General features: G+C 38.0%; 4 protein-coding genes across 8 annotated transcripts; 1 reads left to right on the top strand and 3 right to left on the bottom strand.

Annotated features, from left to right (window-relative positions):
• The first annotated feature begins 45707 nt into the window (after positions 1-45707).
• On the top strand, positions 45708-48365 carry tac1 (tachykinin precursor 1). Of its 4 annotated transcripts, none has more exons than XM_067411751.1 (5): positions 45708-46042; positions 47037-47139; positions 47299-47322; positions 47726-47782; positions 47879-48365. In XM_067411751.1, the coding sequence occupies exons 1-5, from the start codon at positions 45929-45931 to the stop codon at positions 47923-47925; spliced, it is 345 nt and encodes a 114-aa protein (XP_067267852.1). In that variant the 5' UTR covers positions 45708-45928; the 3' UTR covers positions 47926-48365. The 4 variants fall into 4 exon arrangements, with proteins under 4 accessions (XP_067267852.1, XP_067267850.1, XP_067267851.1 ...); XM_067411749.1 differs by having other exon boundaries at positions 47862-48365; XM_067411750.1 differs by having other exon boundaries at positions 47034-47139.
• Positions 48366-49562: 1197 nt separating this feature from the next.
• On the bottom strand, positions 49563-64965 carry asns (asparagine synthetase). The gene is made up of 12 exons (XM_067411746.1): positions 64848-64965; positions 62107-62362; positions 60491-60728; positions 60197-60382; positions 57222-57323; positions 56960-57087; positions 55927-56053; positions 55042-55148; positions 52824-52924; positions 52645-52726; positions 50469-50624; positions 49563-50382 (listed from the first exon to the last, which is right to left on the bottom strand). The coding sequence occupies exons 2-12, from the start codon at positions 62353-62355 to the stop codon at positions 50173-50175; spliced, it is 1686 nt and encodes a 561-aa protein (XP_067267847.1). The 5' UTR covers positions 62356-62362; positions 64848-64965; the 3' UTR covers positions 49563-50172.
• Positions 64966-65945: 980 nt separating this feature from the next.
• bloc1s4 (biogenesis of lysosomal organelles complex-1, subunit 4, cappuccino) lies at positions 65946-72175 on the bottom strand. Of its 2 annotated transcripts, XM_067411744.1 has the most exons (5): positions 71816-72175; positions 68178-68249; positions 67402-67503; positions 67184-67318; positions 65946-67080 (listed from the first exon to the last, which is right to left on the bottom strand). In XM_067411744.1, exons 1-5 carry the CDS (start codon positions 72119-72121, stop codon positions 66985-66987), a joined length of 711 nt encoding a protein of 236 aa, XP_067267845.1. In that variant the 5' UTR covers positions 72122-72175; the 3' UTR covers positions 65946-66984. The 2 variants fall into 2 exon arrangements, with proteins under 2 accessions (XP_067267845.1, XP_067267846.1); XM_067411745.1 differs by lacking the exon at positions 67402-67503.
• A 396-nt stretch (positions 72176-72571) lies between these two features.
• On the bottom strand, positions 72572-123845 carry pard6gb (par-6 family cell polarity regulator gamma b). The gene is made up of 3 exons (XM_067411575.1): positions 123578-123845; positions 115624-115846; positions 72572-75344 (listed from the first exon to the last, which is right to left on the bottom strand). Exons 1-3 carry the CDS (start codon positions 123650-123652, stop codon positions 74335-74337), a joined length of 1308 nt encoding a protein of 435 aa, XP_067267676.1. The 5' UTR covers positions 123653-123845; the 3' UTR covers positions 72572-74334.
• Between the last annotated feature and the right edge of the window lie 20334 nt (positions 123846-144179).

Here is a 144179-nt window from a genome sequence, read left to right as displayed (position 1 = left end):
TTCAAAATTTAAAACAAGGGAACAGAAATAATGTAAAATGCAGCTCAAGCAACACAGGAAGCAAAAGAATTAGGGGAAAACTAATCTTAGAAATCTTCTAGAAAGAGTGTTATTGGCCAAACGTTCCTATTATCACAGCTGCAGAAATAGCAGCAACAGACAGGGACACATCATTCTCAGAGAGGAGCAGCCCATTTCACATTGAATCTTAAAGACATATTCATTCCATCCCACTAATTCTCTTGTATTTTGTCTCAGTACTTCAGGAGTTGACAGTGAGCTGAGTCAAATGGGAGAATGAGAATGTCTGTTCAATTGCGTGAGTAATCTGTGTAATAGCGTGTATGTGTTTGCTCACAGGGAAACCTACTCATTATTGCTCTGAAAATGCCCTGCTGGATTTAACAGCTCAGACGGAGAACTAGAAGGGGGTAAATTAAAATCCTCATTCTAAAAAAGGCAGCCACTGCAATTTTCCAGTCAAGTATCCAGCTGGTTGTCACGGGACCAACATGTGACGTTACAAAGAGGTGACTGTGGAATGTGTCAGATACTGTAAGAGGTCACTGTACAATATAAAGGAAATATCAACCACATAGGGATTAATAAAAATCTCATCATTAAAAAGCTCAAAATTAGTACCTTTACATAAAATTCGCTACAGTTGAAATGAACACTAGTGGCAGTAAAACACCAACAACTTCTGTTCCTTTTCACACAAATTATGATTACAGGGACAGATTATCTATTAATAAAGAATTCATTGTAGAATACTATGCTAAGACCTTTTAAGAACACTTTTACCATAGTGCATGATTTTCCTGCCGGTGTTGAGAATCAAACCCGCAACCTTCGGGTTACCAGTCTGACTCTCTAACCAGGCTGATATATAATTCTGTATCGGACCTACGCCGGAGCCTCTGCGACATAGGCTATGCGTCTTTTTTCATTTATACTTCTGCGTCGTTGTCTGTGTTGATGTGCATGCAGACCACTAGAAGGCACTATGCCATAGCTACAACGTACACTCGATGCAGAAGTACACAGTAAAATCCCCAGAGTTAAATCAACTCTGCTCAGAGTACATATGGTCCCTCTCTAAATAGTGTTAAAGTAACACTGAAGCAGAGTTAAAGTTAATGAGATAATTAAGCAATTAATAAGGCTGTGACTGAAGTCAGTGGTAGTTATTGTGTTTCTCTTTTCTTCAGTGATTCTGCTTGTTAACAGCAGGTGTTCATCACTAATGCACAATCATCACTTAATTAAATGCTTAATTATCTCATTAACTTTAACTCCGCTTTCACGAGTTTGTTTCCTCATAAAATCTTTAAGCTAATAAGGTTAAGCGTATTTGGCTTGCTGTCCGCTGTGGAGGGGATCGAGGAAGCAGCTTCAACTCGAGCTTGGATATTCCCCCCAGGGACTACTTGTGCATGGAAGAGGAGTATGATAGATGAGATGCTTAATTTATGTGGTGGAGTTGGGGAGGTGGAGGGATATCGAAACAACTGATGCCAGAGCAGGGTGAGTAGCTGCTTATATGCTCTGGATGTAATTGAAAGATTAGGGTTCCCTCCTCTTGAGATTATGTTTGAGTTTCACTAATTGAAAGATTAGATGGGTTCACTCCTCCCGAAATTACGTTGTGAACTTCACTTAGTGTTATTTTAACACTATTTAGAGAGGGACCATATGTACTCTGAGCAGAGTTGATTTAACTCTGGAGATTTTGCTGTGTATAAATCAGCCTTTAGGCCAGACTTATGATTTTTATTTGGCGGACTATAAAACGTTACATGGACTCAACCTGAAGGACTTGGACCATAGTTATATCTAGAGACCAGAATATCATGGCGAAAGGTCCACTTTTGATTGAAACCTTCAGCTAGCAACAACCCAAACACTATAGCAACCCCATAGCAACATGCTAACAATCATTTGGAATCAAATAGCAACACCCTGGTAATCAGGCTAGCGGTCCTATTGTTGGTGATCCACAAGCAAGAACCACTCGCTTTTTCTGGTAAAAATCTAGTTTACAAAAATGCACTCTCTGTGAAGCATAATTCTCTGTTGCATTTGCTCACCATACTGTTGCTATTTTTTTTTTTATTATTTTTAAATTTAGCAATAACAGAAAGACAAACAGTAAAAACATGACAGATTGTAGTTTCAGATATTAGTAATGTATCTCTGCAAGAGTAAGTAAAAGCGAAATGGCCTTTTTTCCCATGTGTTTTTGCAGGTAACTGTGCTCCTGTAGTCAAAGGGACAGCAGGGTCGGGAACACATTGGTTTTACTGCAGTACATGGGTTGAATAGAAAAAAGCTCTTAGAGGAGTTTTTCCTCAACAGGAAGTCTGGCACTGTGTGATAATGCTTTGATGGTAAGAAACAATTAGTAGATCATTTGTTTTGTTTTGGGTTTTTTTCTTCAGTTTTTTGATCATCAGTTGTATGATGGCTTATCAATCTCATTTAATTCGCTTTATGAGTCTTTTAAATTACAATTCAAATCTTGAAACAGGATTTGAAATGGAATCGAAATTAAATCATATAGCGGAAAGAAAACCATATAACTGCTTTAGGTGGAGTTTTATCATGTCATTTTCCAGTATAAATTAACAATAAGTGATCATAAACAAATATGGGGGATTTTGAGAAACATTAACTGATATTAAAAAGCAATGTTTGAAATGTTATCTGTATTCCATATCATCATTGACAGCACTGTGGCAACACTGGAATAATTCAGGCTCCTGGGCACCGCCATCTCTCAGGACCTGAAGTGGGAGTTCCACATAGACTCCATTGGAAAAAAGCCCAACATACTTTACTTCCTTCACCTAGCTGAAGTTCAGTTTAGCTCAGGTTCAGTTTAGCTATTAAAGGGTTAGTTCACCCAAAAATGAAAATTATGTCATTAATGACTCACCCTCATGTCGTTCCAAACCCGTGAGACCTCCGTTCATCTTCAGAACACAGTTTAAGATATTTTAGATTTAGTCAGAGAGCTTTCTGTCCCTCCATTGAAAGTGTAGGTATGGTGCACTGTCCATGTCCAGAAAGGTAATAAAAACATCATCAAAGTAGTCCATGTGACATCAGTGGGTTAGTTAGAAGTTTTTGAAGCATCTAAAATACATTTTGGTCCAAAAATAACAAAAAATACGACTTTATTCAGCATTGTCCTCTCTTCCGGGTCTGTGTATATCCACAGTGACGTCTTACAGGTTTGGAACGACATGAGGGTGAGTCATTAATGACATAATTTTCATTTTTGGGTGAACTAACCCTTTAAATCAGAATCTAGAAGACTAACAGCAGACTGCTGGGAGAATCATCGACACACCCCTCCCCACTCTCCAAGAACTGTACTCATCTAGAGTTAGTAAAAGAGCTGGCAAAATCATTCTGGACCCCTCATACCCATTCCACTTCCTCTTTGAAGTGTTGCCGTCTGGTCGGCGCTACAGAGCACTGAACACCAGAAAGGCCAGTTTCTACCCTCAGTCAATCCATCTCATGAACAGTTAATACCCCCAACTTGACAAAAACATGTGTAATACACAACACTTTTTATACATTTATTTATTTATTTATTTATTTAACACACCATTCTTATTTACATTTCTTTGTATTTGTACATACTATACCTGTACATACATTCATACATTCAGTCTATTTTTGTGTATTTATTTTATTTATTAGGGCCTGAGCACCGATGGTGTGAGGACCCTATTGTAATTACTCAGCCAATTCTTCTTCTTCTCCGAAATGAATCACATTTTTGAGGGCCTAAACATGCTCGAAAACTCATGAAACTTTGCACACGAGTCAGAAGTAGTGAAAGTTTACATCTGATAGGCGTGGCAAAATGGCTTGATAGCGCCACCTACAAAATTTCAATTAAGCACCTTTCGTTGCAATATTCAGTTACAGACAAAGCGCCACCTGTTGGCAGCAGGAAGTGTGGCAATTTGAAATGACTTGGCCATAATTCTCCTGTATTCACATGCATGTTGCCCACTGTTCACTGTTTTCCTAGGGCCAACGGGTAGCGGTGAGCCTGGGTGCAAGGGCCCTTTCATCGCTGCTTGCAGCTTTAGTTTATTTTTTTATGTCTTGTCACTGTCATTCTGTCTGTGCAGTGGAAGCTTCTGTCACCAAAAAAAATCTTCATTATGTGCAAACATACCTGGCGATAAAGCTCTTTTTGATTATGATTCTCATTGTATTATATTTAAAATGAACTTTTACTTTATGGACCAATGTAGCAGAACTGTACATTCACTATTGCATGCCAGTAATCATTATAGATTCATCCTTTTTTTTGTGCAATACATATCTGAATACACTAAATACAATATCTAAAATTACATAAGCATCTTTTTTATTTATTTTTGAATTTTTTAAAGGTGCCCTAGAACTTTTTTTTTAAAAGATGTAATATAAGTGTAAGGTGTCCCCTGAATGTGTCTGTGAAGTTTCAGCTCAAAATACCCCATAGAATTTTTTGAATTCATTTTTTTAACTGCCTATTTTGGGGCATAATTAGAAATGAGCCAATTCAGGGTGTGTGGCCCTTTAAATCTGGTGCTCCACGCCCCAAGAGCTCGTGCTTGCCTTAAACAACATAAAAAACAGTTCAAACAGCTAATATAACCCTCAAAATGGATTTTTAAAAAGTGTTCGTCATGCAGCAAGTCTAATCACGTAAGTACAGTGTTTATTTTGATGTTTACATTTGATTCTGAATGAGTTTGATAGTGCTCCGTGGCTAACGGCTAATGCTACACTGTTGGAGAGATTTATAAAGAATGAAGTTTTGTTTATGCATTATACAGGCTGCAAGTGTTTAAAAATTAAAATAGCGATGACTCTTGTCTCCGTGAATACAGTAAGAAACGGTGGTAACTTTAACGACATTTAACAGTTCATTTGCAACATGCAAAAGAAACATTTAGAAAGACAATTTACAAATATCACTAAAAATATCATGTTATCATGGATCATGTCAGTTATTATTGCTCCATCTGCCATTTTTTGCTATTGTCCTTGCTTGCTTACCTAGTCTATTGATTCAGCTCTGCACAAATCCAGACGTTAATACTGGCTGCCCTTGTCTAATGCCTTTCATAATGTAGGGAACATGGGCTGGCATATGCAAATATTGGGGGCGTAAACCCCGATTGTAACAGTCGCCTCTTCTTCTGAGGTCTTTTAAACAAATGAGATTTATATAAGGAGGAAACAATGGAGTTTCAGACTCACTGTATGTCATTTACATGTACTGAACTCTTGTTATTTAACTATGCCAAGGTAAATTCAATTTTTGAATCTAGGGCACCTTTAAAATATAGGTTTAGGGGTTTGAAGAAAGCATATGCAATACATGGACAGATATTGCAAAACCCATACAAGTTGATTTATGTAACACATTACATCCACAAAGCTGCTTTATAAGCATAACAATTAGAAGAAGATTAGAAGAAATAAGGGAAAACAAAGTAAAATTGAAATTACTTGAAATTATACATAATTTATAATATATTTAATATATTATATTAAATATATATTAATAACCTTCTATGACTATATATATATATATAATGCAGTACAGTGCTTAGTCAGAGAATATAATTTGAGATGGCATGTCAGAGCCATAACTCTCATCTCTGACAGTGCATTAAATGTTCGTATGACTCATTTCTTAGTAGGGAAGCAAGAATAAACCACTTAATCGCACAGGAAGCATTTCACATTTTGTCATTTTAGGCTATGTGTGCGCATCTATCTGCTGAACAGAATATGGAAATCTCATGATCTGCTTCCACACTGAGTAACTCTGTGAGTTTTTTTTTTTTTTTTGGCCCATATATTGTCTCTAAATGAAGCAAAACCTGCTATTCTGATGGAGTGGTGAGTGTTTTGGGATATAACTGCCATAGCTGAGTAGTCTTCAGCATTATTGTTGATCAACAACAACTGACCTATCATGTGTGCTTGCAAAAAGACTATTCTTTCATTCTAGCGTGAAAGGTGTTCGGTGGCAACCTTGAGGTGAGGCAAGGTCATGGTTATACTAGCCATGAAAGACAAGATATCCAGATGAATCTGTGAGACAGTTCCAGGATCAAAGTAACATCAGTGATCACATAATAAATAAAGCAATATTACATACTGTAAATGCATCCATAATTCAATCCTTATGTCCTTCCAGAATAGACACAGGAGTAGTGGACATTTTTGACAAACCTTATAATGATTTTATATATTTATAATATTCCTTATTAAGAAGTATAGGCCTACAACATATGGTCAGGGTCCTGTCACTAAGTTTGATCTTGTTCTTAATTTAGTGACAGGATCCTGACACTCATGTGTCTTGTCCTTGAGGTTTGTGCACACTTACTCCTGTTTCACATTGGATGCGTATACATACAGAGAGGAAGCAGCACGTGTCCATTGTGCTTTCACACTGGCAGAATTTGTCACACGGAACTGAACCACGGCTTGTGTACTGCAAATACATCCCCAACAATAGCTGAAGTAACTGCCTCTAATGCCTTTTTATTTGCTTGCAGGTCTGTGTACAATAAACCATGTGGATCATAAAGAACAGGCTTTTAAGGTTTGGGCGCAAAAATAATGTGGGGGTTTTTCAGGGATTTTACTGATTATTTTAAAGTGCTAAAAGTCATGGTGACAATGTAAAACACAGACACCTCACTTATATGATTTTATGGTGGAATATGTTATTTTTCATGTTAACTCGGGTGTATTTTGACCAAGAACAATGCACTGTGGCTTTAATTCAGCATGAGCAGCGCAGAAAAAATCATCTCGGCACCGAAACAATAGTGACTCTGCTGCTTCTGCTCCTGATATGCACTGCCACGCCGCCTTTGACCAATGTTTTCCTCTTGTGATGTCATTTCTAGCAAGAAATTTGGCGCTTTTTCACTGCATGGTACGGCTCGGTACAGCTCACTTAAATAGTACCAAGCGTGTGTATATATATATATATATATATATATATATATATATATATATATATATATATAATGCTATATGTGTGTTTGTGTATTTCTCTGTTCTCGACTTGCCATCTCATCTTTGGACACTGCAAGAAATTTCTTACTTATGAAACTTATTTAAACATAACATGACAAAAATGTGTGAAATGTATCACAAAGAACAAACAAACAAACAAACAAAAAAACTTGAATTGCTCTGTTTGCAAGTTAACTCGTTAACTCTCCCGCCATCTAGCTTTAAAATGAATCACAAGTATTCGCTGGGTCACATGACCATAAATGATAAAATTACTTCCTTGAAGTGACCATCGTATGTACCATTCACTAACGGCCTTGTAGAAGGGCCCTTCGTGCAGGGATTCAGTTGTTCATTTTCGTTTGGAAAACTTCTCAAAGTGCCCTTCAAGGGCGCAAAAACAAGACAAGACAACACGGCGAATACATGTCCGGCTTACATTCATACTTTACACACTCGTACTATATAGAATGTACAATTTTAGCAGTCGCAAAGTACTTTCCCAAATACCTACTCAAGAGAGTATGTGATTTCTGACAGTCTTACTCTTCTGTCAGTCTCACGTCTTGGCCCCGCCCCCTTCTTATTAGTTAATTTGCTCCGCCTGCTTTTCCTCATTACCCTCCTCATTTCCTTCCCTATTTATTCTCCCTGTGTGCTCTGTCTTGTGCTGGATCATTGTGATTTGTTAACCCTGTTGGGTGGTCTGTCTGTCTGTCTGTCCTGTCCTGTTCGGCTAGTCCTGTTCCATGTTCGTCTCCTTGGACTGTTTTTCCCCCTGCAGGGCTAAGCATTTCCTGAATACATTAACAAAAACCAAACAGTGTTGTAATTATCCCTGCCCTGCTAATTTAAAACCCAATTTCAGTTTAACAAAAATCCTGAATCCTAAATTATTTTGGTTGCTAAATGATTTCAAGCTACAGTAATTGATAAGTCAATATAATTACCACAATGCATATATAGTATAATATTTTAAAAAATATGGTCCTATTAGAGTTTTTTTCTCTTTCTGATGCATTCCTTCATGAATAACTATGATGACCACTTAAAGAAAGACTTCTCTAGTCTCCCTCTTGTTGCTCTTTTAGCAATTACTGATTTTAAACATGGAAATTCCAGGAAAATAGGGGCTTTAACCTGAAAGTTGAGTTCTGAGAATTCTAAAGAGGAACTATTATAGTTCACTGAGTTCAGTAATGGATCTGGCCTGCTGCATCAGTCTGTTTTGGAAATTTCTGAGCTGGTGTTGCTCCCCCAGCAAAGTAGCGTACAACATGGTGCCAGAGCATTTAGTGTGGAATCAGACTCAGGAGGAGGTTTTTTTCCACCATCCAGGCCTGGACTGGTAATCTGGCATACCGGGCAAATGCCCGGTGGGCCGACACACTTGAGGGCGGGGCCGTTATATGATATGATTTTTTTTCAATAAACATAAAATTGGCCAACGACCGGCCCATAAAGCAGGGACAGCGGTCCATTGGTTCATTTTCCATACTGACACTGGGCTGGCCCAATTACATCTCTTAACAGATTCCACCCCTTCCCCTCTGTTTCGCCAGAACATCTGTGGATTAGGAGGATGGAGAAACAAAAGCGCAAGTGCAAGGGGGGTGCGGAGAAGTTGCGGGCAAAAAAATTAAAAAATTTAGAGGTTGATGCCCAGGGGCGTAGTTTGTGGGGGGGATGGGGGGGGAGGTAACCCCCCCAATATTCAAATGCTTCAGTTACAACCCCCCCAATATTTCAACATAAAAATCACAGTAGATCAAATGAAAAATATGTAGAATTAATTTATTATGAAGCAATAATTTAGTTTCTATTCAAATAAGAGTTTGTCATAATAAATTAGAGAAAAAAATACTCCCCCTCCATTGAACCGATTGGTAACGTCCAACCAATGCGCGTCACACTTTCACCAAAACAACGCGAGTGGCGCTCTACTGTTTGAATGAGAGAGTAGCTCAAAAAATGAAGAGAACCGCTGCCCAGCCGACTATATTAAACTGCTGGTCAAAGAGAGACGTTAAAAAGAATAAAGCATGTACTGAGAAGGAGGTATGAGAATGTTGTAATAGCTAAGTACACTCCACATATATTTTAGCTAGCTAATCCATTGCAATTCAGCCATAACTAACAGTGTAACTGCAACCGGTTACCAAAACAGCCGTCTGTTTTGTTAGTTCATGTTTTAATAGTGTCTGTATTTATCAACGACAAAAGTATTCATATCGGTGTTTGTTTTCTTCCTGAATTAATCTGACTTTTGAACGAATTGGCTAAATGAACGATTTAAGTGACTGACTCAATAAAAAAAGCGAATCGCTGCCGCCTACTGGCGGTTTCAATATTTAACATCATTTCTTTCTTTTTAGAATCACTCAGTTATGTTAGAATTTGATGAATGATTATACATACATTTCATAAAGTTATTATAGATAGATACATGGATAGATAGATACATAGATAAGAAATAAATTATCCAATAAACATTACACACAAAACAGGTTATTTTTATTATTATTATTATCTTTAATTAAAAAAAAAAAAAACAGACAGCATACCAACGTTCAACCCCCCCAATGTTGAAACCAAATCTACGCCCTTGTTGATGCCTCAACGTGCAAAAATTACTGGCATGTTTAGTGCGGTTACTGTAGCTTCAGTTTCCAAACCTACAGTAACTGACGTGCAAAAACAGGTGAACATATAGAAGAACATGGAGGAGACCTGTAAGGCAGAAGAGCAGTGAAGCCAATGAGGGACAGAGTAAGCAGGAGAGTATAATAGAAGCGGTAAGCAGGGTAGTTACATGATTAACAGGGAGGGACTCATGATGCGACGACGACGATGATGCTTAAATGAATTAATATTATAAGACAACATTATCGTCGTCGTTATTATAAAGCCAGACTGTCACCTACTGCACTGGTCACTCAGTCAGCTAAAGTCAAATAGCACAGCAAAAGTTATTTTGCACTGTTTTTTTGTAGTTAGCAGTGCCCTTGTAGCTATCAGAGTTCACTGCAGTAACGGCCATTCTCATAGAAAAACCTGAAATGATGCAATTTGATTTTTCAAAAAAAAAAAAAAAAAACAGGTTATGGTGTAATATTAATATCAATAATGGTGTAATATTACTGATGATGTGTTTATTTCACAACGAGACAATAGGTGTCTATTTATAGCTGTTAGTCGTGATGATGGTCTACTAGATCTCACTTTTCAGCTAAAAAGTTAGCTATGTTTTGTAGCTCTTGTACCCTATTACTCTGGTATGAACAATTGGTTGATTATGCAAGTGAATAACATGAATATCATTTTATAAGGACGTTTTTTGTGAGTAATTTGGTAGTATAGTTTTCTTTTTCATTGTTTTTAAAGGGGAGTATCTAAACAATGAGAGGTAAATGTTTGACACTTAAACAGGGGTTTGTGCTCTTTAGAACAAAGTATATTTGTAATTGTAAATTATAGTTTTTCTGCTGTCTGTTTCATTGAAAAAAAAATTCTTTATAAAATTATCAGTATTTTACATCCACGTTCTAAGGGTTAGCTAGCTTTTATATCATGGAACACATTGACCATCTAGAAATCCTACTCTTACTTAGTGTACTTTTAATAACTCTACCAATTAATTGTAATACTCTGGTGGGTGGTGTCCGACCGATTGATCGTTCTGAGCAAAAATGCCAGGGCCATTTTTTTGTCCCAGTCCAGCCCTGCCACCATCCCTATCCCAACAAGTTTGTTGGATGTTCTTCAAATAAACAATTATACAAAATAATGTATCAGACTGACTGAAACTCCACTGAGAGTCAAGTCTCATGTATCCAGAGCTTTGACTAAGCACAACACTGCAGCTTTTTCTGGCCAAGAACCCCCCAGTTAGATGGGAAGAAACTGACAACATGTAAAACTGACCAACCATAGTTCTTTTTGTTTGGCATTTAAAGGCGGGTTGTATTCAGAGGAACGGATGTATAAACAATGTGTATGATGAATCATAAAGACCTTCTATGACTTTAATTTTAGACAGACTGATAAAATACCCTATTTGCCCCTTACTCTAATAAGTTAAGTCACCTTTGTTAAAAAGAAGTTTGCTTAATTGTATTGAACGTGCACTTGTAGTGTACTTCAAAACTCAAAAATATATTTTTAGAAGACTGTACTTGCAGATAATATAATATTAATGAACTAAAAGGCCACTTAAAGGGTTAGACCTTCGTTCATATTTGGAACACAAATGAAGATATTTTTGATGAAATCCAATGGCTCAGTGAGGCCTCTATTGCCAGCTATGTCACCAAACTTCTCAAGGTCCAGAAAGGTACTAAAGACATTTAAAACAGTTCGTGTGACAACAGTGGTTCTACCTTAATATCATAAAGTGACGAGAATACTTTTTGTGCATCACGTGACAAACTGCTGAAATCATGTGACTTTGGCGTTCCGAATCACTGATTCGAAACAAAAGATTCGAAGCAGTGTTTTGAAATCGGCCATTATAGATATTGTTGAAAAGTCGTTATTTTGTTTTTTTGGCGCACAAAAAGTATTCTCGTCACTTTATAATATTAAGGTTGAACCACTGTAGTCACATGAACTGTTTTAAATACATCTTTAGTAGCTTTCTGAACTTCTGAAAGTGTAATCATCTTGCTGGCAGGCCTCACTGAGCCATTGGATTTCATCAAAAATATCTTAATTTGTGTTCCGAAGATGAACAAAGGTCTTACGTGTGTAGAATGACATGAAGGTGAATAATAAATGACATCATTTTCATTTTTGGGTGAACTAACCATTTAAGTGCATTTGAAGAGAGCACATTTTCATGATTATGTTCCTTGACACACTTAATAATTTCACTTTGCAATAATTTCCCAATACTTTAAAGTGCATTTTAAATCATTGTTTTAATAACCTTTTTCCTTTTGCGCTTTAAAGTACACTTATTTTGATGTGCTGACTAATAATAAAGCACATGTAAAGTACCTGATTATAATTTTAACTAGTGTGTTATTCAATATTACAATGAACGTTGTAGCGATTTTGTACAGTTATTAATCAATTTATGGGTGGAATATGAATATAATAATTCATAAAGCTTTATGAATAATTATTATGCACATACCGACCCAAGGGGGAATTAACCATATATGGTGAATTAATTACAACTAATTATAATCAATTACATATATGATTATTTCTGGTTTAATAATTATGTAGAGAAACTATCAGTTTGTCCAGCAAACCGGTAAGTTCTCCTATTACAGACTATTACAACGGAAATGTTATCCTCTGGCCACGAGGATAAATTCCTATGATAGCATCCAAACGTAAAACAAGGATAGGATCGAAACGTTAAAGTGACCTGGTTTTTGTTGAACGAGTAAGAGAACAAAAAGCATGGATATAATGTATTTAATATATGAAAACTACTAATACAGAGGTTATACGTCTAAATACAGAATATACAAATATATACAAAAGGGAACGTAGAGACAGGAAAGGAAGGATGGTCAAAGAATTGCAAATTACGACAGTTAACCCTTTTTGAGAGCCAGCACAGAAATCAGTTTAAACAAATTTCAGAGAAATTAATACTTGCATATGGTTCAAGTCAGTGTGCAGCAGAGTTTCAATGTGCTTGGCTTGGTTGGTCCTTTCCGAGAGGGTTTCTCCGGCGGGGTTTTCAAATGAGGTTTAACTGACGCGTAAGATGACAGAGAAGAAAGAGGAGAGACAGAGTCCAAGGAAATGGCCGTCCCGGAAGGAGCTGAGCGTGTGATGACAGCGCTGTCGCCTGAGGCAGTTCAGGGGCAGTCGAGAGACAATCGGGAGACAAAGGAAAAATTGTGTGTCGTTGTTTTTATGGAAAACCAAGCTAACACACCTCCTGAATTGTAAAGGCCAATAGATGCGTAGCACTATTTGGCGGGCAAAGTTCCTTTGTTTGGTCTCCTAGCTGAATTTGCATACTTTATGACTATCAGATCGGATTTCGAGATGGAGTACTTTCTTCACAGCATTATTAAACAAATCAAACAATGCATTTGACAGCCATGTAATATACATAGATGAATGAGACGTGGAAATAGCTCCGTAGCCTCCATGGGTGGGCCCTTTCATGTCCCAAGAGCTAGGAAATTGGGCCCTCTGTGTTACCTCGGAGGGTAACAAAGGTGTTAGAGTGTCTGTTTTTCTCTGGACCGGCCTGAGCCGAGGTCAGATTACAACACAGTCCAGCATGTGAGAAGCATCCTGAAGATTCCAGATTTTATTGACTGTCCTGATAAGTGTGCATATATTTTAAATTGAAAATGTATTTATATACATGACATACAGACATGACATTAAAGGGATAGTTCACCCAAAAATGAAAATTTGATGTTTATCTGCTTACCCCCAGGGCATCCAAGATTTTGTTTCTTCAGTAGAACACAAATGATGATTTTTAACTCCAACCGCTGCCGTCTGTCAGTCGTATAATGCAAGTCAGTGGGAACTTTGACTATAAGAGTAAATAAAACATGACAGATACATCCAAATTAAACCCTGCGGCTTGTGACGACAGATTGATGTCCTAAGACACGAAACGATCTGTTTGTGCAAGAAACCGAACAGTATTTATATCATTTTTCCCTCTGAAACACCACCATGTTCAACTGTGTTCAGCATTCGTTTAGTGATGTCTGATCGCGCTCTGACAACGGAAGTGATGTCTCGCACCATTTTGAAGCAATGCGCGAGACATCACTGCCGGCGGTTGGAGTTAAAAATCATCATTTTTGTTCTACTGAAGAAACAAAGTCACCTACATCTTGGATACCCTGGGGGTAAGCGGATGAACATCAAATTTTCATTTTTGGGTGAACTATCCCTTTAAAGTATGTTTCAGTATACCGTAAATGGTTGTCAGTACATTATGAAATTATAATTAATTGGGTCAAAAACACTTTACATATAATTAAGTGGGTTAAAAACACTGTAAAGTTCAACTATAATTTTAAACTTTAAGACATTTTCATTTAATTGCAATTAACATGTAATTAAATGTCTGAAAACATAACATTTGTTAGGTTTGATCTGGGTTTAAGTTTTGTTTGAGTTGGACTAAGGGTACGTTTTCAGGACAATAATGTACTAAAAGCATACAGACGACAACAATGTCAAAACAATCCCCGTTCACGCTGATCTGCGAAAACTATTAAAAATGCTCTATTATCATGCCAGGCCAGTATTTGGCCATGTCACTTTGTAAAAAAAAAAAAAAACTGTGCCCGTAGACCAAGCAAGTAAAACACATGTGCATGACTTTACTGTTTTCACAAATTGGCGTTTTTGTAGTTTACACTGTGACGACAAATGTATCATTTTCAAAAAAATTGCACTTTGAAACCCGGTTTCAAAAGTTTGCATTTTTGGGCCCCCAAAACCCCATTTCTTTTTCACAAAGGCAGACATTCAGATCAAATTTACCAGACCAAGAAAGAGTTAAATGTTTTAACTGTTGTGTTCTTTATTGCATTCATCTTTTTATTAAGAGGAAACAGGAGAAAAAGCACTACTCTCAAAATTGTATTTACTCAAAGGCCATTTTCAAAAGTGCAGTCTGAGTGCTTGTTGTACATATCATTCAAACTCTCTGTAAACTCTCATAACCATGAACATTCTGTTAAATTCATTAGCTTAATGCAGCCAACCATGTTAAGCAATATATTTTGCGCTTACATTAAATGCTCAGTGACTTACCTTTTGAACAAGCTCTACTGATAAGCCTTGACCAACATGAACTTACATGCTTCCAAGTTGTGCGTTCAAAACAATAAACAATATGCATATATTTTAAATGTTTATTAAGGCCTAAAAGTTTTATAAGATGCTGTCAAAATTTGTGAAAAAAGTAAAACATACTCCCTATTTTCTGTACCTGTCTTCATTTGAATAAAATGTTTAACCATGCACCTTGGACCCAAATAGTCAAGTTAGTTAATTGTGCTTTTTATAGTACTAGATGTGTTTTGTTTAGAGACAGGGCTGTACAAAGAGAGTATTATTATCAAGTATTTCAGTAAGAATTGCTTTCATCTGGTGTCTTTAAACAAAGAAAGCATGCAGCGTCAACTATACAAGTGACATATTAACAGTTTAAAAGCTTCTTAGTTCATGAGGAGCTGTAAACACTTTGTGTGCAAGCAAAATGAATGTCTGCAGAGAAAATGAATAACATCATTTAACATAATTATCATACACTGGAGGGAAACGATATTACACGCTAATGGAACCATCAAGTCTACAGGCTTTGAACAAAAAGCATCAGTTCTCTGTATAATCTCTCTTAATATCTCTAATCGGATATTGGAAATGACTGTCTGTTTAGCATGCCCAAATAAATTCATAAGGTTTTTACAAAGATTTGGCCCAAACTATATTACAATTTGTATTCTATTGGGTTTGGAAGCACGGAAATGTGTGTCGCTGCAAACATCTGTTTTCATAAAGTTGGCTGACTTCCTTTGTACAAACATGAAAGCCATACAGCTGCAGTTTCCTATGTGAATAGATGACAAATGGCATAAAGCAGATCTACGTAACCAGTCCTCAATCAGAGATATTCTGCTCTGTAGTCGTGTACTATAGAGTTGTAATGAGTTTCTACAGCGAATGTGTAATGCTTCAAGTCATTCTCCAGGTATGTGCACCTTATCCATCTAACTAAAGACTGTCATTGTGATTTATGCTGCACAAATCAAATGAAGAGATGTCTGCACAAGCACTCACCATGTGTTACAGGTTTTGTAAATTGCATGAGAGAATTAAATTACGCAGAAGCTCACAAAGCAGCAGTGTTCCGTGACTAAGTCGCAGTGCTTAGACTTAACAAATAAGACTGTATTCAGAGTAAAAGCAAAGCACATCTTCAGGCAAATTCAGTGAATACAGTGCACTTTTTAAGCACAAATCCCATGTTATTTCTTGTTAGGACTAGATATGTTTGAAAAACCATTATGTAACATAAAATTGACCTAGTTTCATAAATAGCCTAAAAACAGCTTAAAGGGTTTGTTCACCCAAAAATGTTAATTCTGTCATCATTTACTCACCCTCAAGTTGTTCCAAACCGTAAGACTTTCATTCATCTTCGGAACACAAATTAAGATATTTTTTAATGAAATCTGAGTGATTTCTGTCCCTCTATTGACAGCTATGCAACTACCACTTTGATGCTTCAAAAAGTTCATAAAGAGATTGTAAAACTAATCCCTATGAATTGAGTGGTTTAGTCCAAATGTTCTTATTTCTTGTTAACTTTATATGATCAACTTATTGAATTCAGGCTTTTATTCATATTAATATCGATCAGCGAACATAAATAGAAAGCAGCTGAACCTGCTTGATGCGCGAGAACTAACTTCAGTGGTTCTTCTTGCGTAAGCTCAAATGTGTTGGTTAACAGGAGAATAAAATTAATTTTTGGTGCTGGCAGGGCGAGACGCCTGGGTGGCGCTGGCAGAGCAAGGAGTTTGGGTGGCGTTGGCAGGGCTAGGAGCTTGGATGGCGCCGGCAGGGTAAACATGCTTGAGCTTCCATTTACCATAACTGATGTGTGCTTTTTTTGTTTTTGTTTTTTGTGTGCTTGCTTGTGTTTTTTAATTAAAACCTAAATTAAATTTGTTCAGCGTATAAAGCGATTGTGTCTCTTCAGAAAATGTTAACTAAACCACTCAATTCATATGGATTAGTTTTACGATCTCTTTATGAACTTTTTGAAGCAACAAGTGATAGCTGCATAATGGAGGGACAGAAATTGCTCAGATTTCATTAAAAAGATCTTCATTTGTGTTCCGAAGATGAATGAAAGTGTTACGGGTTTTGAACGACATGAGGGTGAGTAAATGATGACAGAATTTTTATTTTGGGGTGAACTAACCCTTTAAAAATAACTTGTTTTAATCATCAAGTTTCTGTATCTTTTCCTGAAATTATGTTTAATTCATACTGTAGTTTGTAGTAAAGAACTATTGAATGATAATTTTAAATGTCCCCTAGAATTAAAAATTGAATTTATCTTGGCATAGTTAAATAACAAGAGTTCAGTACATGGAAATAACATACAGTGAGTCTCAAACACCATTGTTTCCTCCTTCTTATATAAATCTCCTTTGTTTAAAAGACCTCCGAATCTCAACATAACACCGACTGTTACATAACAGTCGGGATCATTAATATGTACGCCCCCAATATTTGCATATGCCAGCTCATGTTCAAGCATTGGACAAGGGCAGAACGTCTGGATGTGCACAGCTGAATCATCAGACTAGGTAAGCAAGCACGAACAATAGCGAAAAATGGCAGATGGAGCGATAATAACTGACATGATCCATATATCGTGATATTTTTAGTGATATTTGTAAATTGTCTTTCTAAATGTTTCGTTAGCATGTTGTTAATGTACTGTTAAATGTGGTTAAAGTTACCATCGTTTATTACTGTATTCACGGAGACAAGACTGTCGTTATTTTCATTTTTTAACACATGCAGTCTGTATAATTCATAAACACAACTTCATTCTTTATAAATCTCTCCAACAGTGTAGCATTAGCCGTTAGCCACGGAGCATAGCCTCAATCTCATTCAGAATCAATGTAAACATCCAAATAAATACAATACTTACGTGATTAAACATGCTGCATGATGAACACTTTGTAAAGATCCATTTTGAGGGTTATATTAGCTGTGTGAACTTTGTTTATGCTGTTAAAGGCACACGCGAGCTCCGTGGGCAGGGAGCGTGAGCATTTAAAGGGGCTACAGCCTAAAACGGCTCATATTTAATGATGCCCCAAAATAGGCAGTTAAAAAAATTAATAAGAAAACAAATATGGGGTATTTTGAGCTGAAACTTCACAGACACATTCAGGGGACACCTTAGACTTATATTACATCTTTTAAAAAGACGTTCTATGGCACCTTTAATGGTCTAATTTTAATTACCAAATATATCATATTTAGTTTTCCCCCACATTTTGTGCACAACCCTGTTACAGCATGATTTGTCAGATTAAATGTTAAGTTCCTTAAAATTGTGACATGCAATAACTGACATTATATGGACTCTTTCTACTGTAAATTCAACCCTGTTACAAAAAAAAAAAAAAACATTGAACAAAATATTTATTAAAAATGATCAATAACTACAAACCAACATTTGGTTAAAAAAATAGCCTTTTTTAATTTTGGGTGAATTTGCAAGACTCGGGAGTAGAAAAAAATCAAGATTTATTTAAATGAACAAAACACACAGAAGATGCCTGGGTAAAAAATAACAGGAACTTAGGAGATGGCATACCACATGTGAACAAATGAGAACTGACAAGGAACAACTGAAACACAGGGCTATAAATACACAGAGGAAACAAGACACAGGTGAAACTAATCAGTATCTAAGGCAACTATAGGGAGTAATCAGGAACTAAACTGAAAGGGAATACAAGAAACAGAAGCACAAAAACAAATTGACAACTAAACGGAACATAACTCATACAGCAAATAATTATTACTAGAAAATAATAAAATTACACATCAGTATTTTACACTGTTTATAAACCATATTATTCAGACCATTTCCACATGCTAATCTCATTTCAATTTCTCAGTTTTTACACAAATTGTCAAAATCATTGAATGAATATTTGTATTAAAAATTATCAATAACTGTCAAAAAACTACAGTCTCTGTGACATCTTAATTTCAGCAAAATGTTCAACCCTTACTTGCAACCGTGTTATTGTCAGGGTTGTGTTAGTTTCATTCCTGTGTGTTTGTTTCTTGTGCATCAGTTCAGTTGCATCATAGTTAGTCTCCTTGGTTACTGATTACGTTCAGCTGTCTGTCATTAATTTTCCCTGTTATACTCCCCGTCTCATTCAGTTCGTTGCCGGTTCTCATCTAACACATGAATTAATGTTATGATTCTCTGGTCCTTTATCTGAGTATTCACTTTGTGTTTATTAAAGAAGCTATTGTTGGCTATCATTTGTCATGATTCTGTTAACCACCATACCAAGTGTGACAGTTACACCGTTTTTTTATTTTTTTATTTATGTTTTCATAATCAAGTAAAACATTTCGTTTTCAAATCAAAAAAGTTTTTAGGTCTTAATGTGTACCCTATTAATAGAAAGTGCAAAACCTATGCTCATTGATAGTCCATTTCACCTTGGAACTGAAGTGAATGTTTAAAGTCTCTTGAGGAGGATGACACTTTGAAGTACATGAAAAGCTCTCTCAGTTCCTGTCCAATCTATCACTGTCACATACATACTTCTGCATCCCTCCCCAAAGCATAAGCCAAAGTAAATCGTAATTTACAACAGTGATTCATCAGAGTAGCCTCATTAATTAACAAACAAGAATATGTCTGGTCAAGGGCATGATCAATAGCATACATCTGGCATTATATTAATACAATGATTCTTACAAGAGTAATGTGACAAAGATTAATCTTTTGTTAGTGATTTTAATATCCATAACAAATTAGGAGTCAAAGAGGAGGCTGTTCGGAATCTTTATAAACATAATATAGCATAAACTTTTAAAATTATAACTGTAAAATATTAAATATGCAATGGGCATAAAGATCCCTCAGCTCAATTAGGAACATGTTATTATTAGATGGTGGCATTGCTCCACTGTCATATTATATTTTTTAATAGCTGTTTCGAGTGCATTGATTAATGCTAAATTCCTGTAGAAGTCTTTATTCCACAACCAAACAAACAAAGAGAATCCAAACTGGAAGGCAGTAGGAAATAATCCAAACATGAAGATATGAATCCAAGCAGGAAAAACATAACAGCTTTCTTAAGAGAAGTAAAGACAATGACTGACAAAAAAGACTAAAAAACAATGGTATATACACAGGCAAACAAGAGGCTATCAAGGCATAAGTGAGACTGATACAGGGTAACTAAGGCAAATCACAGGAAATGGGAAACACTGGAAAAAGGGGAACAGATTATAGAGTTCAAGTCCATATTACAAAATCAAAGAACACAAAACCAGTGAATATATAACAGAGTAAACCTTATGACTTACACTATATTTCTCAAAATCAGCTGAGAGCACATCTAGGCCCTCTTTGAACTTGGTATTAAGATGCATTTTGGTCGATCGGATCACAAGTAGACGAGGCAGACACATACTCATTTACACCTGGTATTTAGAGTTTATGGGCGGGAAAAAAATTATGATTTTTTTTTCAGATCTTTCGATCTAATGGACAAAATAAGCTTGCGCAATTTACATATGAACGTACAGAAAGATTACGGAAAAACACAGAGCTTTAATTTCTGCTCTTGACAGCCTCAAGACTATGCCGAATGTTGTGAGTGCGTGTTTGAAATCAGTACATTTTTTTCATCACAGTTTTCCGTAATGTTTACACATTATGTCAGTAGTCAGAGAGTTTTTCGTGGTTGTGTTATTCTCCTGCGATCTCCTGAGTGTTTATTTTGGATTTATTAAAGACTGTGTTTTTGTTCTTACTCCTTCATCATGTACTTACTTACAGTGTTGCCAGTTGCTTTCAGATGAAAGTATTTAAAACTGGTAGCTAAATGTCGCTAGATGACATCATACTGGCGAGTCCACTGATCTATATTAATATAAATATATTAATGGGCGAGTCACGGAATCTAGATAAGGTTTGTCCAAGAAGTTGCTAGATTTGTTTCTAGGCTTTTGAAAAAAGTCTCAAAAGGGTTGGGATAGTGGTTAAATCTAGCGACAAAATCGCTAAATTGGCAGAACCGTGTACTTACTGCTATACATCCACAGTCGTTTGTGATACTTGTCTGTTAAAATGGGCATTTTAGCCAAAAGGAACTAGGGCCCTGTTTACACTTATTAAGAGAGTTTTGGTCAATCAGATCACAAGTGGACGACACTAAATACAGGTGTAAATGGTGAGTTCCAGAGGTAGTCAAAAACACGAGCGACCGTATTGCTTTCCATTTTGATTTCATAGTAAGTAGACCTGTTTTGTGGTTGTGTTGCTGTTGTTGCTAGAGTTTAGAAACTAGCATTTGTTTTTTGTTTTCAAACAAAAGCCAGTCAGAAGTTAGTATATGTATAACATAACTCTTCATAATGTCTTTGGCATTAATTAATAGCCACTTTTGTAGTGCACTACTAGCCTGTAGCCCACTAACTTTCCAATAACAGTTCAGACATTTGTCATGCTCTAGCTTCATCTGTCAGAAGATACATTTCAAGGACTTGTCAAAATGTCAATCATTGTTATAACATTACTACACACCACTTCATTTGGCCAATTTTTTATTAATTATCCCTAGCATTACCACAATGGCCTTTGATTGTTTTAATTGCAATCTATTTACGCATACAGTGTTCCATCCTGCCTGTTATGTGGATCGAATCTCCAATCTGATATGAAGTGATCTGGAACTGCCCTGTTACCCTTGAGTTTGATAATGTCAGAATAACATCACTAAAGAATATCGATCAGTAAACTTTTTCTCAAAGTCATAGTACATGAAAAGTGCTTGTCTAAATTTACTTTTCAACTCTCTATTGGATCTGGCCTCCTACACAATATTCTTTTCTTGTGTTGATGTATTTTCTTTTGAAACATGAAGTTGGGGCGGGACAATATTAACCAGTATAGATATGTTTGGCCTATTTTCCTTAAAGAAAAGATTGTACATTTTAAATATACTATAAACACTTAAAAATAAAGCTTCTTTATTAGCATCAATGAAGAACCTTTAACACCCATGGAATCTTTCAATTGCACAAGTGGGTTACCATTATCTTCACTTTAGAATACTGTTACAAATAATTAGTAATTCCTTCTTATGGATTTGGTAACACTTGAGTTATTATTAGTGGGTTACCATGATGTTCACTACTTAATCTTTATGCATTATTCACATTAATTATGAATCTGTATATAGTAGTTCTTAGTAGTCCTCCAGGAGGTATAAATAAAAAAAAATACTGATTAGCTAATAGTGAGCCTCCACATTTTTGAAGCACTATTACTAACAAATTCGCTCATCTGAGTTTCTTGTTAGTTAATACTAAATTGTTAATATTGTGTCACTCACTTGTTCCTGTATAGTCATTAGTGAAGTTACCCTTATTTTGTATGGCAGTGCTAATCAGTTGCTTCTCATTGCAGGTAACAATCAATAAATGATGACTAAATTGCCAAATTCAGATTAAAACAAGCTTCCAGCAGAAAGGTTTGAATAATCAATGTGTGTTCAGACATGCACTGGGTCATTAGATGCTTGAGGAACAGAATGTGCTTCAGTTTCTAAAACTTAATGACCTCTCCATTATCAAAAATACCCTCCTCTTTTCCATATGTGAATGCAGTACTTCATTATAGACTCACGTGAATAATAACACATGATTTATATATTTATTACTTTAAACAAGTAATTATCTTTCACTTCGATTGTCTCTGCTTCGTGAACAGTAAATTACACTGCAATTATATGTTACATAAGTAGCCTTGGTTGCCTTTTTAACAGAATGTGAGAGTCACCCACCGTCTCTGATCCGCATCTGCCTGTGTCCGCTTGTCCTCTGATATCGTCCTCTCTGAATGAAAGTGAATAGTTGTATTTGTGCCCAGTCAAGTCATAATGTGCTTAACTGTATTGAATGTCCACTTGTAGTATATTTCTAAAAAACAAAACAAAATTGTACTTACAGATAAAATAGTATTAATGAAATTAAAAGCCACTTAATTGGTACTTAAAGATAGTAAGACACTTAAGTTCAGCTAACTGAATTTAATATGAATGCAATAATACATCATGTAATATGCAAATAGGTTTCTAAAAACAGATTTTTTTAAAGGTTCAAAAAGGGGCATGACCAAAAAAATTGAGAACCACTGGTCTACGGTGATTACAGCCCTGCTTCTTTGCAAAACAATTCTGGACTTAAATTGTTTGACACAATGCAGTCCCATGTGGCTTTAGGAACGAACTCTGCAAGTGTCTTATTTTTTGCTGGGACAAAATGCTAAAAGGTTAACATTAACAACAATAACTTGAAGTGGTTATTTCACATGATAAAACCTTTATACATAGGCAATCAAGGTTGAAACTCTGAGGGCTGTTATTGTTCAGTACTTAGAAGGACAGTTATCAGGCATTTGAATGCAAAGAATGAACTGAATTATGAGTTACGTTCCACTGTCAACCTTGTGTGGAAATAGAAAGTGTAAACAATTTCTGTGAGCGTTTATTAATATAAGGCCTTGAAGGAAGGTTTTAACTTTCCAATAAGGACTCTTCATCTCTGACAAAGTTTTTTAATTCTTTTCAAATCTCAAGGTGACATTCCCTCAAAACTGAAGACAAAATGCACGTTAACAAGAGCAAAATTCTTTTCATAACTTGCTACACATCCATGGCTATCATAAATAATCAATTTTAACATTTTGTTCAACCAATCCAGGAAGAAGAAGCAGAAACAAGTAAATTATATTTGAGGGCTCATCCCTTACTCACTACACTCTAAAAAAATGCTGGGTTAAAAACAACCCAAGTTGGGTTGAAAATGGACAAAGGAAGGTTTTAACTTTCCAATAAGGACTCTTCATCTCTGACAAAGTTTTTTAATTCTTTTCAAATCTCAAGGTGACATTCCCTCAAAACTGAAGACAAAATGCACGTTAACAAGAGCAAAATTCTTTTCATAACTTGCTACACATCCATGGCTATCATAAATAATCAATTTTAACATTTTGTTCAACCAATCCAGGAAGAAGAAGCAGAAACAAGTAAATTATATTTGAGGGCTCATCCCTTACTCACTACACTCTAAAAAATGCTGGGTTAAAAACAACCCAAGTTGGGTTGAAAATGGACAAACCCAGCAATTGGGTTGTTTTAACCCAGTGGTTGGGTTAAATGTTTGCCCAACGTGCTGGGTAGTGTAGCGTATGCACACGTATCAGGATAATCAATAAACTTTGGAATGTTCAGAACGCTTTTAGCATGCTGGACTGGGTTGTAAAACCCCCCCAGAGACTGACCAGATCCACATTCCAACACCCCACACACACAGGGACACACAAAAACACACACACAGACAGACACAGAAACACACAATCATACATTTTCAACTGTATTTGTAAACTACCACTATGCTGAAATATATATTTCATATATTTTTAGGGCCTATGCATGTTTCCTAGTGTTTAAATGAGTGTATTTGTGCTAGTGTGCATTTTAACGATATAATTTTGTCTGTAAACCATAACTTCTCTCCTATGCCTTTCTGACCTATCGAGTTTGATCTCGTTTCAAAGCTCCGGACTCGAGCTATTCATTGAGACATGTCACCAAACGGACAAATGTATTTTTCTATGTGTTTAATGATACTGTGAAGAACACACTCCGTTTGGAGATCTGATCTGAGAGTCATAAATCATTGGATTAAGTCGTGAGGCCAAACAATGGGAAAGCTTTCCCGCCAACTTTGCACCCATGTTATTGGCTACCCCACCTCAAGGAGGTGTGTCGGCTTATCTGTCATAAAAGCAAAGACGCACAATTTCTTGTGTGTTCTCTCCCGATTGTCTCACGAGCATCTCGTGCACGTTTTCCCGGACCCCTCCGGTGACCACGCGCTGCCACCGCGCTCAGCTTCGGGATCGCCATCTTCCAGCGAAACTCACTCTCGTCCTCAGTTCAAACCTTCCCGCTGAACGGAGGAAGCCAACGAACTGCACCAGCGCTAACCTGAAATTCGACACACGCAACCAATGCAAGTATACTGCCGTTTCTCAATCTTAGATGATGAAACTGATTTCCGTGCTGGCTTAGGACTGGTTGTGAGTTTGCTACTTGCCTTCTCTCTCTTTCCTTCTCTACTTCTATTCTTGTACATAGGTGTGTATTTTCTTGTATATATATTTAGATGTATAACCTCTGTATTCGTAGTTTGCATATATTAAAACGTTATTCATGCTCGATTGTTCTGTTTGTTCTTTCAGCGGAAAACCCAAGTCACTTTAACGTTTTTTTTCGATCGCTTTATGCTTTAGTTATTTTCATGGCCAGAGAATAACTCCGTTTATAATATTCTGTGAGGGACTTAGTTTGCTGGACAAACGAGCAGTTTCTCTAAATAATTATTAAACCAGAACTAATCATATATGTAATTGATTATAATTCGTTGTAATTGATTCACAATATATGTTTAATTCCCCATTGGGTCGATATATGAATCATAATTTATTCATAACCTTATGAATTATTATATTCATATTTCATCCATAAATTGATTAATAACCGCTACATTTCGTTACATATATTATTTGGTGGAGAATGCGGGCAACGTTTTAAACTTGGTTTTCGGTAAAAGAGCAATGTAGAATAATTTTGTATGATTTAACTTACATGCGCGTTTTATTCAGTGAGAAGACGCACGGGTCCTCACTACGCACCGTTAACAAGCTGCTGTTTGTGTCTAGAAACACTGCAGGCATAGCCTTGGTTGACCGTGAAATACACTGCAGTCCATTGATATCTCAAGCTCGTATCTGTGAAGGACGACAATCTTTGCAGTAAGTTACAGTTTTGAATATTAATTTCCGCTTGAATAAACGAATTGAATCGTGTTCAGCGAGTTTAGAGGGTCGTGGCGAGATTCCTGCGACCACTCTTTCGAGGCCTCATTATATTTACCCGCTACTGAATCTGAATTTCTTGTGTCGTCCAAAAATTCACAATAGCCGGTTTGCTCCTGGGTTACGTCGTTTGGACTAGCTACCCAAAACCACGTGATCCCCGTTACAGATCTAATCGGAAAAGCAGTCCGTCTGGTTTATCGATTGATGTGTAATAATTTGGAGCTCGTATCAGCATTCTGATCCAATGTTGATTAGTAACAGCGGCGAAGCAATCCCGCAAAAGTTACATATTCGCGTGCATTAAAGTTTGCACCAAAGGGACTGATTCCCAGAGTTGTGTACCCGTGAGTAAAACGGTACACATATATTTATGAAAGAATCCGCTGAGGTTCTATAGTTGTAATCGTGACCGTGCAGTTAAAACAGCGTAAGGGTCAGAAACCCACAAGCGCGCTCGTTTTTGTATCACGAATTAAAGAAAGGGGATGCAGTAACTCTGACCAGACGCCAGAGGGCAGTCTGCTCAGGTGTGCCACCCCTCCCTACTTATTGGTTGTGTGGACTCAGTGACGCCACCGCGTGGACGTTCTGAGTTAAAGCCGCTCCATACTTTGAACTGAAATTATCTCCAAGTTATCTTTTGCTTCTCTATACTGCGGGGAGTTGTAAAAGTAATTTGCTTTTGGTGGTTATGCTTTCCAATCATTGTTGGAATGTGGTTTACTGATTTAAATTTAATTTAAACACGTTTAAATTTTTAATTTAAATTGTTTCCCTTCCAACAAGGGAATTCACTTTCTGAGAGTGCGCCCCTGTTGGACACTGTCAGATAAGTCAATTCTCTTTTCCCTTGTATTCTTTTTCCTGTATTCACAGATCTACTTTATTTTATTTTATTTCAGTTTATTTATTTTATTTTTATTCCACTTTGTGTTATTTCATCCATTCCCTTTTTGTCTTTTCTCTCTCTCAAGTTATTTCTTTAGTTTACTTTGGAAATTCATTCCCTTTATTACTTAATGTTTTATTTTATTCACTCTTAGTTCTGGGTCCTGTGTGTTATTGGCTGGCAATAATATTCACGCACACCCAAGCCTCCCTTATTTCATACACTTATTTTTGAATTTAATTAAATAACATTTAATTCAATTTTAAAATTAAGTAGTGTCAATCAGTTGGCATTTTGCTATCAACAAGCAATTCTCTTTAGGAAAAATCTGCAAATAGGGAAGGCTTTCTCTTTTCTTTCTCCCATTCTGTTATTCTATGCACTCATTTAAATTTAATTGAACAAGTTTAATTCAAATTTGAATCAAGTGCCTCTGAATTATCCTCTTTTCGCTTTTTCCCATCCTGTTATTCTATGCACTCATTTAAATTGAATTGAACAGAGTTTAATTCAAATTTGAATCAAGTGCATCTGATTTGTTTTTGTTTTCTGTTATTTTTACTTTTGTTCTGCTTCTAGCTAGTTCATTTTAGACCCCTACTCTTTTATCCTACACACTTAATTAGTTAAATTCTATTTAAACAAGATTTAAATTGAGTTTTAAATTTACAATTAAGTCGTGTTTACCTGATTGTTTGTGCACTTGCAGATAAGGCCCTTTAGCGCCCTGGGGTGAGCTGACGGTTGCTCCAGTGAGTTCCAGTGAGTGGAGCTACCTGGCCTGGCGCTTCTTACACTAACCGTGTGTGAATCGTGGACATTCTGACCCCGTATCACGGGCAACACGCAAGGACATCAGCGAGTTGTGTATCAGGTACAGGAGGCAACGAGACCCGGGGTGACAGCAAGCGGCAATTGTGTTTAATTTCCCTGCTCAGGCTTCTGCATGACAGAACCGCCCGTTGGAGTAACTGCCCGTAAAGGGGACAGACTCTGAGTTCAGGGAAAACTCAATCTTGACTGGTCACTCGGGCCGTTGGCGCAAATACCTTGCCAAAGTGCGCAATTGTGCTGGTGTTCCCTGTTTGAGAGGTTGCACCGTGGTACAAAGGGGACAGGTGGCCACGGACACCGCAGTAGAGTGTTTGATCGGCGAGGAAAGGTGGCCTGCCATTGAGTTCTTATCTGAGCACCCACGATTCACCCAGGCCTAAATTAGTGACATACAGTCACTTCACCTAATTGAAAGCCACAGAATATTACATATTCTTCAATTACTCAGGTGCGGGCCAACCCTTAGGCTCTCGATCCATACCATCCCTCTAGGTTTTATGATGCAACCGTGCACTCGCCTGACACCGTCATAAACCCAGCTGGAATAGGAAGTTTAAGTTTCACTTCTCCCCTCTAGCCCTTCTGTTTTAGTTTATTGCGATTCTATTTTGATTCCTTTCTATTTGTTTACTGCTCTATTTCTCATTTAATTGCATCCTCCCTGTTCTGTTTTGCTTCGCTACTGTGTTTGTTTCTTTCATTTCATGTAAAAGCAGAGCCTGTGAGAGCCATCACGGAAAACTGAGTAATAGATAGACGACCGAGCAGCGAGAGTCATCAAAGGACTCTTAGGGCTAACGCCTGTCAAAATCTTTATTCAAATCCGGCACTCACCCACACAAATTGACCCGCGTGGTCCTTTTGGCTATCGACAATTAAGTGTCTAGCCTACATTCCACTAACTGTCTGCACCAGTTAACTGGAACCAAACCAAAGAATTATATAATCATGCATTATTATAAGTCGTTAGCCCTGCGCGTGCTTGCATTGGTTCTGTTTGTGCTGTCTTTCTCTCGCCAACAGCAAGCTAACGTGTTCAGAGCAGCCAGCCCCAGCACCCATGGGGACGGACTCAAGACCGGGTTGGGCTCCCTGACCAGCACAATCCTGCCCAACGACGCTGTGGATCCCCAGCACCTAAGCAACGAGCAGCTGGACGACAACCTGAATCGACTAATGGCCCACGATCCAATGCCGAGCTACAAAGAGTGGGCGAGAGTCATCCGAGCCATCGCCCACAACCTCAAGCTCCAGGCGGAGGACGCCCGGAGGAATCAGGCCCAGATTCATCGTCACCACGATCAGCGACTCGTCGAGACCCAGGACCAGCGTTGGACAGCGGACGAATCCAAACCCGAGCTGCAGGAGGAGCTGCAAAGACTTCAAAAAGCCCTTGCAGAGCTCCACCTGGAGGTGGAGCGTAGAAAACTGACTGGAAAACTCCAACACAGCGAAGCTCCCCTAGCCAAAGCAGAGACTACACTGAAAGACAGACACACTAAAGCCCTGACCTGTGAAAATCATCTCAAACAGGCCCAGAAAGGAGTTATGGCTCCGAAACAACAAAGAGACTATGTGAATGAACTTGACACTGGTTACAGAGTAATGAAAAGTGGCATGGGAGGGGAAACACACATCACCGAGTTTCCCCTAACCAGTCAAGAAGCCCTAATTCCAAATGGGGTTAAAAGTCCACTGCCCAAAACGTCCAACGGCCAAGAACCTTCGCCAGCAGCTGTCACATCCAACTGCCAGCACCTGCGACAGGTTCTGATCCAAAAGCTTTCTGACCCTGCATCAGATCAAGGGCTCCCTGCTGCCATGGACCTAAAACGGGGCAGACTGAATAACCCATACACTTTCTACAGCCGAATGCAAAGGGGGTACTACGGAGCACGTAACCAGCCAGCAACGGAGGAAGATTTCATCTTCAACCCTCTGCTTCTCCGAGAGCTGCACCCTGCGGTGAGTGATCATCTGGCAGCCTTGGCCTGCTCAAGCAGCATGTCTATTCAGCAGCCGCGAGACTTGGTCGACGAAGCTCAAGCCAAGCAGAGAACTGCGTCTAAAAAGACTGTAGAAATTCCAACCAGTTACCCAGACTCCGATCACTGTCCAGAAACCTGTCCTTACCTTTTTGAAAGACTGAGAAATGAAGCTGAAAGACAAACTCAGACTCTCAAGTCACAAAGATGTGAGCTGAATGTGCAGTCGCACAGTCCAAATGAGGTCCACCTTGAACACACAGCTCCCACACACCACACCATTGGTCGAGTGAGCCTGGTACCTCCTGTGTGCGTAGCGCAAATGGACACGTTTCTCTGTTCCACTCACAAAGACCTGCTAGACTGTTTTGAGCCCTTATTGAACGCCAGACCACTGAAAATCTGGGCTCAAGTGTGTGAACTTCTGCCTTCCCAGTCACCCAGGCCACCTGAGCCAGACGGTCAGGTCACAGAGGTCGCGGAAAATCTCCCAGCTAACCGCGGGAACCCGGTCTTAGAGCACAGTTCAAGTTCGCTACCCGGCACACTTCAACCCACCATAGACTGTAGCTCCCTCTGCTCCAAGGTCATGACAGACTCACAGCTGAATGATGTAACTACAACAGACATTATTCTCACACTGTGGGCAGACAACTCAGCCTTCAGCCACACGCTGTTAAGTGCCCTCATTGAAGGAACACCGGACCTCCCATTTGTCAACATGCAAATACGCTTCCCATTGGACTTTCGTCTGTCAACCATGATGACCGTCAAGGACATCTGCGTTGTGAACTTCAAATGGAACAACCGGCATTTAACCCATCACTTCCTGGTCCTTCCAGACATCCTGATGCACTCTAATGCTCATACGGACAGTGCAAATGAGTTGTTGTGGGCCCCAATGACTGTACAGCTTCCTGTTGTTCCTGTCAACACTGCCAACTTCCTGTCAGGCCAGACTATCCAACAGGTCTGCATCCTGATCAACATACAGGAACCTGTAGTACCACCTTACACCAAAGGGGGTGCTGTTTGGATCAACATACAGGAAATTGTAGTACCACCTTACACCAAAGGGGGTGCTGTTTGGCTCAACAGGCAATGTGGTCAAACCCTAAGCCACATGCTGGGCTCCTTCACACTGTCACCTGAAGGCGTGGAACTTGGACTTGCTCTAAAAGCCACACCGCTAACTGAAGTGTCACCCTACGTAGTTCACAGCTGGCTCAACGAATGCATGGTCACAGACATCAGCATTCCCAAAGCCCACCATCTAGAATGGATAATGGACCACGGCCCCTATGACTTTGAACGCAAGTTAACAGTCATTAACTTAATACCAGCTGCCATGGTCCCAGAAGGAAGCTTAAGCAACACAAGTTTCACAGCATCCTTCAAGAGCATCTCCATCACTTCCATCAAACTGGTACCCACAGAACAGGTGCACAGAACGGAGCTGATGGAGGACAAACACCTTGCAGTACCCACAGTCGCTAACCAGCCTGCCTGGGAAACTCAGGAAAGCGCTGCACCTCTGACAGCCAACCTGACAGCTAACACCACAACAGAGGAGCCCTTCCCAAGGTTTGAGCCTAAAGGCCAACAGATCCAGAAAGATGCAAGTGCGCTAAAGAATGATGCAGACTGTCAAAAACTCAGAAACGTCTTGCACAAACTCAAAGTGACATTTGACAAAGACCTTTTATGCTGTGGTCTCACTAAACTTCACACAGTGCATAGTGCAACACACCCAAATGCTCCTCCCACCTTAATCAGGCAGTACGAAGGTCACATCGCCCCACATGAACCAGTACAGGAGGTTGTTCATTCAACAGAAGGAAAAGGTGTTATCTGCCCATGCAACAGCACCTATTCAGCCCCTACCTGGTCCATTGTCAAACCAAACAGCAAGTGGCGACCCACCAGCGACTTCAGGAGGCTGAACCAGCAGGTGCCACTGCCACAACGTGCCAGAAAGCACAAGTCTGCACGGAGCGGAGATTCAGCTGCCTGTCAAAACTGCTATAACAGCACACCAGCGTTGACACTTCAGATACTGGTACCCCAACAACAGCGACCAGCCTGTCACAGATACCTCAAAGAGAATGCGTGCCAAGGAATGCCCACGGCCTACGTCGATGGACGTTCCTACAACCATGAGGGCATCCCACAGGCAAATGCAGGGGTACGATGGTTAAGAAACCAACCCTGCCAACCACAGAACAGCAGGTGGGGTCCCCAGTCATGTCAATATGGTGAAGCAGCAGCTACCCTCAAAACCCTTCACGTCTCCTCAGCTCATAACATCAGGGAACTCATGTGCACAGACTCACACGTTGCCAGACCTTGTTTCACATGCCATCTTCTGGGCTGGAAACAAACTGGTTTCAAGACTGAATGCAACAAGCAGGTGAAACATCAACACATGTTCCAGACACGTGATCACCTCACCCAAGCACACGACATGATCATTTACTGGGAAAAGGTGAAAAGATGCTTGAAGCAACCAGGGCGTGACAAAGGTGTGAACGACCAAACTAATGCCCTTGCCAAGACTGGCACACTGCATAACAAGCTATGGTCACACCCACCCCATTCACCCACCCTTAGTGTGGCAACAACAACCCGCAGCCAGCGGACTGTTCCTGCAACATTTCCCACCTTACTGCCACTGCCACTGACAACCAAACTTTCCAACATTTCCATTCGACATGTTTTGTACCACCACTCAGACCCCTCCAACCTCCCGTTCCCGGCATCTGGTCCCACGGCGGCCCCTAGCAACAAACGACTGCACGAGACCGACCACATGCTGCGTGTGGGAATAAACTTTCTAAAGTATGTCCCTGATGTCCTCACAGCGCCAAAGCTTGTACTGCCACAGGGCCAAAAGGGGGTGAACTGATATACACCCACGACACACCATGTGCCAAACACCATGGCACCAGAACTACGGACGAGACATTAAAACAAGTGGCGCACTGGCCCAGCATGCAGCAAGATGTGGCAGAGCACGCCAGAGGATGTCAAGTTTACCGTCATGTCCAGACTGCAAACGCAAAGCACCGAGCTTCACTGCAAAACCGAGGAATCACATTTCCACGGTCAGTCGACCAGAAAGACTGGACGGTAAAACCTCCTCTGATGCTCATGGCCATCACAGACACCGTACAGGAGTCAACTCAGGTGTTCCCCACAGAACTACTGATGGCACGGCAGGTGCCACTGCCGTTGCATCTGTACCAACCAGGAGACTTGAGTCTCATCACAGCCTGCTCCCCTCATCAGCAGCACAACAAGCTCCGCCTACAACTGAGAAAGCAACTCGCAACACAGAGCCAAACCCTGCAAACCACCTGCAAATCCTGGAAAGGTATTGCGGTGGTTCTCCGCACTCACAGTTTCCTGCTGATCCAAACTGCGAACTCAAGGAAGCAACTGTTTACAGTCCTCCAGAATGACTTTGCCCAAAATCAGCTGGTTATAGCTCTGTTGACAGACCTGCTGCGAGAAATTAGCTTCTCTATGGACAGAGTGGCTATGAATAGGAGTCCTCAGTATCCTACACAAACTGTGCTGGACTTTGCTACTGGCAGACCCAAAGACATGGTCAATGTCAGGTGGCGGCAACGTAACACCCATGCCAAGAAACACACCTCAGTTGCGGTAGCCTACCACAACAGCAACCCACGGCTGTGCCCGGCTCCCCACTTTCGCAGGTGTAGTTTCACCAAAGACTTTCAGTACTTCTGCCCAAACCAGCTCTTCCTCAGAAACCACACTGAAGGAATGGGCCGGTTGCAGCCCATGACCAGCGACACACGCTGCCCGGCCAAGCCTCGCACCCCAGTTACCGGAACACAAGCCGAGACTGTGGGTGATCGACTGCTCATCCACACCCCCACTCATGCTGCCATCGTAATCTACAATCAGCACAACACCGCCACTCATGTCAGGCTGCCCAATCCAAGTAAGAGGATCCATTTACCCCTGAGTTCCATCCTTTATCACAGCCACCTGGCAGTGCACTGTCTCTCAAGCAAAGAGGACCAGTCAGAACTGGAAATCCCATCTTCCCCCAGGGATCACAATCACACCTTAGATCCAGGAATGGAACTGAGGATTGACAAAGGGGGGTCCCAGCTAAGTGACAGTACTCCCACTGATGCAGCCCTCCAAGCACTCTCACGACTGCCTGTCCTGACCAGCTCACCTAGAGCCCGAGCTTGGACTGCTGCCAACACAATCCGTTGCCTCTCCGTGGCAATCAAGTACGCACTCGCCCTGGGCCTGGCCTTCATCCTATCCCAAGGGATCAAAGGGATGCAAGAATCCACGGACAGGTGCTTATCTGCTCTCCCTCAAGGACCAGTAGGAACCACCTGCTGCGTGACCATCCGGATCCATGTGCCATCGAACTTGGTTACCGTCCAACGAAGTCCGCACAGGAACCGTTGGCCGAAAGGGGAATCTGTAGCGTATGCACACGTATCAGGATAATCAATAAACTTTGGAATGTTCAGAACGCTTTTAGCATGCTGGACTGGGTTGTAAAACCCCCCAGAGACTGACCAGATCCACATTCCAACACCCCACACACACAGGGACACACAAAAACACACACACAGACAGACACAGAAACACACAATCATACATTTTCAACTGTATTTGTAAACTACCACTATGCTGAAATATATATTTCATATATTTTTAGGGCCTATGCATGTTTCCTAGTGTTTAAATGAGTGTATTTGTGCTAGTGTGCATTTTAACGATATAATTTTGTCTGTAAACCATAACTTCTCTCCTATGCCTTTCTGACCTATCGAGTTTGATCTCGTTTCAAAGCTCCGGACTCGAGCTATTCATTGAGACATGTCACCAAACGGACAAATGTATTTTTCTATGTGTTTAATGATACTGTGAAGAACACACTCCGTTTGGAGATCTGATCTGAGAGTCATAAATCATTGGATTAAGTCGTGAGGCCAAACAATGGGAAAGCTTTCCCGCCAACTTTGCACCCATGTTATTGGCTACCCCACCTCAAGGAGGTGTGTCGGCTTATCTGTCATAAAAGCAAAGACGCACAATTTCTTGTGTGTTCTCTCCCGATTGTCTCACGAGCATCTCGTGCACGTTTTTCCCGGACCCCTCCGGTGACCACGCGCTGCCACCGCGCTCAGCTTCGGGATCGCCATCTTCCAGCGAAACTCACTCTCGTCCTCAGTTCAAACCTTCCCGCTGAACGGAGGAAGCCAACGAACTGCACCAGCGCTAACCTGAAATTCGACACACGCAACCAATGCAAGTATACTGCCGTTTCTCAATCTTAGATGATGAAACTGATTTCCGTGCTGGCTTAGGACTGGTTGTGAGTTTGCTGCCTTCTCTCTCTTTCCGTCTCTACTTCTATTCTTGTACATAGGTGTGTATTTTCTTGTATATATATTTAGATGTATAACCTCTGTATTCGTAGTTTGCATATATTAAAACGTTATTCATGCTCGATTGTTCTGTTTGTTCTTTCAGCGGAAAACCCAAGTCACTTTAACGTTTTTTTTCGATCGCTTTATGCTTTAGTTATTTTCATGGCCAGAGAATAACTCCGTTTATAATATTCTGTGAGGGACTTAGTTTGCTGGACAAACGAGCAGTTTCTCTAAATAATTATTAAACCAGAACTAATCATATATGTAATTGATTATAATTCATTGTAATTGATTCACAATATATGTTTAATTCCCCATTGGGTCGATATATGAATCATAATTTATTCATAACCTTATGAATTATTATATTCATATTTCATCCATAAATTGATTAATAACCGCTACATTTCGTTACAGTAGTTTTATTTAACTCAACTGTTGTATAAAAATTATTGTATTGCTTGCTTAAAATTAACCCAAAATATGCTGGAAATTAACATTTATTAAAATGTTTAATAATTTAGCATTTATTAATAAGATAATGAATAATAAATTTGTTTATTAATAAATGTACACCTTTTGATTATTATTGTTGCCTCTAGTAATTGTGTCTGATTTTTAATTTCTCACCTATTTTGGATTCATTTTAAGCCAGACATATAGTCATTTTTAATCAGTAGTTGGGTTAAATAAAACTACCCAGCAGGTTGGGCAAATATTTAACCCAACCACTGGGTTAAAACAACCCAATTGTTGGGTTTGTCCATTTTCAAACCAACTTGGGTTGTTTTTAACCAAAACATTTTTAGAGTGTATGACTTTCTTTTTTCTATGGAACATAAAATGCACTTTTGCATTTGTCGATGCTAACCCACTTTGACTTACACTGCAAATTGCACATTTCATCAGTTTGTTAATTCCCCTGAAATCAAACTCATGACTTTTCCATTGCTACCATATAGAACGCTCTACTGTCAAGCAGTCACGAAGAGAGCAAGAACTGCTCCATCAAAGTTGTGCCAATTCATGCACTACGCTATATTCCAAGACTTCTGAAGCCTGTTAGCTTTGTATGAGAAAAAGACTGAAAATTATGAATTCTAATTCACTATATTTTTATTGAAGCTTTGACATGCTCATAGTACTTCAAATTAATTATTTTTTTTAAGAAATTAATACTTCTATTCAGCAAGCACACACTGTTGATCAAAAGAGTAAAGGCATTTAAAATCTATCTATTATTTCAATATAAAATAAATATTACTTTATTCTATATATAATTTTTCATATTTATGTTAACAATTTTTTTATTTTTTTTTAAGAGTTTGGTCACAAAATTGTGGTTAAATTTATAATTTAAATTTTGTTCTGTTCATCCTAATCCTTTTTATTTATTTAAGGGTTAGTTCACCCAAAAATGAAATTTCTGTCATTCCAAACCTGCAAGACCTTCATTCATCTTCAGAATACAAATTTTTTATGAAATCCGAGAGTTTTTTTAATCTCCCATAGAAAGCAATGAAATTGCCACATTCATGGACCAGAACAGTAGTGAAGACATTGTTATAATAGTCAACGTGACTACAGTGGTTCAGCCTTAATGTTATGAAGTGACAAGAATAATTTTGTGCGCAAAAACAAAACAAAAATAACAACTTTATTTACCCTGTCATTATCCTATGTAGTTTACCTTGAAAACACATTGCTGAGCTTCCAGGTTTTGATGTTTTGATGTAGAACCCGGAAATGCTGCACTGTGTTTACAAGGTAAACAACCTTGACAAAGGCTTTGTGCCGAAACGTTGGTGAATAAAACTTTTTGCAAGCGAGTGTGCAGTTGTTACCAGTGCTGGTGCTGCAGTGACGAGTCGTACACGGATTTCCACAAGAATAGGTATTTTAATAAACAAAGAAGGAATAACACCATACACAGTTAACATAACATTAAGAACAGACCAGGAGTAAAGGGAGTGAGTCCATTATAAAGGATAGTGCTGATGAGGGTGTCCAGGTGCAGGTGATCAGGGATGATGGGAGGTCTAGCAGGTGTGGAACGACATGAGGGTGAGTAATTAATGACAGAAATGTCATTTTTGGGTGAACTAACCCTTTAATATATTCATTTGAATTTCATGCACATTCTCAAAGAAAGACAGTTGTTGAGTAGATGAAGCAACACCTTGGAGTTTGCTAGTAACTGCAATTCACACCTAATTTGCACTGACAGTTTTCAGGTTTCATCCCAATTATCACCAAGCATGTCCAAACGTCTTTATATTCAACCCCCCAAACAATAAAAGAAATCAATGGTTTTCTACATAATTGAAAGGAGGTGGTCAGATCTTGACATTCAATCCAATTATTGTGTCATAGTAGCACAAAGAACTGTAAACAAGCTGTCCTGACCATATCCTGCCGTATTTTCGTTTTCTAGTTGACATACCTATTGTGACATACTGATGTCTTTTCAAGCTACTGCGAACATTAGAAGACACTCATTTTCACCTGTAACCACAAGAAAGGTGCCCTGCCGTGACTTCACAGTGGGACAAAAGCATGAGGAGAATGAACATGTCACTGATGTTTTTTCATGGTGAGGATAATTGGGGCTGGTTGACGTCCACCCTTCACTGATGGCCACCCCCTGGTGACGCAAGTGAAAGGTACGAACCAGCCCACTGCAGCGAGAACATGTGAGAGAGATGCGTAACCTGCCCTCTTACACGCCCCCACTGAGTCTTCCACAACACACACACACACTTCCACAAACCTCTGCGTGTCTGAGGCTGATTGATGGTGTTCTCTTGTAGGACAGTAGAATAATGTCTCATTGCATTAGTAGAAAGAGATTGCATTTAGTCACGCGTACCTTCAGTCAGGGAAGGGGACAATGACATCATATTAAATACTCTATGGCAGGCTTTATCAATCACACTTTTCAAATTAAAGATGTCAAATTTAATTTGATTCATGGAAACAAATAAGAAGCACAGTCAGGCAGGGACGGTCTACTTTTGCGAAGGTTACCGCTGGAATCCGATTTTACATCAAAGTAACAAAACTGCATGGGAGCACTCCAAGAGCTTATGATGAAACATGCCAGATAAAAAACGAAATCTGCATGTCGGGAAATGGCACGATGTTCAATTTCAATTTATTTTAATATATATATAAATCGTGTCTACCAAATCAAAGTCATGCGGTCAAACCCACATGCAGAAAACCATGAAGAGGAAATCATAGAGAGACCACTGCAAATTATCAGATAATTTCAGCTTGTTATGATAAGGCAAGGTTCCCTTGTGAAAAAGAAGTGTGCATAATTGTATTTAATGTGCACTGGTAGTTCACTTCAAATCTTGAAATATATTTTTACTTGCAGATAATAAAATATTAATGAATTAAAAAGGACACTTAAAGGGTTTGATGTTTCTTTTCAATAATGTGATAATGTTTCTTTATATGCTTTAAAGTAGTATGCTAGTCAACACTTATTTTGATGTGTTGACTAACATACTAAAGCCGTAGTGTTATTCCATATGTATATATATGAAATTCCTTAAAAAATGTACTTAAGTCCTGAGTCAAGTTCAGATAATTGCATTTAAATTTGAAGTATAAATAATTTAATTGCAATTGACATGCAATGAATTTTCTGAAAACATACTTAGTATATTCTTTCAGTGTTTATTATTTCCATAATAATTATATTTCCTCTTTTGAAATGTGCTAAAGTCTACTTGTTTTTCACATGGGTTAGTCCAGGCTATAAAATGTCATGTAGTGCAACTCCCCCCAAAATAATAATAATTTATGATATTTGTACCTTGAAAAAAATGTATTTAAAAGCTTAAACTTTATTCTTTAATGTGTAAATAATGATTAAGATATGTCCACTCACATCATGTATTTAAAGTTTAAGGATATATTAATATGCCATATTTTACTTGATGGTTACACAACATTACATTTTTAGATGTATTAAATTGAAACATTTTAAAAACTGTACTAGTTTTTTTTTTTTTTTTTTTAACAGTACTTTTTTAAAAACATGCCATGTTCATCCTTTTTTATTATTATTGTGGACACTCACTGACACATGTAGTGATCAAAACTGCAATGGCAAATCCTCTACTACAAAAGCACTTCGGAGGCTCAATTAGCACAGCTGCTCCGGTGTTCTCTATATTCATAATCATTGCATTCCAGCCAGGGAGTAATAAACATGGTTTAGGGTGACTGAAAGCACTGCCAAGCCCCCTCCCATTACGCTTGGCAGGGTCAGGCTCATTCAGCCGGCATCAGGAGTGCAGCGTAAGTGTACTACCTTAATTAAAGTCTCTCTAAATGGGAATGTCTCTTCTACTGAATGGAAATAGGAAATTCAATAGAGCATCCAGAGGACATGAAAAATAAGAGGGAAGTTAGTTGGCCATTGACAGGACAGGACTCATCTGTTCCAGTGGGGAGACCGGATGGAGTCACATTTGCCTGATTGCTATATTTTTAATGAATGCCCAGCATTTGGGATTTTGCTTGAGTGTCTTAAGTGGTCAATAATGCTCATTTTATGCAGGAAAAACGCTTGTATTTCTTGTACTGACTTATTAACAGGATGTATATCTACCACAGGGAATTACTTGAAGGAGGTGAAAGGAAACCAATGAACCCTGATGAATGAAATTTTGTGGTTGGATAATATTCAATATGAAACGCGTAATAAGCTGACTTTTTACAGAAGGGTTAAAGTTTTGGTAATCAGCAATAGGAAGCACCACTAATAAAGCAGAGCGAGATGAAGCGTAAGGTTATTTTGAGTCTAAAAAATGACATTACTTAATACAGGACAACTGTAGCAAGAAAATACAGATGAGTTAAATAAAAAAACAACAAGTTAGTAGATGAGCTTGAAGTCAATGTAATTAAAATGGACGAAGAAAAAATGCCTCATGAAGGAGATGAATTTTAGCCTGTTAATATTACTGGTTAATTTTACTGGGTTTGAAAATACCCAGACGTGAATTACAAGAACATTTATGCATGTCCACTATAACCAAGAGAAATTGAAGAGGGAATTATAAAGAACATACATAAAAATGGAAAGAAATAATAAAAAGAGAAATGATTGCATGTGGCCCTTTAAGGGTCAGACTGTTCATCTGTGCTTGGAATATCTATATGGAAACAAAAAGTGCATATTTACAATATAATTGCTCTACCGCTTGCTAGGGTTTGCTTGCTCACTTCATATACTGAGAGAAATTGGAACAAGATTTCAATTTCTCATCTATATCTACTCTGGATCTTCTCTAGTCTTCTGGATATACTAAAGCCTCTTTATCCTAAAGGACATGGGCATATGCATCAATCACAACTGAACTGAAATATCTTTAGATTTCAATTTATAATAGTACAGTAAATGTTAGTCATGCTTGGAATAAGGCCAGGAAGAAGTAACATTATGTCTAAGTAAGGTATAAATTATGATGATGCTTTTCTAAATTAATTCTAGCAAAGTCTCAGAAAAAGCATTTTAGCCAAAAGCAAATTCACATTTTGATGCAATCTCTGAAAGTTTTCCTCAAAACAACATGTTCTTCAACCAATACGCCTATACAGGTCATTTGTCACTTCCCTGAATTACAACCCATTGGAGCGTTTACTAAAGTTGCACCCATATTGACAACCGGACACTTTCATTTTAATGCATTGTTCCCTTTTAGCTGCGTTATATTTTGGGTTTCGTGTAGCTCCACTGGCAGAGCACTGCAATATATAACAATATGCAATCATGTGATCATGGGATCGATCCCAGGTGCTCATAAAGCGCATTAGGGATGATGGGGTAGGTGAAGTCGTTAATAAAAAATGAGTTTTGCTAAATGGAAATAGGACAAATGGTGTAAAAAATCCACACATTGCATTTAAATTGAACATGCATTTTGATTGGTAACGTAACACGCCATTGTCATTATTTTTACGCCAGCTAGAGGGCAAATGATTTAAAATGTAAATATAGGTTGTAATAAGGTGCTTGAAAAATGACCTATAGGGTCGGGGGTTTTTTGTAGGACAGTCTGCCTCAAAAATATTTAATACTGAGAACTCTGAGGTTTGCTTGGAAGATGCAAAAATAGAAAAGATGTTAAAGCTAAAACCGTATACCTGCTGCATATCACAAAACATGTAGAGGACTGAAGTCTTTATCTTACAAGGTGAAACATTTATTCACCTTATTCAGTGTTTTATTCCTACTGTATGGCACGGCAAAACAACAGAACTGAAGGCTAGAAATCAATGACAGATTACGAGAGCTTCATTTCAAACACAAACCGACCTGTCCTCCCACACACTGACAGCCTGCGCGCTCCCGCAATAACACTTGTACAAACAGATGATCTAAAGCAACAGGCCTTACTACTGCCATTATGATCACCAATATTTGATAAAGCGCTTATTACATACTAAAATGTTCTGTAAATTTTATAACACAATCAGCTTGTAAAATATAATTGCAATCAAATTAAATACTGGACTGTCACTAGGATTCAGTGTTTTTGTGTTTCACTGAGTTTAGTACTATTATGTTTAAGTTATTCATGGACTTTTAGTTGGCATTCCTGTATTTTCTTCTGGTTAATCTGTTTCCTTGGTTACTTGTAATTTAGTTCCTCATTTAGTCTGCATATTTATACCGCTCATTTACTGATCATGTTTTATAGTTCTCCTCTACTACTTAGTATTTATTTTATTTTTTTTAAAGTAAGGTACCGTTTGCACTTAACTCTCCTCTGTAACCGCACTGTGATACTAATGATATGTGACCCTGGACCACAAAACCAGTCATAAGTTGCACAAGTATATTTGTAGCAATAGCCAACAAAACATTGTATGGGTCAAAATGATCATTTTTTCTTTTATGCCATAAATCATTAGGATATTAAGTAAAGATCATGTTCCATGAAGACATTTTGTAAATTTCCTGTCATAAATATATATAAAAAAATATTTTTGTGAGTGGATATGCATTGCTAAGGACTTCATTTGGACAACTTTTAAGGCAATTTTCTCAATATTTAGAATTATTTTTGCACCCTCAGTTTGCAGATTTTCAAATAGTTGTAATAGTTTGTCCTATCCTAACAAACCATACATCAATGGAAAAAATATTTATTCAGATTTCATATGATGTATAAATCTCAATTTCAAAAAATTGACCTTATGACTGGTTTTGTGGTCCAGGGTATCATAAAAAAAAATAAAAAAAAATCAATAGATTATTGAGTAGCTGGTGCATAAACTTAAATAAACTTAATAAAACTTGTTGTATACAGTACTGTTCACAAGTTTGGGGTCAGCAAGATTTTGTTTTGAAGAAATTAATACTTTTGCTCAGCAAGGACACATTAATTTGATCAAGTGTGGGAGTACAGAGATTTATGATCAGTGTTGGGGAAAGTTACTTTTAAAATTAATGCATGGTAATACTGCATTAATTGCATTACTTATTTAGGGGGGGGGGTTATAACAAAAAAGCTATATTTTTGGCAAATGTAAAGACCCTTTCACACCTAAAGTAACATGAATAAGCCTCAGGCTGAAGGAAATGCATATTTACACCTGTACAGTAGAGGGTGCAGCTTAAACAATCCTTTCGGCTGTGTTTTATTCTGGATTAATGAAGAATAGGATACAGGAGAAGAAAGTTCGACACTCTTATTTCTAAATCTAATCTAAAGTATTTTTTTGCTTATTAGTATGGTTGAATTAGATCATTGAAGGTCAGCAGCAAATACATTGGTTAATAAAGTGAGATTAAATACATATTGTAAAGTATATTTGTGTAAACTAGTTAATTATTACAGGTTTGCATAAAATTCTGAGATTGCATTTCACTGTTTTTATTCATTTTGAAGAATACTGAATGTTTTCGTGTAGTGAGATGAGTAAATGCATGTTCACATTTAGTCTAGAACTACAATAACCATCATGTTTACACACAACACGTCTGTACTCTATTTCTCTCAACATAGGGACAGGAGGGGTGTCAGTCAATAAATGTGAAAAAGTAACTTGCATTACTTGTTTGAAAAAGTAACCTAGATATTTTGTTGTGAACTGAAAAAGCAATGTGTTACTTTACTAGTTACTTGAAAAAGTAATCTGATTACATTACTAAAGTTACTTGCAATGTGTTACCCCCCAACACTGTTTATAATGTTACAAAAGACTTATATTTCAAATAAATGCTGTTCTTTTCTTTGATTTACTTTCTATTAAATCAAAGAATCCTGAAAACAAAATGTACCATGGTTTTCACAAAAATATTTGAGCAGCAATGTTTTCAACATTGACAAGAATTAATGTTTCTTGAGCAGTAAATCAGCATATTAGAATGATTTCTGAAGGATCATGTGACACTGTAATGATGCTGAAAATACAGCTTTGCCATCACAGGAATAAATTACATTACACTGTTTTTGCAGTATTTCTGATCAAAACATGAAAACATCTTACCAACTCCAAACTTCTGAATCATAAGCTTGGTCCATTCACTATCGATTCGAACCTGCAAGACATGAGAATCAACGTACAAGGTATCAGCAGTAGCCAGAATAAACACGAGGTGATAATGTAATTGCTCTCTGCATGCTTCAGTTTCGATTCAAGCCGTCTTGCTTGTAATTGGTACAGTTTGGTGCTTCGAAATGGGTTGTTTTATATAAGATGGCTGTACATTACATGTGATATATAAATTGCATTTATAAAAAGAAATAAATGGTGCCTCTTATTCTGCTTTTAACAACATAAGCAGAGTAATTCAACATGCAATCTTCTAACATTTTTGGTAAGTCTGCCAGGAGAGTAAAAAACCTATTGTTCAAAGAAAAATGATGTATACTTGTGCTTTTTGAAGGTGAACACTGACCATTAGTGCTATTATTTCCTTCTCTTTCAACATCTTTGCAGTCAGAATTGCAGCATGGTATGACTTCTAATGCATTTTAGGGTAAAACTAAGAAACATTGTGTTCTTGGAAACAAGAAGATAGCATGTCTGCAAACAGATGGATTCATCTGGAGGTACATGCCATTTCTGGAGTTGGTGTTGAGCTCTATAATGCAAAAGATAATGAATCGATCTTATTTTCTCTCTTCCATTCATTATCTATCCCTTCTACAGAAACACTTCTCCTTAATTCACACTCTTATCTTGTACCTTCCATCATCTGTGAGAGTGATTGAGAGTTCATATGTCCGAGTAGACAATTGGGACTGCAAGCAAGAGTTCAATTTCTCACTAGAGAACCACCAGTCAACTGTACACTAAAAACACATTGTAATCCAGTTAATTTAGTCATAAACATATTTTTGATGAATAAAACCTGCCTGACCAAACTTTACAGTATAGGTTAAATTTTAGACCACTGTATTTGTTTTCCAATATTTGCTGTCTATAAACAAATGATTTCTGAACAGCTGCAGGGGCAAAATGTCATCTCATCAGCAGTAAAACAAAAAAATAAAATTAAGGACATAGTACAAAAACCACATTACTCAGTAAATGTCCACGACCCTCACACTGCTGTTGGGGTTGTTTCAGTTGTGTTAGGCAATCTTAGCAAGAAATAACATTTGCATATGATATTAACACATGATTAAATAAAGAGACATCATTGTCGCTGATAAAGGCACTTGAGGTATGAAGTGCTTTTCGGACTGTATAGACTCTCTGTGCGCTGAGACAAAAGTCCTTTCTCATGGAAATCAGTTATGTCTCCACTTCCTCCGTGGGTCATCCACCTCCGAGTGTCCTCTCCCTGCATGATTTTCATCAGAAACACGAATTTAACTCTGACTACACTGCCTCCATTAGAGATGCAATGGTTTAAAAATGGCACGCAAGCAAGTGAAACACAAACTAGTCCCACTTTTATATTGTGTCTTTAACTAGTACTGAGATTTAAATTAATTATTTGATACAATACATGTTTTTTTTATTTTACATTGTACTTTTTTTTAAATACTTGCATATAGGCTAATTATATCTGTAATTGATTTATGTATTACACTGTTGACCCTTTTCTTACACCTTAACCCACCCATAAACTTAATCATAACAACAAACCTGTCTCTAACTTTACATGTATGCCATGTTGATAGGACCAAGTGCTTTCCAATAACCTGAACACATAATGATTGTTTTGATGCAAATAGCCTACATAGTAAAGACACCTAACATCAAGTGTGACTATACAATTAAAAAAATAAAAGTCTATATTAAAAACAAAAGTGTTTTATAGCTTGGTGCCACAGTAAAACATGTTTAAAGTTCCCTTTTAGGTTGCCCTTTGGGTTTTGCTCCTCTGAAAAACTTAAAATGTATATTCTTCCTTCAAGAATTCAGTTGTGATTAAACACATGGAGGAAAACACAAAGGTTTCGGCTTCTTCAGTGTTTAATTCCTCTCATATGTGCAATTTAATGTCCAAGTCCGTTCTGAAGTTGCTCACCTCATTTGACGCAAAAGAAACATCGTTAAACGAGCCATCTGCATTCATGTTTGCTCAGTCGTAGACGGAACTTCGTAAAACATGCGTCGAATTAGCCAATCATAACGTCACTTGTCTGCGGTCTACATACTGATCAGCACACGTCCATAAAGTCACACGAACCGGGACTATTTCAACTTTAGATACTTCCTCTAGCTATGTGAGCGAAATATTAAAAGAAGTCCTATTCGTCATCGTGCGTTTTCAAGTAATCTGACTAATACATTTATTTGTTTTATCGATTTTAAGCGTCGGAAGGAACCTGTCACCTCCCTGTTGCTTTGCTATAAAGCCGAGCGTGCGAGTCTGTACGGTCACGGAGACGCGCATCGGAAGCGCGCACTGAAGAACTGTGTTATATGTGGAGGAAACTGTTCACGCACAGCTGACAGAACACTGTACAATATACTCGAACAATACGACTTAAATCGACGTTTAGCTTGCGTTTTATACTTTAAAGTGCTTTTGGAAAGGAAAGTTGGGTGAAACATGAAATTTCTCTTACCGGCTGTAGTTTTTTTTCTTATTTTGTGCCAAGTTTTTGGAGAAGAATTGGGTCCAAAAGAAGACCTTGATTATTGGACAGGCAGCAATCAGATACAGGTGAGTTTTTTTCATCTTTGACTGTTATCTAAACATGTCTTTCAGATTAAATAAAAGCTACTGCAACTATTTGACATTTTTAGGGCTGATTTTAAAGGACTTTTTATTTGTACATACAAAACAACAAAAACATTCTAATCAAGTAGTGTCATTATATCTTATTACAATATGTTAGTATATATTAATAATTGTAAAAAAAAAACATTCTATCTGTTAAGGTAATTATATATAATTATGTTACTTTTCATGATTATAACTCATTGATTATAACAGAAAATATCACAATTGACATTACAGTGAACATATTACATTGTAATTACTAATAAAGTACTGTGTAATAATAACGAGCAACATTATATAATTATTTTTGGTTAGAATTTTTAATTATCATCATCAATTTGGTAGCATATAGCCACATATTCACAATTGAGGAGGACTAAATGCAGATATAAACAGATATATTACCACTTTACCATTAAATATTAGAGGGTGACATACACCATAAAATCCCCCTATGGCAGTAACAACCCTAATTGTAGTGTCATGTAATATGTGTAACATGGAAAATTTACTAAAAATGTTATCAGCTGTATTCATTCAATTTCATTGGGTAGTTAGGAAGGATTCAAGTACAATATGCACAGGTCGCTGTCCAGTGCTGAATAACTCAATGCTTATATTGCTTGTTTGAATGGAGCACACGTTTCCCATTTGACATTGCGGGTTGGAAGAGAGCCAAGGACTTATGTCTCTCATGCTCTTTGTGTCTATAAACGGCATCTTTGCAACTGCTATACCTCGTGAAGTATTTTTGTGCTCAAATACTGTGGTGGAAAATCATGAATTTGGTGAATTCTGTATTGGGATGCATTGGAGAGTTATAAAAAAATACTAACTGTATCAAAATCAAGGGTTCCGGTGGTCTTATACTGTGAGTGATTGGCATCTGTATGCTGGGAGTCTAATGTTGTACTAATCAAATCATCTTTAGCAGGATGAGTGGCTTCAGGCGGATCCATTCAGAGAGATACTAAGACGTATCACGAGGAAACCCCGACCTCATCAGTTCATTGGTCTGATGGGGAAACGGTCCTCTGGTAAGACCACAGTCATATTTCTTCCCTTATTTGCCACTTGTGCATACTGTAAAAAATTCAAATCAGATGTTGATAATACACTTTAACTAGAATGCAGCAAATTACAAAAACGCCTTTTGACCTATAAGTGACATCTCTTTCATTCTTCCACCCCCACAGCAAATGCACAGATTACACGAAAAAGTAAGTGAGCTCAAAATACAGTGCATATATTACTTGCTAAATGCTTACATTTTCCTAAAAGCAAAGACACTTGAGGAGAGATTTACAAATACAATCAAACAAAGATATTTGCAGTGTTTTTCTCAAATGAATAAAGGTTTTTGCAACTCTAGAAGGACAGAAGACTTTCATCATTACAAATCCTTGATCTTTGCAGGTTTTCATAAGATCAATCACATTCACAGCTTATTAAATGGAATCTTAATGAGTTTTAGTGATACACGATTCCTTTTAATGCAAGCTCACATCCTCAAGGCCTTTTACACAGTAGATTAAAACAATTGTTAAGACATAGAATCCTTCAACTGCACTCTAGGCTTCAACAATATTGCAAAACATTATATATCACTTAATTGTCTTCTAGGGCATAAAATCAATTCTTTTGTGGGGCTGATGGGTAAAAGAAGCCAAGAGGAGCCAGGTAGGAACTGCAAAACCTCTCAAATAATAAAAACTAGTAGTTTTTGTAAAAATTGAGTTATGACTTATTTGTAACCCAGACCTTCTCTCTTCACAGAATCATATGAATGGGGAACAGTACAGATCTACGACAAAAGGCGTTAATGGCTAAAATGGTCCATCGTCACATCCGCTAAGGATCATTTCATTATGTGATACTCTTTTCTTTATTATTCAGGTCAGAATTAAACATGCTTATTTCACATTGTGAAATAAGGCCACACCTGTGCCAGTTTATTTGTCAGATATTTTAATACGGTTCAGCTGTGATCAAATGTGTTTGTCACGACATCTTTCCTGATGTTGTGGAGCATTAAAGCAAAGCGGTTTCCTTTCTAAGGTACTCAGAGATTTGTGCTGAAAATGTCAATACATAGTGCCTCATACTAGTGTTTTCACCATAACCGATGATGTTGTAATACCGACAGTCCGGGTGTGATGTCATCCTGCGCATGTCCTGTCACAGTTTTTGCTTTCTTGATATCTCTGTGTGATTGTGGCTTGATATTAAAAATATTTTCTTTATTGGTGGAACTTTTAATTTCTTGTAGTATTGTTGAATGTGTGGTGCATCACGGACTAAAGGCACTTTTTCAGTGGTGCACTCACTCCACCTACAGGCTATAAGGAATATTTAAACCATCAAGCATCCTTTTAAACCAGGCTTATCAAACTGTATCAATAAAACACATCTCAACTGGTATTTTGAAGATAGCCTTTATCAATATCATGACCATATCTTTCAATGCAATCACTCCAGCATTTGAAGCACATTAAACTTTCCAAATTAATTGAAAATATCAAGTACAAGTTTTTTTTTTTTAAACAGTCACACTGTTTCATTTCTCTAATTCAAAATTACATTACAGCAATGTTGCAGCAATGAAAATACAATAAAATAAAAAATATAAAAATAATTTAACCCCTTAATATTAGTTTCACATGTTGATACTACGCCACCATTTACAGATAAATAGTCAACCCAACTTCAACCAGTGCCATTCATTCAACTTGAAGGCTTACAATAACAGTCAAACTGTTCTTTGGAATAAATATCACTGCTTAAAAGCAGTTTAACTAGCCAACCAATTATTAATGCCAATTAGCTGACCACACACACACACACACACACACAAATACACTCAAAGAGACGGTCCCACTGAAGGAACCAGGGATAAGTGCATAACTCAATTACACAGTGGTAATAGCTCATAGACTGCCAAGATATCATTCAGCCCTAATATTACAAAACAAGTAAAAAATTAATTTATTCCCAAAATAATAAAAAAACAAAACAAAACAAAAAACCCACCTATCATTCAAAAGTTTGTGGTCAATAAGATTTCCCCCCCCCCCCCCTCAAAGAAATGAATGCTTTTCAGCAAGTAGCCTACAAATTCGTAGCTTAGTTCAGAGCTTTCAATTCAAAAGCATTCTGAAAATTCTGAAATCCTGATAGAAGAAAAAAAAAAAAAAAAAAAGCATAATATGAATTAGCACAACTGCTATGAATAAATGTTTCTTCAGCTCCAAACGAGTATATTAGAATGATTTCTGAATGATCATGTGACACTGAAGACTGGAGTAATGGCTGCTGAAAAAAATAATCAGCTTTGACATCACAGAAATTATATTTTAAAAAATATTTAAATAGAAAGCAGTTATTTTGAATTGTAATATTTCACAATATTACCATTTTACTGCATTTATAAAAAAAAAAAAAAAAAAAAAAAAAAAAAAAAAAAGTGAGCAAAAGTCTTTCAAAAACATTTTAAATCTAACCGACCTCAAACTTTTGAACAGTACTGTATAATCGCTAGTTACTAATGTAAAATAAGTGATTGTTTATCTCCTTTAAATAGTGTAATATCTTTGTCTTAATATTACAGTTTTACTACAGTAACAAAAACTATTTTAGAAGCAGCAATGGTTACTGTGCAAATTTCTTAAGGGGTTCTTTTAACCAATAAGCTAAACCAACCCAAATCCATTTGACTTTTTTGTTAATATCCATAGAAGCTCCATAAAAAGATTTGTGTGTGAGAGTGGGGGGAGATGAGGCTAATGGAGTATGCAAGGCAGCTTGAAGGCCTGAAAAGTTGACAGGGCCTCCATTTTTATCTTTTGAACTATTGCATGAACTGAAGAGATCACTCTGACCTGTGAAGAACTGACCTTTATCTCTTTAGGAAAGACTAACCAACCCAGCCAAAACAAATTTAAGTGAACTGAATAGAGAATGTTGAGGCAGTAAAATATATTATGGTTACATTTAAGCGGGCTTCATGTGGTAGGTATGCATGTATGCTGTAGTGACTGTATTGTTTAGCCAAGGTCTGAAGTTTGATGCGATTACTCGTCTTTATCAGGCTTGTAGATGGACAGGGTTCTGGCCGAGGGGTCTGTGGCCTTGATCCAGCGAGGCATCCAGTAATGTGGCGTCCACTCCTGGCGGCCAGGGAAATTCTTCTCAAAGATCTGCCTCATGAAGAAACCCTCCTTGGTTTTGGGGGGGTTGAAAGGATACAGCTTAGCAGCCTTCTCTAACTGAGAATCATTCACCTGAAAGGGAAAAGAAAAATTCAAGGAAGAGATAAAGAGGAAGAGGCTTTAAAGCACTTCATCATGTGCATGTACATCTGCATTACCTCAGACTCAATGTGCTCCTGCAGGCTAGTGTACCAGGATTTTTTCATGGATGACAAACCATCACTGAAGGCCTCTTTCCTTCTCCAGAGAATCTCATCTGGGATAAGGTTCATCCCTTTAAACGCTTCCCTCAAGAGATGCTTTTCCACACCATCCTGTGCCGATCAAACAGAAGTTAATCAGTCTGGTTTTTTTATCCACTAACATGAATTTTGAAAAAGAAAGGGAAGATACGAGGTACATAATGCAAGGATGATATTTTGAAGAACAAACAGTTGACTTCCATTGTTTTTGTGTCTATAAAAAGTACCAACATTTTTATGTAATTATATAATTACATAATCGATTATAATTAACATCTTTTATGCTCTACAGAAGTCATTCTTTACTCACCCTCATGTCCTTACAAACCACAATGGCTGTTTACATGCACCAATTTTCATCAATCCGAATAAATTGAATCTGATTGCAGATCTGTTTACATGTACTCTAAACATTGTAATCTTATTCAAATATCTGTTTATATGCATTTTATATACATTCTGATTAAAACTTTTGCGCACACGCTCTGTGTGTGAAGTCATATCAATCACACTTGTGGTAACCCAGGTTGCGTCAATAGAAGATGATCATGTAGTGACAATAGTCAGCGATATTGTCAAAAGCATCAAATCTTGGCAATATTAAGAGGATTTGGTATTTCCAATTAATGCAGGCCTGTTACATTCTTCTATTATTACTATTAGGTTAGGCTTCTTTTATTATTAATTTAATATTATAATAAATTTGCTCCACAATTTTGTAGTGCATAACTGACGTGCTGTGAGGATAATAAAAGATTAGGCTATTAGCCATCTTTGGAAATGTTAACATTTTTTTTAGGTCTATTATACAATGAATTATAGGCCTGTAATTAAAATTATTAAGAGTGTAGGCTATATTTCCTAACACCGCAGTCATCAATGAAAATTAAATGCAGCTTTACTTCAAGCACAGACTTAAAAAAAAAAAAAAAAAAAACTGTTTAACACAAAATACTATAAATACTACAGAATACTGTTATATGTACTATTATATGCATGAGAAATAATGGAATAAATTACAAGGTTAGTTCACCCTTTAATTTAGGAGCTTCGGAGCGTTATAAATCAACGGTTCGGAGTGCCAAAGTCACGTGATTTCAGCCGTTTGGCGGTTTGACACGCGAACCGAATCATGATTCGATACGCTGATTCATAACGCTACGAAACTTCATTAAGCAGTGTTTTGAAATCGGCCATCACTATATAAGTTGTTATTTTGTTCTCGTCGCTTTATAATATTAATATTGAACCACTGTACTCAAATTAACGGATTTAGATGTGTTTTTAGTACATTAATGGATCTTGAGAGAGGAAATGTCATTGCTGGCTATGCAGGCCTCACTGAGCCATCAGATTTCAACAAAAATATCTTAATTTGTGTTCCAAAGATTAATGAAGGTCTTATGGGTGTGGAACGGCATGAAGGCGAGTAATAAATGACATTATTTTAATTTATGGGTGAACTAGCCCTTTAAGACAGTTATATATACCATTATCAGCATATTATGTTGAAATTCATCTGAGAGAATATGAGAATCCGTTAATGCAGAGTCAGACAGCTGTCATTTTTTACTTTCACTTTGAATACTGACAGAAGTTAAGATTTTATTGGCATAACTCACGCAAAGCTTGCACATTGCTTCTTGTGTGATATCCACTGACTCCCCTTTTTGTTTTAAAAGGAAAGATTTCCAATTTTATGACAAAGAGATACAGCTACGCCACTGCCTGTTACCATACATCTTTACAACTAAAGACGTAAACGTGAACTTGCGCACTGCGTAATGCGTGTCAACATTGCAAAGCGTATACATGGTCATTTTTTTGCTGTTGGATCGGATTAGAAAAGGAATTGAAATTCCATTCGGATCGAGCTCAATCGAATCGATTAAGGTGTTTACATTAATGTTTTTCCATCCGATTGAGCAGTCAATCTGATTACAAATGGATTATTTGGGTGCATGTAAATGTAGCCAATGACTAGTAAAAAATAATTTTTGTGTGGACTATGGGTACAAATTCCACGTGTTATATTTTAAATATGGAAGAGTAGCTGCAGCAGGACATGATGGAAGGAGTCAGGAAAGCCCACCTTAGGCACTCTCATCTCTTCAGGCAAAGAGAGGTAGTATGCGGTGAACCTATGGTCCAGGAAAGGCACTCTCAACTCCAGTCTAAAGAAGAAACAAACAGTTTGGAATGACAAATACTATGAAAAATGGCCAAGCTACTGCGGGCAGAGAAGTGAAAGGAAGGGACATTTAGTCTTACCCATGTGCAGCTGTGGTTCTGTCAGCTCTCAGCACATCAAACAGGTAAAGCTCTTCCAGCAGACGCACACTGTCCTCTGCTCCAGCTTTAGGTGATGGAGCCTAATTCAAAAGAGGTCAAATGTTCATTTGACAGCTCAGTCATACAACAATACTAGGGGTGGGACAAAATAGATACGGCAATATATTGTTGTTCCTCTCTGTGTGATACAAGAATCGATAAGCTGGCGCCAAATATCAATATTTTAATTCATAAAATAAGGCACTCTAAATAGATTTCTCGTAAATGGTTAGAACTAGCCTAAGAAAGTGAGGTTTTTAATAGGGGTGTAATGATAGATCGATATGGATTGATGCGTCGATCAAACATCTAACGATACAATGCATCAATGCCACATTTATAATATCGATATGAGGTACCTTTATTTTGACACCCTCCACAACCTCACGTAACGTCCGCATTTCCGCCAAAGCGCGCATTTTCGTTTTTGCACCATACAGTCTGTCTGCGTGTCAGATTGCGAATGCGATGCAGCAACAAAGCGGTTGTAGCAGCGAAAAGACAGATGCAGAAAAGTTTGTGCCTGCTGTAGGACGCAAATCATGGGTTTGGAAACATTTTGCATTTCTAAAAGCAGATGGGCAGGCAAAGAAATCCCATGTTATTTGTAAACTTTGCCAGTTCCAGTTGAAATACTTGGGAAATACTACAAACTAGTTTTACTAGAAATACAATTTTTATTTATTAAAAAAAAAAAAAAAAAAACTAATTTTGTTTTTTGTTGTTGTAAATGTCCCAATTGGGATAGAGTGTGTGTAATAATAATAATAATAATAATAATAATAATAATTTAAAAAAAAAGAGATTAATAAAAAAAAGTTCATGTTATCAATTTTGGTTGTGGTTGCGAGTTAATAAAAATACAACTCATTGTATAAACCTGGCACATAATATCTAAATATCGATTAAATCGATCGATATAGCCCTGAATCAAATCGTAATAGCATCGTGGAATTTGAGGTATCGGCAAATATCGTATCGCTGGCTGACAGAATCAATATCATATCGTATCGTGATGAACTGTCCGATTTACACCCCTAGTTTTTAATGGGATGGCGGACAGCAGCGCGAGTAAAATAACAGATGCCCCAGCCACGTTTAAAGTTCAAAGTCTGGACGCACTTTTATACCATTGATGTGACAAACGTAGACGTTTTTGACATTCTTCACCGAGTGCTTACACAGATAGGCATGGGAGCGTTTGAAAGCAGGCATTTATCAGCAAATTTGTCTATCAGCGGATCCCCATTGTATCCGCTGATGGACTAATCTGCTGATAAACGCCCGTGTGAATCTGTAATCGGCAAGCGTTCGATGAAGAGCATCATTTATGTCTACTTACAAGTTTGTGAACGTGAAGTGTTGATCATTGTAGCCAATCACAGATATGTTGAGCGCGTGAACACAATAGCCAATCAGAGGTATTTAAGAATCCAGGCTAAGGCTAAGCTGGTTTCGTCACATTTTTAACATTTTACGATATCCAAGTCAGTACCTTTGATGACACTATTACCATGTTTATTTTAAGGAAGCTGGTAAACACAGATGTTCCCAGATTTAAATAAAAGAGGTTGGTAATTTTTTTAATGTACCAGGTTTATATAAAACAAGTCGATAAGCAGTTAACTTGGGCTAAATGTGTCAGATTACAAGAAACAAAACGTTTAAGCTTTTAAAAAGTACAAGCATAAAATGTATTTTTTGTGCTGTTTTCTAACAGTTTGGACTTTAATAAAGAGAAAACCTGCACTTAACCTTTTCACTGGCATTTTGTTTTCAAAGTTGGAAAAAAAAAAAAAAAAGATCAAGAATTGGATTCAGATCGTGACTCCCAGAATCAGATCGTGAGGTGCCTTAAAATTCCTCAATGAGGAATCGTGAGGTGCCTCAAGTTTCTTAGGACACTTTTAAAAAGTGCACATTGTACTTTAAAGTGTATTTATATATATGTTCATGAGGAACACTTTACGTAATAAAATATCAAACCAAATTAAAAACACAAATGCTGATACCAACCAGCAAATAAAGATGCTTCAATGAAACTTTATCTAATGGAATAACATTCCAACACTTTTAAATGAGTCTTACAGTAAGTGTCCAAATACTTTTTTTAGAGACAATGCAAACATACACAAATTAATCATACAATAACATGTACCTTATGAAAGTAGATGTATCCTTGTGTCAACTCATCCGAACCTTCACCTGAGAAAATCACAACGCTGTCTGTCTTCTCCCGGATGTACTTTGATATCATATACATACCTGCAGACAAACACTGATCACTGAATGCTCCTGCTGCCATCTAGTGGCTATGAGTTCAGACTCTATAGTTACACTGCCAAGACAAGCAAGGCTACTATAGTTCATACTTGTGCTCTAACCAAGTATTAAGCCTATAAATGTAACAACCTTAACGGTTTGTGCTACAAATATAATTGAAGCCACAAATCAGGGAGCTTGTGTGTGCCATTTATTTCATGATAAATAAAATAAACACTAATAATTCTACAAAAGTTGCTTAAAGTTGTTAGAAACACAGATGAAGGGAAAAAGCACCACGAGAGAGTAGAGAATACAAACGGGAGATCGCTTCATGCTGAATCTTTTGTCCTGCTAACAAACTTTCTAAGCAGTATAATGCTGATGATGCATTTTCAAGTTTCAGACCAGCTCTAATCCAGAGAATTCACGTGGTCACACATTCAAACGAGTAGAGCAGGGGAATGGTAGATAACTGAACCCTAAACCCAATTGGCTGAGGTCTGTGGGCGCAGTGACAGCAAGATAGTTTTATCATTGACGCTTTGCAAATGTTAAACAGAAATTAATAGCTCACGAAAATTTCCACCACAATATGTTGTACTAGTTTGAATATACAGATATGCAAAGGAGAATCAAATTTCACATTCTGTGCTCCACACAAGATAATGAGTAAATGAAAGAATTGATTGCCTTACTCTTTAAACGCCACATCAATCAATCAAATCAAAAAAAAAAATAATAATTTAGTCTTATGTATCTGATGAACTCCTGTACTGACCAACGGAGGCACGTATAGTAGTGATGTCAAAACTCTCCAAGTGAACGATGACTTCCTCCAGCACACGGATCCCCTCCTCAGGTGTGAAGTTCACCTCATGATGTTCACTTCCAATGTATTCTGCCACCTGCCACACAACAAGATAAATCCAAAGCTATCCATTACCAAACACTCAAAACCACGTATAGCACTTCCCTTGAAAAAAGGCACACTTTTTTTTTTTATAAAACTTTGTCAACCTCAGGTCTCACTAAATGAGATTTGCAACCAATTTGCAATTACCAAAATTGAACGTACAGACATTTGCATGATTTAGCAATTTTCTAACAATAAACATCACAATTTAAAAGGGATACTTCACCCAAAAATCACCCGAAATTATCCCATGATTTACCCATACTCAAGCCATTGTAGGTGTATATGATCTTCTATCAGACGAACACAATCGGAGATATATTTAAAAATATACTATGTCCTCCAAACATTATAATGGTTGTAAAGGGGGGGCCACATTTTGAAGGAACGTTACAATTTTTGTAATGGAGGTAGTCGCATTTTGTACTATAAAGCGGCTATCGAGTGTGTTCATGTTTTCACCTGCAGAGATCTTACCTCGACGAGCTCAAACACACGAAATGAGTCAGAGAAGACTTCCACACGAGTGAAGGCGGAGCCTTAGCGCACACCTCCTATTACGTTATTGTCACTGATCAATGGTAGTACGAAGGTGCTTTGCAGCTGAAGCGAACTTTTCCTGAAAGTGAAAAACGGCTTTGGCAAGCAGTTTCAAACTTCCAAAAAGAACACAAAACAAACTTCTTTTTGGCCTGATTTTGTTCGAAATGACGTCACATCAGTTCGATTTCGTTTGAAGTATACCCGAGCCTTTAATAGTTTACCAATAACATCTGATAATTAAAAAAAAAAAAAAAAAAAAAAAAATGTGCCTCTAATGTAATGTTTCCTGTATTCATAAAACATGCTTCTGATCTTCGGCTGTAAAGTACATTTGACTTGCTACAAAGTGACCTACCTTGCGAGCAGCAGCGACATCTGGGCTGTCTTCCGCACCAATGGAAAAGGTTTGAATGGGATATGGGAGCTGCTCTTCTTTGGCCAGTTTCACAAGTGTCGCAGCAACCAGACTTGAATCAAGACCACCTGGAAATAAATAAATAAATAAATAAATAAATAAATAAATATATATATTAAAAAAAAAAATAAAAATGTACAGGGTGAATGTAGAAAAAAAAAAGTAACTAATGCACAAACAAAAACTAAATGAGCACAGGCACCTGAGAGGAGGCAACCAATTCTTCTGTGAGCCATCAAGCGTTTCTTTACTGCATTTTCAAACAGGAGTCTAATGTTTTTCTTGACGGTCTCCAATTCAAAGCCTGATGAAAAAAAAAGAAATTAATTTCTCTTTAGTTTATACTGTAGATAAAGCAAATGGTGGGGTTAAGCAGATGTACACTAAAGGGATTGAGAGATTCCAGAACTATTTTGCCCATTCATCTAGGTAGGCAGGGTTGCTGCACAATTTTTAAAGTCAAATTTAAAGCCTTTTTAAGACCTAAAGAAATACAAATTAATACTATACAAACTTATTTTTCCTCAACGCGTGATAAAAATAGGTTTCCACTCAAATATGATACTTAATCATGAAAGTATTTATGTAAATAATCAGAAACTGTACTTAAAATAAATAAATAAATAAATATATTAAAAAAATACATTTATTATGATTGATTTTATTTGGTAGGCATAGAGCTGCACTGTTTAGATAAGTCAGTTATTCACATTATGTTCTCTCAAAATGTAAATGAGTATACATTTCAGCATTATCATATTTGTCTAAAGAATTAATGTTTGTCAGGGAAAACATGAGCTTAGTGCAATTTAAAGGGGTGGTTACATGCGATTTCACTTTTTTAACTTTAGTCAGTGTGTAATGTTGCTGCTTGAGCATAAACAGTATCTGCAAAGTTACAGCGCTGAAAGTTCAATGCAAACGGAGATATTGTCTTTTAAAGTTATGGCATTTTATTGCCAACAAAAACGGGTGGTTTGGACTACAACAAGCTTCTTCCCGGGTTGGTGACATCATAAACCCTTGCTATTAACATAAACACTGCCCCCGGGAACACGCAACAAAGTGGGCGAGGCCATGTGGCGCAGCATAATGAAAGCGGAAGAGTTGTTTACACCGAACGCGAGCTGCGCGACGCGACAAAAGATATAGAACCCAGAAGATATTTTCTACACTGGATGCGGCGCTGAAGACAGATTCAAGAATCTACACGAGTTTAATGCTGGATTTACACAAAGGCTTTTACTGAAAGATGAAGCAGTTCCCACTTTAAAAGCAGAAGCTGCTGTTTATTGTCTTCAAACTGTCAGTACATTTTATTGTTTGTAACTTACATGTCTTTCAAACGTAATGTTATAGTTCTGTTGCTGTTTTTAATGCATCTAGGACATATACAAAGAGCAACTCGTTTTTGCTAGCCAGTTAGCTAAATTCTAGTGCAACAAACACCAACAAACTTCTATGTTCGTAGACAAACAGTTGTTCATGCTATAAATTAAAAGATACCTTTACAAAAATGCGACTACTCAGGCATGTATTTACTACAGTAAAGCTTTAATCAGGATAAAACTGTATATTGAAAGCTAACAAACAGCAGTGACAGCATATCAACACTTTGACAAATACTAAATGAAATACCATTCATAAACGTCCTTTAAAAGCCGTGATTGGAGAGGTTCTGCTTTATCCTCTTCATCTGGGTCTGAGTCTAAAAGCGCCTATATACAGCAATATAGGCGCTTTTATTTACTTTCCGACCAAGCGCGTAATAACGGATGGTAAGGGGCATGGCGTTCCCAGACGCTCCAGCAAATCATGATAGACTGGGCCAGTTACCAACCTGCTGACCAATCTGAGCACATTGCGTACGTCGGAGGGAGTGGCTTCATAGAAGCAGGAAGTCAAGTTCATATGACAGTGGAAACAGAGGTGTAGAATAAAGATAAAATATATGAAAAATACAGCGTTTTCAAAAAAACGAAGCATTAAGACATGTTATACTGTGCCCCAAAAACACAATCAAGCCTAGAAAAAAAAAACACGCAACCACCCCTTTAATAAATCAGGTTTTATTCCAACCTTCACTCCTGGCCGGAGGCTTCCGTAAATATTTAATTTATACGTAGAGGTGTTTTTCAAGTTTAATGGTGCAAGTTGTAACTTAATGCCTCTTTATTTCACAATTATGCTTCGTTTTAACTTACGCAAAGCTGGTGAAACCAGCCCCTGCTCTAATGACGTTTAAAAAAAAGTGTGGACCTTTGTGTCAGGAACAGATAGAAGAAATTCACTAAAATCGTGAGATGCTTTCTAGCACTACATGGTGTTCACAAGACATTTAGCAATGTTAGAACGAACTAATCATTTAGATTCTCAATGAACCAGTTGATCCAGTTCTGAAAAAGTGACTTGATTCAGTCACGCAGTTCACCATTTTACAGGGAAGATAAAAGCCCTAAAAAGCTTTGAACAGTTTAAAGGGTTAGTTCACACAAAAATGAAAATTGTCAATTTATTCACCCTCACGTCGTTCCACACCTATTAAACTTTCGTTTAGCTTCAGAACACACATGATTTCTTTTTATGAAATCAGATTTCTGTCCCTCAATTGACAGTCCACACACAACTACCACTTTGACAATTTAAAAACTTCATAAAGAGATCGAAAAACTAATCCAGATCAATCAAGTGGTTAAATTCAAATTTTCTTAAGAGACACGATTGCTTTATATGATGAACAGACTGAATTTAGGCTTATTTACATATAAACATTGATCAGCGAACATAAACAATGCTTGCTCGACACACGAGAACAAACCTCATTGGTTCTCGCGGAAGCTCAAATGTGCTGCATAACACATGAGAATTAACCTCACTGGTTCATTGGCTTGTTTGAGCTTCCATTTACCATAACTGATGTGTGCGATGAATTAATGTTTACATGTGAATAAAAGCCTAAATTCAATCTGTTCATCATAAAGTTTGAGTCTCTTCAGAAAGTTTGGACTAAACCGCTCAATTCATATGGATTAGTTTTACGATCTCTTTATGAACTTGTCAAAGCATCAAATTGGTAGTTGCGTAGATGGTCAATGGAAAGACAAAAATCTCTCAGATTTCATTAAAAATATCTTAATTTGAATGTAACATCTATTATATTTAATGCGGAATATCTACCTGTGCCAAGACCCTCAAGGTTGTTATAGGAGGCGTGTTTGGGTTCATCTGTGCAGCAGTGGAAGCGACCCATCTCAACAGACTCGACTTTTCCACTGAGCTTCAAGTTAAACACCTCAAAATGCCCTGGTGGGAAGGGAGTGATCTTTGCAGGAGAAGACATGGAGTGTGTGATATCGGTCAAACCTGTTTGAATTAAAACAAAGTTAAAACATTACACTGTTAAAATCATATTCTGTAATAAAGGTAGCTCAAAGGGAGTAAAACAAATTAGTTTTGCACAATTCATTATACCTTTGGCCTCAGAACAGACGGCAAGAAAGCCATCATCAGTGAGCATTCTGAACAGTGGTCTCACGCCATAGGTGTCTCTGCCTAAGAAAACCTTTCTGTTAGCAGTGTCCAACAGGATGAAGGCGAATACACCATCTAGCAGGGAGGCCATCTTCTCAATTCCAAAACGATCGTACAGGTGCAGAAGGATCTCTCCATCGACTTTAGTCTGATAATCAAACTCAAAGTGATTCTTCATCTATAAGGGATAAGATTGAACAACAGATGTTAAAGTCTGAATGAAATTGAAACTGACCCCATTTCTCCATTTCCTTTGTTAGTGCAATATTCAAAAAAAAAAAAAAAAAAAAAAAAAAAATTAAATGCCCTCTACTTTTCTCATAAAATAGGTCACAATACTGAAGTAAAGTCGGTTACAACTTCCAGTTCACATGGACTTTAAAATCTGCATGACACAATAGTCTTTTCTTCCCTATTGTGATGTATAGCCGGGTCAAATGGCTTCTCTAACCAGAAGAAAAAAAAAAAAGAAAAAAAAGAAGCACAACTGTTTACAACATTGATAATAACTGAGTATCAAATCAGCATTTCAGAATGATTTCTGAAGGATCATGTGACACTGAAATAAATAACACATAATTGCTGCAATAAAAATATTTATTTCACATATTTACTAAATTAGAATTAATTGAATGGGAAAAATAAATTATTATTTCCTGTTATGACCAAAATGTTTTTATATGATACATTTTATATAAATATTATAAATTATATAAAATTTCCAATTAATTCCCATAAATTCCCACAAATTCCTGCTAAGTTTCCAAATTGGAATATTTCCAAAATTCCTCAGGTTTCCACCCCTCGCAACCCTACTCTGGACACAATCACCTCTTACTGTCATTTCTTCATCCTGTAATATAGGCTATAAGAAACGTCTTATATTTATATTCAATTACATGTTATGCCTTTACAGTTTCTACTGTCATAAAATAATTGAATGACATGTTGATTTTTAAATCTAAATTTAAATTTTAAACAACAGATATTTCAGCAAAATGAATATAGTTGCACTGAATATCACTCTCCCTCTCTCCCATGTTAGTCTGTCTGCTGCTCATTCAGTAAAGTTTGAAGTTAAGCAGACTGTCAGGACGAGCCTTTATGCAAAATGTAAATGCTCATGTGAATTTGTAACATTTACAGATAAGGACACAGCCATAGAATGAACGTTTTGCGCTGAGGACGCACATACATCTGTCAAAGCGCCTGAGAGGGCAGTCCATTACACTAATGCATTAGCTTGAAGCATAAAGAACTCATGTTTTGATCAGCTTTGATCTCGTACTGCTCTCACAGCAGCTCACCGTTTCCTCCACTATTTTTAGATGCATTTTTGTCCACATAAATGCGTTATTCGGTGCTGTAATTTGACGTGACTGGCGGAAGTCTTCCATGCTCAGTGGGCGGAGCCAACCAATTGATCATGAGAACCGTTGATGATTTTCATTATCGATTTAATCGAATAGTTTTTGCAGCCCTATAATAAATCAGAATTTAAAATTGCTAATTAAAAATGCTAAAATTTCAGAAACGTTCAGCTACCTAGAACCTACCTTGATGTGGTTGTAGATCTCGCCATTGTAACATAACCAGAGATAGGGGAATTTCTTGACTCGCAGAGGCTGCATGCCATACAGTTGGTCCACTATAGCGAGGCGGTGAAACCCAAAGCAGCAGTTGGTGAAACCGTTGACATTCTCAAAACGGAAAGCATCTGGACCACGATGAGCGATCTTCATGGCATTAGTGCACTGAATTGCAAGGCACTCATCGCTACCAAACACGGCCCATATACCACACATTCTGATGCTGTGGATTAATAAGAACATAAGATGTATTAACAAAACTAGAAGGAACCCAAGTAATGTCCAAATTTCTCAACACATTAACTCAAGACCACTGATTTCTATGTCTTTTGGACACATACCATGGTAATACTAAAAATATTTTTGTACTTGGGTTTCAGTTGTACAAAAACTGATGATGAATAGATTGTGATCACACTAAACTAAACAGGCTTGTATTACTGGTTTAATGGGTAAATACATGACTGGCACTTGTCTGGTGAACATCAATTTTAGGTGACCGGCTAAAACTTTTAGGCAGTTATGACACAAATATTTTAGACGCTAGTGAAAATTGGAATAGAGGATTGTGAATTTGATTCCAAAGTTAAAACTACTAGCTTAATTTATACATTTTAATTACTTGTCTTTAAAAATGTAGGTTAACAGTCAGTAATAAAAAATAACCAATAATCAAATTACCATCAATAGCACAAATAAATACAAAGATACAAATGAAATAGTGCTTTTCAGGCAGGTCTAACAGTAGTATGGGCACAGAAATTTAATAAAGTTGGCTAATCAAATAAATAACCGCATAAACATATCCTTTTTAAAATTCAAAAGCAGTGAGTGATTTTTTTTCTTCCTTTACTGTTTGGTTAACATTAAAGGATTAGTTAACTTTAAATTGAAAAGTTACTCACTCTCAAGCCATAGGTGTATATGACTTTCTTCTTTCAGATGAACACAATCAGAGTTATATCAAAGACTATAGAATAACACAAGACGTGTCACTCGTATTGTTTTTTAATGGGAGAAAGTGTAACGCACAATATGGCGGAATAAGTCCCTCCTAATTAAGAGCCAATCGCCGACTGGTAAAGTCATTGCATCACTTCAGCGGACATTAGAATCACCGGTTTCTATAAAAACAGTCAGACACGCACCTGATTCGAGCGTTTAGAAACTAAATTTATGAGCCGGTTGTTGTTAGATTTCATTAGTGATTTCAAATATGAAATTTAATCGTAAGGTTGGCGAACAGTTTTGGAGAATTTGACGTCTCCCCATTCAAAGAGATGCCCAGGATGCCCGAGAGGCGTTTCAAAGATGGCCGCCGAGTGAAATGACTTGTCTTAAAGGGACTTTGGTTATATCAATAACACATTATTTCTATTTGTCATTTCTTCTTAATTGAATTTATCATTATTATTATTATTATTATTGTTATTATTATTACCATTGCTATTACTATTGTCACCCTCCTCATCCTCCATTCTCCAGTTTTTTGTGTGATTCTATTATCATCATCATCATCATCATCATCATTATCGTCATTAATTTTCTCTTCCATTTAATTTTTTTATTTCATTATTTATTTTTAACTGTAGTTATGTCTGTTGTACTTCCCTATATCCACCTTTATTCATATATTTCCACTCCCACACCCAGTTACACTTACACACAAATCTCATTGGCTGTTATTTAAATTTTGTTGGTCTTTGTATTTAGCATTTAATTTCCCATCTGTAAATATTGTAATTGACTGTTTGCATAAAAAAAATCTATATTAAAATCGACAGCCCCATAACAAACCATGAATCTGCAAAAAAAATAAAAATAAATTAAAATAACTAGCTTCCAGCCAAACAGATTCTACTTGCATCTAAAGCCTAACTTTGCTATGCCATGACGTACAATCCGTATGGCCAGAAGCTAGTTGTTTTAGTTAACGTGTTAAATATATAGATATTTTTCTAACACAAAACACATTTCACTTCAGAAGGCCTTTATTAACACCCCTTATTAACTAATCCTTTAAACACAGTGAGCAGCAGGATTAATAGGACACTGTCACTTTAAGAGCACGGATCATGCATTTTCTTTCTCAACTGAAGACGTAACCGATAACCGGTCAATGTTTATGATTCTCGCTCTCTTGGGACATAATTTTTGTGTGAATTTGTCTGTTCAAGCACAGGCACGTTCATGTTCTCACAACATTGCAGTGTTAGAATTCATCAAAAAATGTTACTGGCCACATGGCGACTAAGTTTCATATACTTGCAAACACCAACTCGCATTTGGCACTTGGCGAGTGCTGAGTGCTGATTTTAGGCCCTGGATGCATGTATCCTGTAAACATTAGGTGCATTTATCATGTAAATAATGTAAGCTATCTGACTGGTTAAACCTGTCCCCAGATGAAAAGTAAAACGGACTGCACGTAACGTAACGTAAACCTGCACAGTCCTCACAACAGCATCGTTGGAGTGTTGTAACTGCAGAAGAATATAATTATAACGTTATCCGGATATATTTATATATAGCTGGAGTAATATATCTTCAGCTGTTCGTTTATTACATAAGAGTAACGTTACACTTAGTGCCGCTGTAAGCATATGGAAGGAAGAGCAGCATTTGACATTTAGATAAGGATGCCGGCTGTTCTAGTCACATTTTAGCACATTAAAATACAAACCAATACAACATACAACTAGTACTACCTGTAAAAGGTGCTTGATTTGGTCTGGATTGGTTGGAAATTGAGAACTACCCGTTGTGCCTCAAGGAAGCTCCGCTGATGAAAGACACGTGCAGTGTTTCAGCAGATATTTGTTCTTGGTGACTCCCAGCTACGAGCGTCAGTTGCCGCTGATTGGTCAAATGTGACGTTCATAGTCATGTGACTATTAACGTAACTTAATGATGGGAGAAACGAAGCTTTTCAAAGCTTCGAATCAATGAACCAATTGCTTCAAAATGATTCACTGTTTTGAAGCGTGTTCTCAAAAACTCATACCAAACATGCATAAAAACAGCTTTTACAAATCCCTTGCAAATGTTGTACTGAAAGTATAATGTATAAAATGGAATTGACTAATCATCTAATACCATTCAATATTAAGTGTCTGTATAATATGTATTCTTTTATCAAATTTCAGGGCATGTTTTGTTTATTCTATGGATGGGTCAGCTAAACAGAGACTATTAACTACTATTATTCCTTTAAATTATACAAATACATCATTAAGACGTCTACAATTGTGTAAAACTCATCAGAGAGGTATTACACACTTTTACAGACGCTTGTTCAATGATCTCAGTGAATTTGCATTATTCAGGGGTTCACAGAAATCGCCCCCCAGCGGTGAACCATTGAAATTTGGAAACATCACTAGCTTGTAGTTCCTGGAAGCGTTTAAGGTCAATTGGTTCATTTTATTGAACCGGTTCACAGAATCGATGTACTGATTCTTTTTAAAAGTAATTTCATTTGTATGGCTAATTGTTAACTGTTCCTATCCCCGATGTACTCTTAAAAAGTAATGCCTTTCTGTCTAGACATACGCTTTACGAACAGCAGGTTTTGACTGAATCATTACATTTAGTCGGTTCAAAAGAATGATTCGATGGTGAAATGAACAATGTACTAGCGCATGATGCAATCGGTATGGCCACGTAGAGTTTAGAAAAATTATTTATTTTAACTGATACAATATGGCCGAATGCTGAATTATTCTTTAAGTGATTTCATGTGTCTTGCTTTAGTTCTATAATGTAATGTAAATCAAAGAGAGAAATATATACACATTTTCCCCATTGTTTCCTTTGAAAATTTATTTTATTGAAAATTTTTGTACTCTTTATCAGCCTTGTGTTCTTTTCGTATATATAAAATACAATTTTGTCATCAAATTTTATGGTTGTAGGTTTGGCTCAACACTGGATCAATATCAATATCCTTTTAACTATATAAATGTGCATACATACACAGTTGTGTAGATCCCACTACAATTGTACTCATTTAACAAACTCTTTTATCAGACTTTCTGTGGAATACTCTACAAAGCTGTTCAACTGACCAATAATGACAACTGATCAGTAATGAAATGTAGTCACTTTATGCTATAGGCTACATTTGGAAATTTATTACAAACAGACAATCATTAGTCACAATTATCATCATGTAACAATTAGCATAAGACTACTGTCCATGGACATACAAGTATAAAAGTAAATGGTCCATGATAAACAATATTTGTTGTGGCGATTGTTTGGCTGAGAAATGCGGCACTGAATGCTACATAATTACCCAGAGTCAATTACACTGGTTACATGAATTAATTAAATATTAATTGTCAACATGTGCCAGACATCAAACTGTAGACCTTAATAAGATATATCAGTGATAAATAGCAACAGTGAAAATAGTGCAAAAAGATCTCCTCAAGCACTGGAAGAAAAGACCAAGGGCAAAAAAAATATAAAGCTGTAAAACTATGTACAAGTTTGAATAAAAATCATATAAACGTTTGAACTAATGTTCTGACATTTTTCGAGCATGCTTTTCCAATTCTAAGAAACAGTGTCAAACTTCCTGGAGAGGCACTTCAGGAAAAATAAGATATTTAAAACCAAAGCTTCTTTAGGTTATAAAACTAGCTGCCATTAGACTGCCTACTAAAATAACACTCGGCTTTGATCAGGATTCGTTTGAATAATTTGCAGATAAAGTGACTGTGAAATGTTTGTGTTAGCAATCCCAGCAGGTGTTTGCACCTGAAAGCAGGCAGCGCTGCTGATGTCGGAGAACCCTGGTCTTGGTCAGTACTTCATAAAGTCAATACGATAATCTCTCCGTTACTGCTCAGACTGAGGTTTAAAGTAATCTTCTGTTCTAAAGACACTGGGAAGCTCTTGATGTCTTTGTGATTGCCTTCTTGGGCTAGCAGGTTTCTGAAGAAGAAAAAAGAAGCAGCCAACATTTGATACCAGTTCTACCATATTTCAAAGAATGCCAAATACCACGGCAGGCATGCATGTAATGTAAAAAACTCACATTTAAAAAACCTGGAACGGCCATTGTGCGGAAGATCTTTTTGAAGGCGCCTGGTAGGGTTCCAACTTCACCTTCAACTTGAGTTACTTGTTCTTCCAATGCATTGACATTGGCTCCAACCATTTTGACAAAGCCCTGAGAATTAGACAGTACACTTGAAACAACAAAAGAAAATGTCAATTCATTACCATGGTTCAGACACCGTTTAAAGTTAGTACCTCCAATTTGTCAATTTTTCGGTAAATCTCTTTCATCTCTTCCGATTTTCTTTGTATCTGTGGTAGGTTCTCATTGACCACCTGTGAGGTGTCATTTCGAATCTATATATATATATATAAAAAAAAAAAAAAAAATATTATTTTTCAGTTGAAGTATTTGCAGATTTGTCAGTTAAACACCTTTGAAAACAGTGTATTAAGCAGGGGTTTAAGGAAGCCACAACAGAGTGTGGAAAATTTGAGGGAGGATTTGTTTTTAGGGCAGTCAAAGTAAAGGCAGGAACACAGCAAGCTGACGCTGACGAACTAGTGGCGACGAAAGCAGACTGCGGGGTTGGCTCACGTTGGCAGCGTCTGGGTCCAAAGTTGGCCTGACACACCAAACCGACGCTTGACACCCGACGGCCAAGTAGCATGTCCGTTCTGCGCCTGCGCAAGATGAAATGCCTTTCCGTACCAGCAGGTGGCAGTAGCTGAACAGCCAATCAGAATGATCAGATGGCCCGACGGACCAATGAGCTCCGACGCCTATTCAACATGTCGAAAAAAAAGTTGTCGAGGACCAACTTCAGCCGACAGTGTGTAACACACTGAGAAAACTTAGTCGGAAGATGAACAAAAACTGCCCGACGGCCGACCATCGGCTTGGGGTGTTCCTGCCTTTAAATATAAAGCTGCTATGGAACAATATTTATTGTAGAAAAGCTCTATTCAAATACTTTTAAGCAACTTTACAAATGGGAAAACATTTGTAAAAGCAAATACATTGATCTTACCATATCAAGCATACCAACAAACTCATCAACTCTTGTAAGCATTTCTTCCAAGCTTTTCTCCAAGCACAAGACCTGCACAGCAAATACAGGATAAACGTCAAGAAAACAAAACACATGACATACTGTACATATTATACTCTGTGTACATGTGATATAAATGTTAGGGGGACAAACAGTTGCTTCACTGCCTTGTAAAATAACAGAGGACCATTAAGAATTGAAAAAGTAGTCTGGTGTTAGGAACATAATTCCGTTAGCCGCAGAGAGAACAAGTCAGTCTTTATTTAACCCATATCAAGCTTAACAAATTAGGCTTGAAAACTAGACTGTGCTCCAACAGGAAGAGTATACAGATGCATTGAAGAGACTAACATTCCAACATTCTTCAAAATACCATTGGTGTTCCACTGAAGAAAGTTATACAGGTTTGGAATGACAAAAGTGAGAAAGAATTTCCAGTTTTGAGTGAACTATCCTTTTAATCGGTTTTATGTGAGCACTTATAGTTTGACAACTAATATGAATCTTTTAGTTTAAATGAATATAAATATATGAGCAATATCACACAAGTAGCCATGCGATATGGCTGTATATCAGCCGTAGGTAATCACAGTGTGCTGGGACACCGGGATATTCTCCACCAAAATTTTCTGGTCACTGGTGTAGCAAAGAATTCATAGTTCCATTAATGCTGAAGCAGCCACAAACAATTATACCATCGCCTCCTTCATTATCATCATGAGGTTCCTATTATGGAAGGCAGCGTTTGGTTTTAACTTGTTAGAGTTCCACTGTACTGCCCGCTGTACACATACTTTTCAAAAGAAACCAAAAACCATACATATACTCCAAATTGTTCAAGAACAGCATGCAATTTACTTTCGGTATGCCTTTTTTAGGCAAATTTTACAGGAATGCTAAGATGCTTCTCACACTAAAACAAACTTCCACCCACCAAACATTCTTTCAACGGTCTTCTGATTCATCCACAAGGCAAACCTTAAAGTGTAAGTTCCCCCAAAAATGAAAATTCTGTCATAATTTATTCACCCTCATGTCGTTCCAAACCCATAAGACTTTTATTTATCTTCGGAACACAAATGATGACACAATCTGAGAGATTTCTGTCCCTCCATACACAGCTACACAACTGACACTTCGACACTTCATAAAGAGATCGTAAAACTAATCCATATGAATTGAGTAGTTTAGTCCAAATTTTCTGAAGAGACACAATCGCTTTATATGATGATCAGATTGATTTTAGGCTTTTATTCACATATATTTATTCACACATCAGTTATGGTAAACGGAAGCTCAAGAATGTTTGCTTAATGCGTGACAACCAATGAGGTTCATTCTCATGTGTTACACAGCATGTTTGAGCTTCCAGAAGAGGTTCGTTCTCACTCCTGAAGCAGTTTCGGTTGAGCTTTTATGATTGCTGATCAATGTTTATATGTAAATAAAAGCCTAAATTCAATCTGTTCATCATATAAAGCGATTGTGTCTCTTCAGAAAATTTGGACTAAACCGCTCAATTCATATGGATTAGTTTTGCGATCTCTTTATGAAGTGTCGAAGTGTCAGTTGTGTAGCTGTGTATGGAGGGACAGAAATCTCTCAGATTGTGTCATCATTTGTGTTCCGAAGATAAATAAAAGTCTTATGGGTTTGGAACGACATGAGGGTGAATAAATGATGACAGAATTTTCATTTTTGGGGGAACTTACACTTTAAGGTTTGCCTTGTGGATGAATCAGAAGACCGTTGAAAGAATGTTTGGTGGGTGGAAGTGTACAAAAACTTTTTGTTTGTTTTTAGTGTGAGAAGCATCTTAGCATTCCTGTAAAATTTGCCTAAAAAAGGCATACCGAAAGTAAATTGCATGCTGTTCTTGAACAATTTGGAGTATATGTATGGTTTTTGGTTTCTTTTGAAAAGTATGTGTACAGCGGGCAGTACAGTGGAACTCTAACAAGTTAAAACCAAATGCTGCCTTCCATAATAGGAACCTCATGATGATAATGAAGGAGGCGATGGTATAATTGTTTGTGGCTGCTTCAGCATTAATGGAACTATGAATTCTTTGTTACACTAGTGACCAAAAATCTTTGGTGGAGAATATCCCGGTGTCCCAGCACGCTGTGATTACCTACGGCTGATATACAGCCATATCGCATGGCTACTCATGTGATATTGCTCATATATTTATATTCATTTAAAAGATTCATGTGAGCAATTATAGAAATCGCTCAGATTTCATCAAAAATATTTTCATTTGTGTTTCGAAGATGAACGAAAGTCTCATAGGTTTGGAACGACATGAGGATAAGTAATTAATGACTGAATTTTCATTTTTGGGTAAACTAACCCTTCAAATGAACAGCACTGTTCTTCTTGGAAAGCAGTTTCCTCCTAACTATCCTGCCATTCACACATTCTTTTTCAGTATTTGATAATGGTGGACTCATGAATGCTAGAGAGGTGTGCAGATGACATGTTCTTCTGGAGTTCGTGACTTTCTGGAATTTCTTCACATTCTCAATCCAATTCTGTAGAAATAGTTTTATAATCTTATCTAGCCTGGTTAACAAACTTTTTGACAGAGGCATGGCCAAACCCAGGTTCATGTTCTTCAATAGAGAGGGGGGTGCTAAAACTCACATGATTTTAATCCCATGAATTGAAAAAAACTCACTTCTTTATATAAACTGATAATCCTAAAGGTTCACATACTTTCTCAAACAAAGACCTTTTTTTTTTTTTTTAAATTTGTTTTTTGTTTAACTGGACTCTTTTTCTAGATAGAGGGCTCCGTTCACAACTGTACTTCCATCAAAATTACAAATAGCATTTAAACTGTTGTTATGCAGGGAATAGGATACTCATGGGAGTAACCACATACTGGTTGTACACAGATAAAGCACAAATTCATAATGTATGCTAGCATTAGTAAGAGAGACCCATGCTGCATCTAGAAACCGCAAACTGTATAGTAGGTACTACATTTGGTTTGAAATATATTTCTACAATATAGTATGAATGTGTGCATTACTATGAATGGAATTCAGACACTACATCCACCATATTGTCACTGTCATGTGACCTACAGAGTCAGTTGCATCTTCACCATGGCCTGATAAAGTGTCCAGTAGATGCGCACTTCAGAATCCCAGAAAGTAGTAGGTCATACAGGTACTTTTCGCCTACTGTTTTATGAATTCGGACATGCTACTTAACTCACATACTGTTTTTCACCTAATATACAAGATAGGAGAAAACTGATTCACTCTTGAATGAAACACTACAGGGTGTTGCTCAGAGGTCGATTCTACTGTGGCTTCGTTTGGAACTTTTTCCTTGGTAGAGACAAAATATAGACAGGAAAAACTGGCAATACTGTTTTGAAAATATAGGTTAATAATATCAATATTAATTTCTTGTTTAAATAACTGTCGTACCACATTCACACTCTTGCTGCAGAATGGCCGAATCACAGCCGTGCAAATATTCAAAAGAACAATATGCTTTATGTGACATAATAATAATATACTGACATTTTTTCTGTCCTGCTTTTATTGTGTGTAAGTTATTGGAGTGTTATCCATTATTAAATGTTATATCTGTGTCCTTACCTCTTCTTCAGCGTTGGCTCTGATATAAGAGGAGTATGTGATGGCCGTGTGTCTCAGTAGCTCGTCGTCTTGAGTCTGCTCTGGCTCGCTCTGGTCCTGGGTTTCACCGGCTGCTGAGATCGGGCTCTGGGCCACTGCAGCGCCAAAGCTCGGGCTCTGAGACACGGTACCGCTGCTCAGGGCCTCACTCACCATAGACAAACTGCTGGCGCTTTGAGACACGATGCCGCTGTCTCTGCTCACCTCTGCGCTGGACTCCTCCAGCGGTGACAGCACCGCTGCTGCCCTGTCAAATCGATGCTCCATGTTTTGCTATCCACTACACTACAGTTGTTTATGTGGAAGTGAACGCAGAGCAGCATGTGCGCATGCGCGAATTTAATAGCCAATCAGAGAACGGGTTGGCCACATGTTGGTCATGTGATATTAACGGTCAATCCAAAGACTCAAACGGATGGATGGATGGATGGATGGATGGATGGATGGATGGATGGATGGATAGATAGATAGATAGATGGATAGATGGATAGATAGATAGATAGATAGATAGATAGATAGATAGATAGATAGATAGATAGATAGATAGGGCGCCCCCTTGAGGAAACCTTTGTTTATCACAGGAAACGGTTATCTGACAGCGTTTCCTTCCCAGTGCTGATAAACTTTAAATCAAAATGGTTCATGACTGATCTAGGACATCGCAGTGCAATGTACGTTAATCTTAAGCCTGGTCGTTGATCGTAAATGTAAAAGAATGTAAAGAACACAACAGGATGTGTTTTGTCCATCTCAGAATTTTATTTTGTTTTTTAAAAAAGACTGACATCAGTAAAAACCATATAGACAATATTTACATGTATATTGTATTGTAACTACCATCTTAAGTGTGGTTTAACTGCCTGACTGATATATTTAGACACTGAACTTTTACACTGAAACTGTCCTAACACGACTGACCGAAGACAATCTGTCGTACCTTTTTTTTTTTCTTTAGTAATCTGTTTTTTAGCTTGTCCTGTTTTGAATTTCTGTTAAATTATTCAGTGTTGATGATACACAGACATACAGATTAACAAAGACAACGATACGAAAATACGAATACCAAATAACTAATGCAGAATATAAAGAAAGTGATTTTTTGGCAAAAGAAAAGCAGTTCAGGCAGTGACCAACAGATGGCGACTCAGCACAAATGTATTTTGACTCACACGTTACATACCATGCCCTTGCTTTTACCAAAATGAAAATATTTCCAGTGGTCAGATCCAAATACTTAGTCTGTTTGAGTGAACTATGTCTGTAGGAGGGGCAGTAAGGCACAAAAATGGTGGATATGAAGGTAAGTCTTTGTTCAAGAAGACGAATACAATGCAGTCAACCTAAAAGCAAAAGGAAGGTACATCCACAGTGGTTTTCAATTATATACAAATGTATTCCACAGACTCTATATAAAACAAAATTAAGTATGAATGGGTGTGTTCCCAATGTAAGAAAAAAGTATGATATAAGACTCCATTTTATACCTGAAGTTTGACTGGACCGTGTGCTCAGTGGCAGCATTAACTTTAAAGCCATTAAAGATCTGACTAGTATGAGACAGCAGTCTGTTCATCTGTGGGGATTTGAGTGGAGGTCAGAGGTGAGGGTTCATTAACAGTGAGGTGACAGAAAATATGTGTACAGAATAAAACAGAGAACTAACTTGCATTCCAGTCAAGAGGACATACAAGTGTGAAATACCCATATGTGGTGACCAATTATACTCCACTGCAGTCAAATAAACCAGTAACAAAGTCAAATTAAATCCCACAAGACCAAAGTCAACATAGTAGTGATGTTTTAAGATATTATATAAAAACTTCCAAAATTTCCAAAAAGCTTTTTTGTAATGCTGACACAAGTGATATTTAAATGTTCAGAAACAAACATTCTGAGGGAATCTGCCAAATAGTAATTTACTGCATATAAAAAGGTACTAAACACATACAGCAGTGATTTATTACTGAAAGTTAATAATGATTATTAATACTATTCAGTTATTAACTTGGAAGAACATGATTCAGACAGGGCAAAAAAAAAAAAAAAAAGTGTTGCTGATTAAGTGTTAATTCATTTTGGCATTTGCATAATGTAATACCAGGAGCAAATGTTTGTTTTCAGGTACAAACCGTAAACGCACACACAGGTCTAAACCTAATTTCTGGTCCCGAGAGACATTTAGATAACATGATTAAAATTAACCTCAAAACAAGAACCGAGAAACACTGATAGACAAGATAAAAAAAGTGGCTCTGCTTGGAAAAAGACATACCACTAAATTGGACACATTTTTACATACAACATTACAACACATGGAAAGAAAACATTAAAAAGAGTAAAATTCCAGATATTGTTTCTGTTAAATTATTCATTTTACAAAACCCTTAAAAGTTTGGTGAGGTTCAAAGTTGAGTCTGATGTCCCAGGCTGAAAAGCCAAGTCTCTGGGTGGGCTGGATTTTATATATGTGACTCTATGTATTATAAAGTAATGACTGTGCCATCCTCCTCCACCCCTCCTCTGGGTAAAGCCAAGCTGTGACGGGGGTCTGTCCTCAGGCTACTGAGGATTTTGTGTAGGCTGCCATTGCTTTCCCGCATGACGGGGTTGCTGCTGTGGTAGGAGGGGTGTTGGAGGGTAAGGTCCTTATGCAACTTGTAACTCAAACTACTGTGCACTGTGCCGTTAAAGCTTGGTTGAGAGTGGAAAGAGGCCGTGGACACCGTGGATGGAGGTCTCGTTTGGGGCCGTGTAGGGGGGCTGGGTGGGGTCACGGTGGTTGTTTGCATCTGGGACCGGGACGCAGTTGAAGCCACTGAGGCATTGGAGCGTCGTGATGGCCGTTTGATGTTGCTCTCAATTACGATGTCCGACTCTTCATCACTCTCCAAATCCTCTGGGCTGTAGCCATGAGAGATGGCGGTGGCACCGGTGGGAGCGGTGATGGCGGGGTATCCCACCGAACCGCTGCTGTCGGATGACTGACCCGAGCTGCCTGAGATACGACTGCTGCGCACCACATTGTTGCGCTGGTTCACCGGCTTCACGGTCACAATAAGGTTGTGGCTGTTTGCGATCATCATGTCAGTCACCTGGTCCAATGTCTTTCCTGTTACCTCGATGCCATTGACCTCCAAGACCTCATCATTGACAGCCAGCAGGCCCGTGCTCTCGGCCAGGCCTCCAGGTACCAGGCGGGAAATGAAGATACCCGGGACCTTTTCCAAGCCGTGGGGTGTAACACGGACACTGGTGCCATCACGGATGTAGAATCCAAGGGGCTTGTCCGAGCCATGCCGGTAGAGTCGAACTCTTCGGTGAGATTCAGGAAGGATGTCCACATCAATAATGGACGACACAGGACGGAAGTCCTGAGGCATACCAATGCGGATGTGGGGCCGTTTGCGGTTTAGGTCATTTCGAAGAGTGACCACTGCTTTCTTTTTCCTGGTCAGAGTGCTGGTGCCAAAGTTGCTGTAGTCAACCTCTTCTGCAAGAGTAAACAAAAATTATGACTGTTAATACTTAAGTGGATTAAAGATGCAAATTATGATTCATTACAATTGAATCTAGTGACATATCACACAAGTACGAACAAGGACCATTTCCTTAAGCCAAAAATATGGAAATGTACATCAACATGATAGCTCAGATTAGTCTAACTTCAGCTTCATATTAAGTTGTGGATGAGGACAAGCATGCAAATCTCATCAGACCTGCTAGACGGTTTATACCCCTCAGATGCTCCATGGATTATGATGTAACATGATTTTTCTGGCATGTTAACAAAACATGAGGCTACCTTATCGCATCTTTACAAAAATGTAACCCTAACTGCTGACAGAACAAAATGGTCTCTGTTGCAGGTATTCAGCAGAGATGACGTTACCTGCATTATCTGATATATGCAGATAAGTGAGGTAAGAACACCATGCTACTGAAGCATGTAGATTAAGAGATCAAGTGTGAACACAAGGTCTTCTCAAAGTCCTACTGAAACACAACATATACAACAAATCTTAAAAAAGAAGTGCAATATTGAAATGTCACATAAGACCAGGGACTTGCTTAGCTCTGTGAAATTCCTTGTGAGGCCAATGATCAAATTTTATTTGAGGAGTTTTAATACAGTGTTTTAATAAGTCTTCTCTTTGAACACCAACATAACTTTGTCCAACAACAGCCTCTCTGTGCTAAATCAGACAGCAATCAACCACACCTGGACTGCTCGCTTTGGATACAGGGCATAGTTTCCAGTGCAACCGACTTCCCAGCATGAGTTCTCAATGAAAGACAGCCAAGAAAATGCCCACCTTCTGTTTAATTACTCTAAAATCAATTTTTAAAAATGCTTTTACAAAGCTTCCGAATTTTCATCAAAGCATCCAGCCACAGTTGTTCTTAGTTTGTCTCTTTGGCGGCCTGATTATTTTGATTGAGTCCAGACAGACTTTTATTATGTCCTGGAATTTCAGCCACAACTGCAAGTCTCTTGATAGGAAACACATTGAAGTGTTTCTGCTTCTGGCCTTCATTAAGTGGGGTATCGTTCTCTTCAAATGTCCACCCTTAACTGTCTTCTTTTGAGAAGAACTGTGAACACCTAACAGAACATGTAGGAACTTAGGGATTGTTGGAGGACTTACTTTGTAGGTAAGCTAACTTAGCTAAGACAAAGCGCAGAAGTTAATCCTAAGTCTGGAGCATGGGACTTGGATCTGAGCACTAGATTTGTTTTTGTTTTAGTTTGGCCTGGCAGAAACTAGACTCCACTGGATTTTCCATTCTGGCTCCTGGTGACCGGTCCGGGCTGGTATCGGCATGGGCCCAGAGGATTCTTTAACCTCTAATGAGACAGAGTTAGGGCAAGCCACTAAGTCACCAAGCCTAAACTACTCCTGACAGAGTAATCCTCACTGCACTGATGCATGATGGGAAAATGAATTCAGCTCAGTGATCAAAGGGCAGCTGGCTGTTTCCAGACATTTCCAGGGGAAAGTGAATGGCCCAGTGCCTACCAGACAGAAAACAAAGACTTCAGGTTCAAGGAAGGCAACCATATTGCCCTAGAAAACTTCCATTTAATGAAATTTTCATAAAAGAAGGATGGTGAGTCAATGATGATGAACAACATGCTTAATCATTCCATACATTATTATTATTTTTTTAAACAAACAAATATAGAAAAATCAAATTTTTTTAGGCACTAAATGGCAGATCCTTGTCATTTGAGGATGTCCACAATATTAACTCAAGGGCAAACCTGTATTTTTCTTTTATAATATTGAAGGTTAAATTAACTTATTTATATACAAACACTTAAATTACACTCAATGATGTTTTTATTATAAATAAAGTTTAGAATTACATAATCATTTCTACTCCAATTCGGGTTTTTTTTTTTAAATATAAACATTTAAATTGCGGCTGTCATAACTGGATTTATTCAAACATGCATTAAATATTGAAGAACATTAAAAAGTATGTAAACGGTGTAAAACAAAATATGTAAACAAAATATGTAACGGTGCATAGTTATATTTATCAGAATGTTGCTTTCTAGAGTTCATTTTTCTAGCTGACTAATGAGTTTATGGTCACTGAATATGTTTATCTGAGGTAAATGTGATGTTACTGTTTACAAGCTGTTTATTGACGTCTTTCTGAGCTTAAAACATTGAGCGATTACACGAGACATGATACGGATTTCGGTAAGTTGTACTGTATATTTTAACATACCTTCAGATGTTTAGTGATGTTTATTTCGTGCTGTAACTGGTATTTAAGCGGAGGAGAAGATGTTCACATGCTGCTGCTTCTCTTTAACTGAGGCACTAAAGCGATCTGTCACATCACATTAATCAGCGCCAAAACAATATTTATTTTTTGAATCTCATAATAAGATGGACGTCATTTGAAATCTGAGACTTTGCTTCATATCAAAAGTAACAAAGCACAAAGATTATTGCAATTTATTGGATGGGAGGCACTACATATTCTGCTCATTCTTTTAAAATTGAAAACAGACAAGACTAATCAATTCTTGGGATTTAAGAATCAATATCGGTTCGTAAAAATGAGAATCGATAAAAATCGAGAAATCAATATTTTTTTACCCAGCCCTAATAAACTTGTAATGTTAAAAATAATACATATATGTGGGTAAACTATTAATACAATAGAATATCCAGGTTATTCAGCCTAAACTGTAAGAATCACAGGAAACAACATGCATTAAAATAACAGAATTGTTGAGATGAAGGCAGAAATAAAGTAAACAAAGCCAGTTAACTCAGCACAAAGAAACCAGAGAAAGAATTTCTCATATGCTGTCAATCAGAAATAAACAGCTCAAGTGAATGAAGTAATGCTTCAGTGTTGTCCCTGGCACTGCAGTCACCTGACTGGAGTCCATGGGGAGGGGCCCGGCCCCAGTGTCAGGGCAGTGTCAGGTCACTGGAGATGTGGTGGTTGAGCCTGGTAGGAAAGGAATGGACCCTACATTCCACCACACAGTGCCTCAACTAGGAATGCAAAAGTTGCTTCACAACTTAACCGAGATGACCTACAACATGATTGAAGCATAATTCATCAGTTGACCATAAAGCGGCATGGTCCCCATCAGTCACCCATGGGTGAGTGTGGGAAAGACGAGTGGGCGAGGTCTCGGGCCTTTGTTCGTGTTGTCCCACCTCTCGTTAACTTCCACACTGAAAGGGTCACTTTTCAAGTTCTTTTGGATTTTTACAAACGCTCATAAAAGCAGGATTCAAAAGAGTTTTATGGCCAATCATTATGCCAACCAACAGGGTTTATTTTCCCATTTTCTCCTGCATTTCCTACTGTTCAGGAGAAACTGCCAATTTGATTTACTTTCCCATTTCCATGACACCCTGCCCAAATTCCTGTCTGGGGTCTATTATTTGTACTCACTGTCACTGCTGTGCTGCTGAATAATGCTCTTGGAAGGAGTCATCTGCCGATGCCATGAGTGAATAAAATGATGTGCATTAGCATTGAGTGGCAGATAGTGCTAAAGCAATTCTGCATAACAATACCCTGCCTGAGAGGATATATAGCACCCAGACAAACAGAATGTCGAATTCCATAACATCACCAAACTACATGCCCAGGCACCCAGGAGAAAGAAAGGGGACTCTAGCGTGAACTGCATATATTATCTGATTATATGCATGTAAAGCAGACACAGGTACTCAAAGGTTCACCACAGTGCAGGATCAGGGTAATGTCCTCTCAGACAGAGCCCCCTGGGAGAGTCCGTCTGTGTTTGCTTTAAACCGTCGCACTCAAATTTCCCTGGATGAATGGAGCAATGGCTTTTTGCTTTTCTCTGTAGCCCTGAGAGATTAAAGGAGGAAGCCCCTCCTTCACTAGTGCACACTCAGCAGAGCTCTCTAAGCAGGCTCCTACACACCCCTGTGGGTTTTAACTCGTGTTACCCACAGTGCACTGGTGTACACATCTGGGAGAAGTTAGCAGCAGCGGTGAAGGGTGGAGACTGTGTCGGAAGATTAAGCTCCCTTGCCATCTTTTTGCAATGTTGCATAAGAACTGCTTTTAACAGGTAGAAAAGCTACAAACATTATTTTAGACATTCCACCAACTCTACCCTGGTCTGGAGAAGGTTTCGGCTCAGATGTGGATGTACAGGTATACTACTGTTCTGTGCCATTCACATGCTTCTCAGTGCAGCTTTACACATAAGCCATCTCTACATGAAAACATATGCATAGTGTTAACCTTGTTCTCCACCCCCCATATGTTCTACAAGTGTGGCCAAGTTTAGGACATGAATGCCAAGAGTCCTTTAGGCCCAACACATAACTAAGCATGTCCTATCATAACATTATATAATCATTGCAGCTGCCAGAACATAAAGTCCACAGAAATGTAAATAAATGTATTAAAAGAATTCACATAAGGCTGAGGCTGAATGTAAATGTTTGATCATTAAGTGTGTGCAGACAAAAAGAGACAAAATGGAAAAGATTTGGGGAAGTGAGGATGAGTGTCAGGAAGCAGAACATGGTTCAGGATGCACTGGCTGCCTTTGTTGGTGGTGCCTTTATGACCTCATACACATGAGCAAGAGGAAATGGATCAGTTTCAGCCCTGATGAACTCTATATTAAAGGAATAGTTCACCCAAAAATGAAAATGATCCCATGATTTACTCACCCTCAAACCATCCTAGGTGTATATGACTATCATCTTTCAGACAAACACAATCAGAGATGCATTTAAAAATACCATTGCTCCTCAAAGCTTTATAATGGTTGTGAATGGGGGGCAATAAAATGCATCCATCCATAATAAAAAGTAATCCATACGGCTCCAGTGGTTTAATAAAGGCCTTTTGAAGCATTGCGTTTTTGTAAGAAAAATATACATATTTAAAACTTCAAATAACTAGCTTCCAGCGGACGACCGCAAGCATACTGTGAAAGTCGACTTGCGCTAAATGAGTAACCCGTAGCGCGATGTATGATACAGGATGTAGGAGTAGCGTAAGCTCCGACGCCTCTCGCAGTTAAAAAATAGGGCTGGGTAACAAACCCAAGCTCCTCCTCTCTTATATCGAAATCCTCCGACAAGGACCAAGGATTTGTTTAAATATACCTCAGATTGTGTTCCTCTGAAAGAAGATAGTCACATACACCTAGGATGTCTTGAGAGTGAGTAAATCATGGGAGCATTTTTGGGTGAACTAACCCTATAAAACCACATATATATGTAAAACCATACTAGCTTTTTCTGGGGTCTCTGGGCCTGATACCAGGATCAAAGCTTGTGCAGCTTGATGCTGGTGTGACCTTAAATGCTATAAGAAAAGAGACTTCGGCACTACTATGCTTGATGACGTAAACCTTGTGTTCATAGGCACCTGTCACCATCTGTTTCCAACACAAGCAAGGGAATAGTTACGATGAGCTGAAAAATATCAATAATAGTCAATATAATTGCTGATATGCAATTTAAAAATGTTTTTAGATATGAACAAAAACATCATTATTACATAGCGCTTAAACTAAAATAAGCAAACAATTACCATATACTTAGACTGAAAGGGACCCAAGCCATTTGCAAGATACACTGGCACGAGGTGGTGATGCTTTTGTGTTAGCAACTTGGTGCTTTCCCACCAGCCTCATTTAGTTTGGTTGAATCGTACTAGAGTTCGTTGTCCCCCTTGGTGTGGTTAGTTTGGGCATGTGTGAATGCAGCAATAGCACTCGTGTGCACACCAAAATAGACCAAACAAGTGTACCGAGACCTCCTTGAAGTTCGTTTGAAGAGTCTTTCAAACGAAATCTGGAGCAGTTCGCTTGAGATGTGAAAGCAATCCAACCCAACGGACCAACGAACCAAACAATATCATAGTTCATAACGGGAAATGTGTTATATAGAAAGCAGTAGTGTCTGATTCTGTGAGTGAGCACATTAGTTACCATAGTTAAAAACCAAAGAGCGCCTATATGGTCATATATGGTCTCAACACAGTTACCCCTCGCTGGGAGATCCAGAGAGAGCACGTTTGAATTTGCCGCAGTATTCATACAAATGTAGTATATAATTTAACTGTGGGTATGATGGCTGCATTTATATAGTATTTCCATGTTTCTCAACAGTTACAAATAAAGCCACAATAAGCAAATAGAGCGAACTTGTCAATCATTTTGATGGATGACGCTGAGAAAACTCTGACCAGTAAGAAGACAGTTGTACTCGTATCGCATGTGACACATTTTGGTATGTTTTGAAATGTTACCTTGTGAAAGCGAACCGAACCAAGAAGAAAATGCAACATTGTAATAAATTTAGTCCCCGTTTTGGAACAAAAACAATCCATAGGTGTGAAAACACCATAAGCATCCACTCAGAACACCACAGAAACTGCATAGCAACACCCTGGCAATGCCCCACAACACCCTAGCATCGTTGCACCACTCTTTTTACATATATTCCATTTAAATTGCTTTACTATGGTAAGGTGACACTTCAGAGAACTTTATTTCACTGATCATGCAATAAAAGAAATGCATATACAGCACAAGTGGATGCCGCAATGATATCCTCCTTTTACTCCCTTTAATCCACAGATTTGCTATCTGCCACACTGTACTCCTGCGGTGCTCACAGAGGTCAAGAGGTGTGTTTGAGTCATCAGTGATGAGGGGGTGAGTCCTCATCTGGCTCTGACATCATCCTGCTTTTGAGATGATCCCCAACCCCCAAAGAAGCTGCTAAGTGAGACTTTCCAGATCTGCTCTCTAATCTCTCACTGTCACGGGTGACACCAAACAGCAACAGGTTTAGAGGGGGTGCAGGAATGAGGGAGGATTAAGGTGTTAATGACACTTGCAGTCTGTCCCTTTAAAGCTGTTTGTGGAGGAAAGAAAAATTAGGCTAATCAGATAAATGGGGTGAAAAGATTCCTCGCACCCAAGACAAGCTAAGTAACTACCAGGGAAATTAATTCAGGTTAAAATAGAGACAAGACCACCTTTGATTAAAATTTCGGCCGAAACAGCAATTTTTATTTTTGGGCAAAAATGGTTTTGAAGGGCCAAAATCTTGACTGAAACGTTAATGTTTAATTAGGTTTTTTTTTTTTTTTTTACTGTTGAGCATCTTTTTTGTGCACATAACGTGGATAAACTACAACAGTTAAACCAAGGCATAAAGCATAAAGAAACAAAACAGTGAACATTGATGAACATGAAAATTGATGCTAATACAGATATGTACAATAACAATTGTAGAAAAAAAAAAAAAAAAAACATTTCGATGTCCAGAAATCAATTTCAATAGTACATTGAGAACTGGGTTAATAATAATACAATATAATATAATACAATATAATATATTATAATACAAGCCACAAGATACAAACTGACAAGCCACACAATATCGCGTTCATTATCGAAGGAGATTCATCTGCGATTATGAACGCGATATTGCATGGCTTGTCAGTGAACTACGGTTCTGTCTTTAGCGGTAATCAGGGAACCGGCTTTACTGACAAAATGCGTGTGACAATCGCATGCGATATATCGCCCAGCCCTAATCAACACTCAAATAAAACTTGTTAAGAGAGTTGTAAATTTCCCATAAGGAAATTTTTATATCAACTTTTAAATAATAGAATTATGTTTCTAGTACAATTTATAAATTTGATTAATTGATTGTTTTTTAAATCAAGTTTACTTTCATTTTCCAAAAATTTTAATTTAGGTGTTTATGTAAAAGTCTAACATTAATACAATTCTACAAAAAAAAAATATTTTAAAATAATAACAATAATAATAATGTAATTTTTAGTTTCGGTTTTCCTGAATTTTTAGTTGAAGATCCCGTTTTACTCTGAAATAAATCATATTACAGAATTAATACCCATAGCCTTTTCAATCATTCAGATATCACCTATACTACAATTACTTTTATTATTATTATTATTATTTTTAGATTTTATACTTTCTGCTGGCAATCCATAAAGCTTAGATACAATATTAAAAATTAAAATAAACTTTTACTGGACTATGATTAGGTGTCAGATTTTATTTTAAAATAGCCACACAGGTAGTGCAGGTACTCAAGTTCTTGTGCTCATTCATAATAACAACAAAATATAAAAAATTGAAGGCTGAAACAATGGTGAATGCAGAAGAAAAAGGATATGTTGGTTTGGAAACAGTAACTACATAGCTATTCTGTATCATCTTCTATTAAAGATGAACTATTCACAATGCAAGGCAAAAACAATGTTGCGAAACCAACAATATGAATGATTCCAAACCACAGCAAAAAAATGCTTTCACTGCAATTTGCTCTTCTGCAGAGTCTAAGCTTTGAATTATACTGCGGTTTATGAGAGAAAATGATGCTGCCGTCTTCACATAAATAATGAGAAAATACTGCATTCAGTGCAAGTTAAAACTCTTGGAAGAATCAGTTTCTTCATCTTTACTTTTGATGATTCCCGAGTCCTGAGTCGTATTCCCACACAAAACAACAGATCCTTTTTAAAAGTAGAACTATATAAAATAGACTTATGGCTGATGCCAGGAATGTTGGCCACATGAGGCAGTCAAGCCTTGTCTCTTGTCAGGACGAGCCTCTTTCTCCCTGCTGTTATTGAGAAAGTGTTCTGAAGGTCTGGGCAGGTTCAGGCTGGTCTTCCACACCTGTAGTCAACACACTCCCTTTCACAACCCACTTCCTGAATCAGACCTGCTGAAATGTGCTCCAAGATCTAAGATTCCACCTCGCTCCGCTGCCTGTGTTTGCCATGATGACCCTCACGTGTCGACACGTATAACACGTAACACACACTCAATCACTCAAACAGTTGAGGTCCAAATGCATTAAAAAGCAAATACTATCAGAAAGTGATCTTTTTATATAATATTTTGAAATGAGAGCAGCAAAGTATGAACTAAGAAACGTGAGAATGAAATTGCATTTCATGTTCTTTCATAAAAATATAATGACACGTCATGACCACAAGTTTGCTACAGCAAGTTCAGCCAAAGGTCCTATCAAACGCTTCAAGCTGTCAATTTCTCCACATGAACTGCATCTGGTTTAACTGGATTCTCCCACATTCACAGCTGAACTCGTGATCTGCATGGCAACAGAGATTTACAGGTGGCCCACAGATTTCTACAGAGAAATTAATCCGTTTTGTTTTCAATCAGTTATCTAAAGCCACGTTTCCACCCAGAGCTAGGGACTTTGGGGTGGTACTCTGTGTGTTTCGACCGCAAGAACCAGGGTCTAAATGAAGTTCCTGGTAAAAATTCCCCCCCTCAGAAAGTCCCTGCTTGGAAGGTAGTCCTTTTTCAAAGTTCAGGAAATTTCAGGGGTGGGACTTAGGCACTGAGCTCATGCTGATTTGTTGAGTTCACACAGCATTTTGATTGGTTGACTCCACGCAGCATTTTATTTCAACCACCATTTTAAAAAGTCTGTTGCGATGCGTGCAGTAAGAGTTGTTTGCTATTCAAATCAATAATGGAGTTAAAAAACTACGACTGATGGACCAACAACGCGGTTCAGGCTTTATTAAGCTTATATGCGGAGGACAAAATCCAGGGGGAACTGGAAAGTTGCGCGCAGTCCTACGTCACCGGACTAATCTTCACAGTACTTTAGACTGCGACGGAAACGCAGACAGCAACAGGTTCCTGGGAAAGAAAGTTCCTGGGACAAATTGTTCCGGGTAATTTCATTGGAAACACGGCTTAATAAAGAGTTGCACACTGAATCAAAATCATTAGCTGAAAGACAGGATCTAAGACACACTTCTGAAGCCTAATAGGTATCCTAGTAGGTTCTATCACAAGAAAGAATTACAAGCATCACAATTGTGCTCAGTTGTTATTGTGCCCCTACATAAACCACTTAACCTAAGGTTACTTTGTTACTTTGCTGCCCCTCTAATCAGTGGACTGTAAAGTAAATGTAGATAAAAGTCACTGGTAATTGGCCAGCAAAAACAAACAGATTTGGCTGAGTATTTCAGACTCAGCGGCCAAACAGAAAATGCCATCCTCCATGGAACCTGTTTGTAAAGTCTAAGTGGGTTTTTTTTTTTTTCTCTGATTTCTCATTAAGGCAGAGATGATACAAGTACTGAAACCAGTACAGTGTCCCAATGTGTGTACTATACATTATGTAGTAATTATTATGTTGAAATTAAGATGATGTATGAATCCAGTCCTGTTTCTAGGGAAATTACAATGTAATCAGTGCATGGTGTTTGTGTCTACTACTGCCCAAAAACTTTAGAAAACTGTACCGACCCCAAACTTTTGAACTTTAGATACTTTATTGCAAGGTATATGTAATGGGACGCAGTACGGTACATTTCTCTCCCTTGTCATTTTTGGCTGTCAGCAGCTGAGAATGGAACTGGGCCTGCGCCAATTAGATCAACCTAAATGACAGCTCACCAGTCTCCCAGCAACCAATGAGATAAAGCCTCCGCTCCAGTGCCATTATTTGTCAGGTGCCCTCACAGTGAGGGGGAGCTCATTGTTTTAAAGGTCTCTGACCTATATACGTGGCTTCCATTGGTGTCCCGCCATTCACAGAGTCTAATTGTTTCTTTAAATGAACGTCCACAATACGTCCACCCCGGCACCCCTCTTTCAGCAAGCTTAAGCCAAATTGGCTTACAAAAATCCAACAGCAAACCGCTAATAAGGCCAGTATGATTTCAGAATTACATCTTGTACGATGGCTTAAACAATAGGCTGCAAGGAAAGGTAGGAAAGGTATGAGGAATGTGGTCTGTCCAACCACTACAGATGAAAGGATTTAAGGAGGATTTCTAAAAAGCCATTCCCCATCCCCCTACACACTAAATGACAAACCAAACACATAACAAAGAGTCAGATTAATTTCCCTTGTTTGCGCACATGAGGAATACTGCCTGTGAAGCATGAGACATACAAAGCAAATTTAAAATGCTTTCTTTAAGCTGTCATATGTTTGTATGTATTCATATGTGAGAGACTGAGTAAGAGAGATGACAGATTAAGTTGTCTCCTGAGCCAACTTTGGGTCTCATGTGACAGCAAAAGGCTGCAGTCAGTCTATCAGCGGTCAAGTATGTTTACTTTTTGATACGCTTAATGTCAACAATATAATGAGAGAAAATTAGAAGTGAAAACTTAAGGAGGCCAGTCTACATTTTTGTAACATTAACCTGTTAAAGCCTGTTCATACCAAAACGAAATGTTCTGAATGATTTTTGTATTTGGTTTGTCTGTTCAGACCAATAAGGGAAAAAAAAAAAAAAAAAAAAAAAACGGACTCAAAAGTGCAAATGGCCTCTCGAATAGAAAAAAAATAAAACCAAAACAAAAAACGAATACTCTGGTTATCCCAGCTACTCCAGTACACAAAGCGCTGCACAATTTTCCATTTCTGACACCCACTTATCATGAATAAAGGAAATAGTCAAACCACATTTGACCACATACGTTTCAAACAGCTGTTCAGATTTTTGTATTCACTATGGTGCCAAATAGAAGAATACAGAGAAAAAAAGCTGTATCCTATCCTTTTGAACAAAAGCGCAAAATCTTTTGGTTGATTAGCTTTTTTCACATTAACAGGCCTTTAGTCAAGGTTTCTAACTGAGTAAAGCTTTACTTGACCATTTTCCACCCTCTATCTTAATTAGGGCCCAAGCGAAAATTCGCGCAGGGCCCTCTTGTTCTTCTAAGGATTATTATTAGGGCCCAAGCGAAAATTCGCGCAGGGCCCTCTTGTTCTTCTAAGGATTATTAGGGCCCAAGCGAAAATTCGCGCAGGGCCCTCTTGTTCTTCTAAGGATTATTAGGGCCCAAGCGAAAATTCGCGCAGGGCCCTCTTGTTCTTCTAAGGATTATTATTATTTTATTTTATTTTTTTTTTTTTTTTTTTTCCGTCTTCCGGGGCTTTTTGGGGGCCTTAACATGCTCAAAAACTCTTGAAAATTGGCACACACATTGGAATCCGCGGCCATTAGGACGCCGGAGAGGCTGGTACCCGGGCGTGGCAGGGGGGCTCGACAGCGCCCCCTTGAAAAAAGTCTGAAAATTTGGTCCATATATTAAACATGCTTGCACGTATTAGTATGAAACTCGGTACACATATAGACCTCATCGGGCCGAACAACTTTCGCGCTCTAAGTTAATCGCCACGCCAACAGGAAGTCAGCTATTAAGGGTTGTTTGAAAAACGCATGCTCTGGAATTTGATATACTCCTCCTAGACGATTAATCCGATCGCCACCAAACTCGGTCAGCATGAAGTCAAGACACTGATGATTAAAAATTGCCAGGGGATTTTTGATATCTCGAACGGTTTGGCCGTGGCGAGGCAACGAATTTATGGCGAGAAAAAGGAAACAGGAAATGTGTTATAACGTCTTAATACATATATTGATCTTTATGAAACTTCACGAGTGTGTTCGTTATAGGAGTCTGATCACATGGATGTGACTATTGTGAGTCAAAGTTATAGCGCCACCAACTGGCAGCAGGAAGTGTATCACTTTTTGAAATGTTTTGAGATCACCCTCTTATTTTTACCTGATTTGCTTCAAACTTCATCAGTGTAATGTCAATACACAGCAGATGTAGACCTATGACAGGATTTTTGATATTTGAAATATTGTTGCCATGGCAACAGGTCAAACTGTAATAATATTCTTGAGTGTTTTGAGGCTCTTAACATGCTTCAAATTGCATGAAACTCGACACACACATCAATATTGTCAACCAGTAGACATGGACAAAGCCATAGAAATGGGCGTGGTGGAGGGGCTCAGTAGCGCCACCTTTTGACAAAAGTGGGGGGGTTAGTTTTTCCTACAGTCACCAAACTCGGTACACATATTATTCTCATCAAGCCGGACAATTTTCTAATTTACATTCATTAGCTCCGACCAACAGGAAGTCAGCTATTTTGGTTTGAATGTTAATTTTTTGAAAAAACAGGCTATGAATTTTATACTACTACTCCTACAGGGTTTATCCAATTTACACCAAGCTTTTTTTAACTTGTTGCTAACACATTGAAGTTGTTTAATTGCAAACGGATTTTGGATATCTCAAACGGTTTGGCCGTGGCGAGGCAACGAATTTATGGCAAGAAAAGGGAAACAAAGTGTTATAACTTCTGCATACATTAATTGATTTTGATGAAACTTTGGCTTAGTCTTCGTTGTACAAGGCTGATCACATGGATTTGACTATTGTGATTCAAAGTCATAGCGCCACCAACTGGAAGCAGAAAATGTGTCACTTTCAGCATACATTGAGATCACCCTCTTATTTTTACCTGATTTGCTTCAAAATTCATCAGAATAATGTTAAAACTTGGCACATGTAATCCTTTGAAAATGGGCAGGGAGGAGGGGCTCTATAGCGGCACCTTGTAGTGCAGTAAATGTGGAGTGAATTTGACATAGTCCTTTGATGTTTAACCGTTTTAAGTGCCTATTGCCCGCTGTGCACAGTTGCCCTGAAGCCACCGGGGTGGCGGTGCCACCGGGCTTGGGCCCGCCATCGCTGCTCGCAGCTATATTTATTTATTTATTTTTTTTTTTTTTATTATTTTTCCGTCTTCCGGGGCTTTTTGGGGGCCTTAACATGCTCAAAAACTCTTGAAAATTGGCACACACATTGGAATCCGCGGCCATTAGGACGCCGGAGAGGCTGGTACCCGGGCGTGGCAGGGGCTCGACAGCGCCCCCTTGAAAAAAGTCTGAAAATTTGGTCCATATATTAAACATGCTTGCACGTATTAGTATGAAACTCGGTACACATATAGACCTCATCGGGCCGAACAACTTTCGCGCTCTAAGTTAATCGCCACGCCAACAGGAAGTCAGCTATTAAGGGTTGTTTGAAAAACGCATGCTCTGGAATTTGATATACTCCTCCTAGACGATTAATCCGATCGCCACCAAACTCGGTCAGCATGAAGTCAAGACACTGATGATTAAAAATTGCCAGGGGATTTTTGATATCTCGAACGGTTTGGCCGTGGCGAGGCAACGAATTTATGGCGAGAAAAAGGAAACAGGAAATGTGTTATAACGTCTTAATACATATATTGATCTTTATGAAACTTCACGAGTGTGTTCGTTATAGGAGTCTGATCACATGGATGTGACTATTGTGAGTCAAAGTTATAGCGCCACCAACTGGCAGCAGGAAGTGTATCACTTTTTGAAATGTTTTGAGATCACCCTCTTATTTTTACCTGATTTGCTTCAAACTTCATCAGTGTAATGTCAATACACAGCAGATGTAGACCTATGACAGGATTTTTGATATTTGAAATATTGTTGCCATGGCAACAGGTCAAACTGTAATAATATTCTTGAGTGTTTTTGAGGCTCTTAACATGCTTCAAATTGCATGAAACTCGACACACACATCAATATTGTCAACCAGTAGACATGGACAAAGCCATAGAAATGGGCGTGGTGGAGGGGCTCAGTAGCGCCACCTTTTGACAAAAGTGGGGGGTTAGTTTTTCCTACAGACACCAAACTCGGTACACATATTATTCTCATCAAGCCGGACAATTTTCTAATTTACATTCATTAGCTCCGACCAACAGGAAGTCAGCTATTTTGGTTTGAATGTTAATTTTTTGAAAAAACAGGCTATGAATTTTATACTACTACTCCTACAGGGTTTATCCAATTTACACCAAGCTTTTTTTTAACTTGTTGCTAACACATTGAAGTTGTTTAATTGCAAACGGATTTTGGATATCTCAAACGGTTTGGCCGTGGCGAGGCAACGAATTTATGGCAAGAAAAGGGAAACAAAGTGTTATAACTTCTGCATACATTAATTGATTTTGATGAAACTTTGGCTTAGTCTTCGTTGTACAAGGCTGATCACATGGATTTGAGTATTGTGATTCAAAGTCATAGCGCCACCAACTGGAAGCAGAAAATGTGTCACTTTCAGCATACATTGAGATCACCCTCTTATTTTTACCTGATTTGCTTCAAAATTCATCAGAATAATGTTAAAACTTGGCACATGTAATCATTTGAAAATGGGCAGGGAGGAAGGGGTCTATAGCGGCACCTTTTAGTGCAGTAAATGTGGAGTGAATTTGACATAGTCCTTTGATGTTTAACCGTTTTAAGTGCCTATTGCCCGCTGTGCACAGTTGCCCTGAAGCCACCGGGGTGGCGGTGCCACCGGGCTTGGGCCCGCCATCGCTGCTCGCAGCTATATTTATTATTATTTTTTTTTTTTTTTTTTTTTTTCCGTCTTCCGGGGCTTTTTGGGGGCCTTAACATGCTCAAAAACTCTTGAAAATTGGCACACACATTGGAATCCGCGGCCATTAGGACGCCGGAGAGGCTGGTACCCGGGCGTGGCAGGGGGGCTCGACAGCGCCCCCTTGAAAAAAGTCTGAAAATTTGGTCCATATATTAAACATGCTTGCACGTATTAGTATGAAACTCGGTACACATATAGACCTCATCGGGCCGAACAACTTTCGCGCTCTAAGTTAATCGCCATGCCAACAGGAAGTCAGCTATTAAGGGTTGTTTGAAAAACGCATGCTCTGGAATTTGATATACTCCTCCTAGACGATTAATCCGATCGCCACCAAACTCGGTCAGCATGAAGTCAAGACACTGATGATTAAAAATTGCCAGGGGATTTTTGATATCTCGAACGGTTTGGCCGTGGCGAGGCAACGAATTTATGGCGAGAGAAAAGGAAACAGGAAATGTGTTATAACGTCTTAATACATATATTGATCTTTATGAAACTTCACGAGTGTGTTCGTTATAGGAGTCTGATCACATGGATGTGACTATTGTGAGTCAAAGTTATAGCGCCACCAACTGGCAGCAGGAAGTGTATCACTTTTTGAAATGTTTTGAGATCACCCTCTTATTTTTACCTGATTTGCTTCAAACTTCATCAGTGTAATGTCAATACACAGCAGATGTAGACCTATGACAGGATTTTTGATATTTGAAATATTGTTGCCATGGCAACAGGTCAAACTGTAATAATATTCTTGAGTGTTTTTGAGGCTCTTAACATGCTTCAAATTGCATGAAACTCGACACACACATCAATATTGTCAACCAGTAGACATGGACAAAGCCATAGAAATGGGCGTGGTGGAGGGGCTCAGTAGCGCCACCTTTTGACAAAAGTGGGGGGGTTAGTTTTTCCTACAGTCACCAAACTCGGTACACATATTATTCTCATCAAGCCGGACAATTTTCTAATTTACATTCATTAGCTCCGACCAACAGGAAGTCAGCTATTTTGGTTTGAATGTTAATTTTTTGAAAAAACAGGCTATGAATTTTATACTACTACTCCTACAGGGTTTATCCAATTTACACCAAGCTTTTTTTAACTTGTTGCGAACACATTGAAGTTGTTTAATTGCAAACGGATTTTGGATATCTCAAACGGTTTGGCCGTGGCGAGGCAACGAATTTATGGCGAGATTTTTTTTTTAAGGAAATGTGTTATAACTTCTGCATACATTGATTGATGTTTATGAAACTTCAGGAGTGTGTTGGTTGTAGTAGTCTGATCACATGGATGTAACTATTGTGAGTCAAAGTTATAGCGCCACCAAATGGCAGCAAGAAGTGTATCACTTTTAAAATGCTTTGAGATCACCCTCTTATTTTTACCTGATTTGCTTCAAACTTCATCAGTGTAATGTCAATACACAGCAGATGTAGACCTATGACAGGATTTTTGATATTTGAAATATTGTTGCCATGCCAACAGGTCAAACTGTAATAATATTCTTGAGTGTTTTTGAGGCTCTTAACATGCTTCAAATTGCATGAAACTCGACACACACATCAATATTGTCAACCAGTAGACATGGACAAAGCCATAGAAATGGGCGTGGTGGAGGGGCTCAGTAGCGCCACCTTTTGACAAAAGTGGGGGGGGTTAGTTTTTCCTACAGTCACCAAACTCGGTACATATATTATTCTCATCAAGCCGGACAATTTTCTAATTTACATTCATTAGCTCCGACCAACAGGAAGTCAGCTATTTTGGTTTGAATGTTAATTTTTTGAAAAACAGGCTATGAATTTTATACTACTACTCCTACAGGGTTTATCCAATTTACACCAAGCTTTTTTTAACTTGTTGCTAACACATTGAAGTTGTTTAATTGCAAACGGATTTTGGATATCTCAAACGGTTTGGCCGTGGCGAGGCAACGAATTTATGGCAAGAAAAGGGAAACAAAGTGTTATAACTTCTGCATACATTAATTGATTTTGATGAAACTTTGGCTTAGTCTTCGTTGTACAAGGCTGATCGCATGGATTTGACTATTGTGATTCAAAGTCATAGCGCCACCAACTGGAAGCAGAAAATGTGTCACTTTCAGCATACATTGAGATCACCCTCTTATTTTTACCTGATTTGCTTCAAAATTCATCAGAATAATGTTAAAACTTGGCACATGTAATCCTTTGAAAATGGGCAGGGAGGAGGGGCTCTATAACGGCACCTTGTAGTGCAGTAAATGTGGAGTGAATTTGACATAGTCCTTTGATGTTTAACCCGTTTTAAGTGCCTATTGCCCGCTGTGCACAGTTGCCCTGAAGCCACCGGGGTGGCGGTGCCACCGGGCTTGGGCCCGCCATCGCTGCTCGCAGCTATATTTATTTTTTTTTTTTTTTTCCGTCTTCCGGGGCTTTTTGGGGGCCTTAACATGCTCAAAAACTCTTGAAAATTGGCACACACATTGGAATCCGCGGCCATTAGGACGCCGGAGAGGCTGGTACCCGGGCGTGGCAGGGGGGCTCGACAGCGCCCCCTTGAAAAAAGTCTGAAAATTTGGTCCATATATTAAACATGCTTGCACGTATTAGTATGAAACTCGGTACACATATAGACCTCATCGGGCCGAACAACTTTCGCGCTCTAAGTTAATCGCCACGCCAACAGGAAGTCAGCTATTAAGGGTTGTTTGAAAAACGCATGCTCTGGAATTTGATATACTCCTCCTAGACGATTAATCCGATCGCCACCAAACTCGGTCAGCATGAAGTCAAGACACTGATGATTAAAAATTGCCAGGGGATTTTTGATATCTCGAACGGTTTGGCCGTGGCGAGGCAACGAATTTATGGCGAGAAAAAGGAAACAGGAAATGTGTTATAACGTCTTAATACATATATTGATCTTTATGAAACTTCACGAGTGTGTTCGTTATAGGAGTCTGATCACATGGATGTGACTATTGTGAGTCAAAGTTATAGCGCCACCAACTGGCAGCAGGAAGTGTATCACTTTTTGAAATGTTTTGAGATCACCCTCTTATTTTTACCTGATTTGCTTCAAACTTCATCAGTGTAATGTCAATACACAGCAGATGTAGACCTATGACAGGATTTTTGATATTTGAAATATTGTTGCCATGGCAACAGGTCAAACTGTAATAATATTCTTGAGTGTTTTTGAGGCTCTTAACATGCTTCAAATTGCATGAAACTCGACACACACATCAATATTGTCAACCAGTAGACATGGACAAAGCCATAGAAATGGGCGTGGTGGAGGGGCTCAGTAGCGCCACCTTTTGACAAAAGTGGGGGGGTTAGTTTTTCCTACAGTCACCAAACTCGGTACACATATTATTCTCATCAAGCCGGACAATTTTCTAATTTACATTCATTAGCTCCGACCAACAGGAAGTCAGCTATTTTGGTTTGAATGTTAATTTTTTGAAAAAACAGGCTATGAATTTTATACTACTACTCCTACAGGGTTTATCCAATTTACACCAAGCTTTTTTTAACTTGTTGCGAACACATTGAAGTTGTTTAATTGCAAACGGATTTTGGATATCTCAAACGGTTTGGCCGCGGCGAGGCAACGAATTTATGGCGAGAAAAGGGAAACAGGAAATGTGTTATAACTTCTGCATACATTGATTGATGTTTATGAAACTTCAGGAGTGTGTTGGTTGTAGTAGTCTGATCACATGGATGTAACTATTGTGAGTCAAAGTTATAGCGCCACCAAATGGCAGCAAGAAGTGTATCACTTTTAAAATGCTTTGAGATCACCCTCTTATTTTTACCTGATTTGCTTCAAACTTCATCAGTGTAATGTCAATACACAGCAGATGTAGACCTATGACAGGATTTTTGATATTTGAAATATTGTTGCCATGGCAACAGGTCAAACTGTAATAATATTCTTGAGTGTTTTTGAGGCTCTTAACATGCTTCAAATTGCATGAAACTCGACACACACATCAATATTGTCAACCAGTAGACATGGACAAAGCCATAGAAATGGGCGTGGTGGAGGGCTCAGTAGCGCCACCTTTTGACAAAAGTGGGGGGGTTAGTTTTTCCTACAGTCACCAAACTCGGTACACATATTATTCTCATCAAGCCGGACAATTTTCTAATTTACATTCATTAGCTCGACCAACAGGAAGTCAGCTATTTTGGTTTGAATGTTAATTTTTTGAAAAAACAGGCTATGAATTTTATACTACTACTCCTACAGGGTTTATCCAATTTACACCAAGCTTTTTTTTAACTTGTTGCTAACACATTGAAGTTGTTTAATTGCAAACGGATTTTGGATATCTCAAACGGTTTGGCCGTGGCGAGGCAACGAATTTATGGCAAGAAAAGGGAAACAAAGTGTTATAACTTCTGCATACATTAATTGATTTTGATGAAACTTTGGCTTAGTCTTCGTTGTACAAGGCTGATCACATGGATTTGACTATTGTGATTCAAAGTCATAGCGCCACCAACTGGAAGCAGAAAATGTGTCACTTTCAGCATACATTGAGATCACCCTCTTACTTTTACCTGATTTGCTTCAAAATTCATCAGAATAATGTTAAAACTTGGCACATGTAATCCTTTGAAAATGGGCAGGGAGGAGGGGCTCTATAGCGGCACCTTGTAGTGCAGTAAATGTGGAGTGAATTTGACAGTCCTTTGATGTTTAACCGTTTTAAGTGCCTATTGCCCGCTGTGCACAGTTGCCCTGAAGCCACCGGGGTGGCGGTGCCACCGGGCTTGGGCCCGCCATCGCTGCTCGCAGCTATATTTTTAGCATTATATTTTTGGCACTGTACCCTTAAGACCTTTAAGACTATGTAAATTACCGGTTATGACTATATTGATAGGTTCACAATTATAAACAACCCAATGGAAGGGAAAATTTAGAGTTTGTAATAACTTATTTTTGATCTGCCTGTCACACATTCATATTATATGACAAACAGATTTGGGATATAGTGCACAAGACTTTATGACACATTTGGTGTACTATTCAAAGCTCAATTGACCTTTCGCCGTGAGTTTGATTGACAAGCGATCTAACCAATCAAAACGCCGTATCCGCCATTTTGTCCGACAAAGCAGCCAGTAGTTAAAAGATTAACCTCGGTGGAGTTAAACTTGAAAAATGGTGTGTATATACGTCTTTCAGCATTTGAAACAACATTCATTCTCATGTTCATGGACTAATAGGAAGAGAAGATCGGTTTTTACGAGCGGTTTAGCTGAGGATCTGCAGCAAATCGGTCACAACCATGGTCACGACACATTAAAGAGCAACAAAACGTTTTTTATTGTTTGAATTTCTTTAATAACTACACGGTTTGAAAGCTGGGACTTTGTTTAATATCATAAGTAACCTGCTCTGTCTTGTCTGTCGATGTGTGGTCAGTATCCTCTTTGTTCTGCGATGTATTTTTCACTGTCCGACAAGCCGTGGCGCTGTCACTCCACACACAAAGCAACAGTAACTAAGGGGGGCGGAAGGCTAATTATATGTGCATCTAAAAGTGAGCAGTGTATAAAAATTTCTCATTTTTTGTGTTCCACAAAATAAATTGAGTTTTGGAATAACATGGGCGAGTAAATGATGACTTCTTTTGGGGTCAACTAATCCTTTGAAAGCAGATCCTAATCTTACTAAACATTTACAAACATTGGACGATAGTATAGTCAACGTGAACTTCTGTGAACTTGCTCAGATTCATGTGTGCACTTACACAGACAACAGGAAGATGGGGAGTATTCCAGCAATCTCATCCCATGCATGCAGGAAAGGACAGAGGGAGGTAGGAGGGACGGGGGGATCTGAGGCAACTGCTGTGGGTGGGATGCGTAGCCAGACGGTGCAGTCAGAAATTAATATACATTTGGCCCACAGCCTCCCAAAAACATAAGAGGCAGGAGCATGAACGGTCTGTGAACGATCCATAAACATCCCTCTCACTGACAGGGTGTGTCTGTGTAACTGTGGGGGTGTAGAGTCTTCTTTGTAATTAAGTCCACCTAAATGAGCTGGGCGGCAGGGTCATTCCTGCAGTTCTCATGACCTTGTGTGTACCGCTGGCTCAGAGATTTAGCTAATTTATTAGACCGAAATAGAGATAAGGTATGCAGCAGAAATCAGGAGGTGGTGTGGCACAGTTGTTAAAGATCTTTGCTGGTTTCCAGAAGGGTAGGGTCCAGCATCTTGGTGGAAAAGGGGCCCTGATATACTCACGCAAGTTCTTTTATTGTTCTTCGCTTAGGAGTAAAAAAAAAAAAAAAAAAAAAAAGCAGCGGTATACTGCTATACTGCAAACATCCTGATGCCGCACATGCTGCTGATAGCACCGTTTAGATGCTGCACGCAGGGGCGTAGCAACCGGGGGGGACGGGGGGGACACGTCCCCCGCACTTTTAGAAACAGGTGATTCTGACCCCTGCTATTTTTTATTTTTTTGGATCCAGCGTGAATATTTCCGGCACCGGCAGTGTTCTCTGATTTGTTACTTAGATTTGAGTGAACTAACATTCAGCCAAATCACAGAGCGAATCATCTCTTGGGCGCGTCTATGAGCTTCAAATCTCTTGTTGCTGTTGTGAGTTTTCGTTCGTTCATTCACTTTGCTATTAGGCCGTCTGTGATAAAATGCACCCCAGAAAAAAGCAAAGGGCGATTACATCCTTTTTACAAACACACACTGTAAGTATGTTACAGTATGTCGCGATGACACGAATCACGCGATAAAGTTTTCATGTTATGATTTAAACTAACTGTTACTGTAACGTCAAAAGAGAACAGAACCCGTATGGACCTCGTCACGTCGCGCCGGATTCAGTGTGTTAAATGCTCTCCTACTTGTCGCTTTGTATAAAAGCGTCTGCTAAATGAGACGTAACAAATTATTGGTTTCTTCTGTCTTTTGTTGCCAACGTGCTGCTCGCGGAGTAGAATTATCCTTTCACAATAAATCAAATTTGTTTTGCACCGAATATCTTAAAATACTTTATCAAATTTAAAATATATATATTTTTATACTTTATGTAAATATTCTACTTTATGTCCTAACTGGTCTGTAGGAAAGGCAGACTGTGACGTCACTGACAGAGAGAGGGGACAGTTGCTCAACCTCTCCAGAATGTGTACAGGTGAGATTTGTATAAAAAGAGCAGATTGACTATTTTAAGGCAGTGTTTTCTTAATTGGAACTGCTTGCCAATATTTTAAGGAATTACACATCAATTTAATTCCTTAAAACAAAAGATCAACCATCAATCACCTTTATTTATATAGTGCTTTTAATAATACAGATTGTGTCAAAGCACTGAACAGTATCAAATAGGAGAATAGAGTAATTTATAATTTATGACACGATTAAACACTGAATTTCCAGTTTAAGGCATTTTATTATTGAATGCAGAGACGTCATTGTCTAGGTCAGCTCAGTTTAAATAGGATCTGTGTAATCAAATCAACGATAATCGCTAGAAAAAAAGATAACATTTTCTATTTTATGTTCAAACTGTTAAATAAAATTAGTTTTATGTATAAAGGCTGTGTGTTCCAATAGTGTTAACTACTGTATTAATTAATGTATAATTATAATTATATTAATTAATGTATATTAATGTATAATTCAGTTTGGAAGTTTTGTTTAAAAATCTCACTTCGATCTTGAAAATATTAAAAACTTGTAAATATATATTTTTTTAGGTTTTATTGATATATTTTCATAAAATGTATGCTGTATAAAATTACTGTACATGTAATCTGTATACTCATTTAACACAACTATTAAGAAGTAAGAAAAGTTATTGTTCAAATGTAGTGTAACTGAAATATTTTAAATATCATAAAATATCTTTATCTAAATAAAGTATAGATGGTCTCACATTGGTCTCAAAGTCCTGCAGTATTTTTAAATTTTGAGGATGATTTCACAAAAATAGGTTCCTGTAAGCTATCATGGCATGTTCCCAAAATTGCCACTAGGGTGCTGTAAAATGCCAATTGGTATTCTATTTAGAATTTATTATTATGAATATCAGCTTTGGGTCACATCACCATACAGCTGTCCCCCCCACTTTTAAAATGGCTGCTACGCCCCTGGCTGCACGCTTTCATCTCAATAACAAAATAGACTTAAAAATGACAGTGGTGAGAAAACAGCAGTTAAGAAAACATCTGATCATAGTAATGTGAATATGATTGCACCAGCTCTGCAAGCAGCTTTAGAGGCCATTCTCACAGAAAGCTTTTTTCCATTCCACTGCACTACTTTTCCAGTGGTTTTCCAATGTAAACACACATTAGATGGACATATTTAACCGTCACATTTGCGACTCTTGAAACGTTTCACTCATGACATGGCATTCTAAAATGTGCCACTCAAGTTAAAAGAAGTTTTATCTCTAGAGTCTAGACTTTTTTTTCCTTTTCTACTGACTTGCATTATGAGTTTTTATCAGCAAAAATGTGTTCAATGTGAACTGGCAATTACATTATTAAACATGAAAAAACTGTGTGAGTGTCACTGCATTTCTGCTATAAAGCAGCTTTCTAGTGTGTTCGTGCTTTAACTGTGTCTGACCTCGAGGGACTGAACAGAAGAAATGAATCGGAGAACATTTCCATGTCAAAGAAGGCAGAATCCTAGAGCCACATCTACCTATTACATAATTGCCACTAACCAATGGTTGTTTACCAGCTGGAGAAAACTTTGGGAAAGTTTACTTTGGCAAGCTGTTTCAAACTCCAAAAACAAACTGCAAACTATCTTCGTTTGGGCTTGATTTTGTTCAAAATGGCATCACACTAGTTTGTTGTTTGACTTCACCTGAAGGGGCCTTTTGGGGGATTTACTCCTTCACTGTTGATTGACTGGTCACTGGCTATTCCTCATCCACTATAATAGAGGGAATACCTCTTCAGGTCCCTTTCTTTGTTTTCCCCTTAAGGAACACCAGTGGGTTCTGTACTGTTCCCAAGTCACAGATTGTTTACTGTGACCTTCTGATTTGACTTAGTAAGTAGTCATTTAGCAGACACTAAATTGTTACCAGGACAATCACGTACCTGAGATTAAGAACTTTGTAAAGTGCACAGTGGTAATGACTCTGTTGCCCCACCAGGACAATCCATTGCACTAAGTTCTTCAACCTCTGATTTACTGTAGCAATCTCCATTTCTCTCTAATAAATGCAAAAAAAAAAAAAAAAAAAAAAAAACTCAAAGCCAACGATACACTGAGACCATGAAAGCTGTAAGTGTGACTACAGCTTTTTTTTTTTTTTTTTGTCAACAACGAGGATAAAACAAAAAAGTGCATCATGATGATAATGAAATCATTTTAAATTAAAACACGCCGTTTACAAAAATATGACAAGGAAAAGAACATTGATAATAATGTACTAAAATTTTTTTGAAGAAAAACTAAGAAAGAATTTATTTTAAATAATTCAATCTCACTCGAATCATCTTATGAGATTAATTATAAGTTACACACTTATATCTGCACAAAATTATGCAAATAGACAAGTGAACTTATTCTTGTCAGAATATTGTTATTGTGAATAATGTTCTTTCTGTAACAATCCACAAAAACACAGACAATGAATAGTAAACTTAATGTTATTAGTTGTTTGTTTTACATGTTGCATTTGTCAACTGTTGATACAGTTTAAATGAACATATAAAATGTTATTTTTTAATACATTTATATGCCATTTTAGTCAGTGAAAATTAAAAGAATGACCATGTCATGATGAAATACTGACTAAACTAAGGATATTTTAATCTAAGGACAAAAACAAACAAAAATGAACACTGCTCTAGAACACAGTAATATATACATATCAGGTGCAGTGTTCAGACTTCTGTGTCATGACTGAGAACAGATTTCTGAAGAAAGAAAAAAATCCTTGCAAAATAGAGTGGCAGAGAAGACTGTCAGTCAGAAGAGTATGAGAAAGACACAAGAAGACAACCACGTCTTGTTACCAAAAATAGTCTAAAATGGCCCAGACGGCCTGTCTGCAAATGAGAATTTCAAGAATCAGGTTGAAGAATTTTTGAATGCAGAGAGGAAAAACACTAATGATACAGGAGTTGTTCACTTGATAAGAATGGAAAAAAAAAAAAAAAAAAATTGCACAAAGACTACTTTGTGGCGTTAAGTAACATTTTAGTCATGTGTCTAAAAGTTGCTTTATACAGACAGCTGTTAGACGGATCCGATTACGCAGTCAGTTTAAGAGTAACGTCAGGTACTTTTTTCCATCTGCATGATTCACAACTGACCCATTTGCTTTTCAAATAGTGTAGTGTAATCTCAGATAAACAAGCACACACATGCCTTTAAAACTCTGAATCAAAGCGAGCAGATCCCTTGAAGAGCAGCGCTGTGGTAGGATAAACAGCTCATGTGCTCCACATGTCTGGTCTCGTCCCAGAGAGCTGCCCTAATTAGCAAGGAACAGGAATAAGCTTTGCAAAAACCAGCTACTCTTGCTCAGCCAGGCGCCTCGAGTTAAATTTCAGAAGAGTGGCTAAACCACTGTCACCCAGAATGCACCTCTCTGAGTGCACACACCCTGAACAGGGCTGCGGCCTCAAATCTCAGGCCAACCGCACGGCACTGGGCCGAATCCAGAGGCCACAAACTTCTGCTCCAGGCGATAAACAACTATAGCCTCCAGAATCCTGGTGAACGCCACTTCCTTTCTCCCTGTAACAACAGGCAGAGAACCAAGACACTGGACAACACACAAGTTTCATTCTTTCAGAGTTGCTTTCTGATTTGGTGAGTGGGCACTGGGGATGTGTATTGTATGACTCTGTGTGAATTCACTTCGATTTGGCATCACTCGACACAACCCTACTGGAGACGAACAATGTGAGCTGAAAGGTCACGTAGATCCAGCGTAAGTTCTCAGCATGCAGAACTTACCCAAAAATGGTTTCTTATTGTGAACAGTTACAGGCAAGGCTGGTGATTCAAAAGCATTCCATCTTAAAGCAATGAATCCCTTGACCTTGAAGAAACAAGAAATGACCAAAAACATCTTTTTGAAACTAATTGAAATTCACCCTATATACTTTGTAAATGCATGATTTAGTTTAGTGTTGATTGTGAAAGTTTCATCCATGTATACTATGCGTCTCATTTTTTATTTTTTGGACCTTCTGTTTGATCACAATGTCATAACTGAAGCTTCCTGTGAAAATGAAAAACGTCTCTCTGGTGATGTTTGCCAGACTTCTTCAATTAATTAAACCTGCACATCCACAATCGACTGCAAGCTTGCATTCATTTTATCTTTTTCGATAATCGGAAGTATGTCACACTCAGAAGTATGTTACAATATGTAAGAAAACATCTGTCACTACTTCAGTTTTATCTTGATTTTAAAAGGAAATTTCTGGATTCAATATAAGTTATCCTCAATCAACATCACATGACATCATGTTGTAATTTCGACTTGACCCTGGGACCAATCTGTAAACATTAAAAATACTCAGTTTTAATGGTATGGCCACACAATGTGAATAATATGTTAATTTTGTAAAAAAAAAAAAAAGGGGGGGGGGGGGGAATCACTTGAAAGTGCTTTCTGTCGTCATATCCAAAAACATAATGCTTAAAACAACAACAAAAAATCCTGAGAACACCTTTACAGATAAAATACAATTTTTTGCCTAATATAACAGAAAAATTTAAGTGCTTTATAACATTATAAGCTTCAGAATAACCTTGATTTTCTTTTTTTTTTTAAATGAAAATGAGGAACAAGTCAATTATTTCTTGTAATAATCAACATTACGCCATAAATGCTGTTGACTGAGCTTAAACTGTTTTGAACCTGGAATATTCCTTTAAGGCTGGAAAAGTTTCCTACGTAATAAGGGAGGTTTGTGGTAAAACAGAGAGACATTATAGTCCGCAAGACGGAAGACTCCAGAAATTAAAACCATTTTAATGCTATTTTGATGGTTGGATGGCTTACTGAAAAAGCCTACTAAAACAATGGCACTTCATAACAAAATAAAAAGGAAAGAATGAAATCTATTCTTTAAAATGGAAACCGAAAGAACAAACAACAAAAAGGTGAATCTAAATGTCAACTATGCTTGTGTCTGTTCAGTAATTCCACCAGGAAAATGTGTGTCAGAGTTTCCGTTAAAATCCACCTGTAAGACACAAAGAGCTCACACAGCGTCCGCCCCACCCTCTGCCCTCTTTCTTTCTTTTACAGCATCCTTTAAACGTGCCACACACGCTGGACCACACAACATTAACTACATTTTACAGCAGTCATCCAGTGGCTTCAGTGTAGGCTCCACTTGGCAGAAGAACATAGAGCAGCGGTAACCAGCACAAAGTTAGACTAAAATTCTGATGAATAATTGTGGAAAGGTTTGTGTTCATATCTTTGTAACATCATTTCTGATGTTATCAAAAAGTCTGGAGTTGCAGATTTAAGATTACTTCTTGTAATTTTTGATGACCAAGTTTGAGTGGTCCAGTTGGGTTCAGGGGAGAAAAAAAAATTATATAGTGAGGCACTTATAAATATGGAAGTGAAAAATGAAGTCAATTATTTGTAAAATACGATTTCAAAAGTATCAAGAGGGGAACAATATCAAAGTTCAATATCGTGATTTTATAGTGTGAAAGATAAAATACACAGGTTTTAAAGGGGTCATGACCAGTCACCAGAAATCAAATTTTGACATATAAGAGGTCTTTGCACCATTAAAACATCCTGCAAGTTTCATAGCTTAAAGGGATAGTTTACTGAAAAATGAAAATTATCCCATGATTTACTCACCCTCAAGCCATCCTAGCCTATATGACTATCATCTTTCAGACTAACACAATCTGAGCTATATTTAAAAATATCCTTGCTCCTCGAAGCTTAATAATGGCTGTGAATGGGGGGCCACATTTTGAAGCAAAAATAAAATGCATCCATCCATAATACAAGTTATCCATATGGCTCCAGTGAGTTAATAAAGTCTTTCTAATGGTACGTTCACACCAGACGTTAATGAAGCGTTAAGCGTGAGTGATTTACGTGTTAAGTCAATGCAAAGACGTGAATAGACATCCTGCCGCGTAAATTAAGCGTTTGACATGCGTAACGCTGATTTGCGCGAAACGCCCAAGTTGAAAAATCTGAACTTTGGCGAAATTCGCGCCGAGTTAACCAATCAAGAGCTTGCTCTAGTTGTGACGTGAAGTAGCGAGCTGAGGCAGAAATCTGAAGCAACAATGGAGGACAAAATCATCGTCGCTGTACATCTTCATACTTTTTTAGAAACAGGAATAAAAAGGATCTTGCTTGAAAGAAAGTGAGTGAGGAGGTCAGACAATCTGGCAAGTTGTAAAAAAACGGTCTTTACTCAATTTGAGCTATATAAATATACATATTGAGACTACAAGCTAGCTAAATACGACCAATTAAGCTTATTCGCTGTAATTTACAACTATTTCCCCGCTGACAAGTTGTGTTTATTCAGAGGAAGTGTACAGAAATAAGTGGAAGAGTCTGGGACACATAAAATTTGTCTGTTGTGAAGTGAATTTCACGCGCGATTGAAGCGAATAAACTCAAAATGTTCAAGCGTCCAACTATGCGCGAATAGCGCGATTTATTCGCGCAAGTCGCGTCTGGTGTGAACGCACCATAAAGCGAAGCAATCCGTTTTTGTAAGTACAAAATTTAAAACTTTATAAATTCAAAAAGCTAGCTTCTGGCGGACGACCATACGCATACTGCACAAGTTGTCTTGCGCCAAATGAATAACCCCCTGATGCAATGTATGACTTAGGATGTAGGAGTATTGTAAGCTTAGACTCCTCTCATGGTTCAAACAAATGGGGCTGGGCAACAAACTCAAGCTCCTCTTCTCTTATATCAAAATCCTCTGACATTTCTCTTTAAAACTTCTTGTTTTAGACTTAATTCTTGACCGGTGTTTTGTTTTGCTCTAATTTCTGCATATAAATTTGTTTTGCTCATATTCTGCAACAAAAATTGATTCATGCTCAGCATGAACATAATTGGGGGGGTCCAGACCGATTTTAAAATGACCGCTATGCCGCAGTGTTTTGGAGAGGTCACCACTTTTACTGGAAAGACAGACAGAGACACTGCTGTATTAAAGATGGCCTGACAGCTGCCACATCCCCCCACCAAAAAAATAAATAAATAAAGGCAATCTATGAATAATGTTTATGATGTTTCCGAGAATCGTTGCTGTTAATGGCACGCCTCAGGCTTCTCTCCACTGTGCAGACAAAAGCATCACGTTATCCAGAGTAACCGCAAACAAAAGGAGTGAAGCCGTGCTACTGTGACTTACGCTTTAAACTCAGCAGGAATACGAAGAACTCAACCTCTAGTGTCAATTTTTAATTTATTTTCCCTAATATGAAAGATGCGACAGCACACAGCCCTGCTCTAGCTTCATGAGCGCCAAAAATAATCTCAGCAGGACCGGCCCTCTGTCCCAGGACTCAACCAAACGCGACTTTGCTCGCCAGCAGCACGTGAATTGCATAATCCACTGATGTCCTTACATAAGAGTCACAGCGCAGAGAGGAACGCAGATTTCTGGCATAAATATACACCATATCAAAACAATCATGGATGTAATAATCTCACAGCGAGGGAAGATTAATTTCTGCTCCTGAGTTCCGAGTTCAGTGATTTTTCAGGCCTACTCGTGGTGGCGGCACATGGTGAGAACAAACAGCTGTGGGTAAGCTGTATGTCTGGATGGCCAGGCATTCTCCCATTACGGATTTCCCAGAAGCCCCTGGGCTCTGCTGCCTCGACCAGCCAGATGTGCAAACGGTTCCCTGCGGTTGGCTGCCGCTGCAGACAGACGGAGAAACAGAAGAAAACACAACAGAACCCTCTAGAAGGATTTATGATATCCTATGCTGTAGAAAGCACAGTTATTTAAGTGATTCACTTATGAAACATCAGGAGGACTAACTCATTTAAGGGCAAAAGCATTATATAAAAGACATTAAAACTAACAACTTGTGGTGGAGATTTGAGACACGTGTTCAAAACAAACAAAATCTAAATGATACCAAAATTAGTTTATAGTGGGTCGCCTGTCGTTCTCCTCCAAAAATAACAATCCCACTTGGAGGATGGAGGAATGGTTTAGATTGTATGAAAACTAATGCCATGGAGGATTTACATATAGTGAAATTCTGAACAGCCACAAAGATATTGCCTTTTGTTACAGATCTGAGAAGCCAAATTAAATATTGGTACTCATTAATCAGATGAATGCAATTTATCTGAACCATATTGGTTCTTCTCTGCCAAAATTAGATTTTATTTGTTCATGCTAATTTCCCGTTTTTACGTTTAGATTACCTTTGCCAATAACTAACACACATTTTTTAGTTGATCTTTAAAAACACTAATATAATAATATTGTCAAATGTAACCTTTGGCAAATCTCAAAATTAATTTAATTTTCATTTTTCCATTATGTTTTAGTGTTGTGATGCCTAAATTCACTTGTTATATGTGATTTCAGTTTTTAATTTATTTAGCCAAAATATACAATTTTAAAATTAGCCATTTATCAGTTAATGGACATAACTGGAATATAATTATCAGTGCATCCCTACTTTTATGGAACAAAATGACTATATGTAATATAGTGCATAAATTGATGTTCCTCTCTAAAGGTATTTTTCTAGATAAGCTATGGACATGTATGCATTTATGATACATGTATGCATTATACATACCTTCTGATGTTCATTCATGTTTATTTCGTGCTTTAACTAGTAGTAAAGAGAAAGATGATCGCTCCATGGTGACGCTTAAACAGAGGCACACCACATTAAAGAGCGTTAAAACAGCATTCAATGATTGAAAGTCATAAAATTTACAGAATTTGAAAGCTAAGACATTGTTTCATATCAAAAGTAACAAAAACACAAAGCTTTATGCAATTGTTGGATGGGAGCAGTGCTACAAATATTGTTTAGTGAAGTTTTGTTCAAACATTAACAGAAAACTAGACTAAAATATTGGTTTGGATTTAAGAATTGATATCGGGTCATGAAAATGAAGACCTATCATAAACAGCCCAAAAGAAAAACAAAGCTCCAGCTTCTCACTGTTCGATTCCCTGACAACTCTGTACTATTCACAGTCTGAGTCGTCCCTCATGGACTGTTTTCAGACTTTTCCTCCCTCTTGTCTTCCTCTGTGGAAGAAACTTAGAGTGCTACTCTTCTAAAATTAGCTAGTAAAAGTGCACAAAACTAGCAATGCCAGAGAATGCCTTGAAAAGCAATTTCCTGCAGTTTTAGCAGGCAGACTTTGAAGATCATTCCAGTATAGATTAAAAGGCACATTTACAAGTGCATGCAAAGAAAGACGTTTTTACACCCTTTAACAAGCATGGCTGAATGCCATGCTCTCAAAATGCCGTTCATTTTTTAAGCATGAAAGAATACCACAATAGCTCATTGTTTTAGATTTTTAGGAGTCAGAAAGTGACTTAATGCTATTAACAGAAATGCAAATGTCAAACTATATTGCAAATAACAGATTTGCAACTGGTGTTTTGTGCCAAACTGTAAGCAATTTTTGAAAATAACTACATAAATAAATAACTTGAGGCCTAAGTAGCCAAATTTAGAAGCCAAATGTAGAAGATAAGTAGTTTCTCCGGTAACCTGAGTCAGATATTTTGCTGGTATTACTGAAACACAGTCTAAACACGTATGTGGGAGACAAAACCCTGTTTAAAAGGCCTTGGCCCACATTTCCTACACCACTATCTACATTTATCTTATTCATAACTTTTATCTTTTGTCTGAGAGAGGTTTTTTTTTTTTTTTTTTTTTTTTAATTTTAGTTTAGCCTGTGTCTCCAAAAACAGCAGCAACAAGCCACAGATAGGAAGCCTTCATGTTTGTTGATGTTCTGGGTGTCCTGTATTTAGTCTCAGCCCTGATGTATCTGCAGGAGGTCACTGTGAACTTGAATAACCTCAATCGTACAAACCTATATGACAATCTATCACATGGTCCTATGATTTCCACAATGTGGCAATCACAGATTTGGAATAATAAATCAAAAGTAGGGCTGTACAAATCAAATGACTTTTCATTATATACAAAGTCTGCATGTTCTACATGTCTCTGTGTGAATGAATAGCGTTATTTTTTCTACTATACATAATCAAGCATGCATGACGTTTGTGGTGCTTTTAGCCGTCTTACTATCTGATTCTGAGGACATGAACTTAATCTCCAAAGCTGCTCAGTTCAAAAGCATTTCATGAAATTCAAGTATTTCAAGAACATTTGACAGAAATATTACTATTGTACAGTAGAATTTACTTTTCAAAGTAATAATAATAATAATAATAATAATAAAAACAATAATAATAGTTAAACAATAACCATTTTAAGGAATACCACACAATATCATAATTTTCCATCTATGTTTTAATTTAAATATTAAACCTCTGTTGTGCAGCATTTTGTTTTCCAAAACAATGGAAGGAAGAGTTTAAATTTCACCATTTTTGATTATAAACTTATATTACATAATAAAACACATAAACCTGAAGAATCAAAACAGAAAACACAGATTTTTCTAATTGTTAAATATTAGTATTGTTCAAATTAAACTGAAAACATGGAATTTGGGGGAAAACTTTCTAATGCTGAAATTTGCATAAATAGAGTGTTGTCAGTTTCCTTAATTATTTTCATATAAATTTGAATGGACAATCTGATACAACAGCAAGATTTAACTGAACCGTTAGCAAACTGACCACTAGTATACTAGTAATTAAATTACAAAGATTTTAATACAATACATGGGTGATGTGAAGACATGAAGTGACATTTAAGCATCAACAACATCAACATCAACAACAACAACAACATGCACAAAGATACCAGAAAGAAGTTGTTTACAAAGAGAAACATCCACCCACAGGAATAGTGTCTGTGACCCACAACCAGATGCTCATCCGCCCAGAACAGATTTAGACAGTTCAACAAAACACATTTTGTTTGTTTTTACAAACTCAGGGACTGAAGTTGAAATTACTGTCAGTATTCAACAGCACACCACTGAAATTTACTCGTGTTTAACCTTTAACATTCTCTTAACAAGATGTTAGCATGATTCATCAGCTATGGTTATGATTGACCAGTAGAAATCAAGACCACAAAAATAACATTTACTGCCAATTGACCCTTCACTAAGCCACGCCCCACAACCACTACAGGCCAATCGTGGTTTGGCAACCGTTACTAGGCGCGGGAGGTCTGTCAAGCTTTCGAGCGAGGGAACATGCCGAAGCATTGTGCCTATGGATTGTGTTAACCTGATACCCGGTATCCTAAAAGTATGGACGGGGTGGTGGAATTTTTTTCCCTTCCCGAAGCCTACAACCCAAGGGGAGAAATGCCGGTGTTATGACAATTTGTGCTACCCTGTCAGATTTTGCTACTTCCCATTGAAACAGTGGGTAACGTTAGCAAAATCTGAAAAATGCTAACGTTACCCATCAGATTGTGCTTCCAGCATGATATTAACATGGTCTATGGCTTTATTAACATCTACACCTACCCCAGCACTACACCTACCCTTACAATAATGCATATATCGTAATTTTGTGTTATTTATCATGACAACAATGATGTAATATTGATGTATGCATATGCAGTAAGCCCAGGTAGGACAATCTGACAAGTAGGTTAGCTAGCTAGCTAACTCAGCACATCATTGCTTGGAAATAATGACGTTTTTTTGTTCATAATACATATATTTGAACGTGAAATAAAATGATTAAAAGGCAAGACGGAGTTACCTGGCGTGCTAAAAATATAAGCGGGAGAATGTTATCATTGCAAAGTGGTCAGGCTAACGTCTTGTGTTTATTCCACAAGACTTATGGATAAGCGGTTTGATTTATAATAGGTTATTTTCACAAATTTCACTTAACCTGCTGTGGATGAACAAAGCTTTTCCTCAATAAATTGTGTGTTTCCCATTTGAATGGTCAGCGTATGAGGCGGCTGCTGCTCGCGCTGGGAGCTTTAGCTTCAATTTTGATCAAATTATTTTCTAATCGGTTGCATATTATGTCGTGGATATATCCCTTGAATGCATACTGCAGTCGCTTTTGTCTTGCTCTCTCAGATATTTCACCTGTTTGCCAAAAATGACTAATTATCTCCTTGAAAATGTCTGACACCGGTGCTTACATACTGTAAATGACTTGCCAGACGCCAAAGCTTGACAGGCGTAGTAACAGTAACTAAGGAGGGCAGGGCTTAGCGAAGGGTCTCTTGACAAAGTAAATTGCATTCATGTATAGTCTTCATATGATCAGTCTATGATACATCATCTTATTTTACATTGGCAATAAAGTTGTGGCCACCCCTCTAGCATGCTATGAAGACTTCCGACAGGACATGTGTTCTCAATCAAATTCATTTCTAATTTTGGCTTGAATAAACAAAGAACACATGTCTGTGTTTTTATCCTCTACACTTTCACTGTAATGAAAGAAAAAACAAAAACACTTCTGATTTAAATGTTCCTTTAAGCAACAGATGCTGCATGACAAAGAAGAACCAGCTGAAGCTTCAAAACAGGATAGCAGAGGTTTGCTCAAGTTTATTATGATGTCACAAACAAAGACAAGATGGAGCGGATTACATAACGAAAACAAAACTTCTGGGTCATGTTCCCAGACCCATGAATCTTGTTCATTTCCATTCTGTAATTATTATTACATGCAAATTCAAAACAATCCCCCAATCTCATACAGTTTCGAGAAAGAGAGAGTACTTCAAGTAAGAAACATTTTCTTATTACATGGAAGCTATTTAAAGGGTCAATATTTTTTGAAAGAAGTCTCTTATGCTAACTAAGGCTGCATTTATTTAATTAAAAATACAGTAAAAACAGTAACATTGTGAAACAATTCTACCAGAGCTGCAAGATTAATCATTAAAAAGATTGCAATCTAGATTCCAGCAATGAAACAAGTTTAGTATTTATGAGCGAGTCATTGAATCATTCATTCAAACAGATTTCTTTTTTTAATAATTCATTTAAACATTTTTAAATAGACTGCAGCAATTTGTCAGAACCTCTAGTAAATTACATCTTATTTTGTTTAGTTGTCTGATCAGAATCATGGGAAAATTGTGATCTCTATTTGAAAAAAAAAAAAAAAAAAAAAAAAAAAAGTGATTCTTAATTTATCCAGAATCGTGCATCTCTAATTCTTACAATATAAAATAACTATTTTCTATTTTAATACATTTTAAATGTAATTTATTGAGGTGATGTAAAAGCACTTTCAGCAGCCATTAACATTCTTCAGTGTCACATTATCCTTTAATTAGCACATGATTAGCTTGTTTGATTGGACGGCTGTGTACACAATATAATGTGATCAAAACACATACAGACACACAGACACAAAAACTTCAAGTAGCCTTGTGTCACACTTTTTGTTACTGGAAATCCTAAGCTATTATGAAAATAGCCAAGCTACTGTCACACTACCTATAAATGTAGTTAGATTAGCAGTAGGGCTGGGCGATATATCGAATGCTTTTGTCACGCGCATTTCGTCAGTAAAGCCGGTTCCCTGATTGCCGTTAAATCACCATCACCTGCCTTCAAATGGAGCGGCATTTAATAGACAGAGCCGTAGATCACTTACAAGCCACGCAATATCGCGTTCATATCGCAGATGAATCGCTGTCGATATTGAACGCGATATTGCGTGGCTTGTCAGTGAACTACGGCTCTGTCTATTAAATGCCGATCCATTTGAAGGCAGGTGATGGCGATTAAACGACAATCAGGGAACCGACTTTACTGACAAAATGCGCGTGACAAAAGCATTCGATATATCGCCCAGCCCTAATTAGCAGCATTGCTACTTTCAGTTAGTTCCTCTCCAACTCTGAATATGTGCAAGAATGCATTGCATTCATTTCCTCTGACCCTAGATTAGTCATTACCCAGAGATCTAGGGGGCGTTTCTGTGCCTCTGGCCAGCCACAGGCCAGGACAGGTGCACATCAGGTGGGTTTTTCCCACAATGCTCTGGTGTGGAAGTCCCCAGTGTCTGTCTCTGTAGGGGTGAGATCTGCTTCTGGGTCTTAACTTAGCTCTCCTGAGCATAAGAAAGCCCTGAGTCAGTGTCTGCTACATTAGATCAAATCCATGTCTGTCTGAACTCAAGAAAGGAAATTAACCTAGACTGCCTGGGCTGTTTTTTCTCATCTTTATAGTGCATTTAAATAAAGGAAGTCTCCACTGGTGACCTCTCTGAGTGAGTGAAAGGGAGCGGAAAAAGAAAGAAAGAAAAAAAAAAAAGAAAATATAAAGTTTTGTGAGTTTGCAGAGCTTTGTTGGCTCCAGGGGGCATTTAAAGAAACTGTTTTGTCCATGCGTGTCAAGAATGTTGCTGTAGAACCTTTTAGGAACTTCAAGCAGCCCATCAACCTTTATTTTGTGATATGAGAGAACGGTTAAGAACAGTTCAGTTTTTAATGTTTTACACGGCAACGTGCCTTGCACAACCAATGAAGTCCGATTCCAAATAAAAAAAAGACTTCTTTTTATATTAGTGAATCTAACTCACAACTGATGTAGTCCAAATTTTTCCTGAATGAATGACTTTTAATTAGAGATGCACTGATGTATCAGCCGATTTTTGATCAATTTGAAACCATCGACATGTTGGTTGTCATGTTGTCCTATTTGTATTTCGTTTGTATCTTTGTGCCGCTCTTATTATTTAGGCCTGTTGAATGTTAAATGGATTCAATCCATGATCAGCCATTTTTGGGTGAACCATCGCTTTAAATTTAATACTCATCCCTAATGTCTATGTATATTTATTATAATTAGCCCCCAAATGCAGCATAAAAATTAAGCAGTGCGCTTTTCATTTTTATCAATGATGCGGTCAAACATCTAAAAAGAAAATGCAGAGGTCAGATTTCCGATACATTTTTGGGCAGAAGCACTGCTGTGGAATGCGTCAAGAATAAACCAGACTCTAAATGTCCTTGATTTTTTTTTTTTTATGGAGAGCGCTTCCATACATAAAACTGCAGTCCAATCAGTCTGTGGTCTGAATGTGGCTTTTCTGGCTCCTGAAGCTGAGTATCTCTGCTTTGGAATAATCTCTCATTCACACTGACTCACAGTCTATCTGTGTGACTTTGTCTATGTGAGGAACTCATGATTGACGGGAATGCTTGGACTCTCTGGTACCGCCCAGCGAGCGTTGCCTGTTACGGGCTTACTCACGCTCAGGTTAAGAGATAGCCAAACCGTGAGAAAGCACCTCATTGTTCAGCATTCACAATGGTCACTATGAGCGCTGAATGGCACTCACAGCTACGAGCAAAGAAACTAATTAGCATAATAGTACAAATCCTGCTGACCACTTAAAAGCTTGTGCTGGTGCAAGAAAACACGACTTACGTAATCCACGACTGGAAGCCAAGCCCGTCAAGATGAGTAAAACTTAACATGCATGAACGGTTTGACCACATTCCAGATTTTTTTCACCAAAACTAGAAAAGCTAAATGTTAAATTCACCTATTAACCACTTTTTTGTTTGTTTTTCTGCCAGTAAAAATTGTAAATCTGATCACTATAAATTAACACACTAAGTGAGGGGAACCAGAATGCCTGCTTTAAAAAAAGATGTCAAAGACTAAAAACAGCTTGTTCTTGGAGTGTGACTATGCAATGAGTCTTCCTTGAAGGCATTACCGGACAACGGTTGTGTAACTGCTGAGTTGGAAGTATGCAAAGAATTGCAGAGCAGAATTCATACCTTTAAAGCACAGTAAAGAGAAGCGTCCTATCTGTGGATGTGGAAAGATGAGCACAGCCCAGCCTGCTGAGGTGCCCCTCTCTCTCTCTCTCTCTCTCTCTCTTTTTGTCTCTTTTCATGTGGCTCTTTTGTCTGTGTGAAATGCCCGCCATACCAGCAGACTGTGACCTGCTTTCTATAGGCTACAGCTTCTTTGAGAACAGAGCAATATGAACCCTCAAATGAACAAGCCCAGTTTTCAAAAAAAAAACAAAAAACAAAAAACAAAACAAAAAAAACATAACATGCATGCTATACTCAAACACACTACAATAATAAGTTTAGTAATGTTTCTGAAAAAACCCTGCATTTATTTGATGAACATTATTACAATTTTACAATAATGTTTTCTATTTGAGTACAATTTAAAACATAATTAGTTCCTGTAATGCAAAGCTGAATTTTTAACATCATTACTCCAGTCTTCAGTGTCACATGATCCTTCGGAAATCATTGTAACATGTTTTGCTGCTCAAGAAACATTTCTTATTATTATCAATGTTGATAACACTTGTGCTGCTTAATAATTTTTGTGAAGATTTTGATAGGCTTATTTTATTCTTGAAGAACAGCATTTATTTTCACTGTTGATCAATTTAATACATCCTTGCTGAATAGAAGTATTTACCTCTAATAAATAAATAAAATAAATAAATAAAAATTACTGACCCCAAACATTTGAAAGGTAGTGTATATATTCGCTCAACATCTACATTTTGTGATAATGACTTAATACAAGTCCAGATCTCGACAACGTTTTAGTGAATGAATGACAACACTTAACGAGTTAGTTCACCCAGTTTCATTGACAGTCTACGCAACTACCACTTTCACGATCCAAAAATCATAAAACTAATCTATATGAATCGAGTGGTTTAGTTCAAGTGAAGAGACATTATCTCTTTATATGATGAACAGATTGAATTTAGGCTTTTATTCACATATTAATGGGATAGTTCACCCAAAAATGAAAATGCTGTCATCAAATGTTAGCAAATAGCAAAATTGTTTTGGCAAACAAGTCTAGCTCTATGTTGATATATAACACCCTCTTTTCACCAATCAATTCCCAATTAATAAAGTCATGTCCTACATTTTCTTTTTCTTGAATATCCAGTTTCACTTGGAAATATGTCAAATTATAGGGTGGCAAAAAGCAATTAATGTTGACTTCACAGTTCAAACACAGAAACCATGCCTTACTCACAAGGTTGGACAGATTTTGCAACTGACAGAAAGGCAAACTAATACTAATTTTGTTATTTAACCAAGCAGACACATGTATCAAATACCAATGATTTCAAAATGTCCAAATATATCGGCCTGTAACTTGTACCAACCATTTTGGAAGGCATTTACTACAACTGGACACACATTCTCTGATGCTGAAAGGACTGGCCAAAGTATCTAACACACATTGTAACAATTCAGCTACAGGATGCTGATTTGTCTTTAAGGGTGCATTGGGATTTACAGGAAGAGTTGGAGTCTCTCCACAGGAAGGAACTGTCACTCTCTTCTCTGCCATCAAAACCAGCAGCCTTTCCTGTAGAAAGTTATCTCCAGACCACAGCAGCTCCATCACACACACACATTAATGTTTGCTGGTGACAACATAATAGCTGCACACGGGGCCACGTTTGGGACCATGTATCTGTGTGCTTCACACAGCATACAATCACATGATCCTGTTTACCCTGTATTTTTGCCTGACCACAGGACCACAGAAATTGTGGGCTGAATCACTCTGTAAGTATGTACTAAATTCATACTCTACATTCTGCTGGATTTTTAACCCCTAACAGACTGATTCCCAATTGTGGTCAGAAGAACTTGAGACCAATATAATTAAGCAGGCCTTCATTAAGACATGAAACGAGTCACCAAACAATGCTTCAAATGAAGCAGGAAAATCCACCTTGAAAAAGCGCGAGACAAAACCGGGGCACGGAGAATAAAGGAATGTGGGTGGAAGAGAGCTCGTACCTTGTCTCTGGATAAAAATTCGCAGCAGGGGATGTGCGGTGGACACGGCCTTGCCGAAGTTCTCATCGTTATTGATGGGGAGGAGGTCTCCGTGAACATCAGCGTATCCAATCATCACCTCCATGTTTGCAATCCGGTGGATTGTCATGATGAGTTTGTAGAATTCCTCAAATTTGCCGGGTTTTAGTCGATCCACTGAAAACCTGCGGAACTCTGCTCCATACTGCAAAAAAAAAAACATAGAAGTCAGCATGTGGTCACAAAAAGATCACTGCATTGCTATTTATAGGGTTCCTAACTTTTTAAGGGTCTTTCCAGTCGTTGGCGATTACCAGCCGACTGATACACTGGCCAATGTTTGCCCTTTTCTACGTTTTTATTTTTGGCATACTCTTGTTGGAACTTTTATTTTGACAGCACTAAGACTTTTATTTTGACAGTGCTGAGAATGCCAGCGCCGCAGATAAACAGGAGCTTACGCATTAGTTTACGGTCTTTGTCGACATAAAAGTAAACAGTAAAGAAGAAAGTAAAGGGTATATGAAAAAGTATTCTAGCATTTGAAGTGAAGTGACATGTGGCCAAGTATGGTGACCCATACTCGGAATTTGTGCTCTGCATTTAACCCATCCAGGTGCACACAAACACAGCAGTGAACACACACACAGTGAACACACACCCGGAGCAGTGGGCAGCCATTGCTGCGGCGCCCGGGGAGCAGTTGGGGGTACGGTGCCTTGCTCAAGGGTCTCACCTCAGTCGTGGTATTGAGGATGGGGAGAGCGCTGGACATTCACTCCCCTCACCGACAATCCCTGCCGGACCTGAGACTCGAACCCATGACATTTGCCGTTTTATTAGTAATAGCTAGAAAGGCAAATGCTATAATACTTTCTCATACACCATCAGCATTCTGCAAATATGCATTTATATCATTTAAAAGTCTTTGAATATCTAATAAATATTTTATTACATTGACCTTGCAAACTATAGCAAATCCTGCTGTTAGATCCTCTGAAGTGTGCATTTTTAGCATGCTCCGAACACACTCTTATGGCAATTGGAATCTATTCTACGTTTTGGTGTATTGGTAATTCGTATTAATTTGTACAAGCTCATTCTGAAATTGTATGCAATATGCTTGAGTCCCACTGATGGTTTATGGGTGAACGTTCATTCTTACTTATTTTCTAAAAAAATATACGAATCACATTGTTCAAATTCATATGTAAATCGCCATCATGTAAAATAGTTATGCTTTTAATGAGTTTTTCATAAGATCAGGTTGGTCGACCACTAAATTTAGACTAGGCCTGTCACGATTATTAAGTAACTGTCTGATCGCAGTTATTTAACCATGATTATTTTAGACAACTGCGATTAGGGCACAAGGGGAGACATATACCAAAAGAAATGGACACAGGTTTCTGTATGTGTGTGCATATGCTTTAGATGCACACCTTCCAGACAAACAAAGATTTAAAACAAAGTTTTAAAACTTTCAAATTCTCCAGGACCATGGGAATCACAGTTGGCAATCTCAAGGTTAAATCACACCAACCTCATTCTATCCCTTTTCAAACTCTAATTAGACATAATACATGTTGTCTTATGTCAGTTTTGACAACACTTAACCAAAACTGAAGTCTTATTTCTGTTATTTTTATTGGCCTCCGATTAATCTATTTAGCCTTCAGACATATCAGGAATCACAAAACACTGACACAGAGATAAAGAGTGTTTTTGCCAGGCCCCTAACAGTCTGCTCACTGGTCTTTGCAGCTCTGCTATTTGAAATGAGGAAATGGAGACAAACAGGGACCTGAGACACAATAGAGAAGCACAATGCAGGGTGATGAGTAAGCAGAGCAAACTTCCAAAACAACACACACTAACGGATGTCACCCTGTCCCTGCAGTTGAGCTGCTCAGGTGGACAAACCCAACCAATCTTCTCAGAGCACTCACTAAGGTCCTTGCACACAGGACACGTCATTACTTTTCCTCTGTACTGCTTAAGTGTTTTGCTATGCCATTAAACAGTTAGTTCACCCAAAAATGAAATTTATGTCATTAATTTCTCATCCTCATGTTGTTCCAAACCTGCAAGACCTTCGTTCATCTTCGGAACACAAATTAAGATATTTTTGATGAAATCAGAGAGGTTTTTTCATCTCTCATAGAAAGCAACGATAATTAATCACATTCAAGGTCCAGAGAAGTAGTAAAGACGTTGTTAAAATAGTCAGCGTGATTACAGTGGTTCAACCTTAATGATATGAAGCAACAAGAACACTTTTTGGGCGCAAAAACAAAACAAAAATAACAACAATTTCTTCTCTACCCCGTTAGTTTGCTACGCAGTTGACAGTGCAGCGCTTCCGTGTTTACATCCGAACGCCGGCTCAGTATTAGCCGATGCTGTTCACATGAGCACCACGATGCATGCGTGTGATGCTGACGCAGGAGCAAGCCAATACAGAGTCGGTGTTCTGAGGTAGAAACGGAAGCTCTGCAATGCATCTTCAACATAAACTGCGTGGGAGAATGACAGAGGAAATTGTTGAATAAAGTCATTATTTTTTATTTGTTTTTGAGCACAAAAAGTATTCTTGTCCCTTCATAACATTAAGATTGAACCACTGTAGTCATGTTGATTATTTTAACAATGTCTTTACTACTTTTCTGGACCTTGAATGTGGTAATTTCATTGCTTTCTATGGGGGATTTCAAAAATCTCTTAATTTTTCTTAAACTAAAAACTATAAGACAGTTTATCAATAATGATACTAAAATAACACTGATTGGTCTAATTATCACCACACAAAATTTTTAACAACACCATTGCATAATGGCGGCATATAAAGTTACCTGGTTTTCAGTGCCATGACCAAGATCAAGATCAAAAATGTTCAAGCATCACTTGTTGTGTGGGATTCAACCCTACAACCCTTTGTTTACTAGCTCTGAACATCAGGCTATGGCCGTTAAGTATACCTTTGCCTATATAGTTGGAAGAGGCAATTGTCTGTTTGTTGGAGGTATATCCCCTTTACTAAAGGGGTCAAGCTGAGGTTATGTCTCAAATCACGTGACTGCCATGCAGATGTGAGTCTTGACTCAATGCGTGGGTCGTCCCATCCAGCCTGAAAAACACAGGCCTCGCTTTGTCTTTCGCAACAGCGGTTGAGGCTGCAGAATCCCAGCATTCACTCATGGACTGTGCTGCTCTATGTAATTATGCCCCTAGAACGAGAGTCCTACATTAACCAATGGCAGCCTGTCATTAGCACATGAAATATAAATGTGAAGCAGCAGAAATACACTCAGAAGTTCTCTAGGGTGGCAGGTGTGTGATCAAGTTGACTACATGTGAAAATGTGCCCAATTGCAGACACATAAGCAAACATCCATCCCACCACCTACAGTAAGTGTGAGAATTTAACCCATTTATCAGCGAGCAGCTGCTGCACTGACAAAAATAAAGATAAATAAATGTTTCATTCCAGTCTGTTGTTTCTAATGTGAATGAATAACTGTTTAAAAATATTATAAGGGTGATATACTTTTTTTGTTGTTCTTTCCCTCAGAGTCACTGATAATGTTGGTCAAGATTTCGTCAGCAAACAGTTGTAATTTAGCCTTATTAAATATGCTGCTCAAACTGTTAAAGTCAGAGTAAAATGATCAGGTTATTTAAACATAGATAATCAGTGGGAGCTAGAAACATTAGGATAATGTTTTATTTTGCTAACACTAATGGCTTGGTCACTTCATACAGCAGGGTTGTAGGCCAAAAACAACAATTTATTTGTTTCTTACCATTTACTTGAATACTTGCATAAAAAAAAAAAAAAAAAAAGATAAAAGGTTAAAAAAAAATTATTTAATTTAATAACGAAGTGTGTTCAATAACAAATTAGTTTTTTTGCTGTTGTACAGTGGAATGCTAAAGCGTTTAACTTTATGGTTATAATCATATGGCATATCCAACCCTCTACGGACACACTGAAGCTCGAGTAGCCATTGGCTAGTCATTTTTTATTTTACTCGCCAAACTTTTTACATGCAATGCTAGAAAAATGCAAATTAAAAAAAATTACAAAAATATAATATAAAATATAAAATTCAAACACTATTAAAGTCAAATCTGTAATAAAATAAGGTTAAATAATCAAAACTAAAAAGGAATAGCACAAATAAACACAATAGAAAAGATGGCAATCAAATAAACAGTGCTTTTCAGGTAGATCTAACAGTTAGATGTAGATTAGGTACAGAAATTGAATAAGGTAATCAAATGTAAAATAGCACTGCATAATCTTCACTGTATAAATTAAACATAGGTTAATCCTTAAAGTTACAGGATAATATCTTCCTTATTAAATGTACAATCTACAAGAGTGATTTTTTGCAGTGGATCTGTTTTATTAACATTAAAAACACAGACAGCAGTAGGAATATTAGGCTGCGCTCACTTTAAGAGCTAATGCACTGATCCAATATACTGATACACACGCATTTACATTCTCAACTGTTTACATTCACTTAAGACATAACCAACTATTTTTACTAGGATACTCACAAAGACGGGGATTTTAGCATAATTTTGTGTGAAATTGTCCGTTCAAGCGCAAGACATAAAAGAGAACTCAATTCAGTATCTTTTCAGTTATCTTTTCAGTCTTCTTGTGCTTGAATGTTTAAATTGGCAAGGCTTAAAAACTTTAATGACAATGCAGCACTGGTCCGATCGGGACAGTAAAAGTTCTGTCAACAAGCCCTGCATGTGCACTCTCTTTCTCTCACTGTGAGTGCACGTGTGAAAGAAAGCAATAGAGGGCACTCTAAGCCAAGCGACGATGTGTAAAGTAAGCAGGCAATGAAATTATATCTGCGCTAAACTTTTTTTTTTTTACCTCAAAGTCAGTTACAGGTGTCTGAAATCGTTCAATTTACTAGCCAATGGCTAATAAAAGACATTGACTAATAAATTGGCTATTTTTTTTTAGTCATCTCTCGTGAAATTTGGTTGTATATGCAACTGATTTACTCGCAATGTAGGGGGTTGTTGGTATATTGTATTCTATATGGATCAGAGCTTTTGTTCTAACCAGCTGCAAGAGCGATATGTGACAAGCAACAGGGGATATTCTGGTTTTGGAATGATTTCTTTAAGTTAGAATATCATTATGAATGATTTTAATAGCCATAATGACAGAGACAATGAATCATTTATCTCAGATGTTGAAAACTTAAAGGAAACAACAACGACAAATGTCTTCCCCATGACTAAGATTTATCAGTCAATGATTTTTTTTTGTTTTGATAATGTTACATTTTTTTAAATTTATAATAATGTGATTATATACTCATCAATTTCATTGCAAGTGTGAGCCACATGCTCTTCTGATTGGCGGTAATTTTGCGATTTTGTCATATGAGATTAATTTTGACAAGTCATGTAGCCTTGTCACGTCTGGTTTGTAGAGACAAATTGCTTTTCACTGGAACCTTACCGCATCTGGTTAGGATAAGTTGTAAATCTGAATCTATACTCAATTTTGTTGTTATCCATATGCAAACTCGAGCATAAAAACAAAAACACATCCACGGATCATTGAGAATACGGGCCTAAACAGAGCCTAACATACCCAATTTTCAACATCAAAATCCTGAGTAATGTGAGAACTGCGAAAACACTTTATCAGTCCTCAAACCCTGACAGGTTCGGGCAAGTCAAAACACGGCACTACAGCCAGATATACAGCTCTTTGTGTTAAATACTTGTGCGACATTAAACAGTACCCAATACCTAATCTTATCAAATGTCAGTACAGCATTCCAAAGACTACAATTCCAATTGAGATCCAGCTTGGTCAGTGGAAAACGGCTGTGAAAGAGCAGTTGAAGGAGTGTTTCTGGAAGATGTACAAAGCCCTAGACACATTAGATATATCAGGGGTGTCCAAACTCGGTCCTGGAGGGCCACTGTCCTGCAGAGTTTAGCTCCAACTTACCACAACACACCTGCCTGGAAGTTTCCTTTATGCCCAAAACCCTTGATTAGCTGGTTCAGGTGTTTAATTGGGGTTGGAGCTAAACTCTGCATACAGTGGTCCTCCAGGAACAGGACTGGACACAGGATATAAAGTGTTGGGAAAAAAAAACAGCTCTTCACAAAAGAACATTGGCATGGTTCACTTCAGAAACCCCCTCACACACTTTTATCCCCCACAGAGTTCCTCTCCGAACAACCCTTCCTTGACTGTGATGTACCGGAACGGGGAGATGACATCATAAAAAAACACTATGTGTGATACTGAGAGATAACTGACATCACAACGGTGCATCAATGTTGAGTAACACATCCTTTGTTATGTTGATATAGATGTGGTTGATACACAGTGTTCCAAACATCCTAGCAGGATGATCTTAGATAACAATTTAATCAACATTCTTGCCTCGCAGCTTTCAGTTTCACACATCCATCCATTGATACTTTTGTTTGGGGGGCGAGAGTATTGGTTCTTTCAGGTTTCAGTGGGAAAGCGGGTTGATCCACAGACACCATTCCAACATTCATAGGTATCTGGATCTTCCAAGAAAGGAGAAACGTAACGGGGCCCTCTTGTCTTTATAGACCCCAAACAGTGGCTCCTTTCATTGACAACAGTAGCAGGGCTTTTCAGCCCGTTATGAATTAGAGCACGGCTGAATAATAGAGGCAAATAATCAGACAATGGCAACGGAGTCTGGATCTGGGCACGTTGCCCACACATTCCAACAATTAGGACCATCACATCCATAACCACGTTATAAAAGTTTGTCTAGCCAAAGTCTAGTCCAACAGACAACTGAGTTTTTTCAGCTACTCTCATTATTTTTGAATATAGAGTGAATAAAGTGACAGACGTCTCAAAAGGAAAAGCAGAGACATGTAATGAATCATCCAGTTCCAATGGGTCTCAATGACAGCGCTTTGACAGATAGTGTCTCCATCAGCTTGGCTGCAACAGATGTATAGTCCACACCTCCATTAGTACGAGCGGTGACAGAGTTATTTCTATTTGTGAAGGGTCGGTTGAAGCTTTGTCAGATATTTCCCCAGGCAAATTGAACAATTACTGTATATGAAAAGCCTTTATGGCTCCACTTTGAGTGATGATAAATCTATCCTGCTATTCTTCAAGGGAACTATTACAAAAGAATGATGGACAGAAACACAGACAGACATTTTAATACCATTTCCCCCATGCGATTGATAAACTGGTTTAAGTTTGTGCTGTAAAGTGAGTAGAAGAAACAAAATTCCACTTTGTCCAACTGACACAAATAAAAGAGCCCATCCCAATGAATCAGCCCTCAAGTTTGCTCTCGTCAAATGTGTAAATATGTCCTTGTGTTGTTTGGATACTATTTTCGGACAGCTGGCAAGTTAATGAAGACAGTATTTAACCTGAACTGATGTGAAGATTACAAACACAACTTCAGAGAGCATAGAGAATGCAAGAGCAGAAAGCTCCCATCTGAAAGCCACATGCTGCATCCAGACTACAGAAACACATTTCTGAAACTGATTTGTGTTTGATAATTTTAAGTTTTCATGTAATTTTGGAGACCTAGAATCGTGAAAATCATAAACACTATCCATTAATGTGACAGCTGACGTGCCAAAACGGTGTTATAACTCATTTTACTGAAGCTGACTAAAAGTTGAGCAGAAAAAGCTGATGAAACAAAACGCAATTCTCAAAAGCGGAGGAAAACGTTATTTTAAAATGACTTAGTAAATGAGTATCATACAATTTCATATGGCAGAATATGATCTGACATGGGCTAACCAAAGTTAGCCATCCCTACTTTTCCCATCTAAAAATACACAACATCGTGTAACTATCCAACGAAACTATTCGCGTAAAATAGTTTTCAAGCATGCATTTCATACAACTCACCTTGCTTTTCACTTCCACGGCGTTCATGTTCAAGCTACGCAAAGATTGCGATTTATTATTAAAGCTCCGGTTCATTTCGCTCGCTTGAAACTTTTCAGCCCGTCCAGGATGATGGGCTCGATTTATAAGCCTGTCCCGTAATTGAACGTCCGATATTCACTTTCCAGATGCGGAAAAGTTAGTCCTCGGAGGCTGTGTGACAGTTTTTCTTAACGTGAGGTCGCGTTGTGTCGGTCACTTCACAAAACTTCTGCAGAAAATTATGTGAAAGGCAAATCAGCGCCTCTCACTAGGGGGAGTGGGCTAAGTTTTCACATATGACATCATCGCTCCTTCTTTCAAAGACTCCGACGAGTTTACTAGTCATACTATGGTGAAGGCTGTGCTTATGAATATTAAATACGTAACGTGACGCTGGTCCAATAGGGGTTACGATTGGCTGAAAAGCGAACGTTCATAAATGGGCGGAAATTAGCTGGCGAAGTTAATGTTCAACAACAAATTTTTTAAGGCGTGTTTATTTCTTATTAAAATTTGAAAATTCAAAAATGGAAATTGCTCTTCATTCCAAGAAATGAATAGGTAGTTTTCTCCTCAGAAAGTGGGCGGTCTTTTCCTGCGAAGGTTGGCTTATGAATATTAATAGAATCACGTGACTGGACGCTCCAGGAAGGTTACCAAGCAACTTTAGCACGACGTTGTTATTATTATTCATGAGATATCCTTAGCCATAGTAGGATTTGGAATATCTCCTGACTAACACATCACATATGAATGTAGATTACAACATTACATACAGTAAAGGGACTATAAGCGCACTCTTTTTAGAAGGCGATGTTAGGCTAATATTACAGACATTCATACAGGATGTCTGGATGTTCAGCATTGCAGGGAAGCGGCTCTCAGGCGCCGATTCCCGACAGCTGCTCTGGCCAAGAATGTTATTTTAGTAACTTCTTCGGCAAACATACCACTGGCCAATAATAAAAAAGATATGTTTATGTTTATCCGTGATCTCAAAACTTCCTAAAACATCATGGGACTAGGAGTTCTCTATACTAGTACGTTAGGCCTACTCAAGACTGAAGTAACTATTAAAATTTGATTACTACCAAGATAAACATATTTAGTAGATATTTTGATTTGCACGTTTAAATATGGTCACGAATACAGACACGCGGGAGTTCTAAAAGGAATTCGCAGAATTCTGTAAAAAATAAAAATACAAAATCAATGTCATGGCAATATGTTTTTCACATTACTTCAACTCATAAAAATATTTTTTATATAAATTATACGAGATTCAACTCGGTACGTGCAGTTACTAGTGATGTACTTACTGGTTGTTCTCACATTGACCAATAGATGTCACTGCTACACAATAATAGAATCTGCCTTGCGTTAAACCCATAGACTGTAAAAAAAAAAAATAGGTTAAACCGAGCAGTTCACGTGCACTGGGTTCATGCATAGGCTACCCCCTACTTAAGGCCACACACACACACACACACACACACACACACATTAGCATTATGCTATATATACTCTATCCCTAACTTTGTTGTGTTTTTGCGGGATGTTTCCTCTTTCACCCAGCTAAATCACTGATGCAATGAGTCTGTTTTGGCTCAGGTGTGACGTGGATAAGTTCTCATTGCTCTTTAAAAGTATACTAAACGGATTTTTTTTTTTTAAAGAAAAGAAGAAAAAGAAAATGAGTAGTACACTTTCTATTAAAAATCCTGAACTTTCCGATCCAGTCAGATCAGTCATGGCTTCTGTTATGGTGCATCATTTTAAGTAGCCTATAGGCTATGATTTTTTTTCATCATAAGTGTTTAAAATAAGCAACTACACAAGGACCTAACTATTTCAGTTCTGTGAGTTTATGATGTCAGTTAATCCCTTTTAAATAAGCCTATTTCACGTGGTCCATATATTTTGAACAAGTTCAGTCTGAATTGTTTTACTGTTATGACATAATTTTGAAGAAATGTATGTTCTTTGTTATTTTGTATATGTGTTGTGAATTTTTAGTTCACAGCATGGTGTTAACAGTGATTAACAACTACAAATCTAAATGGAGGCTGGGTGTGAGAGCTAGAAACCCTTTAAAGGTACAATTTGTGATATTTTTTTCCGCTAGAGGTCGCTAGAAGCCTATTGAAGTTTTAGAGCGGAAACTTGGGACATGTGGTCTCCATCTCAACGGTCGGTGCAAAAGAATAGGGATTGGAGTCTGGAAGAACTCATGTTCGTGGATGCGATTATTAACGTTACTGTAGTATGAAGCAGAGCAGGACCGAGTGTTGCGGAAGCTGAACGAGGAGCTGGAGCGATTGATCAACACACGCCTCACGAGCAGCGGGACTTTTATTATGACACAGTCGCTGGCGCCGCTTCCGCTTTTCCGGTCATGAGTTTACGGGAGCTGTCCTTGTCGACAGAACCAGCGGCAGATGGTAAACAGTAATTATGTTCCATAAATAAGTAACACAATCCACCATAAAACGTGCAAGATGTAAATAAGGAACTGCTTGAAGCAAGCTAGTGGTTTGCTGGACGCTAGACTCTACTTCCGCATTTGTCCACGGCACTGTTGTCATGTGGTTTCTACGTCAGTAAAGGCGGTAACAAAGGCGGTAACTGACGTCATTGACAGGCGACTGCATTGCCCCGTGTCACTGTTTAGAATGGGAATTTTCTTATGATTTACAAGTAGTTGAAAACATTAGAGATATTGTTAGTAATCAGCTGGACAAAATATATAACACTAGCCTGGTGGTTTTTGGATATTTTACTGCAAAAATCTTACATATTGTACCTTTAAGCTGTAATGAAATATTTTTGTAGGCCAAAACCTGGAAACGTGTTAGCATTTTAGCACTCCTGATTCTGGTTCTAAAGTCTTTGGGATTTTTTTTTTTTTGCTTAAATGCCTAAAAATAAGTAAGGTCTGTGGTTAAAATTAAATTGCTAAATTATTTTTTTTTTATGTTTTATTCTACCTCATAATTTTTTAAAAAGCTATACCTATCTTGAAAAAGGTGGTTGCTAACAAGTGACTAGTGTGACTAGATGTTGTGAAGGATATTAAACATCATCACACCAAAAAGGAAAACACATTTACTCACTAGTCCACTTTTATAGCCTCACTGTGTTTATAACTGCACTCTTGCAACACTAAATCAAACTTTCAGCCATTTTTTTTTTTTTAAAGCTGCAGTCCATTAGTTTTGCCTCTGTCACCATCTCTGTTTTAAACCTGCAATTGCAGTTATTTGCGGAATTATCATCTTTACGTGGGTTTTACATCGGCACAACTCCTCAGCGTGGATGAATCTAAAGTTTTGAGGAGAATTTGTGTGGATACTATGACCTGTACAGTCTAATCTCTAATTGTCCATTTGTCATACCATACAATCCGCCATCAAAATGATAAGTTTAATTATTCCAGCTCAGTGGCGGCTGGTGCAAAAAAAATGTGGTGGGGCACAATTAAGAAATAGAATTAATAGAAATGCAGGAATTAATAGGCTAATTGTTAAATAATCATTTAACAAGTGATATAATAATGTATCATTACTAAAACATGAAAAAATGTAAATGAAAAATGTATTTCATATCCTGCCCAATATTGTCCTAGAAACAATGTTCATATTGAAGGCTATAAAAACAAACATGAACTGTGTAGTATGGATCAAATAACATTAGGCCTAGGCTATATTCTAAAATTGTAACTTTACAATGTAAAATCAAAATGTTTTTTAAAGCAGAAGTTAAATACACTCAACTAAAAAATGAAAATAAATAAAAACAAAAGAACAGACCAATTATTATTATTTTGAATACCCTACAACAGTCACTTTACACAGTTACTGCTATAGTACAAATACACTTAGTTGTATTTTCGAAATTGTACATATGGCATAATTATGTTCGCCAACAAAAACAAATGTTCAACTACAAATATTTTTAGCAAAATGTATTTTACTCAGATTGAACTCCGTCTGTTTGGCGCGCATGCGCGCGGCGGCGCTCGTTCACGGAAGTTTGTGCTTGCTGAAGACTCGTCCACGCCTGACTGCAAAATGGAAATATTTTCTCGACTTTCTAACATTTGCAGATGGAGAATATATCTGTGAAATGTAAATAATGGACTGAGAAAATTATTGGATGTCACTTCATCTTAAAGAAAAATATTAATGGAGGTATGTTTGTTTTCACCAATCGCTACACAAGTTAAGGTTACGTATGATGACGAAAGCACGTTAGTGCCAGCCCTCCCGGAACCCATAGAGATTGCATTGCAGTGCCTGCAGTTCGAAAAAAAAGTTCTTTGAATGGAAGTCTATGGGAGTAGTCGGGGCAAATCTCGGCCAGACTGAAATTGCCCAAAAAGAGGCGGTACTCCACAGAGCGTGACTCGATGCTGATTGGACTATATCCAGAAGCAGAACAAACAGCCTAGCAGTGACAGCTAGCGTAACTTTGGTTGATGTGATTGAAAAATTCGTCCCTTTCTCACTTTGGTGGTGCGTTGCCCTATTGCCCTAATGAAGAAACCGCCCCTGTTCCAGCTGCTATAAATGATCCGCCATTGTCAGCATCCTCATATGATATAACCTACTAGTCGGGACTCGTTCTTTATGTAAACAGACATGACATAATGACACAAAGATGAACATCGGCATGCTTGAATTTCCCGCAGAAACCCACCAGTACCACCCGAATTAGAAAACATTATTATTACAAGCATACCGTTGTGAATCTGGCTACGGTAAGGAGATCACTTTTAACACTGGCTGGTTATGTACTTGCTCAAAAACTGATTTTGGATCATTTTTAACTAAAAAAAAAGTTACTGACAGCCGCTTTAAATAAAGCCTGAAAGAGTTGTTTATGGAAACGTGGAAGTCATGCGACCATGGCCTACATTTAGCTTTTTACTTCTGGTCCAGTTATGACATTTTGATTACACAAGGTCAAAATAATTGTTCACAATAAGATCTATAACATGCATTTAGAAAATAGACTTTAAAGCTGCAGACAACATATCTGCAGAATATGGAGACTAATTTAGTTATCATTTTTACGATTCTTGGTGTGAACGGGCCTTCGCAAAGTACACAAAATGCACAATAATAGTACTATAGTCCATGACTTGAGTATTCCACATTTAAATGTAACGCTATCGCCCCCTTGAGTACTACTGAGGTTTGTTACTGCCATGCTATACAATGCGTTGGTCAAACATTCGCATTTGCGCTTGCATACTTGCGTAGTGAATACTTCTGCCCATCTGCTTTGTTGTTGCAGGGCCCCTTATAACCCCAGAGGGCGGTGTTAAAACCCAGGCCAAAACAGAGGCCCACATATACGTTGTATGTGTAACTCGAGATTGCTCTGAAATACTCTGATTGCCATTGCTGATGTGGAGACTTTTGAACTGTTCCAGGGTCAGTCACGCTTGTCACATAGTAATGGCTATAAGAGCAGAGCTGATCTGGGATCTGCATCCCATTTGTGTTTTGACTGGTCTCAGAGTGATTAAACAAGATTAAGGGGCTTCAACCCCTGCAGTCATGCCTGTATGCAGCCACTAATAGGCATTTGCTGAACTCTAAACAGCGACGGGAAGCTCGTCATTATAGGGATGTCAGCGTTAAGGAGCTCGTCTTGAAGGCTGTGTTTCCACAATAGATTTTAGTGTCTACAAATCCATACAAAAATGTCATTAGATTACTGGAATGTCAGTAGCCAATGTTTGAAATGAGGCTTCAGATTACAGCTTTAAGTGTTAAACAGCATACACGGAAGAACTAGAGCAATTTTGAGGTACTTTTTTTTTACCCTGATGAACCATGAAATTGAAGCACTGTTTTAATCAAATATTAAATATTTATATTCTTCCCCCATATATTCAGAAACGTAAGAATTTGATACTTAACCTTTTTGCACCACTAGGGGGAGACAGATTCCATAAGATAAAGCACATTTCAGACAAAGAACACCACATTTCTGGCATATTTTTAGAGACCTTTGAAAACCATCTACATAAGAATAAATGTGCAGTTTTTTTTTTTTTTTTACAGTTACTACCCTGGTAAAAAATAAAATCCCTTTGTGCTTGGAAATAAGTACTGGTTATATTCTGTTCTTTTACAACACTAGTGTAAAAACTACTGTAGTGTTGTGGCTAAGAACAATCTGGTCATATTGCCAGATCGATTTGGTCAACAATATATTTTCAGCAGTCATTACTCAAGATAGAAATCATTCTAATATGTTGATTTAAAGCGCAAGAAACATTTCTTATTATTATCAATGTTGAAAAGTTGTGTTGCTTAATATTATGTGGGAAAACTTGTAACACTTTTTCAAGAACAGCATTTATTTGAATACAAATATTTTGTAAAAGCACAAATGGTTACTGTCGCTTTTGATTTAACGTGTCCTTGCTAAATAAAAGGCTATTAATTTCCCCAAAATAACTTACTCAAACTTTCAAAAACATTAAATCATTTTAATTATTCCAAACCTTTGACCAGAAGTTTTTATCTGTATCATAAGACAAAAACCCCAGGAATCTCACATCTGTGTTCTCTGAAATTTAGAAAGAAGGATCCCAACATCAGATTTGCGAAGATAATGAACTTAAAAATTCTAATCAAAATCTCCCGAGACTAAATTTTGAGCTGTGTGAATCAAATGAAATTTACAGGCCTAGCTCTGTAGACAACAACTGTCTTAAGTCTTTTTTATTTTAGAAATTTAAAAGACAAACATCTGAAATTTGCTGAAATCAATGAAACTCTATTATGTCTCCTGATCTAGAAGAGCATCTTAGAGCAATAACATTTTCCTCTGACTTGGTGCCTCTGATGCTGTAAACCAAAACAATACTTGACAGGAACGGGACGTGCGCCATGAGCGATGTTTAGTATTCACTTTATTCAAAATTAGATTCCTCTACAATATTACTCCACGCGCAGGTATCTAGGGCATAGAGCCCAGATTACAGTATGCAGACCACAATTTGCATGTAATAAATCATATTTTGATAACCGGTCATGTCAGATGATTCAGTTTGAATTTGCTGATGTGTCGAGTTGAGTTTTTTATTGTTTGTGTTGATGCATGCTCATATGTTTTCTCATTCACTCAGCTGCAAGTTGATAGATTACACTCTACGATTTAAAGTAAAAATGAACCATGAGGTGTGGAATATTGCAGTATTTATTATAATTGTGTTAGCTGTGCACTTTATTTTTTGTTTTCCAAATCTATGTACATTCTTATCTGCAATCTTTTATCAATCTCTCTCTTTTTTTCATCTTTTTGAAAGTTGTGAAAACACTTGTTGAGTTTTTCTTTTGCTGTTTGAGAAAAAAAGATATATTGAATGTATTCTCTCATTCACCACTATGGAATTTTACCCAACTATGACGATTTCCGCTTCTGAGAAACCCGGAAAGGTGAAATTCAATCAACGATTCAATCAATTCCCGATAGACCAAACCAAGCCCGCCCTACATTTTCTCTTGATCGAGAAGTCGTTTCACAATAGGGAAGAAAAGATTTCTAAACTCAATTTCAACTTCCGTTTCATGCCGACTTTAAAGTCACCCTGAAATCAAAATTTAAGTTTTTTAGCTTTTAGTATGAATATGTTAGCCTTAAAGGTGCCCTCGAATGAAAAATTGAATTTATCTTGGCATAGTCAAATAACAAGAGTTCAGTACATGGAAATGACATACAGTGAGTCACACCATTGTTTCCTCCTTCTTATATAAATCTCATTTGTTTAAAAGACCTCTGAAGAACAGGCGAATCTCAACATAACACCAACTGTTACGTAACAGTCGGGGTGTACTCCCCCAATATTTGCATATGCCAGCTCATGTTCATGGCATTACACAAGCGCAGCCAGTATTAACGTCTGGATGTGCACAGCTGAATCATCAGACTAGGTAAGCAAGCAAGGACAACAGCGAAAAATGGCAGATGGCGCAATAATAACTGACATGATCCATGATATCATGATATTTTTAGTGATATTTGTAAATTGTCTTTCTAAATGTTTCGTTAGCATGTTACTAATGTACTGTTAAATGTGGTTAAAGTTACAATCGTTTCTTACTGTATTGATGGAGACAAGAGCCGCTATTTTTCATTATTAAACACTTGCAGTCTGTATGATGCATAAACACAACTTCATTCTTTATAAATCTCTGTAGCATTAGCCGTTAGCCACGGAGCACAGCCTCAAATTCATTCAGAATCAATGTAAACAATATAATAGTATACAATACTCACATAATCCGACGCAAACATGCCGCATGCATGACGAACACTTTGTAAAGATCCATTTGAGGGTTATATTAGCTGTGTAAACTTTGTTTATGCACTGTTCAAGGAAAGCGCGAGCTCTTGGGGCGTGGAGCACAAGAATTAAAGGGCCAGTAGCCCTGAATCGGCTCATTTATAATGATGCCCCAAAATAGGCAGTTAAAAAAATTAATAAAAAAAAAAATCTATGGGGTATTTTGAGCTGAAACTTCACAGACACATTCAGGGGACACCTTAGACTTATATTACATCTTTTTAAAAAAAGTTCTAGGGCACCTTTTATATTATTAATAAGCTGGTGTGTTCCAAAACAATGACAAAATTCGCATTTAGGAGATACCATAAGCATTCAAATCTTACAGTCTCTCACTTCCGCTAAAATGGATCACGGATTTTCATGACATCACATCGCACTTCAGCTTCTCATCAAATCTTCGGTCCAATCAAATGCTCTCTAGAATCTGAAATCCCGCCTCCTACTACACTCTTACAGACGCTGAAGCCTCGGCTGGAATCAGTCATTTGCTCACACATTTACTAGTTTCTACATGTGAATGGCACATAGTGCACTGAATAGAGAACGATTCAGACAGTGTAAACATGCTTTCCTTTGACGCGAATGAAGTCCGTTTTCACACACTGAATAATGCTGCGCATTCCAACACTCTTCAGTGGGCCTTTAAATGAACTTGTGGCCAGCTGCCCTTGAGCTGCACACATGAATGCGTATCCAAAGGAGAAGAATGAAAGATCCTCTGTGAGAAATTCCTGTCAGAAGGTTCCCGGAGAGTAGACGCTTTTCCATTTTTCAGAAGTAAATATCCCCTCAAACTCACACAGACATTCCTGAATGTCAGCACAAAGAAAAAGCAAAAGAGAACGATTACAATCGAAAGAGAGGAAGGGAAAAAATACTTCCCCAAAATCAAGCATTTTTTTCCTTTGAAAACCTGATTAAAACCTTGAGAGTGTGTTTAAAACATATGGATGATCTCAGCGTCTTCAGACTGGAGGAGGTAAGCACAGCTATACTCTTACACAGGCCGCTGTGATTAGGACCACATTTCAGCTGATGCTCCACTGACTTTACTTCTTCACCGCGGAGCCCGTCGTGAAATGTAGGGATGAAACAGAAGCGGTGATGACGTGAGAAGACTTTTGAATGGGAGCTCCTTGTTTTTGGCACAACCACCATCCAATCCCTTGTGAAGAGCGTTCTCTGTCTCAACACGTAAGAACAAATGGAGCATTGGCTGTATTTGCTTAGTCAAAAAGGCCAGCTTTATATAATTGAATGGCAAAGTTAAGAGTATGTACCTCCTTGGTGACATTCATATCCTTCATAAAACATGTCCTGACTGAAAGAAATGTTTCTTGAGCAGCAAATCAGCATTGGTCCGACGGCAATTGTCCGTGGGCAAAAATAGTCGCGGTAGGACAGCATAAATCGGCAAAAATATGTAACACAGAACATTTCCTAAAAATGCATTCAGATACGTTTCATAACTTTCATCTTGGAACTATTTTTCAACCTTGACGACGGGATGGAACGTGTCGGAGGGATGTCTTTTCAACGGTCATTAAACGTCCAAAAATGTTTGCTGGAATATTATGATTTATGAAGGATCATGTGACACTGAAGACTGGAGTAATGATGCTGAAAATTTAGCTTTGCCACCACAGGAATAAATAACATTTTAAAATATATTCAAAAAGAAAAAATGTTTTTACTGTATTTCAGATCAAATTAATGCAAACTTGGTGAGCATCAAGCATTTATTATGATTTCCTAAAGGGGAAATCTACACTTCTGTTCAAAACTTTGGTTCTTTTTAAGACATTGCAAGTTAATTTATGTGTCAAAGTTTAACACTTAGGGCTAGGTGTCTGTTTGCACAATAATAATTGTGATGTTTGACTTAGCAACATGTTTTGTCTGTATAGTACCCTACCCAAGCTCAAGGTCATTATTTATGAATATTTCCCCCATTGTACATATTGCCTACAAACAAACAGCATACATATGTTTTCTTGATGAACAGTTACGATATGCACATGCTCAAGCAAGAGAAGTGCACAATATGTCTAGAAGCTGCGCCTAGCTTGCTGTTGTCAGGGTTTGTTCCCGTGCCTGAAGCCTAGTGGTGTCAAAACACTCTCCACTTTTTCCAGAAGAATGAAAACACAAGCCATCTGGAGCAGGGGTCAAAGGGTAATTTCAGGCATGGTAATGAGGATGCTTGTTGCTGGAGGATGTGTGGAACACACAGCAGTGGGTCTGTCTGCCACTGGAGTGAGCATTAAACTAACAGCACTACACAATCTCAAATATGCCTTCCTCTTTCTCTCGCAGTATCCTTCACATTCCTCTCTGTACTTGTATTTCACTAAAGGCATGAATGGTACAAAGAGAGCTGTTCTAAAAGGTTGGCAGCAACATTGCACTGCGTCAGACACTTTCTTTTGGGCAAATTCTGCAGCATCACATGTATGCTGCATAGAGAAAGCATATAGTGCGACTATTCCGCCAAAAGTAGAGAGAAGCGATACACTTTACAGTGTGGTTCAGATTTTTTTAATGTTATGCATTAGATATCAAGAACTAATAATGAACAACATTTTTATTGTACAGCATTTATTAATTTAGGTTAATGTTCATTTATAAATATGATGCACATGAAATGTTAAAACTAAATAATTAATCAAGATTATTAGATACTGTAAATTCATTGTTCATTTTTAGCTATAGCACTTTAGCATACTTATTACAGAAATAATATACTTTAAAGAATATTTGGGCCCTCAGACGACACTGCATCACTTATCGGCATGATTGTGTCAATGACATTACTAAATGGGCCCAGAAATGCTTCCAGAAACCACTGTCGGTAAACACAATCCGCCGTGCCATCTGCAGATGCCAACTAAAGCTCTATCATGCAAAAAGGAAGCCATATGTGAACATGGTCCAGAAGTGCCGTCATGTCCTGTGGGCCAAGACTCATTTAAAATGGACTGTTTCAAAGTGGAAAAGTCAATTTCAGGGCAAGCCTTGTGTATTTCAGCAGGACAATGCAAATACTGCAGGTATTACAACAGCATGGCTTCGTCATAGAAGAGTCCAGGTGCTGAACTGGCCTGCCTGCAGTCCAAATCTTTCACCTATAGTGAACATTTGGTGCATCATTAAATGAAAAATATGTCAAAGATGACCACAAACTCTTCAGCAGCTGGAAACGTATATCAGGTAAGAATGGGATCAAATTCCAAAACCAAAACTCCAGAAACTCATAACCTCGATGCCCAGACGTTTTCAAACTGTTTTGAAAAGAAGAGGAGATGCTACACCATGTCCCAACTATTTTGAAACCTGTAGCAGGCATAAATTTGAAATGAGCTTATTTTGTGCATAAAATTATAAAATTTCTCGTTTTAAAAATTTATGTTATTTATGTTCTATTGTGAATAAAATATTGGCTCATGTGAAAGTCTTTTTCACATGAAAAAAACAAAAAAAAAACGTCCCAACATTTCCAGAATTCAGATTGTAATTAAGTACATCATTAAAACTGGACTATTTTGCCAAATTTGTCTGTGCTTGATATTTTTTTATGCTTATTAGCTCAGCAACATGCTAACATCAAACTCTATTAGAATCATTTGTGATTATTCCAAATCAGTCACAGTTTTTATTTCAGTAAAAAATCTATTCCAACCTGCATTACTATCATGATCACAACAGCTCAATGTTGCTGGAGCGCATGCAGTAACCACCAGGCCTCAGCTCTGACATTATGAGTTTATTGATCAAGCCCATTGATACTATGAGTCAGTCAGTGACATGAACCTGAAAACCTCAATGATTTACATTTCCTAGTCTGCCAATAACCACACAAAACAAATGTGTTATCAACCTGAAATCAAATACAATAACAAAAACACATTCATTCAAATTCAAAATGACTCTTCCCTGTTCATTTTAAATAGTCACACATTTCTGAAACTCAAAGGAGGTTATTTTTCCACAGTGTAGTCTAATTCACTGTAGAGGACCATTTCCTCTTGTTTGATACTCCGGGGGCCTGTGACATGGTTAGGAAGCAGGGTTAATTGGCTCTCTCTTTGCCCTCCTGTAAATTACAAACATACCTCTCTCTTTTTCTTTTTTTACTCTCTCTCTACCTCTCTGACTTTCTCTCCCACTCTCTTTCTCTCCGAGGAGCTCCGTCTGGCTCATCTAGATTATCTTCTGCTCAGTGCGGCCTGCTTTCATTATCATCACGACAACCTCGTCAGTCTCCAGACGCCCTCATATACAGGCTGAGCTGGCGCTGTTTGTGAGCGCAGCTTACTGTTCAGAGAGAGAACATCAAAGCTCTTGCAGGAAATGTGTGCTGTACTGCGAGCCAGTCTGGGTCAATATGGCAGATGAGAAGCGGCAAACATCTCAAGGGGTGAATGATACAAACAAGCAGCCACACTAAGCCTGGAAGTCCTTTTCAGATGGCAACAGCAAGGAAATAAGTGTTAAAGAGGATGGTCAGGTAATAACATGCTTTACGTGTTCTCAAATGTTACTAAAAACATAACAGATGTATGTAAAGGACCATTCTACAACTGCTGAAGTAGTTTCGAACACCAGCTTGTGTCACAGGAAACAAAGCTGCAATCTGTAAATTTTGCATCTTTGTTGCCATCTCTGTTTGAAACCTGCAATTGCAGTTATTTGCGGAATTATTATCTTTACATGGGTTGTGCATCGGCACGACTTTTCAGCACGAATGAATCTAATGTTTGCTGTCAGTCACCACATTGATGTGGATACTGTACTTCAGAAGCTCGAAGCAAAATGCTTTTAGTTTGTTATCATCTTCCTCCTGTTTTCATTTTGTCATGGTGATTCATCGTTTCATTGATTAGTTTACACCTGTTACATATTGAGTTCTATCTTGTGTATATAATGCCTTCAGTTCTCTCAGTTCATTGTTTTGTGTTGGTTGTGTTTAGTGGAAGTCACTTATTTGTTTTGTTTTAATAAAGTTAAGGTGCATATATGATCCACTACGCTTTCCGCATCATCTTCATCTTAACATTACAAAACACAAGACCAGAAAGGATTTTAAAATGGATCAAGCAGCTGACTTTATTGGCCATTCCTGTAAAGAGCTCACTATTTTGGAATACACCATTCGCTTTTGCCAGTTTTCCCAGCGCTCTAATTTTGATTATGAGACTATTAAATCTATATACTGGGAGCTAATTCTTACAGACCAATAGACTTACCAGACTTCAAGGAGGGAACATGGAGAGAGGCCATTCTCTGGTGTCTGGAGTGTGCATTCCCCGTGTTAATATCGTCATTCACTGACACCACAGATCCAGGAAACACAACCAACATGGATAAAAAACCTCAGCCCACTGCAGACCCAGCAAATTCCAGCGACGGACTCTGTGCCTGACCCAATGCCTGCAACAAAGCCATAGCCTGCAGCCTCGTCCATCCCAGAAAACAGTCTGACCAGGTGTGACCTGGTTTATACATCTGTGCCTGTGGGAGCTTTAGTGGAACTGGATGACGAAGAGTGGATGATTGACTGGGATTTGGCAGAGCCACTTGAACCCATGAACCTCTTCCTCCTCTGGTGGTCCAGTCCAATTTCCAGTTTTCTTCTTCGCTGTCGCTGGTGCTGCCTAGCTCCAAGTCTTCTTCATCACCACTGGTACCACTCAGTGCCAAGTCTTCTTTGTCATCACTGGTCCTGACCAGTTCCAAGTCTTCCTCGTCACTGCTGGTCCTGCCCAGCTACAAGTTTTCATTGTCACTGATGATTTTGCACAGTGCCAAGTCTCCATCGTCCCTGAAGGTCCTGCCCAGCCATCAGTTCCCTTCTTCTCCAAGTATGCCACCCAGTTATTCGGTGTGGGTTATGCTGGTCCTGTATGGCTCCTCCTCCTCCGCCGGCTCAGCCCAGTGATGTTAAAATGTCTCGAGCCTCGGTCTTCAGCTCCACCATGGTGTAAGGATCGTCTGGCTCTGCCTCGGACCTCCGAGCTCCAGGCTCTACCTGGGACCATCATTCCGGTTCCACCAGGCTCCCTCGTACCTCCGGCTCCCCATTGGTCAGTTTTCGCTCTTTACCGTGGACTTCCACCCCTCTGGCTCTGTCGGCTTCTCCTTTCCACTGGCTCCTCCTCAGTCCGCACTCATGCTGGCTCCACCTCGGCCGCACATCCCCATGGCTCCGCCTTGGTCGCAAGATCCTTCTGTGTCACCTTGTTTCTCGATCCATCAGACTCCGCCTAGAACTTCACCAATTACGCCATCACTTCTGTCGGCTGAGCTCAGGACTCCACAATGGCTCCTCCCTCCATTGGTTCCATGTGGGTCACCATCATCCTGGCTGGCTTCTGGTGATCTCCTGTTCCTTCTGCTTTGCTCTGCTCTGGCGGTCTCCTGCTCTGTCTGCTTTGCCCTGGTGGTCTCCTGCTTTGTTTACTCCGCCCTAGTGGTCTCCTGCTCAGTCTGCTCCACCCTGGTAGTCTCTTTTGTCACACGTATTTGCATCAGATTTCTTTTTTTTTTGTTCTTTTTTTTTTTTGAAAGAAGTCTGTTATGCTCACCAAGGCAGCATTTATTTGATCAAAAACACAGTAAAAACTGTAATATTGTGAAATGTATATTTTGTATTTTTTATATATTTAGAAAATGTAATTTAAAAAAAGTTTAAAAGAAAATTAATAGATTTCTGTCATATAAATTCTGTTACTATAACCTTCTATTCATCAAAGAATCCTGAAAAATAAAAGATAAAACACTGATAATAATAAGAACCTTTATTAATAACTGAGCACCAATAATAATTGGTAATAACAACCAAGCACCAAATTAGTATATTGGAATGATTTCTGAAAGATCATGTGACACTGAAGACTGGAGAAATGGCTGCTAAATATTCAGCTTTCCCATCACAGGAATAAATTACATTTTAAAATATATTCAAAAAGAAAACAGTTAAACTGAATTAATATTGCACAATCAAATAAATACAGCCTTGGTGAACCTAAGAAACTTGTTTCAGAAAAATCTCAATTATTCCAAAGTTTTGATCGATACAATATTTTTTCGATACCGAAATGACTATTGTGATATAAATTGTTTGTTACATGACCCACTCCTGCTGCCTTTGCCTTCATCAATACTCACACTGGCTGTCAATACTTGAATTTGCAGTTCTGCCCTTTTCCCATCAATACCCAGTTATCCATTATTACCAGCATGAATCCCCAACACCCTTCTGAAATCAATAATCAATACCGGATATCCACAATTCCCTAATTCCCTAAACTACCATTGTGCAAACCTTAATTCCTAATATTGCAAGAGAGAAAGAGAGAGATACGTGGACTCCTGCTGTACCTTTACCTGCTGGTGTCATTGATGGACAGTGTTACTTTAGAAAAAAGAGTGATTTACACACTTTTTAATGTCATATTTTCATAATATTTGCATTGTTTTGTTTTTGTAATATGGATTATTTTCTCATCCAATTTTCTGAGGAGGCACTGCCTCCCTTACCTCCTCAGAGGAAAAGCCCCTGCCCATAACGTAGGGTATACCTGAATCACACGCATGAACACACATCTTCAGTAATCAGTCCCCTAAAGCAGCACAGATTCTACCAGTAGATTTATAGGACTAATAAAGATGTGAAGGAGGGAGCTCTCAGTGGGGCAGACCTGCTGTCAGACAGGTAAGCAGCAGAGACTCATGGCAGGACAAGGGCGCGGCTGGCACACGCATTATTACTCACCCCATGGATCCAGCAGGACTGATCATGAAAGTCGATCGAAGGACAGGAAGTGACCTGCCCACCACCCCACCTCTTTTTTGAAGGGGAGCTGCATGGATGGAGTCCCACATGGGTTAGAGCTATTTTTGCTCTGCTGTGTCTGAGTTATTGATTGTTCAAAAAAAAAAGTGTGTGCACAGTAAACTGAAGTCTCTCCAACTGCAAAGCCTTTAGAGACTGGTTGCAGTTAACATTTTTGTTCAATTATATTCAGGAAATTTGATTTCATAATAGTGATGACAGTCCTATTGTCAGCAAGAAGTTGCAGCAAGGGTGAAACAAAGGCTGGATCTAGTTGCAAGTAGTAGATATTTAATGAAAAAAAGCTGAAAAAAAACCCCACTTTTCAAATCTGAATACAAAACATGGCAAACAGATCAACCACTAAATAAAGACAAGTTCGAAACTCGGACAAATGTGACATTACCCCCACCCCCGTTCAAAAAGACGTGTCCATATAGGGCTATCACGATAACTGCAATAATACCGTAATAATACAATAATTGTAATACCGCAATACTGACAGGCCAACCTCAGAGGAATGCAAACAACCGCAATGTTCACGTGTTTTCTTTTTTGTCATGAGGCTATGCCCTTCTTGTTTTACATTTCATGCATGTGTATTGAATGGTAAATAAGTTAATAATGATAACAAGAGTAAAGAATGTCTTTTTTTTTTTGGCCAACTGGCCCTTTTTACTCAAGACTTTTACTACGACTGTGATTTGCACTAAACAATCCTAAACAGACAGAGAGTAAGAGAGAGATTAACTGAACAAGTGCGATTACTTGCATCTGTCCTTCTTCAGTTCAAGTCATATATTCCTGAAAAAAAAAAAAAAAAGTTTGCAAAGTCCAAAGAGGAAAGCAAAATCTTTGTCATAGCATCCTGTCAACATTTAAGGGTATTTCCTATGAATAGTGTCAGTCAATGCTATTGGTCTCTATGAAGTGAAGCATTAGCTTCAGCACTACCCTGGCGACACACTGCTGGTTTGTTGAGCCTTGTAAAGTGGTGCTCAAAGTTAAAATAATTTCAACACCTTGTTTCATGAATCAGCATTTTTAAACATATTAGTTGAATGAACGGTTTAATGACCCACTCAAAGACAGTCTCAATGTAACCTGTACTGACTGACAGCCTGTCTAGAATGCAGAGACAAGCAGTGATGCTGATACTGGTTGAAATATCAGCTGTTTTAGAAAGCCCCTCGTCCACTCATATTCGAGGATCAGAACTAACTGTTATACATATAACAATAGCCCAACATGCTTATCGTCAGATTTATGTTCTATTATGTGGACTCTTATTTTGATATTTTTTTCTGTTTCCTTTAGTTCCTGTTTCCCCGCTCTGTTTAGTTTTGGTTTCATTGGTTACTGATTATGTCCTTGTTTGTTTATATAGTTACGTATTAGTTGTAAAAAAAAAAAGTTAAAAATGCCGATAATATCGCATATTGTGATATTGAGACACTCAAAATCACCGCAAGGGAAATTACTTCAGGTGGAGCAAGGTGGAGACAGTGACTCGGCAGAGCCAGAGGAAGAGAGCCCGAGGCAGAGCCAGAGGGAGAGAGGACAACAGTGGAGCCAGAGGGAAGGAAGACCGTGGTGGAGACAAAGGGGTAGAGGGATGCGTAGCTGGAGGACTGTATGTCTGTGGTGCAACCAGGTGATGACTGACCAAGGCGGAGCTGAAGGAACAAGGGAGCTCAGCAGAGCTTGAGGGATGATTGGCAACAGTGGAGCCAAGATAGCATGGAGCCAAGGTGGAGCCGATGGGTCGACAGGATGAGGTGGTGTCCGGGGCTCGGGGGCTTAAGGTGGAGCCAGGGGATCGACACATCTAAGTAGAGCTGGTGAACTGGAAGCCCAAGGTGGGCCCGAGCTGCAAGGTGTAGTCAACAAAAGAAAAGCTGAAGGGTTGTAGGGAGCCAGCAGAGACAGGGCCAAAGTACTGGATGGCATGGTCAGAGGAGGTGATCAACAACACTGCGATAAAACAGACTTGGTGCTGGGCGGGACCAGTGGTGACAAAGAAGACTTGGAACTGGCCAATGAAGGAGCCTTGGAACAGGGCAAACGAAGGAGACTTGGAACTATCTTGTCACATTCCTCAATTATCACAATGAGTTTTGAGCTCAGCACACACTCACTTCAGCCTTGGGAATTTGGGCGGGGCTCCACTCAATGCCTTCACACTCAATAAGTATTCCAACTGGAACAGACACGGGGATTGGCTCACACACCTGGTCGGACTTCTTTTCCAACTCAAGCGCCAATACGATCATTGCCCAGTGATAATCTCCATTAAGGAATTGATGGCCTTAACTCTCCTGGGCACTGGGTCTGCGGCTCGGGCTTTACATTCTTGTTGGGTTTCAACTCTGTAATTTTGGCGGACTCAGGCTGAGTCTGTGGTGGGCTCAGGTTTGTGCTCCGTTGGGGGCGTGTCTGCTGGTGCAGCTTGTGCTGAGTCAACTGCCTCGAGGGCAGGCATGCTTTAGTCTGCTGATCCAACTCAAAATAACACTAAAAACACAGGGCTATATAAACAAAAGCTAATCAAAGGGAGGAAACAAGAAACAAGTGTGACAACTTAATCAAACAATGAACAACCATAGCAACAAATGCGAACACTGGAAACAGAACCAACTTAGAATGCAACTCAAACAAAGCTCTAACTCAGACAAAACGAGTCACTTATTATGTTGACTTAAAGGTGCCATCGAACGTTTTTTTTTTACAAGATGTAGTATAAGTCTAAGGTGTCCACTGAATTTGTCTGTGAAGTTTCAGCTCAAAATACCCCATAGATTTTTTTTAAATAATTTTTTTTAACTGCCTATTTTGGGGCATAATTAGAAATGCGGCAATTCATGCTGCGGCCCCTTTAAATGCTCGCACTCTCCGCCCCCGGAGCTCACGCTTGCCTTAAACAGTGCATAAACAAAGTTTACACAGCTAATATAACCCTCAAAATGGATCTTTACAAAGTGTTAGTCATGCATACTGCATGCATGCGTCAGATTATGTGAGTATTGTATTTATTTGGATGTTTACATTTGATTCTGAATGAGTTTGAGGTTTTGCTCCGTGGCTAAAGCTAACATTACACACTGTTGGAGAGATTTATAAAGAATGAAGTTGTGTTTGTGCATTATACAGACTGCAAGTGTTTAAAAATGAAAATAGCGACGGCTCTTGTCTCCGTGAATACAGTAAGAAACGATGGTAACTTTAACCACATTTAACAGTACATTAGCAACATGCTAATGAAACATTTAGAAAGACAATTTACAAATATCACTAAAAATATCATGTTATCATGGATCATGTCAGTTATTATTGCTCCATCTGCCATTTTTCGCTGTTTTCCTTGCTTGCTTACCTAGTCTGATGATTCAGCTGTGCACAGATCCAGACGTTAATACTGGCTGCCCTGGTGTAATGTATTGAACATGGGCTGGCATATGCAAATATTGGGGACAGTCGGTGTTATGTTGAGATTCACTGTTCTTTGGAGGTCTTTTAAACAAATGAGATTTATATAAGAAGGAGGAAACAATGGAGTTTGAGACTCACTGTATGTTATTTCCATGTACTGAACTCTTGTTATTTAACTATGCCAAGATAAATTCTTAAATAAATTAGATAAATTTTTAATTCTAGGGCACCTTTAATTAGAAACAAATTTTTTGTTTCTGCATCTTTAAACAGTTATTTTTATTACATTATTGCACTTGACAGATGCTTTTATCCAAAGCAACTTACATTCAAGCTGGAGACCAATTGATACTGTTTTTTCATGGCCAATAAATTACAGAATATTTTTGTTAACCAAAAATCTTGCACACCACTCGAACTTGCTGAATCACGCAACGTTTCAGTCAACAGACCTTCCTCAATAAAAACACCCATTCCCGTGCATAAAACAAGGTGTTTGCAGTACTTTTCATCTTGCACAAACTGTAGGCTACTCTTTAGATTCATCATGTATACTGTCGCTCAGCAGATATAGATTTTGTGCTGATTTTGAGAGTTTGACTCAGCACAGTCATTATAATAAACTGAATGTAAACTTTTAGATGTAAAAATTACATGATTTTGACACAGTATAATAATTAATAAAAACATTTCCCTGTTTTAAGATTCATAAGTTATATTTTGCCAGCATTTCTTAATTCACAGTGTGGATGGTGTGTATAAGTGGGCCTGAGTCATATTCCAATGAGCAATGTTTAATCTAAGCAGTCTGTGCGTGTGTGTATTTGTCTGAGCCGGCTGGAACGCGTCCCACACCGCCGGTCTGACTGCAACAAAACAACATAAATCTCCAGAAGCTCAGGGCCTTAAATAAGTGCCTTGCTATTTAGGGAAGGAGAGAGAGAGAGAGA

The sequence above is a fragment of the Chanodichthys erythropterus genome, chromosome 15 (genome assembly GCF_024489055.1).
Source record: "Chanodichthys erythropterus isolate Z2021 chromosome 15, ASM2448905v1, whole genome shotgun sequence".
NCBI lineage: Eukaryota > Metazoa > Chordata > Actinopteri > Cypriniformes > Xenocyprididae > Chanodichthys > Chanodichthys erythropterus.
This window is presented reverse-complemented; position numbering and strand designations above follow the sequence as displayed.

Bases quoted from the DNA above. Each gene is read 5' to 3' on its own strand.
- asns (XM_067411746.1), bottom strand. From the start codon at position 62,355: ATGTGTGGTATATGGGCCGTGTTTGGTAGCGATGAGTGCCTTGCAATT. The intron at 56,054-56,959 runs GTAGGTCACTTT...GTTGTGTGGCAG, and splicing joins ATGTCGCTGCTGCTCGCAAG to GTGGCAGAATACATTGGAAG. The intron at 50,625-52,644 runs GTGGGCTTTCCT...TGATCGGCACAG, and splicing joins AAGAGATGAGAGTGCCTAAG to GATGGTGTGGAAAAGCATCT.
- tac1 (XM_067411747.1), top strand. From the start codon at position 45,929: ATGAAATTTCTCTTACCGGCTGTAGTTTTTTTTCTTATTTTGTGCCAA. The intron at 46,043-47,033 runs GTGAGTTTTTTT...AATCATCTTTAG, and splicing joins CAGGCAGCAATCAGATACAG to CAGGATGAGTGGCTTCAGGC. The intron at 47,783-47,861 runs GTAGGAACTGCA...TTTGTAACCCAG, and splicing joins AAGAAGCCAAGAGGAGCCAG to ACCTTCTCTCTTCACAGAAT.
- bloc1s4 (XM_067411744.1), bottom strand. From the start codon at position 72,121: ATGGAGCATCGATTTGACAGGGCAGCAGCGGTGCTGTCACCGCTGGAG. The intron at 67,504-68,177 runs GTAAGATCAATG...ATATATATATAG, and splicing joins TTGTTGGTATGCTTGATATG to ATTCGAAATGACACCTCACA. The intron at 67,081-67,183 runs GTGAGTTTTTTA...TTTCTTCTTCAG, and splicing joins CCGTTCCAGGTTTTTTAAAT to AAACCTGCTAGCCCAAGAAG.
- pard6gb (XM_067411575.1), bottom strand. From the start codon at position 123,652: ATGAACCGGAGCTTTAATAATAAATCGCAATCTTTGCGTAGCTTGAAC. The intron at 115,847-123,577 runs GTGAGTTGTATG...TTTTTTTTGCAG, and splicing joins CCGTGGAAGTGAAAAGCAAG to TATGGAGCAGAGTTCCGCAG. The intron at 75,345-115,623 runs GTACGAGCTCTC...TTACTCTTGCAG, and splicing joins AATTTTTATCCAGAGACAAG to AAGAGGTTGACTACAGCAAC.